General features: G+C 42.7%; 10 protein-coding genes and 1 pseudogene across 23 annotated transcripts; 8 read left to right on the forward strand and 3 right to left on the reverse strand.

Moving 5' to 3' along the window:
* Nucleotides 1-5,445: 5,445 nt before the first annotated feature.
* Nucleotides 5,446-11,620, forward strand: LOC115141177 (NLR family CARD domain-containing protein 3-like). Of its 3 annotated transcripts, none has more exons than XM_029679889.2 (9): nt 5,446-5,545; nt 6,628-6,887; nt 7,024-7,123; nt 8,041-8,118; nt 8,320-8,370; nt 8,541-10,362; nt 10,509-10,595; nt 10,692-10,859; nt 11,136-11,620. In XM_029679889.2, exons 2-9 carry the CDS (start codon nt 6,657-6,659, stop codon nt 11,470-11,472), a joined length of 2,874 nt encoding a protein of 957 aa, XP_029535749.2. In that variant the 5' UTR covers nt 5,446-5,545; nt 6,628-6,656; the 3' UTR covers nt 11,473-11,620. The 3 variants fall into 3 exon arrangements, with proteins under 3 accessions (XP_029535749.2, XP_029535751.2, XP_029535750.2); XM_029679890.2 differs by having other exon boundaries at nt 5,472-5,545; nt 6,637-6,887; XM_029679891.2 differs by lacking the exon at nt 11,136-11,620 and having other exon boundaries at nt 10,509-10,581; nt 10,692-10,785.
* A 9,965-nt stretch (nt 11,621-21,585) lies between these two features.
* Nucleotides 21,586-39,701, forward strand: LOC115141179 (B-cell receptor CD22-like). Of its 3 annotated transcripts, none has more exons than XM_029679892.2 (17): nt 21,586-21,685; nt 25,675-25,724; nt 26,515-26,850; nt 27,069-27,380; nt 27,479-27,739; nt 27,818-28,081; nt 30,154-30,417; nt 32,302-32,562; nt 32,676-32,939; nt 33,045-33,308; nt 33,418-33,687; nt 35,852-36,115; nt 36,223-36,492; nt 38,178-38,504; nt 38,752-38,839; nt 38,990-39,089; nt 39,183-39,701. In XM_029679892.2, the coding sequence occupies exons 2-17, from the start codon at nt 25,679-25,681 to the stop codon at nt 39,588-39,590; spliced, it is 3,999 nt and encodes a 1,332-aa protein (XP_029535752.1). In that variant the 5' UTR covers nt 21,586-21,685; nt 25,675-25,678; the 3' UTR covers nt 39,591-39,701. The 3 variants fall into 3 exon arrangements, with proteins under 3 accessions (XP_029535752.1, XP_029535753.1, XP_064856178.1); XM_029679893.2 differs by having other exon boundaries at nt 21,604-21,685; nt 25,675-25,821; XM_065000106.1 differs by lacking the exons at nt 21,586-21,685; nt 25,675-25,724 and adding an exon at nt 25,913-26,093.
* A 266-nt stretch (nt 39,702-39,967) lies between these two features.
* On the forward strand, nt 39,968-45,705 carry LOC115141180 (sialoadhesin-like). Its single transcript, XM_029679897.2, has 11 exons — nt 39,968-40,042; nt 41,675-41,770; nt 42,390-42,749; nt 43,095-43,388; nt 43,525-43,788; nt 43,972-44,259; nt 44,427-44,517; nt 44,610-44,654; nt 44,740-44,784; nt 44,961-45,144; nt 45,387-45,705. The coding sequence occupies exons 2-11, from the start codon at nt 41,746-41,748 to the stop codon at nt 45,426-45,428; spliced, it is 1,638 nt and encodes a 545-aa protein (XP_029535757.1). The 5' UTR covers nt 39,968-40,042; nt 41,675-41,745; the 3' UTR covers nt 45,429-45,705.
* A 2,965-nt stretch (nt 45,706-48,670) lies between these two features.
* On the forward strand, nt 48,671-67,759 carry LOC115142065 (free fatty acid receptor 2-like). Of its 4 annotated transcripts, none has more exons than XM_065000110.1 (6): nt 48,671-48,730; nt 63,785-64,028; nt 64,189-64,279; nt 64,372-64,914; nt 64,998-65,553; nt 65,921-67,759. In XM_065000110.1, exon 6 carries the CDS (start codon nt 65,930-65,932, stop codon nt 66,881-66,883), a length of 954 nt encoding a protein of 317 aa, XP_064856182.1. In that variant the 5' UTR covers nt 48,671-48,730; nt 63,785-64,028; nt 64,189-64,279; nt 64,372-64,914; nt 64,998-65,553; nt 65,921-65,929; the 3' UTR covers nt 66,884-67,759. The 4 variants fall into 4 exon arrangements, with proteins under 4 accessions (XP_064856182.1, XP_064856183.1, XP_064856181.1 ...); XM_065000111.1 differs by lacking the exon at nt 48,671-48,730 and having other exon boundaries at nt 62,367-64,028; nt 64,372-64,416; nt 64,797-64,914; XM_065000108.1 differs by lacking the exon at nt 48,671-48,730 and adding an exon at nt 62,370-63,648.
* LOC115141182 (free fatty acid receptor 3-like) lies at nt 67,499-70,093 on the forward strand (annotated as a pseudogene).
* On the reverse strand, nt 69,484-78,671 carry LOC115141183 (lens fiber membrane intrinsic protein-like). Of its 3 annotated transcripts, none has more exons than XM_029679900.2 (5): nt 78,511-78,671; nt 76,418-76,629; nt 75,814-75,963; nt 75,483-75,617; nt 69,484-70,316 (listed from the first exon to the last, which is right to left on the reverse strand). In XM_029679900.2, exons 2-5 carry the CDS (start codon nt 76,590-76,592, stop codon nt 70,255-70,257), a joined length of 522 nt encoding a protein of 173 aa, XP_029535760.1. In that variant the 5' UTR covers nt 76,593-76,629; nt 78,511-78,671; the 3' UTR covers nt 69,484-70,254. The 3 variants fall into 3 exon arrangements, with proteins under 3 accessions (XP_029535760.1, XP_029535761.1, XP_064856184.1); XM_029679901.2 differs by lacking the exon at nt 78,511-78,671 and adding an exon at nt 78,326-78,455; XM_065000112.1 differs by lacking the exon at nt 78,511-78,671 and adding an exon at nt 76,993-77,201.
* A 7,395-nt stretch (nt 78,672-86,066) lies between these two features.
* LOC115141185 (V-set and immunoglobulin domain-containing protein 10-like) lies at nt 86,067-92,121 on the reverse strand. The gene is made up of 12 exons (XM_029679902.2): nt 91,406-92,121; nt 90,784-91,113; nt 90,243-90,515; nt 89,570-89,836; nt 89,108-89,353; nt 88,715-88,993; nt 88,246-88,338; nt 87,459-87,683; nt 87,038-87,154; nt 86,896-86,936; nt 86,710-86,805; nt 86,067-86,442 (listed from the first exon to the last, which is right to left on the reverse strand). The coding sequence occupies exons 1-12, from the start codon at nt 91,476-91,478 to the stop codon at nt 86,368-86,370; spliced, it is 2,115 nt and encodes a 704-aa protein (XP_029535762.1). The 5' UTR covers nt 91,479-92,121; the 3' UTR covers nt 86,067-86,367.
* A 1,129-nt stretch (nt 92,122-93,250) lies between these two features.
* Nucleotides 93,251-97,698, reverse strand: LOC115141186 (electron transfer flavoprotein subunit beta-like). Of its 2 annotated transcripts, none has more exons than XM_029679903.2 (7): nt 97,562-97,698; nt 96,008-96,166; nt 95,418-95,576; nt 95,244-95,306; nt 94,617-94,775; nt 94,320-94,525; nt 93,251-93,993 (listed from the first exon to the last, which is right to left on the reverse strand). In XM_029679903.2, the coding sequence occupies exons 1-6, from the start codon at nt 97,610-97,612 to the stop codon at nt 94,355-94,357; spliced, it is 762 nt and encodes a 253-aa protein (XP_029535763.1). In that variant the 5' UTR covers nt 97,613-97,698; the 3' UTR covers nt 93,251-93,993; nt 94,320-94,354. The 2 variants fall into 2 exon arrangements, with proteins under 2 accessions (XP_029535763.1, XP_029535764.1); XM_029679904.2 differs by lacking the exon at nt 97,562-97,698 and adding an exon at nt 97,458-97,549.
* Nucleotides 97,699-103,539: 5,841 nt separating this feature from the next.
* LOC115141187 (upstream stimulatory factor 2-like) lies at nt 103,540-120,044 on the forward strand. Of its 4 annotated transcripts, none has more exons than XM_029679906.2 (11): nt 103,540-103,970; nt 109,011-109,048; nt 109,355-109,461; nt 110,488-110,607; nt 110,740-110,887; nt 111,190-111,277; nt 112,961-112,999; nt 114,063-114,121; nt 115,790-115,896; nt 116,285-116,413; nt 117,088-120,044. In XM_029679906.2, the coding sequence occupies exons 1-11, from the start codon at nt 103,930-103,932 to the stop codon at nt 117,175-117,177; spliced, it is 966 nt and encodes a 321-aa protein (XP_029535766.1). In that variant the 5' UTR covers nt 103,540-103,929; the 3' UTR covers nt 117,178-120,044. The 4 variants fall into 4 exon arrangements, with proteins under 4 accessions (XP_029535766.1, XP_029535768.1, XP_029535767.1 ...); XM_029679908.2 differs by having other exon boundaries at nt 115,790-115,884; XM_029679907.2 differs by having other exon boundaries at nt 109,358-109,461.
* A 9,494-nt stretch (nt 120,045-129,538) lies between these two features.
* On the forward strand, nt 129,539-130,755 carry LOC115142066 (hepcidin). Its single transcript, XM_029681542.2, has 3 exons — nt 129,539-129,841; nt 129,936-130,016; nt 130,264-130,755. Exons 1-3 carry the CDS (start codon nt 129,755-129,757, stop codon nt 130,360-130,362), a joined length of 267 nt encoding a protein of 88 aa, XP_029537402.1. The 5' UTR covers nt 129,539-129,754; the 3' UTR covers nt 130,363-130,755.
* Nucleotides 130,756-139,669: 8,914 nt separating this feature from the next.
* LOC115142067 (hepcidin-like) lies at nt 139,670-140,493 on the forward strand. Its single transcript, XM_065027125.1, has 3 exons — nt 139,670-139,794; nt 139,887-139,968; nt 140,214-140,493. Exons 1-3 carry the CDS (start codon nt 139,706-139,708, stop codon nt 140,310-140,312), a joined length of 270 nt encoding a protein of 89 aa, XP_064883197.1. The 5' UTR covers nt 139,670-139,705; the 3' UTR covers nt 140,313-140,493.
* Nucleotides 140,494-141,462: the final 969 nt, after the last annotated feature.

A 141,462-nucleotide genomic window follows, 5' to 3' on the forward strand; every position in this document is an offset into this window, starting at 1 on the left:
ACACCACGGTGATTGATCGTCTGGCACAGACGCCCCAGCTGACTCACCCGTTGAAGGACCGTCTTACGGGCCAGGACGGAGAGGCGTGTCTCTACCCCCTTCCCATACGACCCAGCATCAGACATGTATCATCAATACCCTCTGATGGCCTGTCCCAGCCCTCAGCCTCGACCTGATGATGCTAATGCTTCTGCCGCTGCAGCATGGAAACCCATTGTGTATGTCCAGAGGACGTGGAGACATGATGAAATCAAAGACATTGTAGAGGACCTACCAGTCCCAAGTAAGGACGCTGTGAAATATTCAGCAGAGATGAGGGTATTGGTGGGTCAGTACAAACCATCTGCTGCTAAGATAGCCCATATCTGTAAAAAGAAACTGGAACTCAGGTGGGCGAATGTACAGGGACAATTTGATTGCAACTACCTTTGGGCTGAGAATGGCGCATATCAGGACCAGATAACGGCGCTGCTGGTCAGGATTGTGGAGATGTATCCAACTAATCCTGCTACTTTGTTAGGATGATGGAGAGCCGCACGACTGTGCTGAACGGGTGGAGCTTGTCTCTAAACCAAGGTCGGATTTAACTGATGTCCCTTTGCAAAATGCACATTTGGAACTGTTTGTAGATGGCTCTGCTCAGCATTCTGAGAAAGGAGATTCATTGGTTGCGTATGCGGTTACTACTGCCTCAACCACACTGGAAAGTGCTAAATTATCTTCCCACCTTTCTGCTCAAGCAGCAGAACTCTTTGCACTCACTAGAGCTTGCATATTAGCTAAAGGCCAGTCTGCTACGATCTATACAGATAGCAGATATGCCTTTGGAGTGGTACATGATTTTGGTACTCTGTGGAAACAGCGCGGCTTCCTGACCTCCTCTGGTAAGACGATCTCTCATTCAAAACTTGCTAAAAGCTATTTTGCTCCCTTCTGAAATTGCTGTTTGTAAGTGCCTTGCTCATGCTAACTCTTCCGACCCTGTCTCCAAAGGTAATGCTATGGCTGACTTGGCAGCTAAGGCAGCAGCTGTCTCCTTGGAGGCCCCTGTGTTACAGATGGTTTTACTTCCTGATCATAACCTCTTCTCTCCCACTGATATCTCTGACTTGCAATCCTCTGTAGGTCCTGTTGAGTTGAGGAAGTGGAAACGACTATGTACATATGACCAGGTGCAGAAACTCTGGCTGGGCCCGAGTAGAGGCATTCCCATGTCTCTCCAAGTGGGTAGAGGCATTCCCATGTCGACATTCCACTGCTATGGCAGTAGCCAAGAATCTCCTTAGGGAGATCATCCCAAGGTGGGGGTTACCATCTAAATTAACCAGCGACAATGGATCCAACTTTGTAAACCTGGTGATACAGAACTTGTCTGAGAGTCTGCAGTTAGACCTTAGGACCCATTGTAGCTATAGGCCGCAATCTGGCTGTTTAATTGAACGCGCTAAATCAAACCCTAAAATCTAAGATGGTGAAGCTTATGGCAGAGACAGGGCTTTCTTGGGTCACTGTGATCCCCCTGGCTCTGATGTACATGCGAGGGAGACCTCACAGAACCACTGGATTGGCTCCTCGTGAGGTTCTGACAGGTAGACCAATGAGGATGATTTATTCTCCCTTCCCACAGAACAAGCTTACACTGATGGGCTGTGACGATGACATGGTAAGTTATTGTACTGCTCTAAACAATCTTCTGAAGGCTATTTTCCCCAGGGTGAAAGCGGCTCTACCCCAGCCTCTGGTGGGGATCCTGCACAAACTGCAACCAGGTGACTGGGTGGTGGTGAAAGACCTGAGACGAAAGCATTGGAACCAGCAGAGGTGGACTGGACCATACCAGGTGATGCTGATTACCCCCACTGCTGTTCGCGTAGCTGAGAGGTCTACTTGGATCCACGCCAACCACTGCAGGAAGGTGCCATACGGCCCACCAGACCCTGAGAATGGAGGACCAGAGACGCCGGAAGTCACCGACTAGATGGGAGGATCAGGCCCAGACTCTACGCATCATGTTTCTTGCTCTGGTCTTGAGCCTTCTCATTACAGTTGCCATATGGACAGTGACTCAAGGACAACCGGTCCTGGAAAGACAACATGGTACGGACTCGACTGATAACCATTCAGTCCCACTTCGGGACTTAAATAACAGCCACTCCAGCTCGAGCCAACGGCAGGCTCAGGACAGGAGTCCAGTAAACAATAGCCGCTCCCATATCGAAAGAAGAAGGTCAATGCATCCACTGGATGAGCATCACAGTAGGAATCACGAGGGAAACACTTGGTGGTCACTGCTTAACTATACAGTAAAGACTGAACTGATGTTAGGAAATACCTCCTGCTATGTATGTAGCTTGTTTCCACATTCAGCGATCTCCCCATTCTTACAGTATTCAGTAGAGGTCAGCATTAATGACACTCTATGTGCAATAGAAGTGCTCTTGTCCAATTAGAACACAGGAGGTCAACCCTCACTAGGTAGAACACTGAGGGATAAATGCATTAATGGTAATTTGTCATCAACAAAAGATTTACGGGGGGGATTTGATTGTTCACATTGGTGTAGTAGAATCATCTTAGACCCTAGATGCCGTGTACCAGAACTTATTCAAGTCCAAACCCGGTGAACCCCATTTAGGACCTGTCATTGTCACAACCCAAGCAATATGTCATGTATTGTCATGTTATGTCTTGTCCCTGTGCTTTCTCTTCTCTTCGTTTCCCCCTGCTGGTCGTATTAGGTTACTTTCTCTCTCTCTATCTCTCTCTCTCTCTCTATCGTTCCGTTCCTGCTCCCAGCTGTTCCTCATTCTCCTAACGACCTCGTTTACTCTCTCACACCTGTCCCCTCTTTTGCCCTCTGATTAAGTCTCTATTTCTCTCTCTGTTTCTGCTTCTGTCCTTGTCGGATTCTTGTTTGCTTTGCCCTTGTCCCGTCCTGTCGTAATCTGCCTCTTCATCAGATGCTGCGTGTGAGCAGGTGTCTCTGTCCTCTACGGCCCGCGCCTACCCGGAGGGACCTGCAGTCTGTTGCCGCTAGCCCTGCTATTCTCCTCTACTACTAGAAGGGGACTCTCCTGTAAATATTGAGGATTTATGTTTTCCCTGTTTGGACATTAAAAGACTCTGTTTCTGTTAGATGGCTTTTGGGTCCTCACTCACCTGCATAACACAATATTTCCATACCACAATTTAATGAATCCTATTAGGAAATGTCAACATGTGTCAATTATTGATGTGGAAACTGACGATCGTTCTCCTCATCAATTTGGCGCTGCAACATTTACTGATCATTATTGGATTTGTAGTGATAAAGCTTATCTCTACCTACCCACAAATTGGACAGGGTGCTGTATTTTTGGTAAACTAAACATATCCCTTGTGGTAATGCATAAAACAAATTCCTCTATTCCAAGCAGGTTAAGACTAATTAAGAGGGACATCTCGCAATACAATAATGTCCCTAGTGACTCTCGACGATCCTCGAAAAGTTTTGGCTTGGTATGGGGCATCGGAGAATGCACATGAGTTGGATAGGCTAGGATATAATTTGGAATCCCTGGTAAATTTGACCACTGCAGGGTTTTCTATGATAAGACCAGAATTACAAGCCACTAAACTCATGGCAACACAAAATAGGGTGGCACTAGACATGTTGCTAGCACGTGAAGGAGGGGTGTGTCAAATTATAGGAGATCACTGTTGAACATTTATACCCCAGGGAGATGACAATTTGACTATGTAGTGGAACATTTGAAAGAGCTTAGGTGTGTTCTCGAAAGGGAACACTAGCCTGACATCAACTGGAATCCGTTAGGGTGGGTTCAGTCAGTGTTTGGTGCTTGGGCTGCGACCATTTTCCACTGGTTTATCTATGGTCTAATATTACTGATTGCTCTGTTGCTAATTATCATTTGTGTGAAGAAATTGTTTAATAAAGTGGTTGATGTGGTTCTTACTATGACTTTGCTTGCAAATGAAGTAGGTGTAGATGAAGAATCTGAGATTGATGGACGACAATCAGGTGAACACAGTGAAATATTCTCACTGGACAGTGTAGATAGAGAGGGTTCACTGTATATGAATGATTTCCCTGACCTATTCCCTATTCCTGACTATAGCTCTGATAGTGGTGAACCCAATTCTAAGCATGAGGAATTAGAGGGATGACTGTCCTGTAGGTTATAATGAGGTCTGTGTTTAGACACTGGTTCTCTTCTAATTTTGGGAGCATTTATATGTTTTGTTGTTTTTTATTTTACCTCAACAAATGTATTGTTCTGCATGATTAAACAGGTGCAAGTCTGTATTATGGTATAAACATTGTAAACTCAGTTTCTGAAGGGTGAATACTTACATATACATTGAAGGAATTTGATTATTTATTATCTTTCAATTATGATTATGTATTTTTAATTGTATTATATACTCTGCAACTACTGTTAGTAAGGTGCCATGTTACTATTCTGATTCTTCAGAGGGGACTGAGTCCCTTGAGAGGCGCATGTTGGGGATGATTCAGAATTAGTTGGGTAACATAGATAAGATGTTTTATTTTATTAATATGCTTGTGAGATACTTGTCATTTAGAATGTATCTTGTTGGACTATAGTGGTGGCCGTTTGCAGTTATCTGTTCTCTGTCAGGGTTCAGTTACTGGGGCCACACAGAGGGGAGAGGTCAGGCTTGTCGTCATGTGTAAAGGTATCTTTTAAACCATGTGAAGGGATGATTGAGGGGGAACCAATTATCTCTTGGCTCCACAATGTCTGTGTGCCAGTCACTCCCTAATTTTCCCATCGGGGAGAGGAGGATGGCAGTGTCTGGAACCATTCTATGTTCCCTCTCTGGTTGCCCTTATCTTGACCTAAAGGCTCACTCTCCTTTCCGTGAGCTTGTCCAGGATGGGTTCTATTTGGGATGGGAGTGTCTAAAATGACAATTGCTTTGAAATGTGTATGTTCCATGTATGTGAGACCTTAGAGGTCTTAGCTTACAGGTCTCTCGTATGTTTTTTTATGCAAAACATGCAACAGCTTGTTATTACCATTATCCAAGTGCTTTGAAATGTGTGTCCCATGTATGTGAGACCTTACATGTCTCTTGTATGTTTTTTATTCAATACATGCAACATTTCTGTTGTCTAAACGTAAACCTCCCATATAAGTCAGATATTACAAGAATCTTCTATGAATCATGTAAGTGTATTTGCTGCCATATGTGTTACTTACAAGTTCCAGGTAGAATTCATAAGAATCTTGTTCAATTCTTCTATCTTTTCCATGTGGGCAGCGTTATTATCATAGCCATGAAAAGCGGTCTATCTAACACAATAATAGAGTGATACAACCGGTTCATAGACACATGATTAAACTGTGGACTATGGACTCCTTTTCTGCTCTGTATTGGTAGTTCTGGGCGTGTCACTACCATTCCCACCATCTAACAGGTAAGACAGAGTATTCATACAATCCCTGCATACAGTCAACAGTATTTGGTCTAAAGAGTGCAGGGTGCAGTAGTGAATGTAGGAATATCTTCTGTTCAGGTAAGGGTTCTTACGGGCATCTCTTGCTGTTTTTTGTACCTCAGAGTTTTTGGCTTCAGTGTGGATATTATGTTCTACAAAGTCGAATAGCCAACTTTTTTTCTTAAACAATTCGAATGCGCTGTATAATGATCCATATAAGCGGGCTCCCGAGTGGCGCATTGGTCTAAGACACTACATCTAAGTGCAAGACGCCTCACTGCAGTACCTGGTTTGAATCTAGGCTGCATCACATCCGACTGTGATTGGGAGTCCCATAGGGCGGCGCACAATTGGCCCAGCGTCGTCCGGGTTTGGCCAGGTTAGGACATCATTGTAAATAAGAATTAGTTCGTAACTGACTTGCCTAGTTAAATAAAGGTTAAATAAAAAAATATAAGATCTGATTTCTATCTCACTTTTCAAATAGGATGTGCTGTAGCTCTTACTAGCTGGTCTTCTTTAATGATTATATATAGTACATGGATGGCCAAAACAATCGATCATGTGACACCATTCATTCCTATGTGAAGACTCAATAGAGTGTTGAAGCCAAATGGAGTAGGTTAAGATGAAGTCTCATTGAGACATAACATGTGCAGTTTGAGCTACTCCCGGAAGTGACGTCACAGGCTAGCTCAGTGCTGCCCCCTCTCATGCGATAACTAAAATTGAAGGCCGACCGGGGTACTGCAGGCTGCTATTAGCAACTAAATGATCCTTATAACTCTTCTGTGTGCAATTTTGTAAATAATCAGTTCGAGGACATACATTTGGTGTTGCCGATGCAATTATTGGTACCATGATTGTCTCCAAAAATGTTTTGTATTTATATGAAGATTGACCAAAGAAAATTCTTCCAAATTTTTCCATTCCCTATAATGGGGGATCCCAATGCCTGCAGTTCCGCAGTCAGGCTAGAACGTCCGTGACTTTAATGAGAGAGGGCAGTCTTCTCCCCAGTCTTTTTTATTAGTACAATATAAAGAATTGGTACAATATAAAGTACTTTGCAACCTAATTAATGAATGTTGCAATATACAGTAAATAAAAGCAATTCAGATTCATCATTAATTCATAACCATACACTAACATATCTGCAGTACCAGCAGCACCCCACCTCCATTGGATAATGACCTCTACAGCCCAGCAGCTGCTGCACTCCCAGCGGGATGTGCTCCTGGAGTGGACACGTGTCCACCCTGCCCCCCTACTACGCTGGCTATGTGACGCCGGGGTACTTTCTCACGCCCACTACCTGTCCCTGCTGGAGCGTTCGCCCTCCAATGCCGTTGCGCAGGCCCTGGAGACAGTGTGCGCAAGTGAGGAGAGAAGCCGCGGCTTCCTGCAGGTCCTGAGGGAGGTGTGTATGTTGATGAACCACAGTACTTACAGTATAATAACCTGATATGTTACTTACATTAAGCAGTGCATCGTCGTAATTCTGTTCCTGTATCTAACATAATGGTGTCCTGTGACTGTTTCCTTGTCTATATAAGGTGCAGGACTACTACTGTGAGGAGCTGCAGGTCTGGGTGGAGAGACACTGCAGGGAGAGGACAGAAGGGATGAAGGAGGCCAAACCGGTTAGAGTGGAGGGTGAGCCTGGCAGCAGGGGAGTTGTAGCCTGGTCCCAGATCTGTTTGTACCGTCTGCCAACTCCTATTGTCATTGGTTAGCAGAGCACAAACAGATCTGCGACCAGGATAGGTGGCAAGGCAGTTTTGATGTTTGTAAAAAAAAATACTGATGGTTGTAATAGTGTTGTCATTGAGGTTTAGCCAAAGGCAGGCTTCTGATTATGTTTGACAAAAAATTAAGATATTGGCAGTGTGAGCCAAACCTGATGCTGAAAAACGGGAAAATTAATGAATTAATTTAATAGTGACTGAATGCGAAGTGAAAGAGCTGAAAAATAATAATTATGTCAGATTTACTTATTGAACTATAGAACATTATGGGGAAATGATTAACAGAGTCAATTCAGGCTTGTAGTATTCAACTGAAGTGCAATTCACTGAACTGTGGCAAAGCCTCTAATGTCTTGCCAAGGTCTTATCTACTGCAGATTGGACTGGCAAGCGGTTTGCATACATGCTCATCCTTGCACAGCGATAGAAAAGTAATTCATTGTAGCCTGTTTAATAGTAGTCAATAAAATACACTCTGAAAACATTCTGTTGAGTTTCCATCTGAGATCGCATTTACATAACAATGGCTAACTGTGAACTTTAACACCTTCTCACAAAGCAACAGTCTTGATGATGCGAAGGTTGTTGATTATGGTCGCCCAAAGTCTTTAGTGTTACACTCCTAATGCAAAAACACTTACACTCGTGCTTACATTAATATAAAACACTGGCGACACACTGGTGTGAGGTAAGTCTTAGGTGAAAGTACAGATAGTGTCAAAGACCTTTTCATTATCAACAAAGTCTGGGACAACATCTCTCCTGATGCCTAGTTATGTTTTTCTAGTTTACGTCCATGCATTTTTTTCTATCTCATCTCTACAGAGAAGAAAAAGACAAAAAGCCCCATTTCAAAACTGTTCAAAGGCAAGAGTAAATTCACTGTGACCCCTGAGGTCAAAGGTAATGAATTCCATTATAATCCACCATCAATAGTAAAGATATGAGATGATGAATCAATTATCACTAACATGCTTTCTAGTGTGCCCAAATGACATACATCAGTAATATGACACAATTAAATGTATTCAATCCCCAGGTAGGGAAAATGTATATTTCATATGTGTCAAATGTATAATTTAAATCGTTGTCTTGATAATTTAGTTGAGGAAGGGTTGAAACCTCGGCAGAGTGTAAAATCTTCTCATCTCAGAGGTAGGTTGATAACATTCAGAGTTGGGTCAAACTGTATTTGCTGATAAAGACATTATAATACACGAATTGCAGCAACATTTCTCGTAGATATGACTTGAGTATCTTATTGTAATGTGTTAGGTATGTGTGCCCATGTTGCGTGTAATTTACTTGTCTCTCTTCTATTGCAGTTCCCCTTTCAGCTCACAGAAATACCCTTCTGGAACGTACAGAACGACTTACATCTTACGCAGAAGGGGGAGGACAGGCCGCCAACTCTGCTTCTCACATTGAGATCCGATACACTGATCTCTTCGTGACCGAGGACAACGAGTCATTTGACAGCAGCCAGCATGAGTACTTCACCCTGGCCAGTCGACGGGCACGCATTTACGCCCACCAGGCCTGCCAACGCATCTGCCCTCGCCACCTCCTGAGCCCCCAAGGCACCACAGGGCGCCCACCTAAGCGGGTAAAGGTGAAGGGCATTGCTGGCATCGGCAAGAGCGTGGCAGTGCAGAGGCTGGTCTATGAGTGGGCGCTGGGGAAGCACATGCGTGAGTTCACCTGTGTGTTTGACCTCCGCTTCCGCGAGCTGAACCTGATCAAAGCCCCGCTGAGCTTACTGGACCTGCTCGAAGACCGATTCCGCTACTTCAAGACTGTCCTGCCAGACCTTCTGGCCTCGCCAGGTCCCTTGCTCTTCATTCTGGATGGGCTGGACGAGTTTCAATACCAACTGGACTGGAATGCTCCTGACAGGGACATCGGCGTGGACTCCAAGGTGCCTGTATCAGAGCTGATAATAGCGTTGATCAAGGGGAGTCTACTCCCAGAATCCTCGGTCATCCTGACATCCAGGCCTTCCACGGATGCTCCTAAGCGGTTCTTCCAGCGTTGCTGCGTGGTCCTGGGATTCGAGGAGGACCAGGTGAAGGAGTACACCTCCAAGTTCTACAAGGACCCCGAGGTGTCTGAGAAGGTGTACAACTACATCCTGGACAATGACAACCTCTTTGTGCTCTCCTTCATCCCTCTCTATTGCTATATCATCTGCACCGCCTTGGCTGAGTTCTTCTCCAGTCAGGAAGATAGTGACTCACGGTCTCTAGAGTTGAACCCACCTAGGACAGTCAGCGAGGTTTACTACTGCTACCTGTTTACTGCCATCAAGCACCATGCGCTGAAAGGTAAGGCGAAGAGGAACATCCTCAGATCGGAGGTACTTTCTCTAGTTAGGCAACAGCTGACGAACCTGGGGAGATTAGCTTACGAAAACCTTCTAAAGAGTAAGATCATGTTCGACATACAGGACCTGGAACGTTATGGTCTCACGCCAGTAGATATACAGAGCACCTTCCTCAGTCAGATCCTGGTGCCTCTGAAAGAGGAGAGGGTGGAGATGTTTTCCTTCTTCCATTTGACCGTCCAGGAGCATCTGGCCGCCCTGTACTGTGCGATCAACCTCTCAAAGCAGGGTCACATAATCCAGGCTCTGGACTTCTGGTGCTTTGGTGAGATCCCCCCACCTTCCACCTACCCAACTCCCCTACTGAGCCAAGACCTCCACCTGGACCAGACTAGGGTGGAGAACCTGCAGATGTTCACTCGCTTTTTCATGGGCCTTCTCCGGGCCAGGCTGGGGGGGCAGTTGGATGGGCTGGTGCTGGCCCCTCTGGAGGTGGGCTTGGAGGGGGAGGATATCTCCACCAGGCTGGGTATCTGGTTCCAGAACCAGTTTAAGGGTAGGCAGCTAGCCAACCAGACGGCGCTGAACCTGCTCCACTGTTTGATGGAGCTGCACATGAAGGAAGTCACCAGCAAGGCGTCTCCAGAGATCCGGAGTCTGAACCTGTTCAAGATTAAGATGAGCGTGGTGGACTGTGCAGCATTACACTATGTGTTGCAGTTCTCCCCACATAGGCTCGAGGAGCTCAACCTGGGATACTCCAACATCGGAAACAGAGGTCTTAGCAGGCTAGCGCCGATATTGCACCGCTGTGAATCTCTTTAGTGAGTATTCATAGCATTTTACTTGTGTGACACAGCTCTGCACCGCCTGTTGCAAATGTTTGATCATTAACGGGGACAAACTGATGAGAAGTATAGTAATTAACTCATTAATGTAGGTAACTATAATTTTTTGTATTTTTTCTCAGTCTGCGATATAACTGTCTGGAAAGGGAGGCAGCAATCCTGGAATCTGCAGTGTTGAAATCAAACGAGTGTCAGGTGAAGAAGCTTTTGTAAGTGACTCTGAAAATAACATAATTTCATTTCTAACACTGTTTCATAGCGCCTCTATCTCGCCCTTGAACTCTTGACTCCTCTATTTTGTACAGTATGTGTGGTAACAACTTGGGTCCAGAAGGGGTTCTGGAGCTGTGGAAGGCCCTGGAGCAGAACACTACGCTGGAGGAACTCTACTTGGACATCACTGGCATCACAGAGAGAGGAACAGAGAACATTGTCAATTGCCTCAGCAAGAACACCTCTCTGAAAACGCTGACGTAAGAGAAAGGGGAGAGAGAGAGATGGGCTATCTTTTTGTAATATTTCTTTTATCTGACTTAATATTACTGCATTGTTGATGAAAAGCTTGCAAGTAAGCATTTCACTGTACTGTTTATATCTGCTGTATACTGTGCAGGTCACAAATACACTTTGATTTGAGGTTGACAGTTTTCTCTGAAGTTACAATGGGTGTTGACATACTGCCATCTAGTGTATTTCACAGTTGCTGCTACGATAACATCCTGTCTGACCTGTTATATTCTCCTTCCCAGCATCGTGGGGAATGACATTGGGGAGGTGGGGAAGAGGAGGCTGAGGGAGCTAGGGCATCGACGGCCGGGGCTCCAGATCATTGGGAACTTTGTGGACGACCTAGGACTGCTAAACGCCTACCTGGACTGGGTAGAGGAGATACGGGATGACCGGGACCAGATGGACTCAGTGAAGAACGCAGATGCCCTACAGTCCATCTTGAAGGGGCTGAGGGTGGGAGCAGGTGGGGAGAATGGGGAGAGGGGGGAAGGAGAGAACACAGCCAAAGCCCTGGAGCTGGAGACCAAGATCTTGGAGCTTTTGAATGCTCCCACTCACCTGGCTGGAGTGAGATGACTTCACTTAACCCTTTCCTCTGTGAGGAGCACAGGTTATCCACAAAGTGAGATGACTTCACTTAACCTTTTGCTCTGTGAGGAGCACAGGTTATCCACAAAGTGAGATGACTTCACTTAACCTTTTGCTCTGTGAGGAGCACAGGTTATCCACAAAGTGAGATGACTTCACTTAACCTTTTGCTCTGTGAGGAGCACAGGTTATCCACAAAGTGAGATGACTTCACTTAACCTTTTGCTCTGTGAGGAGCACAGGTTATCCACAAAGTGAGATGACTGATCAAGTCTAAGTCTATGGGCAAAATAAAATGCAACCACACCTTTGCATCGTCACAAAACCAGAGAACAACCTCTGTCCAGTGAAGTCCACAAAGCATATTGCACGTAACAAACTGTTACATGACCTACAGCATGGTCAAGCAAGTGAATGTTTCCAAAATGTTCTGACCACTAAACAACTATTGATTCAGAACCACGGAGAGTTACCACGAGTCTCAAAGAAAACAGGACCTGCCTCCACTATTCCAGCACCATTTCAACTTCAACACTTCAACCACATCAAATCACATGTTCTTAGTTTAACACAGTGACAATTAAAAGATACCAAAAACTATTTAGTCCATTGAGCAAAATATTATGTGGCTGTCCATGGTTCTAATTTCTGTGTGTGTGTGTGTGTGTGTGTGTGTGTGTGCGCGTGCGTGTGCGTGTGCGTGTGTGTGTGTGTGCGTATGTGTGCTATTGCATGTAATTAAATATGTTGACTCACCCGACTTGTTGATGAAACGGTCAACCACTCTGTCATACAGTACACGCTTTTATTCTTTGTTGTCCTAGGCTACCTGGCTAAGATGCTTGCTCACTAGACTGACTTCAATTCATGGCAACATTAGCTATTTAATATTAGCCTTCTACATCTAGCTACATATTGAACTTCCATCCTCTCAGGCCAGGGGAACAACAGTGTATGAATAAATGGTTGGATCAGAATCACTCAGAATTAAGTAAAACTGCAAGTCCAATCCTTATCTCCATCCATGTCTAATTTAGCAAAGTGACAACTTTAGCTAGCTAGCCACCGGAGGACAACACAACGAGTGTTGTTTCTGTGAATGACGTATGCTCTCAATTCGATTTGATAGGAGTGACACCAAAATTCAAGCTGGCTTCCCTACACACTTTTTTTTGACCCGCCAGGACCATTCACAATTGCGCTCGCTCAGTTTAGTTCAACGTAGATTGGCACATTTTTTATACTTTTTTTATCAAGGGAGGCCAAATTCTTGCTGGCTTCCCTTGCATTCCATTCAATGCAATTGGCGGCAGCAATAGATGGACAGAGATGGACAGACAGAGGGGCGCTGTTTTGCTCGCTGGGATGCTTTGTCCGATCAGATACATTCAGCCTGTTGTCGAATTGAAGGAAAATTATAACACACAGAGAGATGAAAGATAAATTATACATTTTTTATTTAACTAGGCAAGTCAGTTAAGAACAAATTCTTATTTTCAATGACAGCCTAGCAACAGTGGATTAACTGGCTGTTCAGGGGCAGAATGACAGATTTGTACCTTGTCAGCTCGGGGATATGAACTTGCAACCTTTCGGTTACTAGTCCAACGCTCTAACCACTAGGCTACCCTGACGCCCCACATTTCTTATTGGTAAAACATTTTTGGGAAGCCTGGCTTCCCTTGGCATCCATGAATACACGCCACTGCCTGTATGTCATGCGGGACTAGGTGGGTAAGGAAGGAATCAGGCGCAGAGAGTTCCACTGGGGAAAAGTGCTCTTTAATAAGGCACAAAAATAGACAAGCCCAACAACACAGGGCGTGGACAGTAAATGTGACTACCCAAAACACAGGGTGCCAAGTCCAGAAAATTACACACCTCTACCTAAACGCACACACGTAACACAAAGACAATCCCGCACAAAACAAGGGTGGGTACACGTACATTAAATAAGGAAGCTCACTAGGCACATACAACAGGACACAGGTGAAACTAATAATACAAAACAAACAGACAAACGAAAAAGGGATCGGTGGCGGCTAGTAGGCCGGTGACGACGACCGCCGAGCACCGCCCGAACAGGCAGAGGAGCCAGGCAGAGGAGCCAACTTCGGTGGAAGTCGTGACACTATAGCCCTAAATCCTAGCCCTTTTATACTTTTCTAATTGGGCCGTAGTGATTATGTTGCCATTGCTGTAAAAGCTGAATGTGTAATAAAGCTCCTTTGCGTGTACTTTGCACTGTCTCTGTGGTAATGTTTGCCGGGGGATTTTAGAACTCTGCAAGTGACAAACATTGTTTCTGTGAAATTAAGTATCAGCTGAACAGCACTGACACTGAGAGCACTGACACTGTTACATCTGATACATTTACAGTAATTAGTGTCATGCTGAATGTAACTTGTGAATTAACACATGCAGCTCTGAAAGATCCTAATTTTCTCAGTCAGAGAGTTGCAGTAAAAAAAAAAATTTTTTAAATACAAAAATAAAAAGACAATCCCAGCATGGCCAAATAGCTCTATTTTCATGTTGTTCAACAAATGTAAATGCCTGGAGATTGCTCATTGGCATTTGGCTTGGAACATGTGCTTTAGTCAGATGACTTAAAAATTGAGCTCAGCAGTGCTGGGTTTGGCATCAACATGAGAGTGTTGAAAATGACCCCATAACTACTGTCAAATATGGACAATATTTGTTATGGTCTATTTTTGCTTCCACTGATCCTGGGGCCCATGTTAATGTCAACAGCATCATGAACTTTACCCAGGACATTTTAGCCACAAACCTGATTGCTTCTGCCAGGACTCAAGAGGCTCAAATTTTGGCCGCAAGTGGATCTTCCAGCAAGAGAACGACTCCAAGTACACATCAGAATCCACAAAGAAATGGTTAATTGGCCACAAAATCAACAGTTTGCAATGGCCATCTCAGTCTCTGGACTTGAAACACATTGAAAACCTGTGGTTTAAATTGAAGAGGGACGTCCATAAGTGTGGATATCAAGGATTGGATGGATTCTATATGGAGGAATGGTCTAAAACCCCTACCAATGTGTTCTACAACTCAAACATTGTAGAAAAAGGCTCAGTGCTGTTATCCTTGAAAACAAGGTTGTCAATCATTTTGACCCTATTACACACTATTTCTCTGTGCAATTGTATTAGTTTAAAAAAGAAAACACGTGGCGCATACAATCAAGCTTAATTTATTTTCTAACTGACATTTTTGATCATCTTAATCAAGCGTGCCAATTTCAGACCCCACTGTACTTTACTACTATGTGTTACAGAAACGTAGCTACAGTATGATTATAGTAACGCAATACAAAAAAAAACTCCCACTTCCCTCCAAAATATCCTCATAGTATTGATAATGTGTGAAATAATGTGTCAAGTGGAGGATAGAAATAACATTTCCAAACCTGCTTGATTGCAATGAAATCCCATTAATGTCTAGGTTATTTTGTTTTAGATATTTTGCACAAAAGTATCTTTCAAATCAAATCAAATCAAATGGTATTTGTCACAAGGTGTAGACCTTACAGTGAAATGCTTACTTACAAGCCCTTAACCAACGATGCAGTTTTAAGGAAATACCCCTCCCAAAAAGTAAGAGATAAGAATATCAAATAATTAAAGAGCAGCAGTAAATAACAACAGCTGGAACCGGTACAGAGACAATGTGCGGGGGCACCGGTGTCGAGGTAATATGTACATGTATGTAGAGTTATTAAAGTGACTATGCATAGATAATAACAGAGAGTAGCAGCAGCGCAGAAGGGTGGTGGGGGAGTCTTATGGCTTGGGGGTAGAAGCTGTTTAGAAGCCTCTGGGACCTAGACTTGGCACTCCGGTACCGTTTTCCGTGAGGTATTAGAGAGAACAGACTATGACTAGGGTGGTTGGAGTCTTTGACACCGCCTGGTATAGAGGTCCTTGATGGCAGGAAGCTTGGCCCCGGTGATGTACTGGGCCGTACGCACTACCCTCTGTAGTGCCTTGTGGTCGGAGGTCGAACAGTTGCCATACCAGGCAGTGATGCAACCTATCAGGATGCTCTCGATGGTGCAGCTGTAAAACCTTTTGAGGATCTGAGGACCCATGCCAAATCTTTTCAGTCTCCTGAGGGGGAATAGATTTTGTCGTGCCCTCTTCACGACAGTCTTGGTGTGCTTGGACCATGTTAGTTTATTGGTGATGTGGACGCCAAGGAACTTGAAGATCTCAATCTGCTCCACTCCAGCCCCGTCGATGAGAATGGGGTGTGCTCAGTCCTCCTTTTCCTGTAGTCTAAAATATATAATTTTGATGTACAGTATGTTCTAAATGCAGCATAGTATATCGGCTGAAATTATTGTGCTTTACAAGCTAATTGAATATACAGTGGGGCAAAAAAGTATTTTTGTCAGCCACCAATTGTGCAAGTTCTCCCACTTAAAAAGATGAGAGAGGCCTGTAATTTTCATCATAGGTACACTTCAACTATGACAGACAAAATGAGAAGAAAAAAATCCAGAAAATCACATTGTAGGATTTTTAATGAATTTATTTGCAAATTATGGTGGAAAATAAGTATTTGGTAACCTACAAACAAGCAAGATTTCTGGCTCTCACAGACCTGTAACTTCTTCTTTAAGAGGCTCCTCTATCCTCCACTCGTTACCTGTATTAATGGCACCTGTTTGAACTTGTTATCAGTATAAAAGACACCTGTCCACAACCTCAAACAGTCAAACTCCCATCTCCACTATGACCAAGAACAAAGAACTGTCAAAGGACACCAGAAACAAAATTGTAGACCTGCACCAGGCTGGGAAGACTGAATCTGCAATAGGTAAGCAGCTTGGTTTGAAGAATTCAACTGTGGGAGCAATTATTAGGAAATGGAAGACATACAAGACCACTGATAATCTCCCTCGATCTGGGGCTCCACGCAAGATCTCACCCCGTGAGGTCAAAATGATCACAAGAACGGTGAGCAAAAATCCCAGAACCACACGGGGGGACCTGGTGAATGACCTGCAGAGAGCTGGGACCAAAGTAACAAAGCTTACCATCAGTAACACACTACGCCGCCAGGGACTCAAATCCTGCAGTGCCAGACGTGTCCCCCTGCTTAAGCCAGTACATGTCCAGGCCCCTCTGAAGTTTGCTAGAGAGCATTTGGATGATCCAGAAGAAGATTGGGAGAATGTCATATGGTCAGATGAAACCAAAATATAACTTTTTGGTAAAAACTCAACTTGTCGTGTTTGGAGGACAAAGAATGCTGAGTTGCATCCAAAGAACACCATACCTACTGTGAAGCATGGGGGTGGAAACATCATGTTTTGGGGCTGTTTTTCTGCAAAGGGACCAGGACGACTGATCCGTGTAAAGGAAATAATGAATGGGGCCATGATTCATGAGATTTTGAGTGAAAACCTCCTTCCATCAGCAAGGGCATTGAAGATGAAACGTGGCTGGGTCTTTCAGCATGACAATGATCCCAAACACACCGCCCGGGCAACGAAGGAGTGGCTTCGTAAAAAGCATTTCAAGGTCCTGCCATGGCCTAGCCAGTCTCCAGATCTCAACCCCATAGAAAATCTTTGGAGGGAGTTGAAAGTCCGTGTTGCCCAGCAACAGCCCCAAAACATCACTGCTCTAGAGGAGATCTGCATGGAGGAATGGGTCAAAATACCAGCAACAGTGTGTGAAAACCTTGTGAAGACTTACAGAAAACGTTTGACCTCTGTATTGAGATAAACTTTTGTTATTGACCAAATACTTATTTTCCACCATAATTTGCAAATAAATTCATTAAAAATCTACAATATGATGAAAATTACAGGCCTCTCTCATCTTTTTAAGTGGGAGAACTTGCACAATTGGTGGCTGACTAAATATTTTTTTTCCCCCCACTGTATCTAATAGTAGACATATTGTAGGGATGATCTTTTAAACGTCAAACCAAATATTGAGTTTTTTTTTTTTTTTAACTGCTTGTTTACCCTTATCACTTCCGATGATTGTTAACTAGCTCCTAGCGTTTGCTAAAGATAGTTGAAGTGTGTAGTGGCTGTTTAATGAAAACCAATTACTGTTTCTCCTGGCCCATAGACTACTTTTGGGTTGATAAACCATCATCAAGTTGTAAAATGCTGAACTTCCCATTGAGGCCATGTTGATAAAACCATGAAGCACCAATCAACAGGAAGAATGCAGGACTTACCATCGTCCTCTTTGACAACCTGTGAGAAAGAAAAACCTATTTACAGCAGTGATACTATGAGTTAATTACTAATTATTGATGTTTCAATATAATGACTGGTGTTTTACAATATTCATAAATTTACTGTCTGAATTTGTACAAACCAACACCAACAGTTATGATGTAAAGGCAAACCATTGCTAGAATAATTATATATTCAGTCAATAGTTTTTAACTTCCTGAAAAAGAACATCACGGTAATTCCGTGCTAAAAGGTCACTTTAGAAATATAACTCTTGTTAGAAAGCCAATATCAAAGAAACCTCTTATGATTTTAATCATTCTCAAAAATAATATTGACTGTTGCACTTTGTGCAAAGAAGACCATTCATGTAAATACTCAAGTTAAAACTGAGATTACTTCAGTTGAGACGGACCTGCAGCTTTCATGTTGTATGGCCTGTGTGTTTGCAACACAAACATGTTACTGATATACTTTACAGACGGTCTTTGAGTTAGCGGTAAAGCACACATCAGTTCTGTTATTAATGCAGAAACACATATCCCAGTGATAAAGAGTGGTAAGGACACTTGACCTACATTTGGACAGAAAAAGGATTGGTGTCTACAGGATCAGCGTCCCCCCGCGGGACGGTTGAGCTAACATAGGCTAATATGATTAGCATGAGGTTGTAAGTAACAAGAATATTTCCCAGGACATAGACATATCTGATATTGGCAGGAAGCTTAAATTCTTGTTAATCTAACTGCACTGTCCAATTTACAGTAGCTATTACAGTGAAATAATACTATGCTTTTGTTTGAGGAGAGTGCACAATTATGAACTTGAAAATGTATTAATAAACCAATTAGGTACATTTGGGCAGTCTTGATGCAACATTTTGAACAGATATACAATGGTTCATTGGATCAGTCTAAAAATGTGCACGTACACTGATGCTATCCAGTGGCCAAAATCTAAATTGAGCATGGGCTGGAATAATACATTATGGCCTTTCTCTTTCTCAGATGTAGTCAAAACAACAAGATTTTCTTTAGTGTACACATGCAGCACTTCAGGGAGACTGTGATGCATTTCAAGTAAACTCTACCCACAGGTCCTACATAATCTGCTATAGACTATCCATCTTGATATCATTTTCCATGTATTATTGTTACAGTTTTCTTCCGTCGAATGAGAGGAGGACCAAAATGCAGCATGGTTATTTCAATACATCTTTAATAAAGATAATAACAAACAATAGAAACACTAAACGTAACATGAAAACCCAAAACAGCCCTATCTGGTGCAAACAAACACAGAGACAGGAACAATCACCCACGAAACACTCAAAGAATATGGCTGCCTAAATATGGTTCCCAATCAGAGACAACGATAAACACCTGCCTCTGATTGAGAACCACTCTAGGCAACCATAGACTTACCTAGACAACTCTACTATACCACAATCCCATAACCTACAAAAACCCCAAGACAAAACACACCACATAAATAACCCATGTCACACGCTGGCCTGACCAAAATAATAAAGAAAACACAAAATACTAAGACCAGGGCGTGACAATTATCTAATTTCTATTCACTGGGGGGGATGTGTAAGAACTGTCCATCTGCATCCTGTTTAATCAAACCAAAATGAAATTGGCAGAAGTAGTGACCTCATTGCAGTTTCGCATCCCTTTGCACATCAGCATGAAATATGTTTGTTTGGTAAAATATAACCTTTGGTTACTGCAGTATAGCCTGAAGGGCTGCAGTATAGTGAAATGTTTTCAGTAGAAAGTATTTTTTTTAAAATATATAATATTCTGAATGCATTTATGTTGTGATTCAATGTATAGTTGAAACTGAAATGTAATAAAAAAGTATTTCATTGATGTAATTGGTTGATTGTTTTATAGCTATAAACCTCAACAGCCTATCCATCACTAGCATCTGGACCCTACCAGACACTTAGTCACCTTAGACCCTTCTCATGAACATTTCAACTTTGTTGAAAGTGCTACATGTATAAAGAAAGACAATGAGAAAACAACATGCAGTATCTTTAACCGTTGGTCACATAATGTGAGAAATGTGCTTACTGGCTACTTACAGCACATTTTGTTCAGTGCCAATGTAGTGTCAATGACATATTTCTGTTTTCTGTTTCTATTCCCATTTTTGATTTCTCTGTGTGGATTTCAATAAAAACGTATATATATTTACTGAAAAGCAATAATTAATATGCAAACAAATTTGTTTAACCTTTAAAAGATTTTGGAGATTTCTTGGAGATTATATGTGGATTTTGTAATATTAAAAAATAAATGATAAAGATGGAGCTGGGATTTGTAGGGCTGGTTTATGCAGAAATATTGTCTGTTCATATTTAGATATTCAACATATCTGTAAAAAGGAAATAGATACTGTTTAATTATGTCAATCATTTTTGCCGTGCTTCTACACCTGCATTGCTTGCTGTTTGGGGTTTTAGGCTGGGTTTCTGTACAGCACTTTGAGACATCAGCTGATGTACGAAGGGCTATATAAATACATTTGATTGGATTTGATTTGAATTCCATCATCTCTGTTGATATAATGTTGCTACCATTTGTTCACATGCTTTTGTAATAAGAATACACATTACTTGGTGAAAATACAATCTAAAATACAACCTGTTCAAGTATTTATCAGCTGAACAGCACTGACACTCAATAGCAGTGATCAAGAAAACGAGATGGAAGTTAGTATATGAATATATACACATTTTGATGGAACATTGTTACAGTTTATCTGAGACCCACGGCCTCAAAATGGCATCCTGCACAGGACCCAAACGTTAGACTACATCTCCTCAGTCCCAGATGTATCTCTTAGTAGTATTTTTTGTATGTCATCATGATTGTTGTGGCATTTGTAGCCTCTGAAACATTAGAAATCTGTCCACTCGTCTGAGACCACACGAGTCCCCTACACAAGCATGTGTTGTGCCAATGCTAAACAAGTGTATTACATATTTTTCCTGTCTTCTCTAATATGTGGTGATTATGTAGAAAATAAAGGATATTGTGATATTCTGAGCCAGAGCTAAAGGTACAGTAGTTTTATAAGTGTCACAAAAAGACAACACTGGGCTTAAAGAGTTTCCAAACTGAGAAGTAGGTCACATTCATATATTGATAGACAGGTTAGAGATTGTTTCCCTTCCAGATTCTGCATATATGGACAACCAAACATAGCTGTGGGAGGTAGGGGTGCTGAGCAGTGGGAGGTAGGGGTGCTGAGCAGCGGGAGGTAGGGGTGCTGAGCAGCGCCCCCTGATGAATTAGAAATCAGTGCACTAAGCCTTCATAACTCCTGTATGAGTGGACAGAAATAGTTGTCAGCAGCGCGGGTAGAACAAAATCTCTTTCCAAGTTAAGCCAGAAAGGACAACCAAACAAATATGAATAAATGTACGATAGATGTTCTCCATATATAGGAAACCCGCAAAATAATTGATGCTTTCAAAGATATTAGTTTTTGATAGCATGATAGTTGGATTGGTCAAGTTGACCAATGTTGCTATTTCAGACAATATATGACTTAATTTCCAATGTAAATACCATTACACAATATTCTCAATGCTTTTGATCCATTTTGATGTGATTTTTATAGAATTTCACAATGTTCTACCGTCAAAGCCTAATGTTTCATTTTTGCTGTTTCCAGAAATTCTTTCTACAAACAAAATAAATAAATACATATTATTTTCATAATCAGAGGTCTATTACAAGTATTTCTCAAGGGTAATAACATTTTTTCCTTCTAATTTGGATCTATGCTTGGGTCTCGCAGGGTTAAAGATTTATAATACATACAGCTTTGAAAGTTCCTCATTTTCCAAAGACACAGTCAGTCAGTCAGTCAGTCAGACACAGTTGCAGTTGAATAGGACATACAAACACAACATACTTCTTATTTGATCCTCCCTACTATTCTATCTGTTGGCAAAAAAAGGTAAGTTATTTAATAATGTCATAATAAATGTATAGGAGCGAACATTTATTTACGGATGAAAATTGCTACCGTTTTAGTGATTGTACTCGGTAACACTTTACATTATGGTGCTCTTATTACTCAAATATATATATTTTTTGGGTAATTGATTGGAACATTTTACTGTGTAGTTATTCCTGTAAGTACAGTGTAATAGGTGTTGTGATTAGTCATTGTTACACTGTGCTTGCCCTGTACTTACAGCAGTAACCCTAACCCTTACCCTAAACCCTAAGTACAGGGTAATAGGTGTTGTGATTAGTCATTGTTACACTGTGCTTGCCCTGTACTTACAGCAGTAACCCTAACCCTTACCCTAAACCCTAAGTACAGGGTAAGTCCAGTGTAACAATGAGTAACTACAATACTTGTTACACTACAGGGACAATTACACAGCAATAAAGGCACTGGAATGTAAAATGGAACTGTTAAAGAGGAATTTACACTGTGTTAGCACCATCAAATCGTATTACAATCTGTGCATATACACCCTCGGGAAGAATATGTTGCATTTGTTTACATTTTGTGACAAGCAAGCATAAAGATATGCAAATGTTCATGTTCTCATCCATTCATAGAATGTTTGGAAATGATGTAGAGTCAGGTATTTGTAAAAAAAAAAAAAAACTATATAAATTACGAGTGGGAAAGTGGCCGTGCGTTTGGGCAATTAATAGACACTTCATTAAGTAAAAACACTGGACACAGACTGCTGCGCCATAACCAATCAGAGCTATATGGGCGTGTGCCATTCACTTTGATATTTTACTGCACTGGACTGTGTGTTTACAGGCAGCAGCACAGCACGGCTTTGGTTAAATCATTCTTTTGAAAGCAGTAGCACACAGCAGTAGTCACAAAATAAACCCTATCCCTCCGCAAACAACCCTTTTGGAATCCCGGAACGTCACAGGTGTTCACCCAAATTTGCCAGGACATTGTGTCATGGTCCCCTGGAGGTTTTGTCTAGTTCCCGGTTTGTTCTGGAGATATCCCGAAGGTTTATAGGATGTTTTTAGAAGATTCTGTCATTGTCTCCTGGATATTTTTGTTTAGTTCCCGGCTTGCTCCGGGGACGTCACCTGATGCTTGCAAAGACCCGATGCCCCCCCCCCCCACACAGACAAAAATGTCCTACCCATTTTCAGAATCACTTCTTACTGTCGCCAAGCCGAAAAAAGCCCTGATTGGTGAACCACTGATCCATTCACAGCTCTTTGTCTGTTGGCAAGGTTAGGGATACTCCCACTCAGTGCTTGCAGCATACAGTGTTTTCAATTTACATACATTACACACTTTGACATACATGAATACATTGTGTGTTCATTTACAGTAATTATTATTCAACCTTTCCTGATCTGAACTCACACCCTCTTGGTTCATGGCATTCCGATCTTTTGGCAACGCCACCATGTCTGACTCAATGACGTATTTCACCTGTATTCCTACACTTAGTACTTCAAAGTAAATCTCAGCTCTGTTAAAAATACACGGAAGGAAAACTATTATATTCATCTGTAACGTTTTTCCTCCTCTTCTGACGAGGAGTACGAAGGATCGGACCAATGCGCAGCGTGGTGAGTGTTCATGTTATTTATTAGGAACAGAAACACAACAAAATAACAAAGAGTGTGAAACGAAAACGAAACAGTCCTGTAAGGTGCAGCAACACAAAACCGAAAACAACTACCCACAACCCATAGTGGGAAAACAGGCTGCCTAAGTATGGTTCTCAATCAGAGACAACGATTGACAGCTGCCTCTGATTGGGAACCATACCAGGCCAAAACCAGAAATACAAAACATAGAACAAAAACATAGAATGCCCACCCCAACTCACACCCTGACCAAACTAAAATAGAGACATAAAAAAGGAACTAAGGTCAGGACGTGACATTATCATAGTGAAGTACTAAGCAGAAAGATCAGCAAATCCAGAGGTTATGAGTTCAAATCTCATGGTACAGATTCACATTTTTTAAATATGGATCAGAATGATCCGGATTCTGTAATCCACTTTTTTGCAATCCAGGATCAGATTGATCTAGCTGTTTTTGAGTTTTTTTCTTCTTCTGTGAATTGAATAGATTTAAATGTTAGAATGTTAGAGTTTTTAAAAATGGAAATGTTTTATTCTGATCCTCCATATAGGGATCCGGATTTGGTAATCCAATCTGACCTTTAATCAGGATTAAAAGTTGTTTATTGCATTTTTCAAAACTCAAAGGTGGTGATTAGGATAGTTTTGATGCCGAAAATCAGGACTACCTTGATCCCATTCTAATCCAGATGAATCCATTTGAAAAACTGTCCCCTGATGACTGGTAAAGCAAATGTCTTGAGAACATTTTACAAATGTCTTAACATGGTCCTCAATGACGTCCCAATAATTTACAGGGAACTCAGCAGCAGAGAGGAGGTCGTTCACTATCTTTACCAAGGCAGTTTCAGTGCTATGCATAGCCCAGAAGCCCGACTGGAGGGGTTCAAAAGTTCATGAGAGACCCTGTGTTGTTGGATTTGTGATGCTACCACCCACTCAAGCACTTTGCATGCATTAGCCTTGTACAAATCATCCTGATCTCGCAAGCTCACGTTCTGTTTCGCTTCACGGACCGAGCTCACAATGGTGTGTACGAGGCTATATGATTTGGGCTAATGTGTTGTATGGAGATTACTACAGTTCCATGCCTGGACGTTTTGGAATTCTAACCCCTGTTAAACTTTGCGTGTTTGAGCTACAGACTGCTGGACTATGACTCTCACAAGCCACACAAGAGTTGTTAGAAAGTAAGAAGTTTCCAGGACATAGTGTCTATAATACTGTAATAAGCTAACATAGTTGCTGTCACAAACTCCAAACCCCAGACAGTTTTCACTGACTAGTTAGATATTATTTCCAACTGAGCAAACAGTTACCGGTACTTACAGCATTCTTATAAATACATTTTTCATTAGGTTTTTTACACCAATTTTTTTATTGACATTTGTCAAATCAAGTTCCATTTCCTGTAGTACACGATCAGCTCCTTTGTTGAGGGAGAGGTTGTTGTCCTTGCACCACACTGCTAGGTCTCTGATCCCCAACTAATAGGCTTTCTTGTTGTCGTTGGTGATCAGGCCTACCACCGTTGTGTCGTCAGCAAACTTAATGATGGTGTTGGATTTGTGTGCAGCCACGCAGTTGTGGGGGATTAGGGAGTACAGGAGAGGACTAAGCATGCACCCCTGAGGTGCCCATGTGTTGAGGGTCAGCATGGTGGATGTGTTGTTGCCTACCCTCACCACCTAGGGGTGGCCCGTCAGGAAGTCCAGGAACCAGTGACAGAGGGAGTTGTTCAGTTCCAGGGTCCTGAGCTTAGTGATGAGCCTGGAGGGCACTATGGTGTTGAACACTGAGCTGTAGTCAATAAATACAATTCTCATATAGCTGTTCCTCTTGTCCAGGTTGGAGAGGGCAATGGGGAGTGCAATAGAGATTGCATCATCTGTGGATCTTTTGGTGCGGTATGCAAATTGGAGATGGTCCAGGGCATCTGGGATAATGTTGTTGATGTGAGTCATGACCAGCCTTTGAAAGCATTTCATGGCTACAAAAATAAACTACAAGGCAATAGTGACTTAGACAGGTTACTTGAAGAGAGCAGGCAAGAAGATTGTCAGGTGTCCGACCCCATAGCAACCACCTGATCTTGGCAACCTATCAGTGGCCTGGTCACAGAGGTCACTGGGAGTTTGGGCAGACAGTTTATGACCCCCTAGTCTCTCTGGCAGCCAGGGGATGGGTGGAGTAAGTCTCACAGGCAGGGGAATCTATAACAGCTCTACCACTATACCATGAATAAATGCCACACAGCGGATGTTGACTGTAAAAAACGAAATCCTTCATTTCACATGCAGAGGTAATACAAGCTAATAACTGTGTTATTCCCCCTGCTCTTCCCCGACAGAGACATGGCTGGCGCTTTAAGATTCCTCCTCAGTGGGTGTCTGCTGCAAGGTGGGTGGCTGTGGGAGTTGGGATCACTGGCCAAGATCAGGGGTGAAAGTAAGGCGGTACGGTCCAGTATGGCGTCCAGGCAAAATAAAGAGTGGAGGTACGCCGTACCGGTAATCATGACCCTATCACCGTAATCATTTAAAAATATCATTAAAAAGTAGGCTATTACACTATTATGTATCATTACTGCATGTCAGAGGCATGAAACATTTGTGATTTACTTGAAAATGTGTGGTATTGCCTACACTCCAAAATGTGATGTGGTTCGAGTGGATGAAGGTGCTCGGGTATAGCCTGGTAAAGGAGCCATTCGGATTATGAAATCAGATGAAAACCTCATGACGGGTTGTGTTTATGACATAAATAAAGGTAATACATTTTAAAAGTTAAATGACAAATCTTTACGACTAGGCCCACAGAGATCCTATTGAATTAACTGGGATTCTATAACTAATTCTATGATTAGGCCCATGAAAATGCACACATAAGAGGTCCCGTACCGGGAAGGAATTAAACCTTCTTTCACCCCTGGCTAAGATGATATGTGCAGCAGCAATGTGTGGTAATAATAATGAATTAGTTCTTGATACACACTCACACCCTAACAAATGTCCTATGTTGATCGTAAATATAAAAATTTGAATAAAGTGTCACCCAGCTGGAAAAATGGACTGGTGCGGATACACAGTACACCTAAAATACTGTCTTTCTTGAGTTGAATGAGTCAAATCGAACTTGTGAGACTAAAGACTTGTGCTGTTGTGTGTGTGTGTGTGTGTGTGTGTTTTAGGTGTTCTCTGTGCAGATTGGACAGCCTTGATGCCTCAGAGTATAGAGGCTCTGAAGGGATCATGTGTGCGCATTCCCTGCTCATTTACACTTGGTTCCATAAAGACAGTGGACTATAATCCCTGCCTAAAGACTCACTCATGTAATGCCATTTGGATGAGAGGGGGAACAGATAAGACAAACACAGTAGGCTCCAGTCCATCTGGGAACTTGAACCAGAAAGACTGTACCATAATCCTGGACAACATGCCTACTGGTGACGAGCTTTACTTCAGACTAGAATGTGGCAACTGTGTCAAGTTTAATTTTGGCACACCTGTTCAAATCAATATCGCAGGTAAGCCACATAGCTATCCAATCAAACGGAATTACTGACCACACATGATTCTATACACTTTACCTCGACAAAAACGGCATGAAATTGTATTTAACGCATTTTTATTTATAGACTTTGTTTTCACTTATCTCATTGAACAATTGATTTATTATCATTGATAGTGGTTTTGTTTGTTCTTTTTTGTTTCATTGAGCTAGTAACGTGTCTTTCTATTCTAGACACTCCCCCCACACCCACTCTCACCCCAGCTACAGTGGAAGTGAGGGAGGGGACCTCAGTGAGTTTGATTTGCTCTGCCGCAGCCCCATGTCCCTCTCTCCACCCAACTCTGACATGGACCCCCAGTCTGGGTCAAAGTGAGGAGGGACTACAGGAGAATCAGGATAAAACTCAAGTCAAGACCTCTTCTCTGACCTTCACTGCTTCATACCTCCATCATGCACAGAATATCTCCTGCACTGCTCTCTACAAACAACAAGATGGCAAGAATGTCAAATCACCTGAAACTAGTCTGACCGTCACGGTTCTATGTAAGATCATTTGGACTTTTTTCCCACCTCATATTAGCATCAGTTGTTTGGTTTTGTTTCAGTCAAACATGAATAACATTGTGTGCACTTTCTCTAAGTTTCTCCCAAGAACACCTCAGTGTCAGTCAGTCCCTCTGGTTCGGTGTTAGAGGGCAGCTCCATGACTCTGACCTGCAGCGGCAATGCCAACCCAGCAGTGAGCTACACCTGGTACAGAGTCAATGGAGTTCAGGTGACAACAGTGGGGTCTAGCAGAATGCTAACTATCCAGGTGTCTGCAAACAACAGTCAGTTCTACTGTGAAGCCAGAAATGACCATGGAACCGAGAACTCCTCTGTCATTCAACTAGATTTGCCATGTAAGTACTTGCACTATCTCAGTAGCAATGGGTGCAATGGCGGCACCACTAAATTCAAACGTTGTCCCTGTTTTTCAGATCCTCCCATGTATACCTCAGTGTTAGTCAGTCCCTCTGGTCCAGTGGTAGAGGGCAGCTCTGTGACTCTGACCTGCAGCAGCAATGCCAACCCTGCAGTGAAGACCTACACCTGGTATAGAGTCGATGGAGTTCAGGTGACATCAATAGGACATGGAGAGAAACATCAGACTCAGGTGTACACAGATCAAAGAAAGTTCTACTGTGAGGCTAAAAATGTCCATGGAACACAGAACGCATCAGTCTTTGAACTGGATGTTATGTGTAAGTATACAATGAAACTATGGATGGGCACGAGTATTTGAGTACTCAGGTACTCGATTCAAGGTTTGTATTTATTTCCTATAATCAAATGCAAGTACTCAAACTGTACAAATGCAACTATTTAGCTGGTTAAATTCATAAGCACTGACATTTCAACTCTAAGATGGATTTGATGTTTAGAGAATACAGTATGTCAAATGCAGTGAAAATATGTTCCTTTTGTTTTTCAGTTGTGTAAAGAATAACCAGCACAACCAGTACAACTTACATTTATTTACGAGAGTACTCAAACACCGATATTTTTTCAAATGCACATCCATATTAAATACAAGTATTGAATATTTCTTTGCAATCACTTTGTACAGTTGAAGTCGGAAGTTTACATACACCTTAGTCAAATACGTATAAACTCAGTATTTCACATTTCCTGACATTTAATCCTAGTACAAATTCCCAGTCTTAGGTCTGTTAGGATCACCACTTTATTTTAAGAATGTGAAATGTCAGAATAATAGTAGAGAGAATGATTTATTTCAGCCTTTAATTCTTTCATCACATTCCCAGTGGATCAGAAGCTTACATTCACTCAATTAGTAATTGGTAGCATTGCCTTTAAATTGTTTAACTTGGGTCAAACGTTTCGGGTAGCCTTCCACAACCTTCCCAGAATAAGTTGGGTGAATTTTGGCCCATTCCTCCTGACAGAGCTGGTGCAACTGAATCAGGTTTGTAGGCCTCCTTGCTCGCACACGCTTTTTCAGTTCTGCCCACAAATTTTCTATAGGATTCAGGTCAGGGCTTTGTGATGGCCACTCCAATACCTTGACTTTGTTGTCTTTAAGCCATTTTAAGCCAAGTATGCTTAGGGTCATTGTCCATTTGGAAGACACATTTGCGACCAAGCTTTAACCTCCCGACTGATGTCTTGAGATGTTGCTTCAATATATCTACATAATGTTCCTGCCTCATGATGCCATCTATTTTGTGAAGTGCACCAGTACCTCCTGCAGCAAAGCACCCCCACAACATGATGCTGCCACCCCGTGCTTCACGGTTGGGATGATGTTCTTCGGCTTGCAAGCCTCCCCCTTTTTCCTCCAAACGTAACGATGGTCATTATGTCCAAAAAGTTATATTTTTGGTTCATCAAACCAGAGGACATTTCTCCAAAAATGATGATCTTTGACCCCACGTGCAGTTGCAAACCGTAGTCTGGCTTTTCATGGCGGTTTTGGAGCAGTGGCTTCTTCCTTGCTGAGCGGCCTTTCAGGTTATATCGATATAGGACTCGTTTTACTGTGGATATAGATACTTTTGTACCTGTTTCCACCAGCATCTTCACATGGTCCTTTGCTGTTGTTCTGGGATTGATTTGCACTTTTCTCACCAAAGTATCTTCATCTCTAGAAGACAGAACGCGTCTCCTTCCTGAGCGGTATGATGGCTGCGTGGTCCCATGGTGTTTATCCTTGCATACTATTGTTTGTACAGATGAACGTGGTACCTTCAGGCATTTGGAAATTGCTCCCAAGGATGAACCAGACATGTGGAGATCTAGAATTTGTTTTCTGATTTATTTAGATTTTCCCATGAAGTCAAGCAAAGAGACACTGAGTTTAAAGGTAGGCCTTGAAATACACCCACAGGTACACCTCCAAATGACTCATTGACTCAATTGACTCAATTAGCCTAACAGAATCTTCTAAAGCCATGACATAATATTCTGGAATTTTCCAAGCTGTTTAAAGGCACAGTGTATGTACACTTCTGACACACTGGAAATGTAATACAGTGAATTATAAGTGAAATAATCTGTCTGTAAACAATTGTTGGAAAAATTACTTCATGCACAAAGTAGATGTCCTAACCGACTTGCCTAAACTATAGTTTGTTAGCAAGACATTTGTAGAGTGGTTGAAAAACAAGTTTTAATGACTACAACCTAAGTGTATGTAAACTTCTGACTTCAACTGTGTGTATATATATATATATATATATATATATATATATATATATATATATATATATATATATATATATATATATATACATATTAGTATTTTTTTTGTTAGACTCCCCAAAGAACACCTCAGTGTCAGTCAGTCCCTCTGGTTCAATGATAGAGGGCAGCTCTGTGACTCTGACCTGCAACAGCAATGCCAACCCAGCAGTGAAGACCTACACCTGGTACACAATCAGGGGAGGTCGGGAGACACCAGTGAAGAATATGCCAGAGCTAACTGTCCAGGTGTTGACAGATAACAGCATGTTCTACTGTGAGGCCAAAAATGACCATGGAATCCAGAAATCATCTGCCTTTCAACTAGATATGATGTGTAAGTACACAATAAAATAAATGTGTATAATATTTTTGAGCTATACACACAAAAACAATTGTTCTATATAGTACCAAATAAGGGTTATTTGGCTTGTAACCATAGCGGATCCTTTTTTGGTATATATATATATATATATTTATACACAAAAATAAGCTTCTATAAATAACCATGCTCATAAGGTTCTAAATGGAACCTCTGTGGTGATAAACATAACCATTTCCTAAGGGTCTATAAAGAATCATTAATAAAAGGTTCTGAAGAACACCAAAACAGAGTTCCGCTATGGTTACAAGCATTTTGGGGGCTATATAGAACCCTTTTTCATGTTTTTTTATATAGAATCTTTATGGACAATAGTTTTATAAAGATACTTCCTCGGTCTCAAAGGTTCTTTGTAGATCTTTTTGAAGAACCATACAGGGTTCATTATTTTGTTTAACCATATCACAATGTTAAAGGTCCAATGCAGCCATTTTTATCTCGATATCATATCATTTCTGAGTAGCAATTAAGTACCTAACTGGGATTGTTTTAAATAAAAACGTGTCAAAAAGAAACAAAAATATCTTCCTAGCAGAACAATTTCTCTGTCACCAAGCAGGCCAAAATTCCATCCTACCAAAACAGGTGGAAATTTCAGACCATCTTTTCAAACAGCTGTTACGTTAAAAGGGCGTTATCATACGTTTTTACAATTTCACAGTATTATTCCAACCCCATGGTGTGGAAATAGAATCTGAGTGTACAAAACATTAAGAACACCTGCTCTTTCCATCACATTGACTGACCAGGTGATTCCAGGTGAAAGCTATGATCCCGTATTGATGTCACTTGTTAAATCCACTTCAGTCAGTGTAGATGAAGGGGAGGAGACAGATTAAAGAAGTATCTCTAAGCCTTGAGACAATTGACACATGGATTGTGTATGTGCACCATTCAAAGGGTTATTGGGCAAGACAAAATATTTTTGTGCCTTTGAACAGGGTATGGTAGTAGGTGCCAGGCGCACAGGTTTGTGTCAAGATCTGTAACCCTGCTGTGTTTTTCACGCTCAACAGTTTCCTGTGTGTATCAAGAATTGTCCACCAACCAAAGGACATCCAGCCATCTTGTCAGAACTGTGGGACACTTTTGACACCTTATAGAGTCCGTGCCCCGACGAATTGAGGCTGTTCTGAGGGCAAAAGGAGACGGGGACGGGGGGTGCAACTCAATAATAAGAAGGTGTTCCTAACGTTTGATATAATACATTTATATGAAACACAGGAATACCTATGTTTGACAGCACTGGGCTTTTAAAATTCTTTAGGTGTCATAATTGTGTTAATTGACAAGTTGAATCAGGTGTGCCAGCTCTAGAACAGCTGGAGACATCTGAGGAGAGAATTGTTCTCAGTTGACGGAAGGCCATACAGGAGTATTTCACAAGACACTGTGACTGACCGTAGTCATAATGATGATGAAATAGCATAACACAAAAAAAGATAAGATAAACTGGAATGACACTCTCACTCGTGGTTGCACAAGAAGAGCCGTGCTTCTACACATGCATTGCTTGCTGTTTGGGGTTTTAGGCTGGGTTTCTGTACAGCACTTTGAGATATCAGCTGATGTACGAAGGGCTATATAAATACATTTGATTTGATTTTGATTTGATTTGATTTGAGGTGTGAGCAAACCCTTACATTTTAATTATCACTAAGAGAGGAAAGAACCCTTTTCAGAAATGCAAAGAATCAATGAGGAGCTCAAAGGGTTCTTGGAGCCATCACCCTTCCAAAATAACCCTGGAGGAACCCTATTTTCTAAGTGTGTAGCCAGTATCATAACACACACTATGTTTACTTATTTCATTCAGTATCTGTTGTTTCTTTCCCCCAGACCCTCCAAAGAACACCTCAGTGTCTGTCAGTCCCTCTGATTCAGTGTTAGAGGGCAGCTCTGTGACTCTGACCTGCAGCAGCAATGCCAACCCAGCGGGGACCTACGCCTGGTACAGACTCATTGGAGATCAGGTGACATCAATAGGACATGGAAACAAACATCAGACCCAGGTGTACACAGATCACAGACAGTTTTACTGTGGTGCCACAAATGACCATGGCACTAAGAACTCATCAGTCATTGAACTGGATGTATTGTGTACGTATAATTCTGGAACTATTGTTTGTACTCAATTTTAGTTTTGAGGATAGCACCAAGTTTTAAAACGATTTTTTAAAGCCTTTTTACTGTTTTTACACCTGTCTCTTCAGATCCTCCCAAGAACACCTCAGTGTCAGTCAGTCCCTCTGGTTCAGTGTTAGAGGGCAGCTCTGTGACTCTGACCTGCAGCAGCAATGCCAACCCAGCAGTGAAAAACTACACCTGGTACAGAGTCAATGGAGACCATGTGACACAAATTGCTAATGAAAGAGAGTTAAAAACGGAAGCATCTATAGACAACCACCAGTTCTACTGTGAGGCCAGAAATGACCATGGTACAAAGAACTCATCAATCATTCTACTGAATGTGCTATGTAAGTACAACATTACAAACATACTGGAGCCTCAAGTAATAACTTATTAAACAAACCAAAAAACAGGTAGAACATTTTAATGGCATATTCTTTGTTGTTTTTCAGACCGACCAAAAAACACCTCAGTGTCAGTCAGTCCCTCTAGTTCAGCAATAGAGGGCAGCTCTGTGATTCTGACCTGCAGCAGCAATGCCAACCCACCAGTGGGGAGCTACACCTGGTACAGAGTCAATCAAGAACAGGTCACAGAAGTGGGATCTAGCAGAATGCTAACTATCAAGGTACCCGCAGACAACAGCCAGTTCTACTGTGAGACCAGAAATCGTCTTGGATCCCAGAACTCATCTGTCACTCAACTAGATGGGATGTGTAAGTGCAAAATTAAAACAAATGTACACAATAGTTTAGCACTATGGCTAGTGTCATAACACACTCTAAACGACCTGTTTCCACACAATATGCTTCTTCACATCTTCAGATCCTGCCAAGAACACCTCAGTGTCAGTCAGTCCCTCTGGTTCAGTGGTAGAGGGCAGCTCTGTGACTCTGACCTGCAGCAGCAATGCCAACCCAGCAGTGAAGACCTACACCTGGTACAGAGTCAATGGGAGGGAGGGAGTCATTGTAGGATCTGGACAGAGCTTCACCTTCAATAAGATTGCTATCAGTGATAGTGGGCGGTACTATTGCGAAGCAGAGAACAAGCATGGGGTGGACAACTCAACAACTACTAACATAGATGTGACATGTAAGTTGTTACACTTCCATATCCTGTGAACATACTTTAAAGGGGCAGTGCAGTCAAAAATGTGATAAAAAAACATATATATTTCCAAGCACTGAGGTCATACTAACACTCTGAAATTGTGGAAACGATGCCCTTTCTGTGTAAGTGCTTAAATTTGTTGGGGGGGAATGCCTGGAATTTCAGCCTAATCATGTGGGATGGAGTTTTTGGCCCACAGCATGTCATCACATTCTGATCTAATTATTCTGACCAATGACCAGTCATCTTTTATTTGTATACAGTATGTATCCTCCTACTTTTAAGTGGTAAGTGGGGTAGGCTCTAGAGAGTCTGGACCAGGGGTTCCCAAACTTTTTCACTCAGGCCCCCTTCCAGCATTGGGAAATATCTCTCCCCCCGCGCGCACACAAAACGTCTATTTCTATGGGCACAAGCACGGTTCATGATACAAACTGTTCACACCCCTCTTGTTGATGGAGATAACATTTTGTAGGTTTAAAGCTTATGTCCTGCAATTCTACACATTCTGTCATCACGTGCAGAGAACATTTTGCAGTTTTGAAGCAACGTTTCTTGCAAGTCTATACATTTTGCCATGTCTAATGTGTATTCATGTGATATTTGAGCGTCACAAACATTACAACAAAATCTATGAGCTAAAAAACCTAGCTTAAAAAAAAAGACGCTGACATGGACTACTTGATTTGGACATTTCTGACAAGTTACAAATAGCTCTCCAAGGTATGAAATGACTGACATGACAAGAAGAAAACTGATGGTTCACTACCAAATTACGAAAATGCACCTTGTGCATTTTATTATTACAACTTCCAAGTGTAAGTTGAAAGCCGGACTGAGTTCCTTTAAACACGTTGCATGACTTATTAAACATTATACAACGGGTGGGTCTAATCCTGAATGCTGATTGGTTAAAACCACATTCCAGTCGGTGTCTATTCCATAAATTACCACCAGCTAAATCTATTACATTAAAATGCCTATTTACTCTGTTCCATCTGACTGCACAATCCACTGTCTCATCAGCCCAGCCAGGCACTTTATAAACTTGATCTTCACTATCTTCACTACATTCCCTCACATTTATTTTAGACTAACATTTAGTTTTCAACAGAGGACATTTGTATAAACCTTGCTGTCTATCTCTCTGACATTTGCAGCATTGTTTCAATATTAAAATTAGATCTCCAGATGTCCCATAGTAATGACCTCGTCGGGATGAGACAGACAGGCAGGCAGCTTTTCTCAGCCAGTCAAAATCATGAATAACGTCATTTTTATGGATATATACAAAGAACTATCGATAGAAAACAGGTAAAACAAAACAATGTGTAATTCGTTTGCTGTCTTTCCAGATTCCGTTTAATGGTATTGTGTTAGCTGTGTTGCTGGCCAGCTCCTCTGAACAAGTGTCCTGACAAGAGAGTACATTTTCAATGCCAGGCGAAGTCGCGCCTTATTAGCTCATTGTTATGGATGTATCCAAATAAATATCACTAGAAAACAGCTTAAACAAACCCGGCTACTTTGCTGTTATTCTGGCTACACTGTTTGACGTGACTGTCAGTTAGCCGTAGTTGGCTCGCTAGCAAGCAAAAGATAAGAACGTCGCCAGACAATTATGGCAATGGAACATTTAGAACCAACGACTGGGTCGCGTCCATAGATACAGAACTGTTTCAATATGCTTTGTGTTGTAGTCACGGCAGACAAATATATATATTTAAGCAAACTTTATTAGGCTTTTGCTATAAGAACAAAAATACTTAATGACTGGCTCGCGTCTCTGGCAACCGAACCGATAGAACGAACGACCAGCCGGCTTGGATAGCAACCCTAGATTTGTGTCGGGACTATGTCTTGCGGAAGGATGAAATAGTATTAATAAATAGATCAAAATAATGGTTTTAATTAAAATATCTAAATCATTATTTTAATATGTTGGTGTCCCATTGTATAAAAGTGATAATGCCCTCGAATGCCGGTGTTTGAAGGATATATTGGTACAGTTTGCCTGCCCTCAACTTCGTCTCGGCCCTAACAACACCGTGCCAATTTATCCTCCAAACACCGGCTTCTCTGGCGTTATCACTTAATCGAAAAACAGATATAACATTTCACTGCATCATTTGTTTTGGTTTTTCAGACCCACCAAAGAACACCTCAGTATCAGTCAGTCCCTCTAGTTCAGCAATAGAGGGCAGCTCTGTGACTCTGACCTGCAGCAGCAATGCCAACCCACCAGTGGGGAGCTACACCTGGTACAGAGTCAATCAAGAACAGGTCACAGAAGTGGGATCTAGCAGAATGCTAACTATCAAGGTACCAGCAGACAACAGCCAGTTCTATTGTGAGACCAGAAATCGTCTTGGATCCCAGAACTCATCTGTCACTCAACTAGATGGGATGTGTAAGTGCAAAATAAAAACAAATGTACACAATAGTTTAACACTATAGCTAGTGTCATAACACTCTAAACTACCTGTTTCCATACAATATGCTTCTTCACTTCTTCAGATCCTGCCAAGAACACCTCATTGTCGGTCAGTCCCTCTGGTTCAGTGGTAGAGGGCAGCTCTGTGACTCTGACCTGCAGCAGCAATGCCAACCCAGCAGTGAAGACCTACACCTGGTACAGAGTCAATGGGAGGGAGGGAGTCATTGTAGGATCTGGACAGAGCTTCACCTTCAATAAGATTGCTATCAGTGATAGTGGGCGGTACTATTGCGAAGCAGAGAACAAGCATGGGGTGGACAACTCAACAACTACTAACATAGATGTGACATGTAAGTTGTTACACTTCCATATCCTGTGAACATACTTTAAAGGGGCAGTGCAGTCAAAAACGTGATTAAAATATATAGATATGCAAAAAAATATAGAAATATACACCACCGTTCAAGTTTGGGGCCACTTAGAAATGTCCTGGTTTTTGGAAGGAAAGCAACTTTTTTGCCCATTAAAATAACATCAAATTGATCAGAAATACAGTGTAGACATTGTTAATGTTGTAAATGACTATTGTAGCTGGAAACAGCTGATTTTTTAATGAAATATCTACATAGGCGTACAGAGGTCCATTATCAGCAACCATCACTCCTGTGTGCCAATGGCACGTTGTGTTACCTAATCCAAGTTTATCATTTTAAAAGGCAAATTGATCATTAGAAAACCCTTTTGCAAGCATGTTAGCTGAAAACAAGGACATTTCTAAGTGACCCCAAACGTTTGAACGGTAGTGTATATGTTTTGCATTTCAGCATGTTCAGGTGGGATGGAGTTTTTGGCCCACAGCATGACATCACAATCTGATCTGATTATTCTCACCAATGACTAGTCATCTTTTATTTGCATGTGTATCCTCCTACTTTTAAGTCTAGACCCGGGGTTCCCAAACTTTTTCACTAAGGAGAAAGCTACCTGCCTGAATGCATAGTGCCAACTGTAAAGTTTGGTGGAGGAGAAATAATGGTCTGGGGCAGTTTTTCATGGTTCGGGCTAGGCCTCTTAGTTCCAGTGAATGGAAAGCTTAACACTACAGCATACAATGACATTTTAGACGATTCTCTGCTTCCAACTTTGTGCAAACAGTTTGGGGAAGGCCCTTTCCTGTTTCATCATGACAATGCCCCATGCATAAAGTGAGGCCTAAATGGTTTGTCAAGATTGGTATGGAAGAACTTGACTGGCCTGCACATAGCCTTGACCTCAACCCCATCGAACACCTTTGTGATCAATTGGAATGCCACTGCGAGCCAGGCCTAATTGCCCAACAGCAGTGCCCGACCTCACTAAGGCTCTTATGGCTGAATGGAAGGAAGTCCCCGCAGCAATGTTCCAACATCTAGTGGAAAGCCTTCACAGATTTTTTTAATGAGATGTCCACTTGAGCCAGCTATTTGCTGTTTCAAGTGGGAACTCTTCCGACTGAGGAATAAGTTTCACACATACCAATGTGCTAAATTCACCCCTCAAACTTACTCAACAGCAACCCCAGCTTTGAGCTGAGCTCAACTGTAGATCTGAGTCACTAGGAACTACTGTAAAGGACGTAACACTGCTTGCTTAGCGAGTACTGCTTCCACCTGATTTGGCTCACACCAAGCCTGATGTCAATACAGTTTTCTGTTCCTAAAACTAGAATCTGTTATTAACAGAGTGCAGTAAGTTTTGTAGATGTGACCCTTTGTCAAAGTTTCTAAAAGTTGTGTTGTTTACAAGGACCGCAATGGCAAATTGAGTTATTGCACACGCAACGCATACTTCACAGCGAAGGTGTTCCCTAACGGAAATATGCAAATACATGCTAGAACCCACCAATAGGATCTCGCTAGCTCTTGCTTGGCTCTGCCCACCTCCTTGCTCGTTCTGCCCACTATGCTTAATTTTCCCATTGAAAACGACACAGAACTATCTCGGGTTAGTTATAAATATTTTTGACTTAACTGTCTTCCTCCTCTGTTGTCTATAGTTGCTCCAAAGATTCTGCCCTCCTCTCGCTGCATCAGAACTGCTGATCAGATCAACTGTACCTGTGAGAGTCATGGGAACCCCTCTCCCAAAGTGGAGTGGCGATTGGCTGGACAGCCTGTCAATCACTTTACTAACACTGTCGTCAGAGAGTCAATGGGCAGCACAGGCCTGAGAAGCTCCCTCACCACCCACCAATCACAGGAGGAGGACACACCCCCTCTGGTCTGCCTCAGCACCAACTCTGTAGGATCTTCCAGCCTCCAGTTCTGTATTCAATGCCTGGGCAGTCACCAGGGGCTGGGCAAAAGCATTGAAGTTCTTGAGGGTAAGTGCTTTATGTTATCAAATGCCATACATACACGTTGTGCAGCATTTGGTGTTTTTCTGCAGTAAAAGCGGTTTGGATCTGGTCAAAACATAATTGTATAGTATAGGTACTTTGAAATACACAAACCAGTCATCATCATTCATAAGGGGTTTGGACACCAGAATTGACTGGATTAATGATCTTGATAACCTTGATAACAACTTTTGTAAGTCTATCGATGAAAGTTTTTTCTGTTCTCCCCTAGGTCAAGTTTCCTTGCCAATCTTCATCACTGCAATATTTGTTTCTGCATTAATGACAGCACTGATATGTGCTTTACTGTATCTCCGAAGGTAAGGTCATCACTCTTTAAATGTTCCGGAAATACTGCACATATTTGTGTCTTTATACTTTTTGTGCTTTACATTAACTTAGTTCCTGACTCTGAAGTCAACACTTATTTATATCTGATTTGACCAGTTTTTTGTATGATGATTTCACAGGGTTTGGTATCCTTGTTTTACGGTACTCAGAGGTCATTACAAATATTACGACAGTGATGTGGGGATGAACCTAGTTCCGACCAGTGGTGAGAGGACACAGGTAAGCATCATCAGATTCATCCTGGAAATATATTGATAATGAAATTACAACAAAAAAAGTCTGTTAAGTGTCTATAAATGTATGTTATTGCAGGATCCTCCTGCGCCAGAAGAAGACATATACGCCAACAGCATGATACCGAGTCAGGCCAGGAGACAGGGACGCAAACAAGACCTAGAGGCCCCGAATCTGGGTCCCAAACCCCTGCCTTCCTCCAAAGCCATCTCTGAGACCGACCGAACCAGCCTGCCCAATCTTATCGCTGACACTGCTACAAATCCAGGAGAAGGCACTGCAAAGAAGGAGGGGGAGGATGTGTTTTATTCCAGTGTGATTTGGAAGAAGAAGACGTGGATGAAGAAGAAGAATGAGGGGTCCCTTGACGGGGGAAGGGAGGCGTCTAGCGGTTCCTATCTGGAGGAGGAAAGGTGTGTGCTGGGAAATGTAGGCAGACACAGAATAAGTAAGGTACTGGAGATGGATCACCTGCAGTTTCTCTAGTTTTTCATGAATATAATGTAGGTCTATTGTACTTTCACAGAGATATATTGCTCTTACTGAAAGTATAACGCTGTCTTTTTCACCACAAAACAAATAAAAACATGAAATGTCCACCTTATTGTTCTTTATTGTAACCTAATGTAATTGTTCACAGCATTATGATGACCTACGTTCTGTATAACCTTTAATGTTGTCAAGGTATTTAAAACTCTTAAACTTACTCTAATATCATTGAATGTACCAACACTAACAAAAAATGAGAAGAAAAAAATATGAAGGTGTGTTTGAAAGCTAACAATAGAACAAACTCTTGGCCAATTGGAAAGTAGACTCAGACAGACTCAGTGAGTTTCCTGTTTGAAAAGAATAAAGGGGAGGATGATGTAGTGGGTTTCGCTTTGTGAGAGGAACAGAGGGCCAACACAGACAGACGCTCACCACCACCTCTGAAGGTAAGGCATGATGTTAATCTCTAGTTTAATGGGGATTTGTGACAACATTTCAATGACAGGTTCATAATGTTGTTTTGTAGCCTGCAGGTAACCTCTTCTCACATAATATATAGTTTTCTATTTGTTATTCACCAGGGGCAATTCACAGCAGTGAATGAATACATTTGTATTATTTTCTCGTATTGGTCCCCAGTGGGAATTGAACCCACAACCTTGATTTTGTAAGTGTCACACTCTACCAAATGAGCCACATGTGTCCTAGTATTAAGTATTTATTAGGATCCCCATAAGGATCCCCATAAGGCAGCAGCTACTCTTCCTGTAGTACAAACAGGAACAAAATAATTACATCTCAACAAAACAACAGCCTACATCAAAAGTAAAACAATAAATCATACAAGACATTACATTATTACTCTATTATTACAAATATACTATAGAAATGTGGAGTATTACAATATTAAAATGTGTGTTTGTGTTAGAGTGTGTGTGTGTGTGTGTGTGTGTGTGTGTGTGTGTGTGTGTGTGTGTGTGTGTGTGTGTGTGTTTGTGTCAAATAAAATAAATACGCTTCGTAAAACTACAGGTGTAGACTAACAGTGAAATTCTCTACCTCAGGGGTATTCAACCGGGGGTCAGCGGAGGTACTGCAAGGGGTCCACGAATATACTGTATATTTTTTTGTGGAATTTTTATTTTGTTTACTTCAATGTTTTTATGAATATCACAAGCAATAACAGAATAAACTCAAGTTGAATTACATACCTACAGTAGAAAAGAGGATAATATCTTGTTTCTATAATGTCAACTTTATTTATGAACTCCAATACTGAGCAAATTACACTCACTGGAGTATCTGACATAGGATTTGAAAAAGCTTCTCCTTGCCATTATCAATCGCCTGGTGATTTGACAAAACGTGGTTTGCCTGGGAGGGGGTCCCTCGGCAAGTAAAGGTTGAAGAGCCCTGTTCTATGTAGTCAAGTGCTAGGGCTGCAGTATAGTGAGATGTTTTCATTAGAAAATATACAAAAACACTAAATATTCTGAATGTATTTATGTTGCGATTGACGTATGTAAGGTACTGGGTGTCGTGAGTGGGAAGTCAGGCGCAGGAAAACAGAGAGTTCAATATAGTGCTCTTTTAATGCACACACGGTGAACCACGGCCACCCCACTAAACACTGGGTGCTCAAAACAAAATGCCCCAGACACGGGGAACGAAACAGTCCCGCACTATACACGAACATAAACCAACACGTTCGTCTGTATCAAACACCAGGGTTACAATAATCAATCCCGCTCAAAGAAACGGGCGGGCCGGCTGACTAATAAAGCCCAACTAATTACAACAAACTAAAACAGGTGATACCAATAAACACATAAGGAGGGGGAGGAAAGAAATCAGTGGCAGCTAGTAGGCCGGTGACGACGACCGCCGAGTGCCACCCGAACGGGAAGGGGGGCCACCTTCGGTCGGACTCGTGACAACGTAAAGGAAAATACCCCAAATATTTTACTTGTCAGCAATCTGTATTTCTGTATTTTCTGTATTTTGAAAGTTACATATCTTGAACCAAAATATAGTTTTCCTTTATTAATTGATTGGGTGATTGATTGTTTGTTTAATAGCTACAAACTTCAGCATCCTATCCATCACATGACATCGGGACCTTAATAGACTATAGACACCGCCGACTGTAATGGACATCCTCAGCTTCATCACAGGTACATTATACACATCTTATTAAATTACATTTGTTTGCATGGTGACATTTTATTTCTGCATCAACATGTGCATTATCTGACTTTAGTTTTCTAGCTTTAAGCCATTAAATGTCACCACATGTTAAATACTGTATGTTTACAGTAAATGCTACTTATTTTGCTTTGGAGCAGCTGGTGCTTCAGAAACTGATGAAGCTTTTATAATGGAACCCAATGATTTGGCGTCCCGTCACTCTGATTGTTGTCAAAGTATGAAAAGTATGAAAGTATGAAAGTATGAAAGTGATTGTTGTGAATGTATGAAGAAAGACAACGACAACGACAAAATGTGCAAAGATGAATAAAACCAAAATGTGCTTTGTCATTATGGGGTTTTGTGCTTAGATTGATGAGGAGAAAAACTATTGAATCCAATTTAGAATAAGGCTGTAATGTAACAAAATGTGGAAAAAGTGAAGGGCTCTGAATTCTTTCCAAATGCACTGTACTTCTGTGGATCAACCAACTCTTCTGTTCCTCAAATTGAGGAAGGTTATTTAAACTCCACTTGATACAGCTGGAAAAGTAATGAAAGAGAACTCATACAATGTAAACTGACTTGTTAGGTCTTCTTCCTCAGGGTGCACACTTGTCTCGCTTGGTCACTGTTGGATAGTGAAGGTGCCCAATACTGTGAAGGCAGTAGATGGTAGTTGTGTAGAAGTGTCCTGTCACACCGCCCCCCACCACAGGGTCATCTGGTACCGGTATCATAGCATTCTCTATCCCAAGGTTTATGATGGCAAGGAACCGACCAGTGTGGAGAGCAGCTTTAGAGGGCGTACATCAGTGCCAGGCAATGCATCAGAGGGTGACTGTACACTGAGGGTTGAGAGTGTGACATGGACAGACAATAACCTCCAGCTCTACGTGTGGATCAACCCTGATGAGTCAGCTACACAAAATTTCCATCGTCAGATCGCAAGGATTACAATTGAAAGTAAGCCCACTCATGGAGAGGAGTATTAGATTGAATATTTGTTGTCGTTAAGCCAGGTCGCAATTGTAAATGAGAACTTGTTCTCAACTTGCTTACCTGGTTAAATAAAGGTGAAATAAAAAAATAAAAATAAACAACTGAAGAAATACAACAGATTGTGATCAGATGAACAGTACTTCATTACTTTGACATCTGTATTTAGGAGTGATAGTGATAAGTAGTTGGAGCACTATGTTAAAACTGAATGAGAATTGCCGACAGGGCGTTACACCATTAGTCACGGGAACTGGTAATGCCTTTTTTTGCCTTTGGTTCCAGCTAATAATCATTTATTTGAACTTGCAGATAGAAAAGCTCCTGCCTTATCCATGAAGAATGCATTGGTGGATGGAGCCTTATTCCAGGCCAACTGTACTGTCTGGCATTCCTGCCCATCCTCTCCTCCATCCCTTCGCTGGAGCCGTTTGCCTGTAAATTCTACAGCAGTGACTTCCATGGAGGAAAAGGGAGGGCTGTGGGTGTCTACTGAGACAATACAAGGAAGAGGAACGTGCCAACTGCACAAAAAAGAGATGAAATGCACAGCTCAATTCGCTACAGTACAAACTGAGAGTCAACCAGTCATTCTTAACATCTCATGTACGTTTTTGGTCTTTCTTGTTTGATCTCAGTTGTGTAATTATTCCGTTCACAGGCCATCACTTAAATAAATCTACAATTTTACAGAACAAACGACAACAAAGTCACAATACATGTTTGTCTACTTTATTAACAGATGCCCCTGTAGGTGTGAAGGTGATGGTGGACGAACAGCCAGTCAGTGAAGGTCATAGTGTCAACCTGGAGTGTGTTGCTGACAGCAACCCCCAGCCAGGCAGGTATGTGTGGATCAGACGACAGGGAGGCCAAAGCATCCAAATGAATTCAACTCAGGGCAAAATGTCCTATCCCAACATTAGCAGAGACACCTCATTCTCCTGCATTGTCCAAAATAATATTGGATCAAATCAGTCAGCCTGGCTGTTTCTGGATGTCAACTGTAAGTATCTCATTGTATGTGTCTATGTGTGGTTGCACAGTTTCCAATGGAACTAACATTATATTTGTACTATGAGATGCTAATTCTAGCGACACATTATGTGTGTCATTGTTTCTCACTCACAACAGGAAGGAAGTGTCAAAAAAACATTTTTAAACCCTTTGTGTCATTCTGTCACTCCAGTCCCCCCAGCAATCCTCTCTGACTCCACTTGCTCCTTGAAGGGTGGGATTCTGCACTGTGTGTGTAGAGCAGAAGCCCGACCTAATGCCACTCTGCACTGGACGATCAACGGAAGCAGCACTCTCCCATCCTCCTTCACTTCCATCACCATATACAGAGATAATACTGTGTCAGCAGAACTCACTGGGCCTGTGGAAAGAGGCCCGAATGTCTCCTGCGTAGCCAGTAACTCACTGGCCACTGACATCCAGCAGCTGCCCCTTGACACAAAAGTCACAGCTGGACAGTGTAAGTAAGCATTCAGTACAGAATGTCTGTTGTTTATCTTCTGATATCATTATAATCGGCACACAGTGACTGTCATTCTTCCTCCTCTGCCCCCCCATGTGTCCCCACTCTCTCTCTCTCTCTCTTGCTCTCACTGTCTCTCTCTGTCTGTCTTTCTTTGAACACAGTTCTGCCATGGATGCTGACTGCTCTGGCAGTTGTAAGTGTCTTTCTGTGGGGAGCTGTAATGTTTGTACGCAGAATACGTTGCAGAGAGAGGTTTGTATGGTTCTTGATGATGATGATGTCACATATTAAACCATATTAGGTGTGTCATTTTGAATGATGTCTCCCTTCTACATTATCTGTAGACCAACGGCCAGCTCTAATCTCCCCACTTTGGATATCCCTCTAAGGTACTCTAATTTTTGCATCTGTATTTTACATACAACAAATAATAATGTTCAAGCTCATTGACATTGAGATGTTTTTGTCTTTAAGGCAACCTGACATGTCAGAGTCCCTAAGGTACAGCAATCCCCAAAAGTAAGAAAAAAAAATCATAAAAGAGTTGAATTATCTTACCTTTTGACCAATCATCACATCCATATGAAATTGCATTGAAATTAATTTGCTTCTGTGAAGGGTGGTTGGAGATTTTTTTTGTAAGTAAAAATGGTACTGAAATATAATCAGGTTCCACATTCTCCTCTCCTCCTCAGGCCACAGCAAAATACTAAGAGGACCAAGCCTAAGGCTATGCCCATGGCCATACCCAAGGAGAAAGCAAGGACCGAGGGCCAATCATCAGTCTACGAAAATGACTTTGTTCCAAATAAGCCTAGTCAAAACCCTGTAAAGAACTACGAGAATTATCCAAAGATCAAGTTACAACATAACACAAAGGTAACCTTTATGTAACCTCACTGCAAGCACAATTGGTCTGGTGCAGCTTTTGATAAAAATGTAAATACCACATACTTTTTACCCACACTTTTATATTTCAGACACTGTTATGACAGGAGAGTGATTACCACTAAACCTCAATTACGTACTTTCACACCCCTGAAGCCCTCAGACCAAGTGTATTGTTGGTTTCTCAAGCATGTAAAAAGATAGGTTAACACGTTCTTATTTTCTCCCCACAGGCTATGTGTTCAAACATGGATGATATCTACCAAAACTATTGAACTACCAGTGAACACAACATTTGCTTCAGAGTACATAATAATAATGCTATCCAATTGTTTTAAGTTGACGATTGAGTCATGTAGCCTCCTGTTGAAAGTCTAAAGTTTGTGCACCTGTCTGGGCTGTGTGGATTGAGATTTCTGTGCCTTTAAGTGATGAATGTAACCTATGTTTTGTATTATAACTTTTGTATCAAATGTATTTGTGTGTCAAATTGCTTGTAAAAATGTGTTATGTGAACATAATTATAACTGAAATAAAATACAAACATGTCAACTTTTTTACAGAGCCGTCTATACACTGAGTATAGCAAACATTAGGAAACCTTTCCTAATATTGAGATGCACCCCTTTGCCCTCAGAACAGCCTCAATTTGTCTGGACATGGACTCTATAAGGTGTAAAAAGAATTCCACAGTGATGCTGACCCATGTTGACTCCAATGCTTCCCACAGTTGTGTCAAATTGGTTGGATGTCCTTTGGGTGGTGGACCATTCTTGATAGGCACAGGAAAATGTTAAACTGTTGAGCATGAAAAACCCAGCAGCGTTGCAGTTCTTGACACAAACCTGTTGGCCTGTCACGTTCTGACCCTAGTTCTTGTGTTATTTGTTTGTTTTAGTTGGTCAGGACATGAGTTGGGTGGGCATTCTATGTTTTGTGTTTCTAGGTTGGTTTTCTGTGTTCGCCCTGGTATGATTCTCAATCAGAGGCAGGTGACGTTAGTTGTCTCTGATTGAGAATCATACTTAGGTAGCCTGGGTTTCACTGTTGTTTTGTGGGTGATTGTTTCCGTGTCTGTGTTTGTTCGCCACACGGTACTGTTTCGGTTTTGTTCACGTTTATTGTTTTGTATTCATTGAGTGTTCAGTTTGTGTTTAAATAAACAACCATGGACACTTACCACGCCGCATCTTGGTCCGATCCTTGCTACACCTCCTCTTCAGACGAAGAGGAGGAAAACCCGTACAGAATCACCCACCAACCAAGGACCAAGCGGCGTGGTAACGGGCAGCAGCAACAGCGGCCGAAGACACAAGATACAAGACTCCTGGACGTGGGAGGAAATCCTAGATGGGAGAGAACCCTGGGCAAAGCCAGGGGAATATTGCCGCCCCAAAGTGCAGCAGGAGAGGCAGCAGCAGCAGCAGCAGCAGCAGTGGCCAGCATCACAAGACTTATGGACATGGGAGGACGAGTTGGACGGAAAAGGACCCTGGGCAGAGCCCGGGGAATATCGCCGCCCCCAAAGCAGAGCTGGAGGCAGCGAAAGCAGAGAGGCGGCATTACGAGGAGATGGCACGGCAGCGCGGCTGGACGCCCGAGAGGGCACAGGGAGAGTGTGGCAGAGTCAGGAGTCAGACCTGAGCCAAATCCCACTGTTTACCGTGAGGAGCCAAGGATGGAAACAGAGCCGGTGTCAGAGGTGAGCGAAGCAGAGACAGTGAAGGAGTTAATGGGGAAATTGGAGGAGAGAGTTGTGAGGGAGGTGCTGTGTTGGTGCATGAGGCACGGCATTCGCCCGACGGAGCGTGTCGGGGATTTGATGGCACCTGGGTCAGCTCTCCATACTCGTCCTGAGGTGCGTGCTAGTCGTCTGGTGAAGACTGTGCAAGCCTCACGCACCAGGCCTCCTGTGCACCTCCCTAGCTCTGCACGTCCTGTGCCAGCTCAGCGCTACAGTACTCCTAGCAGTGCTAACCGTGGCGGGCGTTGTACTGGTCAGGCACCGTGTTATGCGGTGGAACGCACGGTGTCCCCAGTACGCGTGCTTAGCCCGGTGCGCTACATCCCAGCTCACCACATCTGCCGGGCTAGGGTGAAGATCCAGCCAGGGCGGACGGTGCCAGCCCTGCTCTCAAGATCTCCAGTACGCCTTCACGGTCCGGTCCATCTAGTGCAACCTCCACGCACCAGCCCTCCGGTGGCAGCCCCCCGCACCAGGCTGTCTCTCCGTCCTTTGGCTACAGGTGCTCCTGCCTGTCCAGCGCTGTCAAGGCTTTCCTCCTCTCCAGCGCCGCCAGATTCTCCCGTCTCCCCAGAGCTGCTAGAGTCTCCCGCCTGTCCAGGGCTGCTAGAGTCTCCCGCCTGTCCAGAGCTGCTAGAGTCTCCCGCCTGTCCAGAGCTGCTAGAGTCTCCCGCCTGTCCAGAGCCGCCAGAGCTGCCAGTCTGTTCTGAGCCGCCAGAGCCGCCAGTCAGCATGGAGCCGCCAGAGCCGTCAGTCAGCCAGGAGCCGCCAGAGCCGTCAGTCAGCCAGGAGCCGCCAGAGCCGTCAACCAGCCAGGAGCCGACAGAGCCGCCAGGCTAACAAGGAAACAGCTACTCCTATATGCTTCACTTATTTATGTAACTTTAGTTGTGATACAAACTTTGGGCTATATGTTTTGATGGAATCTGTTAAATGTCTATAAATGTATGTTATTGCAGGATCCCCCTGCGCCAGAAGAAGACATATGTGCCAGAAGAAGACATATACGCCAACAGCATGATACCGAGTCAGGCCAGGAGACAGGGACGCAAACAAGACCTAGAGGCCCCCAATCTGGGTCCCAAACCCCTGCCTTCCTCCAAAGCCATCTCTGAGACCGACCGAACCAGCCTACCCAATCTTATCGCTGACACTGCTACAAATCCAGGAGAAGGCACTGCAAAGAAGGAGGGGTAGGATGTGTTTTATTCCAGTGTGATTTGGAAGAAGAAGAAGTGGATGAAGAAGAAGAATGAGGGGTCCGTTTACGGGGGAAGGGAGGCGTCTAGCGGTTCTTATCTAGAGGAGGAAAGGTGTGTGCTGGGAAATGTAGGCAGACACAGAATAAGTAAGGTACTGGAGATGGATCACCTGCAGTTTCTCTAGTTTTTCATGAATATAATGTAGGTCTATTGTACTTTCACAAAGATATATTGCTCTTACTGAAAGTATAATGCTGTTTTTTTCACCACAAAACAAACAAAGACGTGAAATGTCCACCTTATTGTTCTTTATTGTAACCTAATGTAATTGTTCACAGCATTATGATGACCTACGTTCTGTATAACCTTTAATGTTTTCAAGGTATTTAAAACTCTTAAACTTACTCTAATATCATTGAATGTACCAATAGTATTTACCAAAAAACAAAAAAGATGTGTTTGAAAGCTAACAATAGAACAAACTCTTGGCCAATTGGAAAGTAGGCTCAGACAGACTCAGTGAGTTTCCTGTTTGTAAAGAACAAAGGGGAGGATGACGTAGTGGGTTTCGCTTTGTGTGAGGAACAGAGGGCCAACACAGACAGACAGATGCTCACCACCTACTCTGAAGGTAAGGCATGATGTTAATCTCTAGATTAATGGGGATTTGTGACAACATTTCAATGACAGGTTGCACAAACCATACAGTTTTCTATTTGTTATCTAATTTTTATTCACTGGGGGTGATGTCCAGATGTCCAGAGCGACATACATTTGTATTCTTTTCTCGTATTGGTCCCCTCGTGGGAATCAAATCCAAAACCCTGACGTTACAAGCGCCACACTCTACCAACTGAGCCACATGGGACCTAGTATTAAGTATTTATTAGGATCCCCATACGGATCCCCACAAGGGACCCCTGTACTCCTGTGGTACAAACAGGAACAAAATGATTACATCTCAACAAAACAACAGTCTACATCATAAATAAAACAATACATCATACAAGACATTACATTATTACTCTGTTATTACAAATATACTATATAAATGTGGAATACTACAATATTAAAATGTGTGTGTGTTAGAGTGTTTGTGTGTGTGTGTGTGAATGTGTTGGAGTATCAGTGTAAGTATGCGTGAGTGTGTGCGCATAGTGTCTCTTCACTGTCCGCGTTGTGGCTTGAGTCGTTGTTTAATCTGTTTTTAAAAATCAGATCTTACTGTTCTCTTGAGTTATTTGATGTGGAAGAAAGTTCCCTGTATTCATGGCTCTATCTCAGGGGTATTCAACCGGGGGTCAGCGGCGGTACTGCAGGGGGTCCACGAATATACTGTATATTTTTTGGTGGAATTTTTTTGTTTGTTTATTTCAATGTTTTTATGAATATCGCAAGCAATAACAGAATAAACTACATTTGAATTACATACCTACAGTAGAAAATATGAGAATATCTTGTTTCTAATAATGCCAACTTTGTTTATAAACTCCTAATACTGAGCAAATTACACTAATTGGAGTCAATTACACTCACTGGAGTATCTGACATAGGCTTTGAAAAAGCACCTGCAAAAAGGCTACAACTACAAGTGTGGTTGGTAAGATTTCTTGACTTAGACATACATTTTTGCCAACACATAGCCAACCTTTGTCTAAGCATCTAAACAGCTGCTCTTTGTGAAAATGTCTTTGGAGTTACCTTTCTAGCTAATAGACTATGTTAGTCTTCCAATTCTAACGTGGGGCGGTAAAAATAACAGAAAAATAGCTACAAAATCTGTTAATTTTAAAATGTTGATTGCTTCTCCTTGCCATTATCATTCACCCGGTGATTTTTTCCCCACTTAATGTATGAGTCACTGGTTTTCCTGGGAGGAGGTCCCTATGCAAGTAAAGGTTAATGTAGTCAAGTGCTAGAGCTGCAGTATACTGAGATGTTTTAATTAGAAAATATACAAAAACACTAATATTCTGAATGTATTTATGTTGTGATTCAATCCATATTCAAACAAAAATGAAATAAAAAGTGCTTAATTGATTTAAAGGAACATTTCCAAAAAGCCTTGCTTGTCATCAATCTGTATTTCTGTATATTGAAATTTACACATCTTGAAAACTTGATTGCTGACAAGCAAAACATTTTGGGAGTATGTCAACAATGGGCTAATGAAACAAATACCAAAATATAGTTTTCCTTTATCAATTGATTAATTGATTGGGTGATTGATTGTTTGTTTAATAGCTATAAACTTCAGCATCCTATCCATCACTGTAATTTTCATCATAGGTACACTTCAACTATGACAGACAAAATTAGAAAAGAAAACCAGAAAATCACATTGTAGGATTTTTTTATGAATTTATTTGCAAATTATGGTGGAAATAACTATTTGGTCAATAACAAAAGTTTATCTCAATACTTTGTTATATACCCTTTGTTGGCAATGACAGACGTCAAACGTTTTCTGTAAGTCTTCACAAGGTTTTCACACACTGTTGCTGGTATTTTGGCCCATTCCTCCATGCAGATCTCCTCTAGAGCAGTAATGTTTTGGGGCTGTTGCTGGGCAACACAGACTTTCAATTCCCTCCAAAGATTTTCTATGGGGTTGAGATCTGGAGACTGGCTAGGCCATAGCAGGACCTTGAAATGCTTTTTAAGAAGCCACTCCTTCGTTGCCCAGGCGGTGTGTTTGGGATCATTGTCATGCTGAAAGACCCAGCCACGTTTCATCTTCAATGCCCTTGCTGATGGAAGGAGGTTTTCACTCAAAATCTCACCATACATGGCCCCATTCATTATTTCCTTTACACGGATCAGTCGTCCTTGTCCCTTTGCAGAAAAACAGCCCCAAAAACATGATGTTTCTGTTACACCCCTGAAAACAGGGGAGAAATAATCACGAGAGTGATACGGTGTTGTATTCTCAAGTCAACATTTAGTTCAATCATTTCACAAAAGTAACACATTACATAACAACAGAAAACCCATTATACAAATAACACAGCAAAATATCTTATTAACAACACGCATGTTCATTCACAATCGACATAAAATGGCAGCTACTCTCAGTACGATGCTATCCTTCACTTCAACCGAGCAGGGCTAATATTACTCTCTTCAAACTTAACTCTAACTTCCTCAAGACGTTACTAAAACACACCTTAAACACTCTTGACATGTTCGCTAGTTATAACATTTAAATTACTATTTTTATCATCAATAAAGTACCTGAAAACAGGGGAGAAATAATCACGAGAGTGATACGGTGTTGTATTCTCAAGTCAACATTTAGTTCAATGAGAAAAGACCACGAATTTCCCCAGGAATATGGGTGGAGACCAGAGCAATCCATCTCCGGCTCATAGATTAAGAGCATTTCGTAGATCACAGATTAACACTTTTAGGCACTACAAAATAAAGTAATCAATATAACGTTTACACATTACTCTCACAATTCGTACCCTTTGACAGATTTGAACTTTAACACAATTATATGAATGTTATCAATCTCTATCAACTAATACTGAATGCATCTTTTTAACCTTAGATGTTTTAAGATCCTCACATACTATGAACTTACTAATACTTTTCAATGTATAACAGGCTATGAATATGTCCTTTAACCTGTCACATTTCCACCCCCATGCTTCACAGTAGGTATGGTGTTCTTTGGATGCAACTCAGCATTCTTTGTCCTCCAAACACGACGAGTTGAGTTTTTACCAAAAAGTTATATTTTGGTTTCCTCTGACCATATGACATTCTCCCAATCTTCTTCTGGATCATCCAAATGCTCTCTAGCAAACTTCAGAGGGGCCTGGACATGTACTGGCTTAAGCAGGGGGACACGTCTGGCACTGCAGGATTTGAGTCCCTGGCGGCGTAGTGTGTTACTGATGGTAAGCTTTGTTACTTTGGTCCCAGCTCTCTGCAGGTCATTCACCAGGTCCCCCCGTGTGGTTCTGGGATTTTTGCTCACCGTTCTTGTGATCATTTTGACACCACGGGGTGAGATCTTGCGTGGAGCCCCAGATCGAGGGAGATTATCAGTGGTCTTGTATGTCTTCCATTTCCTAATAATTGCTCCCACAGTTGAATTCTTCAAACCAAGCTGCTTACCTATTGCAGATTCAGTCTTCCCAGCCTGGTGCAGGTCTACAATTTTGTTTCTGGTGTCCTTTGACAGCTCTTTGGTCTTGGCCATAGTGGAGTTTGGAGTGTGACTGTTTGAAGTTGTGGACAGGTGTCTTTTATACTGATAACAAGTTCAAACAGGTGCCATTAATACAGGTAATGAGTGGAGGACAGAGGAGCCTCTTAAAGAAGAAGTTACAGGTCTGTGAGAGCCAGAAATCTTGCTTGTTTGTAGGTGACCAAATACTTATTTTCCACCATAATTTGCAAATAAATTAATTAAAAATCCTACAATGTGATTTTCTGGATTTCTTTTCATCATTTTTTCTGTCATAGTTGAAGTGTACCTATGATGAAAATTACAGGCCTTTCTCATCTTTTTAAGTAGGAGAACTTGCACAATTGGTGGCTGACTAAATACTTTTTTGCCCCACTGTATATCTTTATCTCACTTTCTATATACAAACTAAATATACTTTCCTGCAACCCGCCTCTGGATCTGCTATTTTTATTCTTTATAATTGGAACTTCCATCAGGAGCTAGCCAGCTAACTAGCTACTAGTCTTTGTTAGTAATGGTTGACTCTCTTCACCTTTTTCTCGGTCACCAACCAGCCTTAGCTTGGACAACACCTGCCAGTATGCACATTGCGATATCAACCCAGAGCATATCGGACTGCTTCTCTCTACCCCATCACCGGATTCCTGCTGCTCTGGATCATTACACCAGATCATCGCAGCTAGCTAGCTGCAAACGAGTGGCTACTGTTAGCTAACGCTTCTGTCCCGAAGCAAGCACCAGCTAGCCTTGGGCTAGCCTTGAGCTAGGCCCATATACCAGCTAATTCTAGGGCTACAATACCTCCTTTGCCAATTGGCCTGGACCCTGTATTGTTGACTCGGCGCCCCGCCGATCCATCACGACTGGACTGCCGATCTGATCGCCCGATCAGGCTCAACAGGTTATTCTGTTGTTACGATATCGCTGAAGAACCCTCTACTAACCCTGGCCCGCTAGCTTTTCTGAACGCTGTGTCCCCTGCTCGCCTAGCTTAGTTGTGACTACCGAACGGCACCCTGACTCATCTATGACTGCTCTTTTGTTTACCTGTCGGCCCCTGCCTCAAACTCAGGTCCTGTATGTACCTAACTGACCCGCTCTGCCCTTTCATCGCCATTTACCCGTTGTTGTCTTAGCTCTCCTGATCAACACCTGTGATTGCTTTATAACTCTCTCTAATGTCAATATGCCTTGTCTACTACTGTCTTAGGTAACTCTATTGTTTTATTTCACTGTAGAACCCTCAGTCCCGCTCAAAATGCCTTAGATAGCTCTTTTGTCCCCCCTCACACACATGCGGAGACCTCACCTGGCTTAACTGGTGCCTCCAGAGCCGAAACCTCTCTCATCATCACTCAACACCTAGGTTTACCTCCACTGTACTCACAACCTACCATACCATTGTCTGTACATTATGCCCTGAATCTATTCTACCATGCCCAGAAATCTGCTCCTTTAATTCACTGTCCCCAAAGCACTAGACGACCAGTTCTTATAGCCTTTAGCGGTACCCTTATCCTACTCCTCCTCTGTTCCTCTGGTGATGTAGAGGTTAACCCAGGCCCTGTAGCCCCCAGTTCCATTCCTATTCCCCAGGCGCTATCATTTGTTGACTTCTGTAACTGTAAAAGCCTTGGTTTCATGCATGTTAACATGAGAAACTCCTTAAGTTTGTTTTATTCACTGCTTTAGCACACTGTTAGAGGAAATTGTGGTTGAGCTGATTAATTATGTATACATTATTGATTAGAACCATTTATTCTAATACTATTATGTTATGGTATGAAAAGTAAAAGTTATTGGTTAAGCTGTTACTGAAAATGTAAGCAGAACGAATTAATTGTCTGGGCCTCTTGGGCAGTTAAAGGGGGAGCGATGCTATGGCTTTTCAGACAGATAAGAAATGTCTGGGAGATGTTCCAGACCTAATAAACAATGGGCTCTTGTGAGAATCGGAGAGAGGGTGGGAAACTGATGATGTCATGTTCAGTTTATAACCTGTGGAAAAATGTGTATGCTTCAGTACTCTCTGGAATTAAACGCTCTTACCTGGCTTTTAACTAGTTGCTCCTACCCTCTACTTTTTTGAACATTTTGTTAAAAATCGCGCAACATTTCAGCGCCCTGCTACTCATGCCAGGAATATAGTACGTTCATATGGTTAGAATGTGTGTATAGGAAACCCTCGGACGTTTTTAAAACTGGTTAAATCACGACTGTGGCTATTACATAACGTGCGTTACATCGGAAAGCGCAGGAAAACCTGATCACAGAAAATGGAAATAAATATCCTTGCGCCACTTCCAGCAATTGTTAACAGTGAGCCGAATTAGATAAGACCGAGCATTCAACTCCCACAGCATCCCCATGTAGTCGAGTATCTTGTGAATTTAATCCTCTTTGATTCTTGGTTGAACCGAAAGAGGGGCACGACGTACCTCCGGTCTCCGCCCAGATCATTCCGGAAGAGCTCTCTCCTGAAATTTTTTCCAAGACGACAGCTAATGATATGTACATCGCCTACGGATGATTTTTATCGCTTATTAACGTTTACTAATACCTAAAGTAGCATTACAAACGTATTTCGAAGTGTTTTGTGAAAGTTTATCGTCTACTTTTTGAATTTTAAAAAATGACGTTACGTTGTGAAATCGATGTTTTTTTCGTTTATCACACAGTCTACATATAACGATATCTTGGCTTTATATGGCCCGATTTAATCGAAATAAAGACCCAATAGTGTTTATGGGACATCTAGGAGTGCCAACAAAGAAGATGGTGAAAGGTAATGACTGTTTTCTATTTTATTGTGCGGTTTGTGTAACGCCGAAATGCTAATTATTTTGTTTACGTCCCCTGCTGTGCTTTTCTGTTGTAGTGTATTGGTGCATGCTATCAGATAATAGCTTCTCATGCTGTCGCCGAAAAGCATTTTAAAAATCTGACTTGTTGCCTGGATTCACAACGAGTGTAGCTTTAATTTGATACCCTGCATGTGTATTTTAATGAACTTTTGAGTTTTAACTAATACTATTAGCATTTAGCGTAGCGCATTTGCATTTCCAGAGCTCTAGTTGGGACGCAAGCGTCCCAGGTAGAGGTAAGAGGTTAAGACTGGTCTCGATCTACTTCATGCATAATTAATGAACTTACACCTCATTAATGAATTAGAAACGAGTGCGAAATTGGTTTTGGCAATTAAAACATAAAGGAATTTAGAATTCCTCTATCACACACTCCGCCAACCCTGATGTCCTAGCCGTGTCTGAATCCTGGCTTAGGAAGGCCACCAAAAATGTTGAAATTTCCATACCCAACTACAACATTTTCTGCCAGGATAGAACTGCCAAAGGGGGTGGAGATGCAGTCTACTGCAGAGATAGCCTGCCAAGTTCTGTCATGCTATCCAGGTCTTTGCCCAAACAGTGTGAGCTTCTACTTTTAAAAATCCACCTTTCCAGCAATAAGTCTCTCATTGTTGCCGCCTGTTATAGACCCGCCTCAGCCCCCAGCTGTGCCCTGGACACCATATGTGAATTAATTTCCCCCCATTTATCTTCAGAGTTTATACTGTTAGGTGACCCAAACTGGGATGTGCTTAACACCCCGGCCGTCCTACAATCTAAGCTAGATTGTAGGAACCTACCAGGTACAACCCTAAATCCGTAAACACAGGCACCCTCATAGATAACATCCTGACCAACCTGCCTTCTAAATACACCTCTGGTGTCTTCAACCAGGATCTCAGCGATCACTGCCTCATTGCCTGTATCCATAATGGGTCCGCGGTCAAACGACCACCCCTCATCAATGTCAAACGCTCCCTAAAACACTTCAGCGAACAGGCCTTTCTAATCGACCTGGCCCGGGTATCCTGGAAGGATATTGACCTCATTCCTTAGAGAGGATGCCTGGATATTCTTTAAAAGTGCATTCCTCACCATCTTAAATAAGCATGTCCCATTCAAAAACTGTTGAACTAAGAACCGATATAGCCCTTGGTTCACTCCAGACTTGACTGCCCTTGACCTGCACAAACATATCCTGTGGCGTACCAGATTAGCATTAAATAGCCCCCGCGATATGCAACTTTTCAGGGAAGTTAGGAACCAATATACACAGGCAGTTAGGAAAGCTAAGGCTAGTTTTTCAAACGTAAATTTGCATCCAGTAGCACACATTCCAAAAAGTTCTGGGACACTGTAAAGTCCATGGAGATTAAGAACACCTCCACCCAGCTGCCCACTGCACCGAGGCTAGTAAACACTGTCACCACCGATAAATCTACGATAATCGAGAATTTCAAGAAGAATTTCTCTACGGCTGGCCATGCTTTCCACCTGGCTACCCCTACCCTGGTTAACAGCTCTGCACCCACTACAGCAACTTGCCCAAGCCTCCCCATTTCTCCTTCACCCAAATCCAGATAGCTTATGTTCTGAAAGAGCTGTAAAATCTGGACCCCTACAAATCAGCTTGGCTGGACAATCTGGACCCTCTCTTTCTAAAATTATCTGCCAAAATTGTTGCAACCCCTATTACTTGCCTGTTCAACGTCTCTTTCGTATCGTCTGAGATTGGAAAGCTGCCACGGTCATCCCCCTCTTCAAAGGGGGAGACACTCTAGACCCAAACTGTTACAGACCTATATCTATCCTACGCTGCCTTTCTAAAGACTTCGAAAACCAAGTCAACAAATAGATCACTGACCATTTCAAATCCCACCGTACCTTCTCTGCCATGCAATCCGGTTTCCGAGCTGGTCATGGGTTCACCTCAGCCACACTCAAGGTCCTAAACGATATCATAACCGCCACCAACAAAAGACCGTACTGTGCAGCCATCTTCATCGACCTGGCCAAGGCTTTGTCAATCACCGCATTCTTATCGGCAGACTCGATAGTCTTGGTTTCTCAAATGACTGCCTCGCCTGGTTCACCAACTACTTCTCAGATAGAGTTCAGTGTATCAAATCGGAGGGCCTGTTGTCCAGACCTCTGGCAGTCTCTTTGTGGGTGCCACAGGGTTAAATTTTCAGGCCGACTCTTTTCTCTGTATACATCAATGATGTCGCTCTTGCTGCTGGTGATTCTCTGATCCACCTCTACGCAGACGACACCATTCTGTATACTTCTCTCCCGTCTTTGGACACTGTGTTAACAAACCTCCAGATGAGCGTCAGTGCCACACAACACTCCTTCCATGGCCTCCAACTGCTCTTAAATGCAAGTAAAACTAAGTGCATGCTCTTTATCCGATCGCTGCGCGTACCCGCCTGTCTAGCATCACTACTCTGGACGGTTCTGACTTAGAATATGTGGACAACTACAAATACCTAGGTGTCTGGTTTGACTGTAAACTCTCCTTCCAGAATCACATAAAGCATCTCCAATCCAAAGTTAAATCTAGAATCGGCTTCCTATTTCGCAGCAAAGCATCCTTCACTCATGCTTGCCAAACATACCCTCGTAAAACTGACTGTCCTACCGATCCTTGACTTCAGTGATGTCACTTACAAAATAGCCTCCAACACTCTACTCAGCAAATTGGATGACGTCTATCACAGTGCCATCCATTTTGTCACCAAAGCCCCATATACTACCCACCACTGCAACCTGTATGCTCTTGTTGGCTGCTCTCGTTGGCTGGCCCTCACTTCATATACGTCGCCAAACCCACTGGCTCCAGGTCATCTATAGGTCTTTGCTAGGTAAAGCCCCACCTTATCTCAGCTACCTGGTCACCATAGCAGCACCCACCCATAGCATGCGCTCCAGCAGGTATATTTCAATGGTCATCCGCAAATCCAACTACTCGTTTGGCCACCTTTCTTTCCAGTTCTCTGCTGCCAATGACTGGAACTAATTGCAAAAATCACTGAAGCTGGAGTCTTATATCTCCCTCACTAACTTTAAGCATCAGCTGTCAGAGTAGGTTACCGATCATTGCACCTGTACACAGCTCATCTGAAAATAGCCCACCCAACTACCTCATCCCCATATTGTTTTTGTTTTTTTTGCTCCTTTGCACCCCAGTACCTCTACTTGCACATTCATCTTCTGCACATCTATCACCCCCGTGTTTAATTGCTAAATTGTAATTATTTCGCAACTATGGCCTATTTATTGCCTTACCTCCCTAATCTTACTACATTTGCACACACTGAATATAGATTTTTCTATTGTGTTTTTGACTGTACGTTTGCTTATCCCATGTGCAATTCTGTGTTGTTTGTGTCACACTGCTTTGCTTTATCTTGGCCAGGATGCAGTTGTAAATGAGAACTTGTTCTTGTAACGGCTGTTTGAAGAAGAGGACCAAGGTGCAGCGTGGTACGCGTTCATGATTTTTAATAAAACTGAACACTACAACAAAAATAACAAAGCAGAACAAACAAAACAGTTCTGTCTGGTGCAGACACACACAAAACAGAAAATAACTACCCACAAAACACAGGTGGGAAAAGGCTACCTAAGTATGGTTCTCAATCAACAACGATAGACAGCTGCCTCTGATTGAGAACCACACCCGGCCAAACACACAGAAATAGAAAACATAGAACACAAAACATAGAATGCCCACCCCAACTCACGCCATGACCAAACCAAAATAGAGACATAAAAAGGATCTCTAAGGTCAGGGCGTGACAGTTCTCCACTGGCCTAACTGGTTAAATAAAGGTGAAATAAAAAATAAAAATGCTGTGGGTATGTGTTTCAGCGGCAGGGACTGCGAGACTATTCAGGATCGAGAGGAAGATGAACGGAGCAAAGTATTGAAAGGTCCTTGATGAAAACCTGCTCCAGAGGACTCAGGACCTCAGACGGGGGCGAGGGTTCACCTAACCAACAGGACAACGACCCTAAGCATACAGCCAAGACAACACAGGAGTGGCTTCAGGACAAGACTTAGATTGATGAGGAAAAAAACGATTGTATCCATTTTAGAATAAGGCTGTAAAACATAACATTTACATTTACATTTAAGTCATTTAGCAGACGCTCTTATCCAGAGCGACTTACAAATTGGTGCATTCACCTTATGACATCCAGTGGAACAGCCACTTTACAATAGTGCCTCTAAATCTTTTAAGGGGGGTGAGAAGGATTACTTTATCCTATCCTAGGTATTCCTTAAAGAGGTGGGGTTTCAGGTGTCTCCGGAAGGTGGTGATTGATTCCGCTGTCCTGGCGTCGTGAGGGAGTTTGTTCCACCATTGGGGGGCCAGAGCAGCGAACAGTTTTGACTGGGCTGAGCGGGAACTGTACTTCCTCAGTGGTAGGGAGGCGAGCAGGCCAGAGGTGGATGAACGCAGTGCCCTTGTTTGGGTGTAGGGCCTGATCAGAGCCTGGAGGTACTGAGGTGCCGTTCCCCTCACAGCTCCGTAGGCAAGCACCATGGTCTTGTAGCGGATGCGAGCTTCAACTGGAAGCCAGTGGAGAGAGCAGAGGAGCGGGGTGACGTGAGAGAACTTGGGAAGGTTGAACACCAGACGGGCTGCGGCATTCTGGATGAGTTGTAGGGGTTTAATGGCACAGGCAGGGAGCCCAGCCAACAGCGAGTTGCAGTAATCCAGACGGGAGATGACAAGTGCCTGGATGAGGACCTGCGCCGCTTCCTGTGTGAGGCAGGGTCGTACTCTGCGGATGTTGTAGAGCATGAACCTACAGGAACGGGCCACCGCCTTGATGTTAGTTGAGAACGACAGGGTGTTGTCCAGGATCACGCCAAGGTTCTTAGCGCTCTGGGAGGAGGACACAATGGAGTTGTCAACCGTGATGGCGAGATCATGGAACGGGCAGTCCTTCCCCGGGAGGAAGAGCAGCTCCGTCTTGCCGAGGTTCAGCTTGAGGTGGTGATCCGTCATTCACACTGATATGTCTGCCAGACATGCAGAGATGCGATTCGCCACCTGGTCATCAGAAGGGGGAAAGGAGAAGATTAATTGTGTGTCGTCTGCATAGCAATGATAGGAGAGACCATGTGAGGTTATGACAGAGCCAAGTGACTTGGTGTATAGCGAGAATAGGAGAGGGCCTAGAACAGAGCCCTGGGGGACACCAGTGGTGAGAGCGCGTGGTGAGGAGACAGATTCTCGCCACGCCACCTGGTAGGAGCGACCTGTCAGGTAGGACGCAATCCAAGCATGGGCCGCGCCGGAGATGCCCAACTCGGAGAGGGTGGAAAGGAGGATCTGATGGTTCACAGTATCGAAGGCAGCCGATAGGTCTAGAAGGATGAGAGCAGAGGAGAGAGAGTTAGCTTTAGCAGTGCGGAGCGCCTCCTTGATACAGAGAAGAGCAGTCTCAGTTGAATGACTAGTCTTGAAACCTGACTGGTTTGGATCAAGAAGGTCATTCTGAGAGAGATATCGGGAGAGCTGGCCAAGGACGGCACGTTCAAGAGTTTTGGAGAGAAAAGAAAGAAGGGATACTGGTCTGTAGTTGTTGACATCGGAGGGATCGAGTGTAGGTTTTTTCAGAAGGGGTGCAACTCTCGCTCTCTTGAAGACGGAAGGGACGTAGCCAGCGGTCAGGGATGAGTTGATGAGGGAGGTGAGGTAAGGGAGAAGGTCTCCGGAAATGGTCTGGAGAAGAGAGGAGGGGATAGGGTCAAGCGGGCAGGTTGTTGGGCGGCCGGCCGTCACAAGATGCGAGATTTCATCTGGAGAGAGAGGGGAGAAAGAGGTCAGAGCACAGGGTAGGGCAGTGTGAGCAGAACCAGTGGTGTCGTTTGACTTAGCAAACGAGGATCGGATGTCGTCGACCTTCTTTTCAAAATGGTTGACGAAGTCATCTGCAGAGAGGGAGAAGGGGGGAGGGGGAGGAGGATTCAGGAGGGAGGAGAAGGTGGCAAAGAGCTTCCTAGGGTTAGAGGCAGATGCTTGGAATTTAGAGTGGTAGAAAGTGGCTTTAGCAGCAGAGACAGAAGAGGAAAATGTAGAGAGGAGGGAGTGAAAGGATGCCAGGTCCGCAGGGAGGCGAGTTTTCCTCCATTTCCGCTCGGCTGCCCGGAGCCCTGTTCTGTGAGCTCGCAATGAGTCGTCGAGCCATGGAGCGGGAGGGGAGGACCGAGCCGGCCTGGAGGATAGGGGACATAGAGAGTCAAAGGATGCAGAAAGGGAGGAGAGGAGGGTTGAGGAGGCAGAATCAGGAGATAGGTTGGAGAAGGTTTGAGCAGAGGGAAGAGATGATAGGATGGAAGAGGAGAGAGTAGCGGGGGAGAGAGAGCGAAGGTTGGGACGGCGCGATACCATCCGAGTAGGGGCAGTGTGGGAAGTGTTGGATGAGAGCGAGAGGGAAAAGGATACAGGGTAGTGGTCGGAGACTTGGAGGGGAGTTGCAATGAGGTTAGTGGAAGAACAGCATCTAGTAAAGATGAGGTCGAGCGTATTGCCTGCCTTGTGAGTAGGGGGAGAAGGTGAGAGGGTGAGGTCAAAAGAGGAGAGGAGTGGAAAGAAGGAGGCAGAGAGGAATGAGTCAAAGGTAGACGTGGGGAGGTTGAAGTCGCCCAGAACTGTGAGAGGTGAGCCGTCCTCAGGAAAGGAGCTTATCAAGGCATCAAGCTCATTGATGAACTCTCCGAGGGAACCTGGAGGGCGATAAATGATAAGGATGTTAAGCTTGAAAGGGCTGGTAACTGTGACAGCATGGAATTCAAAGGAGGCGATAGACAGATGGGTAAGGGGAGAAAGAGAGAATGACCACTTGGGAGAGATGAGGATCCCGGTGCCACCACCCCGCTGACCAGAAGCTCGGGGTGTGCGAGAACACGTGGGCGGACGAAGAGAGAGCAGTAGGAGTAGCAGTGTTGTCTGTGGTGATCCATGTTTCCGTCAGTGCCAAGAAGTCGAGGGACTGGAGGGAGGGCATAGGCTGAGATGAACTCTGCCTTGTTGGCCGCAGATCGGCAGTTCCAGAGGCTACCGGAGACCTGGAACTCCACGTGGGTCGTGCGCGCTGGGACCACCAGATTAGGTGGCCGCGGCCACGCGGTGTGGAGCGTTTGTATGGTCTGTGCAGAGAGGAGAGAACAGGGATAGACAGACACATAGTTGACAGGCTACAGAAGAGGCTACGCTAATGCAAAGGAGATTGGAATGACAAGTGGACTACACGTCTCGAATGTTCAGAAAGTTAAGCTTACGTAGCAAGAATCTTATTGACTAAAATGATTAAAATGATACAGTACTGCTGAAGTAGGCTAGCTGGCAGTGGCTGCGTTGTTGACTTTGTAGGCTAGCTGGCAGTGGCTGCGTTGTTGACACTACACTAATCAAGTCGTTCCGTTGAGTGTAATGGTTTCCACCGTGCTGCTATTCGGGGGCTAGCTGGCTAGCTAGCAGTGTTGATTACGTTACGCTGCGTTAAAAGAACGACAATAGCTGGCTAGCTAACCTAGAAAATCGCTCTAGACTACACAATTATCTTTGATACAAAGACGGCTATGTAGCTAGCTATGTAGCTAGCTACGATCAAACAAACGATCAAACAAATCAAACCGTTGTACTGTAATGAGATGAAATGAAAATGTGATACTACCTGTGGAGCGAAGCGTAATGCGCCCGGGTTGTTGAGTGCGGAAGCTAGCAGTGTCTCCTACGTTAAGGACGACAAATAGCTGGCTAGCTAACCTCGGTAAATTAAGATAATCACTGTAAGACTACACACTCTAAACTACACAATTATCTTGGATGCGAAGACAGCAAAGACAACTATGTAGCTAGCTAACACTACACTACACTAATCAAGTCGTTCAGTCGGTAGACGGTGGACGCTGGCTAGCAAACGTTTGCTAGCTGGCTAGCAAACGTTAGGGCGACGAAATACGATAATTACGCAATTATCTTTGATACAAAGACGGCTATGTAGCTAGCTAAGAAGAAATTGCTAAGATTAGACAAATCAAACCGTTGTACTATAATGAAATGTAATGAAATGTAATGAAAAGTTATACTACCTGCAGACCGACGTGCGGATGCGACCGCTCGCTCCAACCCGGAAGATACATAAGGTACAGCAATGTTGAAAATGTGAGGGGGTCTGAATTCTTTCCAAATGCACTGTACTTCTATGGATCAACCAACTATCCAACAATGGAGCCTTATTCCAGGCCAACTGTACTGTCTGGCATTCCTGCCCATCCTCTCCTCCATCCCTTCGCTGGAGCCGTTTGCCTGTAAATTCTACAGCAGTGACTTCCATGGAGGAAAAGGGAGGGCTGTGGGTGTCTACTGAGACAATACAAGGAAGAGGAACGTGCCAACTGCACAGAAAAAGAGATGAAATGCACAGCTCAATTCGCTACAGTACAAACTGAGAGTCAACCAGTCATTCTTAACATCTCATGTACGTTTTTGGTCTTTCTTGTTTGATCTCAGTTGTGTAATTATTCCGTTCACAGGCCATCACTTAAATAAATCTACAATTTTACAGAACAAACGACTACAAAGTCACAAAACATGTTTGTCTACTTTATTAACAGATGCCCCTGTAGGTGTGAAGGTGATGGTGGATGAACAGCCAGTCAGTGAAGGTCATAGTGTCAACCTGGATTGTGTTGCTGACAGCAACCCCCAGCCAGGCAGGTATATCTGAATCAGACGACAGGGAGGCCAAAGCATCCAAATGAATTCAACTCAGGGCAAAATGTCCTATCCCAGTAACTCACTGGCCACTGACATCCAGCAGCTGCCCCTTGACACAAAATTCACAGCTGGACAATGTAAGTAAGTATTCAGTACAGAATTTCTGTTGTTTATCTTCTGATATTTTATAATCAGCACACAGTGACTGTCATTCTTCCTCCTCTGCCCCCCCATGTGTCCCCACTCTCTCTCTCTCTCTTGCTCTCACTGTCTCTCTCTGTCTGTCTTTCTTTGAACACAGTTCTGCCATGGATGCTGACTGCTCTGGCAGTTGTAAGTGTCTTTCTGTGGGGAGCTGTAATGTTTGTACGGAGAATACGTTGCAGAGAGAGGTTTGTATGGTTCTTGATGATGATGATGTCACATATTAAACCATATTAAGTGTGTCATTTTGAATGATGTCTCCCTTCTACATTATCTGTAGACCAAAGGCCAGCTCTAATCTCCCCACTTTGGATATCCCTCTAAGGTACTCTCATTTTTGCATCTGTATTTTACATACAACAAATAATAATGTTCAAGCTCATTGACATTGAGATGTTTTTGTCTTTAAGGCAACCTGTCCCTAAGGTACAGCAATCCCCAAAAGTAACATAGGATAACCCTTTGAAGAACCCATTTTGGTTCCTAGTAGTACTCTTTTGGTTCCAGGTAGAACCCTTTTGGGTTCCAGGTAGTGTCCTTTCTACAGAAGGTTCTATATAGAACCCAAAAGGATTCTACCTGGAACCCCAAATTTGACATCTGCTCCTGCCACGCCCTCTACTGCTCATCCGGTGTCTCCTTGACCTGCCTCCACTCCCCCAGTGCTCTTTCCTTTTCTGTGTGTGTGTGTGATTGTGTGGGCAGAGACAGGTGTGCTGGAGTCAGAGCAGATTCCCACCAGCTGCAACCCGTTCCATAATCAAGACCTCTACAAATACTCAGCCCTGCCACTTCCACGCCGTCAGATCGTAATCTCTGCTCAGTCAGTCTATGTTCCTTTTTGGATCCTGTTGTCCTGCTGTGCCTGTCTTCCCTTGACTGACGCTGTTTTCCTCTCTACTACAGTTCTGCCCACTCTGACTCTGGTCCCTGTCTCCAGTCCTACTTCTCGTCAGTCCTGCTACTCTGTCCTGGATCCCCCACTCTACGGCTCCCTTGGATTCCTCTCTGGATCTGCTTACCCTGTCCCAACACGTCTCGCTCCAGCCTCGGCCTCCGCACCTGCTTTACTGCAACCTGCCTTAGCTCCCCCTGGCCTGCCCTCAATCTTCCCCCTGTGTTTTAATAGTCAAAGGGACACCTTATGGTGACAGTTATGCAAAACTTCAATGATTTAGGCCCAGTGATGGCTGTTACACTTGGTTTATTACACCGTTGCTTATCTCATTATATACAAACCACCCATTCATTGACTGCTTACTTGTTCTGATAAAATGAGCTAGAGAGAACATTTGTTCAAGTTAAATTAGGAGCATGTAATTAGAAAGAGGTGGACAGTCCTCCCCAACCAAGCTGAGGAGAGAAGTGACTTTAATCTGCACAAATAACTTTCCGTGAAGCCTGTGTAGCGGATAGCCTTGGACTTTCCACCATATCCTCTGTTTGATGAACTGTTGATAGCGTGAGTAATACTTCAATGACTGTTCATTATTGTTATTTAAGCCTTGGTCCTGACAGCGCACTGCAAATGTATGTTATTACAATCATACAATCATCTCAAAAAACAATCTAAACAATCTACATTATACCATGATGCTTTTGTTTCGACATGGCGGAGCTTGGGTTTGAACTATAAAAAATGGAATAGGAGATTATTTCATGAGTGGTTTCATTTTCATTTCAAAATTTCCTCAGCAAGCTGCATCCATTACATCATCATTTGAGATAATGGTTGATCTTAATTTAGAGTTGACCATTTTTCAGCTAAAACCGTGTGCTATATGATCAAATATAGATAATAGTTGCTGTCATTCTCTGCTCGTCCTCAGTTGAAAGCCATGGTGGTGAGGAGTGGGGTGATTCTGTCTGTCTACATCATCACCTTCCTGATTGGCCTGCCTGGCAACATCCTGGCACTTTACGCCTTCAGCGTCAAGATCCACAACAAACCCACTCCCACAGACATCCTCCTGCTCAACCTGACTGTGTCCGACCTTATCTTCCTGCTCTTCCTGCCCCTCAAGATGCACGAGGCAGCCTCCGGCATGGTCTGGACTCTCCCCAGGCTTCTCTGCAATGTTACCTCTTTCGTCTTCTTCTCCACCATCTACACCAGCTCCCTCCTGCTGATGGTGGTCAGTGTTGACCGCTACCTGTGTGTGGCCTTCCCTGTCCAGTACAGGCTCCGCCGCAAGCCCTTGTACGGAGTGGTGAGCAGCCTGGTGGTATGGGTCTTCAGCTTGGTCCACCTCTGCTTCATCTATATCGTGGAGAACGAGACCTCATCTGATTTATATACCTGCTATAACAACTTCACCCAGGAGCAGCTGAAGGTGGTGCTTCCCATGCGCTTGGAGCTGTGTGTGGTTCTATACATCGTGCCACTGCTGGTCTGTGTGTTCTGCTACCTGAACTTCATCCTCATCCTCAATAGGACCCCTAACCTTTGTGCAGAGAAAAGGAAGAGAGCCGTCGGAATGGCTGTGGGGACCTTGCTTGTTTTTGTTGTCTGCTTCCTGCCCTATAATGTCACCCATGTACAGGGGTTCATCACCCAAGACAACGTGGAGTGGCGGCTCTACGCTCTGCTCCTGACCACGGTCAACACCGTCCTGGATCCTGTGACGTTCTACTTCTCCTCCTCCATGTTCCAGGCCACCATGAAGAGGATCCTGACTGGGAAGCGAAGGAACAGCACCCCTGGTGTCTTCATGACAGCTCAAAACAACACTAGAGACATAGAGGGACACAGTAACCCAGCCACAACTGAGGGAGGTTTGTCTGACAAGTGACAGAGCTTTTGATGACAATTGAAGACTTCCTAATATGGATGCCATATTACGGGGCAGACAGTCACCAGTTCACAGCCAATGATATAGGCAAGAGAGACACCTGCCAGCAGCATACCTGCCAGCAGAATACCAACCTACATCCCACTGCTCACTTAACTATGAAGCTAAGCAGGGTTGGTCCTAGTTGGTCCCTGGACACATACAACCACATGGACACATACAGTAACAATTAGTGGTTTGTTGCTACAGTACTCGTCAAGTGTTAGCAAAATGCTAATACACATATGATGTTACATCAACCTTGGGCACATGGAAAAATAAATGTTTGGATTCTGTTATCATTTACATGACTGTTCTCTTGGGAAGTCAATGTCTGTTTCCACACTATTTACAAAATCGATATTAAAATTAGACATTGGTATTTCCCTCCCTCCTACACATATGTAATATCAGATGTAAGCACAGCAATGTTTTGCATTTTAGTTAATCGTTACCATGCACTCTCACCTCCTTATGTTTGCACTGTTCAATAAGTCTGCTGTGCACTCAAACAGGTCTGCTTGACTGCTAGATATGCTCGAACATGTAAATGGAACATTCTGCTGTTTTGACCAAAGTAACGACCTTCTTGGGAAGCTTGAATACACATGGCTGAGCTCTCCAATTCCTGATTAAAAGTAAATACACATCCACAGCCAGGTAGGTTATGACCATTTGGAATTAAGAATGTGTTATCCTTCTCCCTTTAAGGTTTTCACTGTTGAGCTGCAAGTGTACTGTGGGGAGAATGTAGCTATAAGGACATTGTGATTCATTCATTGGTAATAAGGAGTTGGCTGAGATATTGTAACAAAAATACATTGATCATTGAAAACGGCTACATTTGTATGATTTTAAAATATGATTATTGGGCACCCTGAATGTGTTATTTTTGGTTTTGTTGACCTTATAGCTTCAGATCCATGGAGTGGGTGAAAAGTGAGGTGATTCTATCCGTCTACATCATCACCTTCCTGATGGGCCTGCCTGCCAACATCCTGGCACTCTACGCCTTCAGCGTCAAGATCCACAACAAACCCACTCCCACAGACATCCTCCTGCTCAACCTGATTGTGTCCGACCTCCTCTTTCTTCTCTTCCTGCCTCTCAAGATGTACGAGGCGGCCTCCGGCATGCTGTGGAACCTGCCCGAGTTCCTCTGCTCCATCACTTCCTACACCTTCTTCTCCACTATCTACACCAGTTCTCCTGTTGATGGCTGTCAGTGTGGTCCGTTACCTGGCGGTGGCCTATCCCATCGCCTACCACCAACTTCACAAACCTTTCTATTCTGTGGTGGCCAGCACAATCATCTGGTTTCTCTCCACCGCCCACTGCAGCATCGTGTTCATCATCCAGCACCATCCGGACCTCTCCCCAAGCAACACCTCCGTCTGCTACGAGGACTTCACCGAACAACAGCTGGCCATCCTCCTCCCAGTGCAACTGGAGTTCTTCATCATGCTCTGCTTGGTTCCTCTCATAGTTTGCGTCTTCTGCTACCTCCGCTGTATCTGGATCCTGTACATGCTCACCAGAATCAGCCCGGGCCAGAAGCAGAAGGCCATCGGGATGGCGCTGGGTACTCTGGCCGTCTTCCTTGTGTGTGTCTTTCCCTACAACTTCTCCCATGTGCTGGGTTTTATCACAGGCTCCAGCCCCTCGTGGAGGTACTACACCCTGCTGCTCAGCGCCTTCAACACCTGCCTGGACCCTATATCATCTTCTACTTCTCCTCCTCTGCTTTCCGCATCACTACCAAGATGGCCATCTGCAAGATGCTGGGACTGCGACAGGGTCAGGCTGCAGTCCAAAGGGAAAGCACAATAGCCAATATGGGCCAAGAGTAGAAAATGTAATCACCTTACTCCAAGGTGCCTTTTGGGTAATTTTGTCAAAAATAACTATTCATTTCACCAATTGTTTTAATTCTATCATAAAGAGCAAATGTTCAACTTCATTCAAAAAAACATGTTTTCCCATCTCAAGAGGTTCAATTAAGAAGAATAACTATACAAATTCAAATTAAAGTAACAGGATTGACTGTAATAGGGTTAACAATGTTATCTTAAATCCGCCATGACTCCCTTTGTGACAGACAGGGTGAATGGAAGCATGTTGTGTGCAGCAGCGGGAGCCAATTGCAATGCAAGTTCAACAAAAGCATTTCTAGTAACTTGTTGAGAACATTTCTAGCCTATCTATCTATGGGTAACACAGGGTTGATGGGTTATGCTCGACGTGTTTTCCAGCACAAAGTAAATGGCCTAAAAAAGTAGAACCAGCTCACCTGCTTTTACACTATGACATGGCTATATTACTAGATGGTATGTTTTTCTTTGGATTCAATCATTTTAAAGCAAATAGTTTTACCATATTAAAACGTGAGTTCAGTTCCTGTTACAGGGCTAACATAAACCTGAGGGACAAATGTAAATGAATCATTAAATAAGTAGGAATCTTCAGACATGACTTTCCTGAAGTAACAAAATAACTTGGACTTGTAATTAAGTAGATATAATTCGTAGAAGGTGAACAAAGACGACATTGGACATGCCAAATGGGGATTTTCAGAGAGAAACAAATACCTTACTTTAATGAAAACACACTACTATTAGAATGTGTAAATAAGTACAAATTAAAAAAGGCTTGGCTTAGTTAAAGCATAGATGCATGTGAATCCATTGAAATGACAAAAGGCACTCTATTCGTGGAGAGACCTAGCTATGTGCGGTATATTTCAAGATAATTTGTAGTTTGTGTTTTACACATTTCTGTGAACTGTACCTTTCTTGCCAAAGTCATTCATATTTAAATGTTCAAATGTTTACATTCCATTTACTAAAGTGAGCACTTCATACATGATTCATTTGTTTCATCACAGTAGCTTCTGTTACACTTTTGAATTGCACACTATGTGAAAGCTTGGTTGTTACCCTTTAAAATGATGAATTTGTTTGGTTAGAGTATGTGCCGTGTTACCCATTTTAATTGACACATAATGCTAAATATTTTCTACCTCCATTTGTATTGGCATGAATCAGCTAACACATTTGTGTTGCAAAGACCTTTCTGTATTCAAGAGTTTCAAGGCTGAATGTAACAAAGAGTATAAATGTTTTACTGCTAAAGAGAGTTATAGCTTTATTAAAATGACACGTAAACTACTCAGGCAGAATCAAACATTTGTATTCATCTTTGGTTCTCAATTTTCCAGTACAGTTTCTATATTTCAGGGATATGTCTATTGGTGTAAGCTTGATTCTTTCATCGTGTTGGAATTGCGGTGCCAAAATGTCCCGATTTTCTTTCCACTGGCTTTCCTCTCTCTTTTAGCGTGGGCCCACCACTCTCCTGCATTCATGCATTCTGTAGGCACACATGTAAAATATTCCTGCAAAAGAAAAAATTGTAAATCAACTGTCCAGCATCCATGCTACTTGAGGTAGTTCCCATATAGATAGATAAAGAATAGTGTCTTACCTGCTATCAAATGAACACCAGCATTGTCTGCATGTTTCATCAATAAAACTAAAACAATTGATGATATTCTGCAGTGTTTGGTTTGACAATTCGACTAGCAATTTTGGATTTCAAATAATTACTTAGGAGATGAGAAGAACATGTGCCATTTGATTCTAGTTCTGCTTATCCATAGAGAACAAAAGAGGGCATACTCCCATATTTGCCATTGATCGCTTCTGTGACAGCATTGGCAGCTCCTCCATTTTTGTATATTTTTTATTTGACTTTTATTTAACCAGGTAGGCCAGTTGAGAACAAGTTCTCATTTACAACTGCGACCTGGCCAAGATAAAGCAAAGCAGTGCGACACAAACAACAGCACAGAATTACACATGGAATAAACAAGCGTACAGTCAAAAACACAATAGAGAAAAAAAGAGTCTATATACAGTGTGTGCAAATGGCTTGAGGAGGTAAGGCAATAGATAAGCCATAGTAGTAAAGGAATTGCAATTGAGCATATTAACACTGGAGAGATAGATGAGCAGATGATGAAGAGCAGTGTGCAAGTAGTGAAACTGGTTTGCAAAAGAGCAGAAAAGTAAATAAAAACAATATGGAGATGAGGTAGGTAGATTGGGTGGGCTATTTACAGATGGACTATGTACAGCTGCAGAGATCGGTTAGCTGCTCAGATAGCTGATGTTTAAAGTTAGTGAGGGAAATGTAAGTCTCCAGCGATTTTTGCAATTCTTTCCAGTCACTGGCAGCAGAGAACTGGAAGGAAAGGTGGCCAAAGGAGGTGTTGGCTTTGGGGATGATCAGTGAGATATACCTGCTGGAGCGCGTGCTACGGGTGGGTGTTGTTATCGTGACCAGTGAGCTGAGATAAGGTGGAGCTTTACCTAGCATAGACTTATAGATGACCTGGAGCCAGTGGGTCTGTATACAGAATGGTGTCATCTGCATAGAGGTGGATCAGGGAATCACCCGCAGCAAGAGCGACTTCGTTGATGTATACAGAGAAAAGAGTCGGCCCGAGAATTGAACCCTGTGGTACCCCCACAGGGCTATTGAGTCTGCCGATAAGAATACAGTGATTGACGGAGTCGAAAACCTTGGCCAGGTCGATGAAGACAGCTGCACAGTACTGTCTTTTATCGATGGCGGATATGATATCGTTTAGTACCTTGAGCGTGGCTGAGGTGCACCCATGACCAGCTCGGAAACCGGATTGCACAACGGAGATGGTACGGTGGGATTTGAAATGGTCAGTGATCTGTTTATTAACTTCTTTGGGCTAAGGGGCAGATCTGCCCAAAGTAGGGGGCAAATCTGCCCAAAGTAAACTGCCTGTTACTCAGGCCAAGAAGCTAGGATGTGCATATGTAGCATTGGATAGACAACACTCTGAAGTTTCTAAAACTGTTAAAATATTGTCTGTGGGTATATTAGAACTGATATGGCAGGTGAAACCCCGAGGTCATTGGACTTTTCAATGCTTTTCTATTGGAAAGTCTGATAATTAGGACCCAGGTTGCAGTTCCCATGGCTTCCACTAGATGTCAACAGCCTTTAGAAATTGTTTCATGCTTGTTTTTTGAAAAATGAAGAAGTATTCGAATTCTTTCAAAGTATCCATCAGAAGGACTCTAGTCTTTTGGCACGCGTGAATGAGTGCGCACTCCTCATTCTTTTTCTCCGGTATTGAACACTGTATATTCCGTCTTAAATTTGATCGATTATTTACATATTAGGGTACCGGAGGTTGGATTAGAAACATTGTTTGAATTGTTCGGACAAGGTTTTACCTGAAACTGCATGTTGGGCGAGTTGGATCAAGTGATTTCTGAATCAAACGCACCAAATAAAATGAAGGACTTTATCGAACAAAACGACCACTCATTGTATAACTGGGACCCTTTGGATTGCAAAAAGATGAAGATCTTCAAAGGTAAGTGATTTATTTTATCGCCATTTTTGACTTGTGACACCTGTGCAGGATATGAATTCATGTTAATGCAGGAAGTGGGTGAGGCGCTGTCCTCAGACGATCAAATGCTATGCTTTCAAAGCCTATTGTAAATCGGACAAAGCGGTTCAATTACCAAGATATTAAGCTAAAGAATGGTGTATAACACTTGTATTTTTATGAATGTTTAATATTACTACTTCTGTATTTTGAATTTCATGCTCTGAATTTCGCCGGACGTTGTCGAGGTGGGACGCTAGCGTCCCAATGATCCGAAATAAGTTAACTTGGCTTTCGAAGACTTTAGAAAGGCAGAGCAGGATGGATATAGGTCTATAACAGTTTGGGTCTAAAGTGTCACCCCCTTTAAAGAGGGAGATGACCGCGGCAGCTTTCCAATCTTTAGGGATCTCGGATTATATGAAAGAGAGGTTGAACAGACTTGTAATAGGGGTTGCAACAATGGCGGCGGAGCATTTTAGAAAGAAAAGGTCCAGATTGTCTAGCCCAGCTGATTTATACGGGTCCAGGTTTTGCAGCTCAGTCAGAACATCTGCTATCTGGATTTGGGTGAAGGAGAAACTGGGGAGGGGTAGAAAGGAGGAAAGCATGGCCAGCCGTAGAGAAATGCTTATTGAAAATTTCGATTATTGTGGATTTATCGGTGGTGACCGTGTTTCCTAGCCTCAGTGCAGTGGGCAGCTGGGAGGCGGTGCTCTTGTTCACCATGGACTTTACAGTGTCCCAAAACTTTTTGGAGTTAGAGATACAGGATGCAAATTTCTGTTTGAAAAAGCTAGCCTTTGCTTTCCTGACTGACTCTATTGATTCCTGACTATTCGATGCTATTGCAGTCCGCCGCAGGATGTTTTTGTGCTGGTCAAGGGCAGTCAGGTCTGGAGTGAACCAAGGGCTATATCTGTTCTTAGTTCTGCATTTTTTGAAAGGGACATGCTTATTTAACCTCTCTAGGTTAGGGGACGGTATTTTCATGTCCGGATGAAAAGCGTGCCCAAAGTAAACTGCCTGCTACTCAGGCCCAGAAGCTAGGATATGCATATCATTAGTATATTTGGATAGAACACACTCTGAAGTTTCTCAAACTGTTTGAATGATGTCTGTCAGTATAACAGAACTTATTTGGCAGGCAGGATCCCGAGGACAAACCATCCAGGAAAAACATTTTGAGGTCACTCTTTTCAATGGGTTTTCTATGTGGATCTAGATTTCTAAGGCACTTGCTTGCAGTTCCTATCGCTTCCACTGGATGTCAACAGTCTTTAGAAATTGGTTGATGTGTTTCCTTTGAGAAATGAAGAAGTAGGGTTGTTCAGAACGAGGGTCGAGTCTAGTGTGCTGTTGTGGTTGGGGAGCACGAGGGTCGAGGGTCGAGTCTAGTGTGCTGTTGTGGTTGAAAGCTCGCTCCACTTTGTTTTTATCCGCTATTGAACGCAGTTTATCCCGTCTTAAATTTGATCGATTATTTACTTTTAAAAATACCTAAAGTTGTATTAGGAAAGTTGTTTGATTACAGGTAACTTATTAGATATTTTGTAGTCATGTTGCGCGAGTTGGAAGCGGTGTTTTCCTGGATCAAACGCTCCAAATAAATGGACATTTTGAAGATATAACGACAGAATTGATCAAACAAAATGACCATTTGTGATGTTTATGGGACATATTGGAGTGCCAACAGAAGAAGCTCTTCAAAGGTAAGGCATGAATTATATCGTTATTTCTGAGTTTTGTGTCGCGCCTGGCGGGATGAAATATGATTGTCTGTGTTTGTTTGATGGGGTGCTGTCCTCAGATAATCGCATGGTTTGCTTTCGCCGTGAAGTCATTTTGAAATCTGACACCGTGGCTGGATTAACAAGAAGTTAAGCTTTATTTTGACATATTGCATGTGTATTTTCAAGAATGTTAAATATTTACAATTCTGTAGTTTGAATTTGGCGCCCTGCACTTTCACTGGATGTTGGTCAGGTGGGACGGTAACGTCCCATCTAGCCTAGAGTTAAGATGGTGAGGAAATTACTTTTAAAGAACGACCAGGCATCCTCGACTGACGGGATGAGGTCAATATCCTTCCAGGATACCCGGGCCAGGTCGATTAGAAAGGCCTGCTCGCAGAAGTGATTTAGGGAGCATTTGATGAGGGGTGGTCGTTTGACCACGGACCCATAGCGGACGTATTTAGAGGGCAAGTTGGTCAGGATAATATCTATGAGGGTGTCCATGTTTACGGACTTAGGGTTGTACCTGGTGGTTTCCTTGATCATTTGTGTGAGATTGAGGGCATCTAGCTTAGATTGTAGGACTGCTGGGGTGTTAAGCATATCCCAGTTTAGGGCACCTAACAGAACAAACTCTGAAGATATATGGGGGGCAATCAATTCACATATGATGTCCAGGGCACAGCTGGGAGCTGAGGGGGGTCTATAACTGGCGGCAACAGTGAGATACTTATTTCTGGAGAGAAACATTTTCTGGAGAGAAAATGTTGTAGTTGGGTATGGAAATCTCAGAATCTTTGGTGGCCTTCCTAAGCCAGGATTCAGACACGGCAAAGACATCAGGGTTGGCAGAGTGTGCTAAAGCAGTGAGTAAAACAAACGTAGGGAGGAGGCTTCTGATGTTAACATGCATGAAACCAAGGCCTTTTCGATTACAGAAGTCAACAAATGAGAGCGCCTGGGTTAACCTCCACATCACCCGAGGAACAGAGGAGGAGTAGGATGAGGGTACGGCTAAAGGCTATCAAAACTGTCCGTCTAGTGCGTTGGGGACAGAGAATAAAGTAGTTGGCATATTATCTTCTTCTATACATTTATCGGCGGTCTGTAAACAAAAGGAAAAAGTGCATACAGCCACCTACTGTGTGTGATTGTGCTTTTTGTCAAAACAGCCATACAGCCAAAGTTGGTGATTTACTGCCACCTGCAGTGTTGGAATGTTTGCTCAGAGTATAATTCTTTGGCTGATCCTTCCCGCTGACCTGGATGGAATTCTATGATCCTTCCTTAACCTACAGGGAGTCCCACCCAGTTGACACCTTTTAAATGGTATAAGCTTTTAATGGTGCTGCCTATGCTAAAACAGACTTTCTTTTTTCATTTTTACCTGCAAAGAAGGTCATGAGCAGTGCCACCCAGCCCAGTATGTAGGACCAAGAGAAGCGCCAGTCACCGAATCGCTTCCCCAGGAAGTTCACCGTCACTCCAGTGTAGATGGCCATTGCAAGCAGAACAAATAGAGCTGGCGGAGAGTTAATACAGGACAAATTCGGACTCCCAATTTACAGTAGACAGAATTCTAGGTAAAATAGCGGTCGGGTCTGTAAACAGAGACAAAATGATTTGTCCTGGACTCATTTACATTTGTGTATTGAAGCTGTGACTATTTGTGTATTGTGTCTAGCTCTGTTAGCTTCGCAATGTCCAGTGGGACTCACTGGAGACAAAGAACATGATCCCTGCAGCGAAGGAGCGGTTGAACCTCTCGAAGGCGGAGAAATGGGCGAAGGAGAGAATGCCTGCGATGATGCCGGCGAAGCACGACATGGCCGACAGGATCATGAAGGCACGGGTGGCATTCCAGTAGGCTGAGAGAGAGAGAGAGAGAGAGAGAGAGAGAGAGAGAGAGAGAGAGGAATAAAACAAGACAAAGAGAGGACAGATACAATTTCAAAGATTAGAGAAAGTCGCAAGCCCACACACCAGTCTAATGCTCCAAATATAATTTTTCACCTAAACTAGTACCAGCCAATTAGGGACAACGGGTGCATGATTTGCCTCCATGTTGAGTCTAAAAAACGTTTTGATTCTATTGAGTCTGAGTCTAATGACACATGTTGCTATTTCAGTCATTCAGTTGTCTCCTTCATTTATACAGTCCTCCTTGGTAGTCCTGAACATGGGTAGGACAGGCATACAGCATTCACATTAGGAATTCATTCAACTAAGGGAGTTTCAGTCTGACAACTGAGGGACGTCCTAATATGGATGCCATACAGGCAGTCCCAGTGGTGGTATGGGTCCCCAGTGCGCCCCACTCACCGATGCTGTCTGTCTGCATGTAGCACTTGCCCGACATGCAATACCTCCACAGGCCCTGGTGGGCGAAGCTGCCCGACAGGCGGTACTGCATCCAGTAGTCTGTCGCAGTTGAGACCACCAGCAGGATGTTCCCCACTATGGCGCAGAACAGGCCTCCTCCCATAAAGCTGTGCATCCTGAGTGACACTGCGACGGTGGCGAGGCTCTACGCACTGCAGCGCACAGCAAGGCAGAGGGACAGGGTCAATGGCACAGTCAATACAGGGAAACATCAGGCACAGGCAACACAGTCAACCATGGGGTACAGGCAACACAGTCAACCATGGGGCACAGGCAACACAGTCAATCATGGGGCACAAGCAACACAGTCAACTATTGGGCACAGGCAATAGAGTCAGCTATTGAACGATGGAATATTTTGCGGATGCCTTCAAGGTCCTACTACACAAAGTTGCAGGCAGCGAGGGTTGGGGTCAATTCCATTTTAATTCAGTGAATTCAGGAAGTGAATTGCATGTCCAGAATTACAAATAGCTGCTTATTTTTTTATTTAAAAAAATAAAATAAATATTTACCTTTATTTTACTAGGCAAGTCAGTTAAAAACAAATTCTTATTTTCAATGACGGCCTAGGAACAGTGGGTTAACTGCCTGTTCAGGGGCAGAACGACAGATTTGTACCTTGTCAGCTCGGGGATTCGAACTTGCCACCTTTCAGTTACTAGTCCAACACTCTAACCACTAGGCTACCCTTCCTGGATTGACCGAATTGAAATAGAACTGACCCCAGTACGGCAGGCCACAATGCCACACATTGTGCCCACACACTAAACACAACACACAGACCTAGACAGATGCATCAATGGTGCACAGAACCAGACAATGCAGGCAGTGCTTCACTCAGCAACAGCGCAGAGACGTGACACACACTCAGCACAAACCAGATGAAGCAACACAGTATCACTTCCTTATTTGCAGGGACACACGTGAACATGTGTCATATTCAATAGCACAGGATGGCAAAGTGTCTCTGTAGTTGCACAGAGACCGTATGGACCCTATTTTGAACTCTACATGTTCAATTTCTGTATCACTGTCAACACTGTGCAATCCACTTACGCTATCCATTACCCGCATGCATTGTAGAGACGTCAGCTCAGTAACCTCAAACGCATACAAAAATACACAAACACTCCACAAGAGTGGTTATACTGAAATATGGAGGTGTTACATTTCAAAGTGAGAGTGGAGGAGGGGCAGTGGTGTAAGTATTTACCAACTCCAAAACAATGCTCATGTAGAACTAACCAACAACAAATGATGGATATTAAAGCTGGATGGTATTTCCTGAGACAGTGACCATCCAGCCAACAGTCATAACACCTCTGGAACACCTGTTTCCAGATGATAAAACGTCCATAGAGGTTCCTTTAGGGTTGAGGAAACGAAGAGCTCACTGTTTTACTCATTGATCTTGCACCCGAGGCGGAACTAGAAAATAAACATTCAGTTCAGTGGTTCAACGCAAAGTGAATACTATTTGCAACACAGTCAGACCATTCACCAAGGCCCTATGTACTGCAGAGACTAATGGATGCCTCATACTTTTTGCATCCATCTTGGCCATCCAGCCCATGTATGACATGCGCTACATTCAACATGCTTGCATTGAACGTTACTTGAGGTCAAGCGTTGAAGTTAATATCTGTAGAATGCTCAATTGGTTGTGATTGCATTCATTTTAATGCATACTTTGACATAAAATGACAACGATTGAAGAAAAACAATTGACTTATTTCGCTTTAGAGACTCAAGCATTATCTCATTCTGATTAGTACTGAATGATTTCAATCTAATTAGCCCTTAACCATTTCATTGTCTTCCTTAGTCTTCGAAAAATATGCTTACATTCAGGAGCTCTGCTATTTTTCTCCATGGACAGAAGTGTCCCTCTTTGCCCACCTGTCTTCCATATGGCTACAATGTTTTACTCCGCACAGATTTACTGTATACACATGCTTATTAGTCCAATCGGTCCAATCTGGCAACACAACATAACAGCACCAGGAGTAAAGTACCAGGATGCATCTTACCTGAGTTCTTCAGGATAAATAAACCCTCTTAAGTGTCAACCTTTCCACAGGGAAAGACTGAGAGAGAAAGAGAGAGAGTGCAAGCCTGGAGTGAGCAAAAAGTCAAAGAGGACCCCCTAGGCCGAATTCCAAAAAGTTATCCGCTCTGCTTTTCTGTCTATGGAGGCAAATCCTTTACAACAACAATCAGCGAGAACAAATGCACTTGAGCTGGTGGGCGCAGAGGCACGTGGCTCTTTCCCATTGAGCGACCATGGGGATTGTTGGAGGGGGGGGGGGATTGGGTTGATAGTATGGGACAGTGGTGGATTGGGGGGTGAGGCCGCCACCGGTGTGCCTTGGTCTCCTTTCTGTTGTTGTATCTGGTGTTCTAGAACTACGAATGTGCAGAGGCTTGCAGTACTGGGGGTGGTCAATGCAACATGCTGAAGCTCACACTTTCTTTCAGTTGGAGGAGGCAACTGTCACCTGGGTATGGCCATGAGAGCAGATACACGCTCAGATACATGCCCACACGCATGGCTTAAATGAACTGCCTCTCTCCATCTCGCTCTCTCACGCACGCAATGACATGCACTCACATGCACATGCTCACAGACACACACAATGTCAACATACATACGCAGTATCATCATGACATCGCAGCCACTGACGATCACTTTTAATTTATTCAAAATGATCTGTTGCCAAGTAATTACAATATTATTATTTACACAGAAATTCCATGCATGCATATTAGATAACTTGGTTCGATCAGTCAATAAGGAGCTTAATTAAGTATTAACAGACGCTACAGTAGCAATACGATACGATAACACTCCAGCTTCATTTTCACTCTTTGAATTTATCTGACTCTCTTCACTACGTTGTAGTGAATGTGGTATAGCTTCTGCTTGATAAAGATGGCACATTTCACTATAAATGCTGTCCTTTAGGTATTGATTTCTTTAACATTTTGCCAATTACCCTATGTCCTTCACTCAGATAAGGCCAAACTTACCCTGAATGCTCATTGGTTGAATTGCAGAGGACATCACCCATGTCATCACCCTTGGGCCCAATGAGAATGGACCTCAGGATCCTGCAGTCGAGCAGGTCAGTGATGTTGTGAGTCTGATTGTCCTGGATGCTCCATGGTGTCCAAATGATCTTCGCCACAGGGTGAGAGTCCACCACACAGGCACACCTCACCTCCCCATCATTCACAGAACAGAAGGAGATGGGAGGTATAGAGCCGGAGCATCTAAAAGAGAGGAAGAGAAATGGGAAGAGAGACAATGACAAAACGACTGTGGCAAACGTCCATATATAACATGGTTTATAAAGTGGTTGCAAAAATGTTTATGGCATAATGATACATACCCTCAACGTTCACAGGCGTGGTGTCTGAACTCCACTCTCCCATCTCGTTCAGAGCAGAACAGCGGAACTGCCCCACGTCTCTGGTCACAGAGAGACTCACACTCCCAGAATCCTCTCTAAGCAGGACCGACTGCTCCCCGAACACACGGTACCACCTGTAGGAGCTGACTGGGAGGTAACCGTGACCCAGACAGGACAGAGTGACCTTTTCTCGCACCAGAGGCCGGGCTGGGAGCAGGCTGATAGACACATTGGTGGGTGGTGCTGGTGAAGTGAAAACATTGAGGAAAATACAGGCATGTTAAACATGTATCCAATAGCTCTCACAGTGACATAATCTTCAAGTACATTTATGTTGAGTAGAAAAAGTGTTGTGGAAAGCATAAATGTCACAAATGAGTGTACAGTCTCTAATTTCTTTAATTGAACATAATTCATACTACATATTCAATTAATAATGACCATTACATAAGGAGACCCTCATCTACCACTGAGGACATTTTCATAATACCTTTCACAAATACACTCAGGAGAAGCTTATCATGGCCATGTGTGTTGTTGACCAGACAGGTGACAGACACATTGTCATAGGTGCCCTCTGCAGCCCAGATATCCATCACCATGTGGTTCTGGGGGGAGGTGGTTGGGTCAGAGCCAGGAAACAGGGGTCATCCATCCACCATCCACAGCACTGTGGCCCTTGGTCAAGCCCGGGCCTGAAACCTGCAGATGACTTGGCCAGTGGTTTGTCTGGAGAATGAAAATACGTTCAGTATTAATTCCATTAACTATGAATAAAAGTTCACATTTAGGCCTACTTCACATTAAACAAAATCTCACAGTCCATATTTTGGCAGTAGTAGTCAATGCGCTCCCCTCCATGGGCTGCATTTTGGACAAACACATTTTCTCTTTTTAATCCATTTTTTCCATTGGAATAGATTTGATTTCAAGACACTAAATCCACATATCCATTCAGTAAACCTCAGATCAACCTAAAACTCACATTATGCAGTGACCGCAAAACTAGAGGAGGGCTTGGACCTCCCCAGAGGGTTGATAGCTGTGCAGTGGAACGCATTCTCGTCTGGGGGCAGGTCTGTGACCGCAGCGGCCTCTGTGCTGTGGTTCATTGGCATGACCAGGCCATCTCTCAGAAAGTACCACAGGTAGGAGCTGGCAGGGGGGTTGGCATCACTCACACAGGACAGGGACAGGTTAGTGACAACCTGGACCACGGTGCTTCCCCCTGAGACACTCACAGACCTGGGGGCATCTGAGAGAGAAGAGGGACAAAGGAGAGATGCTGGAAATATCACAGTGGGCCTTAAAATGGAGTTCATCGTTCGTTAATGATGGGGGAATTGCTCCTAATTTTCAAATCAGATGTTCCTATGTCCCAAGTTGTATCACAGAATGTTCCAAGCCTAAAAAGCAAAGCTCCTCCTGCGATACTGCAACATCTGCTGTGCAGATCTAGAACCTCACTCAAAGACCTCTGTTAGTTGATGTAATGCTACAATTTAAATGATAAGATACACAGTGAATAGAAACAAATTGATCAGTAAGAGTAGAGTAGAGTGACTCTAGCTGAAACTCACAGCTCACGTCGAGCACCACCTGCCCTGCAGCTGTCTGTTCTCCTGGATGTGTCACGTTACACGCCAGCACTTTCTCATGATCCTCTGCTCGGGCCACAAGCGAGATGGTGGAAAGGACACGCAATCGACCCTGTATCTCCTCGGTGTGGTACCCCTGGACCACCTCCCTCTGGTCCCCGAAAGAGAGGGAGGGAGGGGAGGAGGGGCAGGTGTGGAGGACAGTACAGGAAACAGTGATGTTGCCCCCCCTCCTTCTGCTCTTCACTGAGTGACAGCTGTGGCCTTGGTGCTGTATCTGGAAATAACAAGAGACACTAAGTCTAAGACACTAACTATGGGTACACTCATTGTGTTATCGGTCATTCCTCGCAGCAGTCTGCTAACATCTTAAAGACACTAAAATAGGCCCGTCTTTAAAACCAGAACAGAGTGGTTATATGAACTGTAATAATCCCCCAAGTTATGAAACTTGTAAATTGGTGGAAAAAGGAATTTCTTAAAATATCAACTGTCATGGGTTGCTTAAAAAGTGTTGAAAAAAACTGGATATTGTGTAAGTGACTGAACGGCATTGCAATCACATCGGACTGAACATACAAAACATCAATAACACCATCCTAATATTGAGTTGCACCCCTTTTTCCCTCAGAACAGCTTCAATTCGTCATGGCATGGACTCTCCGAAGTGTCGAATGCGTCGTTCCACAGGGATGAAACTGGAATGCGTTCCACAGGGATGAAACTGGAATGCGTCGTTCCACAGGGATGAAACTGGAATGCGTTCCACAGGGATGAAACTGGAATGCGTACCACAGGGATGAAACTGGAATGCGTCGTTCCACAGGGATGAAACTGGAATGCGTTCCACAGGGATGAAACTGGAATGCGTTCCACAGGGATGAAACTGGAATGCGTTCCACAGGGATGAAACTGGAATGCGTACCACAGGGATGAAACTGGAATGCGTTCCACAGGGATGAAACTGGAATGCGTCGTTCCACAGGGATGAAACTGGAATGCGTCGTTCCACAGGGATGAAACTGGAATGCGTCGTTCCACAGGGATGAAACTGGAATGCGTTCCACAGGGATGAAACTGGAATGCGTTCCACAGGGATGAAACTGGAATGCGTTCCACAGGGATGAAACTGGAATGCGTTCCACAGGGATGAAACTGGAATGCGTTCCACAGGGATGAAGCTGGAAATAGGGATGAGTTGAACGTAGTACAGAAGGAAATTAAAGGTCTGATCAGGAAAGGCAAACATGAATACAAACTGAAGCTAGAACGCAAGCTGCAAGCGAACAACATTGAGGATATCTGGGATGGTATGAAGAAGGCTACAGAATACAGCACCAGGGGACAACTACAGAGTGATGAGGGTAGGGACAGAGCGCCAGAGTTTTGGATTCTGATCTGGGAAGCACTGAGCCCATGAGCATCTCGGAGGAACAAGTGGTGAAGCAGTTGAAGAGGATCAATCCCAGCAAGTCAGCAGGGTCTGATGGGGTTAAAACCAGAATACTCAAGGTATGTTCTAATCAACTGGCTTTCATACTGCAGTATATTTTCAACCTGTCCTTAATACTATCAGATATTCCTACTAAATGGAGAACAACCTGCATGGTGCCCATCTCAAAGAAATCAGGAGGGACTGCAAAGGAATCATTTAGACCAGTGGCTTTGACATCACAAGTCATGAAAACCTCTGAGCGGTTTTTAATATCCTTAAAAAAGGTGACTTCTCCTGTACATATACATATCCGATCTGATACTGCCTGGTTCGGTCTCACAAACTGTCGTCAATTGGTCAGGTAGTTCACAATCCATTTGATTGTATGTGGATTTACATAAATGTCCTTTAGCTTCTGGGCCAGCAGGTGGGGTTGTATGGTATTGAAAGCACTTGAGAAGTGGAAAAACATTGTTCTCGCCACACAGCCGGGCTTCTCCAGACCGAGCAGAGCATCGTCAACACCAGTTTTTGGGCGGTGGTCAAATTGCAAAGGTTCCAGATAGGCTTCCGCCTCAACTCTTAATGTTTACTCTTTACACAAATGACTTCACACACAACAACGAACTGAGACACTTACAGAAATTCTCTGATGACTTTGCTATAGTAAACTGTGTCATGTGGGGGAGACGATGCTCATCATAGGGATATAGTCCTTTGTGAAATGGTGTGAGGCCAAGGAGCCATGGTAGATTTTAGGAAAAAAGAAAGATGTTTTGAATCTCATTTCTATTAATTGTGAAGAGATTGGCCCTATTGACTCTTTTAAATACTTGGGTGTAATAGTGGACAACAAACTGAACTGGAAGGAGAATCCTCAGTGTCTACTAAAAAGCCCTAAGGAAGCTTAAATCTTTTGAATTATGTGACAAAATGCTTCATATGTTCTATAGCAGTGTTGTGGCGAGTGTAGTGACCCATCCCATTGTTTGCTGAAAAGGGAATTTAGCTAAGGAAGACTTAAACAACATTGACAAAATAATTAACAAAGCCAGTGCTACAATTGGCTGCAGCCTGGAATCGATGCAGGACATGTTCATAAAAAGGCTGCAAGTAAAAACACATGACCATGGACAATGACCCACACCCACTCCACAGCACTCTGATGACCCACACCCACTCCACAGCACTCTGATGACCCACACCCACTCCACAGCACTCTGATGACCCACACCCACTCCACAGCACTCTGATGACCCACACCCACTCCACAGCACTCTGATGACCCACACCCACTCCACAGCACTCTGATGACCCACACCCACTCCACAGCACTCTGATGACCCACACCCACTCCACAGCACTCTGATGACCCACACTCACTCCACAGCACTCTGATGACCCACACCCACTCCACAGCACTCTGATGACCCACACCCACTCCACAGCACTCTGATGGCCCACACCCACTCCACAGCACTCTGATGACCCACACCCACTCCACAGCATTCTGAGGACACACACCCACTCCACAGCACTCTGATGACCCACACCCACTCCACAGCACTCTGATGACCCACACCCACTCCACAGCACTCTGATGACCCACACTCACTCCACAGCACTCTGATGACCCACACCCACTCCACAGCACTCTGATGACCCACACTCACTCCACAGCACTCTGATGACCCACACCCACTCCACAGCACTCTGATGACCCACATCCACTCCACAGCACTCTGATGGCCCACACCCACTCCACAGCACTCTGATGACCCACACCCACTCCACAGCATTCTGATGACACACACCCACTCCACAGCACTCTGATGACACACACTCACTCCACAGCACTCTGATGACACACATCCACTCCACAGCACTCTGATGACCCACATCCACTCCACAGCACTCTGATGGCCCACACCCACTCCACAGCACTCTGATGACCCACACCCACTCCACAGCACTCTGATGACCCACACCCACTCCACAGCACTCTGATGGCCCACACCCACTCCACAGCACTCTGATGACCCACACCCACTCCACAGCATTCTGATGACACACACCCACTCTACAGCACTCTGATGACCCACACTCACTCCACAGCACTCTGATGACACACACCCACTCCACAGCACTCTGATGACCCACACCCACTCCACAGCACTCTGATGACCCACACCCACTCCACAGCACTCTGATGATCCACACCCACTCCACAGCACTCTGATGACACACACCCACTCCACAGCACTCTGATGACCCACACCCACTCCACAGCACTCTGATGACCCACACCCACTCCACAGCACTCTGATGACCCACACCCACTCCACAGCACTCTGATGACACACACCCACTCCACAGCACTCTATTCCTACACAGGAGCAGCAGGTTCATCCTGCCCAGATGTTAAGACGGTCATGAGGCTTTTTAACGAGTGTCATGGAATAACTTGTTTATGCAGTCTCTCTATTGGAAAATGTTGTTGCCTGTTTTCCCAGAGTAGGATGGAAAACATAATTTTGAATCAGACTATTCTTTTAGGGATACTATCATTGGTTCATGTGCCTTTGTCTTAATAATGGGTTTCTATTTTTGATCGTGTGTTGGTCATGGTTGCAGGTTCTGTCATTGATGATGCATGCATGCTGTGATATAGCAATTTCCCAAGTTGAGATTAATAAAGTAACTCTACTCAACTCATGCTGGCTCATGTTGACTCCAATGCTTCCCACAGTTGTGTCAATTTGGCTGGATGTCCTTTAGGTGGTGGACCATTCTTGAAACACATGGGGCACTGTTGCATTTGAAAACCCTGGCAACGTTTCCAGTTCTTGATACAAACCAGTGTGCCGGTCTCCTACTACCATACCCCGTTCAAAGGCACTTAAAGCTTTTGCTTTGCCATTCCCCCTTTGAATGGCACACATACACAATCCTTGTCTCAAGGCTTAAAAATCCTTCTTTAACCAGTCTCCTCTCCTACATCTACACTGATTGAAGTGGATTAAACAAGTGTTATCAATAAGGGAGCATAGCTTTCACCTGGATTGACCTGGTCAGTCTCATGGAAAGAGCAGGTGTTCATTATGTTTTGTACACTCAGTGTATCTATACAATAGACACTGCCATTTTTATAATATTTATTTAAAATAAACATCAGTACAAAGTTTGCTGATCACAGACATTGGCGTTCGGATATACATGTATTTAAAACTTGGTTGAAGCAGAAACACAATTTTGATTAAGAAACACCATACATAGTCAGTTCTGCAGTTACAGAGAGCAACATATCTCCATATTAAAATCAACCTCACATACATAAGAGCTTTTCACATTAGTGATAAAATAATAATAAGAATATAAAATATGAAAACATTCAAGACATAAAATATTGCACATCACAGTGAAAATAACAGTTTCATTCATTTACACAATTGTGGCAGTTCTCACAGGGGGAGGAGCGACAAACGTGGGGAGAGGGATTGACCGCTCAGCCGGAGCCTGGAAAAGATATCAGATACAAAGCATGGCTGGTAAATCATTTCTGAATAGACATTCCTACATTTCTATATGTTCTAACCCAGTAGCAATTCCACAGGGACCATATTCACAAAGCGTCTCAGAGTTGGAGTCTTATTCATTATGGTTTAAAAGGCAAAACTGATCCTAGATCAGCACTCCAACTCAACTATGTTTTGTGAATACGGGCCCTGATGTGTACTTCAGATATTTTGAAAGTGTATGTCATGACAAGGCGGGGTGAATTACCGCCTGCAATGTCATTCTGTTGTAATCAGGCAGTGGTTTGAGTCCTCCAGTCAGCAGGTGGTTGGGAGTGTTTACGTCTGGTTGGGTTGACGCCACCTGCATGGGGCAGGAAGGGGAAGAATTCTACAGTGCTGGTAGGAATATGACATTTGTGCAATAATACATTTCCCCAGTTACTGATATTACCTTCTCTACTGCTCTGGGCACAGGATATCTGTTCTGTTGACCTATGAAACAGAAACACAATTTTAGAGCGAAAGCCACTTGATTCCGGATGTGATAATAAAAAAAGGAAGGAAGATCAGGGGATTGAGAGTAGTGCTCCTACGTTTCTTCCTGCAGCAGTAGACACAGAGGTATATGAGGCCGATGAGGAGGAGGAGGAAGAGGAGGCCACAGGGGATCCCGACAGCGAGGCCTATAATCTGTGGTCTGCTCAGACCACCTGTCATACCAGCACAGACACAGTACAACCAGTTAGAGCAGCACTCACAGAGCCTACTCTCCACTGATGCGCCAAAGGCGACATGGAAGCATAATGTTTACTATAAGTTTAACTTTACCAGTATCATGTAGAAGTCTACCTTTATGTTAACATCCAGCTCATTCAACAACACAACAGACTATCTTATAAAGAAATGAATGCATTGCTTCACATGAAACAACACCAAGCCTACTAGTAAGTGGCAATCAGATTAGCACCCTCCAAACAATCTGAATAGGAATATTATCCAAGTCAGTTCAAATACCGGGTCCAATTCTCTGCACCGCTGATGGTTCCCCCTGAGTTCGGCCAGCAATGGGGATGACCCGGAAGTAGTATGTGGATTTGGGATCCAGAACAGAGATATCAGTGCTCCGGGAGGAACCGGGCCTCTGCTGAATGCTCCGGAATCCCTCTATGGCTCTTTTCCTTCGGCTGCCATTTTTAGTGACAGTTAGGAGGTCTGGTCCGCTCATCTGAATGTCAAAGCCTTCAAAGCAACAGAGGGACAGAAACCAGTGTTGAGCAGTACTTAAAGGGATGTTCCATAGCATTTGACATTAACTACAGTCAAGATACATGGAAAACCAGGTCAAATGTCAAATTGTATCCCGAAGCTGTCACTACAGAGTGGTATTATACAAGGTTCTCAGCCAACTGCTTGAAGACAGACTTATAGACCAAATCCGACATTAAAGGAAAATGGCAACAAGAAAGCACTCATTTAAAAAAAAAATTGGTTAAGACCTATTAGGCTACAATATCAGTTTCTCACACCAAAGAATTTTGCACTCTAGAACAAAGCCGGATAGTCCAGATGGTCTCAGACATTAAGCAATATTTACAGTACACCCCCATCTACTGTGTTTGGATTTGCATCTTTTCCCACCCGCATTATTGGTGAGGTCTAGCAGTTCAGCAGTGAGATCAAAATCATTTTAACAAATGTTGTCAAATAATAATGGCTAAATTGTGGAAAACACTATTCTTAGATTCTGACAATATTGTTTTTACAGGAACATTTGAGAGAGTAGGTACGTCGGCAGCTTTACCTGTAATCACAGAGGTGGGAGGGACCTCCCAGGTCATTGTGACGATGGTTCCATTTTTATTAGGGAAAAGACTGGAATCTGAGATGGTGGGGCCTGGAGAGGGGTGAGAGGAGAAAAAAAAGCATGTTTTTCTTTACACAGTCTAAGACCCCATTGTGCTGCTTCAGTCGAGTAACTCTAGTGCTCCAAAACTTCCAGGTAACATCTGATTCTCCAGTCATTTAAATACAGTATAACTCCTTCCCAGTGCTCAGCACAGAGATCACATGATGTATGTTTAACCACATGCTGTAACTACTGTATAGTGTAAAACACTACTATAACAGTGGATCAAAATCTTACATAAAGTCTTTCAAATTTCACAGTGACCCAACAAGTAAGCAAAACCATGTATTTCGCTCTAACTCTATCCATGACCCAAGAGAAACAGGCCGCTAACCACCACCTGAGAAACTGGTCGATGACATACCCAGTAACTGAGTCTTTTTTCCATTGTTGCCCAGTGGGTTGCTACAGTTACAGGTGTAAGTGTAGAGCTGAGCGGTGCTGGTGTTAAAATCATGGATGTTGAGCTGCGCAGTGTCCACGCTGATCTGGTACTGCAAGCCATTGGCTAAGAGCTCGGTACCTTTGGACCATGTGACCATAGCCTTGGGCGTGGCCTGGCTGTTGCAGTGGATGGTGACCACTATTTTACCCTCTCGGTCCACTGTGGTCAAGACCATCGGTAAAAACTTTGCAGGACCAGCTAAGGAGTAATGAGACCACTAGTTATCCTGTGTGATCCTCAAACATTGTTTGTTGTGCAGACCTGCAACATTTTATGGACCTTACATAGTCTAGTATGGAATAAGTAACTCACTGGCAGTAATATTGCACCATGTCTGACGGAGGGGGTGATTGGCCCTACAGAGGACCATTTTCCCATTGAGGTCCTGAGAGGCAGGTATGGTCAGATTGAAGTCTCCAGCACCGCTGGTGGCGTTAGTCAAGGCAGGAAAGGACAGCAGGGCTTCTGGGGTGCCTCCTGGCCACCGGCAGTGGAACTGCAGGTCGACATTTCCGTTCACTGCATTGACTGAGCACAGTGGGCTGGCTGTCGGGCTCTCTGTAATGGTAGGAAGACAAGGGCGGGGTAATTAGAACACTTGCACCCTAAATAAATGCAAAAAGCTTATCGGTTTGGCGCACACACACAGGTTGTGTAGCACAGACACAATGGTTCATCCAGATGTTTAAAAGACCCCTTACACTAAGATCAATGATATCAACCACCACAAAACATGTGTACCGTATTACCCCTCAACAGACGCTAATACTCTACCATAAACGTTGACTGTCAAGTTCCTCTTGCGCTGCGCTCCAGTGTTCACATTGACCAGCACACAGGTGTATATGCCCCCCTGGCTAGTTTGGACATTGGTCAGATTGAGACTTCCTCCTTGGGAAACGGGCAGGGTCTGACCCCCAAACATCCAGGAGGTGGAGGGTTGGGGAACCCCCTCGGCCTGACAGGACAGAGAGAGGGTATCTCCAGAAACAAAGAAGGCCTGGGACGGACTGGCTCCAAGCATGGGCTCGTCTGGTCCATCTACGGGAGACGACAGGTAGTGGAAAGGGAAGTCAGATGACCATTTAAGGGCATATCGCTGTCATCAAATGGCTGGTTAAAGTGGATGTCATTTGTGTGATAGCATTTTTTGTGCAGTGTAGGGTAGAAGAGTAAGAAAGTGAGGAGGACTATTGCCAATTCCACATGCGAGTTCCATATAGAGGAGTTGAAGGAGATAAAGACATGCAGTGGGAAAGTGGATTTGTGAGACAGGGAAACATGTTTTCAGTAAAGGATTAAAGGATAAAGAATTCAACTACAAAACTAGAGACATGCGAGTAATTACGGGTGCACAAGACAGAACATAACTAATAAAGTAGAATAAAAGTCATGCTCAGACTAATGCTTCGGACAAATAAGGCGAGATTCAAACACTCCTTCTTACAGAGAACAGTTATATTCCTATGAAATGTGACAGTGCTGAAAGGGTTGGTCAGGACCAAGGTGTAAGGTCCTGTGTCGTTCCGGTTGGGCTGATGGATGACCAGGCTCTTCTGGCCCACTGTGTAGTGAGAGTTGTTCTGTATCTCCACACTGTTAAAGTACCACCTCCACTGGTCGGCCTCGCCCTGCAGTGCGCTGTACTGCAAAGTGAACTTTTCGGCTCCCTCTATGGCATCGGCAGGCTCTGTGTTCACAGACACGTTCCGGATGTAGTCTGAAAGCAGACAGTTGGGGTAAAGGACACAGATGGATGGACAAACCATATTGCTTCTCCATGGTGAGGAGGACAATGGAGCTGCATAATTCCTTGAACAGGTAAAAGAAACATACAAGAAATCCTAACATGACTAAACTCTACATGAAGTCTAATATTCAACTAAAAGGTGTGCTCAAAAGGAGAATATCTATTGAAACTGCTTTTTTACTACAGGAATATGATTAATCTGGGTCTGGGAAACTGGCACCAAATGACCAATACTCACCATAGACCTTCAGCACAAATGTGGCTGAGACAGTTTTGAATCCAGACTTGACTATCTCCACAGTGTAGGTGTTACTGTAGACAAATGACACATTTCGGAAGGTGAGGGACCCATTGGTCTCAATCTTCAGCACATCACGGTGATCGGTGGCTATGTCTGGTGCAACACTGGAGCCAAGGGTCCAGGTAACCACAGGTAAACTCCCCATCTTCCATGTGACCACAGGGTCATGTACACCACTGATGGTCACTCCCAGAGTCACATTGCTGCCAACAGTGGTGTTGACCAGTGAGGGTCCCAGGGGAGAGATGGTCAAATCACAGTTTACACCTGTAGTTGATCATGATGAAGCAAAGAATTAATGGAAATGTTAACATTAATACAAAGTTGATTAAGGGTCACAAATTGTAACTAAATCCTACACAAAAATAGGATCTCAATCATCTCGTGATACATTATATATGGTCACAATTTATTGGGTAGTTAATTAGGTGAATCAATCATTTGTTTATTGTATAATTTATAGGTTTTACAATATGGTGTAAGCCCATAGAAAGCAGGCTAGTTTTGTTTATTGGCACGTGACATACAAAATTAAACAGCATGATAAAATAAAACTTACCTCCAATCATAAATATCAATAGAATTAACTTTAAAATGTGCCATTTGTGGACACCAAACTGGTCCGAAGACATTCTTTTTTTTTTTTTTTTTACTTGAAAGAGAAATCCACGAAAACCGAAACCATAAATTGCCCACAACTTTCACATAAAAATAATATTCCACATTTTAGCTTTTTAAGATACCACAAAAATATCTGGGTAGTCCTTGTGAAAGTTCGATGGACAACTGATGTAATTACAATCGCTCCTGCGTTGTGTCCTCTATTGCACTCAACCTTGCTTCACTGTCGAGATGTCCGGGCTATCTGTCATCAAGATTCGAGAGAAATTCACCTGTGTCGATGTCAAAGCCTTGATTGGTAAAATATTGGTAAACGCGGGCTTTACTTTTACAAGCAAACAAACGTTCAATAAACAATGTAAACGTGACTGCTTGTTGAGCTTTGAGGTGGGACAGTCCTTTACTATATCAATATCTACAGGTAAACTAGTCTAGAATGGCATATTCAACCAAACAGTAATGTGAGAAAGAGGAATATGATTTATTGCGCAGTCACCTAGACGTTGACACAAAATAAAAAGGTGTAGGCTGGTGATTTACCAGTGTTTTAGGTCTATTGTAACAGAATGATCTGATTAATGAAAGGTAACCGGTTGGACTGCATTCTTTCCATCACCTATTGCGCTTGTACTCTGGGAGAAACCAAAGATCTCCCCGCCTTAACAACCGGAGTTGTTGTTCACAAAGCAACACGGCTGGGCTGCCTAGCTCTCGACTATCCTTTCTTTGGATTGGTGGACACATCTCAATTTTGTAATCTATTTTGAATATTCGAGGAGGGTTGTTGACGTCAACCGTCTGTATTCAATGGAGACGCTATGACACTAGCTTCATGCCATGAATAGTCAGTCATTGAGACAACTCCGATTTAAAGTGTTTTTTTTTCTCAAGGTTGCCGGGATGTCACGTTTCCTACTTATCGGTACACTCGTAATAATTTAAGATTTTTTCATTTCTATTTGATCAAATAAACCTTACGGAGCAAATATGCCATAATGTTTTTGTTGTTGACCAAATTCGACACTCATTAACCTCAATACAAAAACGCCACCTGCTGGAGGGAGAAAGATTTCCCGCCGAGTTTGGACTTTTCCTCTCTGGAGAAACAACCTTGGTATCTGGTCCCAAGGAATGGGCCAATCACACACAGCTATTCCAGTTATTGGTTACCACTGATATAGTTTAGTTCCATTGAGGGAGTTCTATTAACCTGAGCTGCAGTGCACCCGTCAATGGCCTGTGACTTGAACGGGCAAAAGCAGAGGGAGGAGCGCCCTTCTAAAATCGAACAGTAATCTGTGCCTCATGGTCAGGTTGTCAACAAGGCAGCACAGTGCATCACCTAGAAACATGCATCTCTTTTCCATAAAATATGTTGTTGGAATTTTCAAATCAAGTTATTTTCATTGAGAAGGCATTTTTATCAAAAGCAATCATTTTTACATATAAAAACAGAATCCAACTCATTACTCCTATGTGCCACTAGCCAAGTTTTGTCTTGAGCAGACTTCATTGTGGCTTTGAACAGCCCCTGGCTCACGCCCGGGAGGCGCAAATTCCTCCCACTGGCTAACCTGGGACAGATAAGCAAATCCTCTCATTATAAAACTACTTTTCCTACACAGTTAGGAAACCATTTAAGATAAGAGTACCATCTTCCTCATGGATTTAGGGGGTTCGAAACATGCCCTCTAATGACTGGATGGTTGTTGCTTCTTAAAACCAAAACAATATGGAAAGACAGAATACAACAACATAGAATGACAGTGGAAAACAGCAGATGTAGATATGAAAAAGATACCTTTATTGTTATGGTAGGATGCTGTACAATCTAAACAGAAGAGGCGCTTATGGTAAAAAGTAAACTGCGTGTGTTTTTCAAATCATTTCCCCACATCTGAGAGACACTGTCCAACCGGAGCTGCCACCCAACTCAGAAATAATTATATTTATATAAACTTTATACAAACCAAGTCAGTAGACATATCACAAACCCTGAATGCACATTCAGCACTGCAGCTTTGGGTTCTTATTTACACATAGCATCCAACTCAAACTGCATAGCCCAGATGTGTCATTGTAGGGCTTCGTGATAGGGTTTTCATAGGTCCATGTTACAGATGAAAATGTTATTGTGACACTCTTGAATATACAGTGCAACACATACAGAAACATGGGTGAAAGAAAGTTACTGACATATTACTGGTTTGGAAGTTGTGCATTTTTTTAGTCTAGGTCCTCCATACCTAGTTACCTATACTCACAGGCAAGATACATGAATTACAATACAGATGTACCATGTGAATTAAATTGCACAATAACAACAGACCCTCTTCTTCTTCACCCTCTGGGCTGTGTGGGTTCCTATAGGACAGTGTTTCTCAGTGTCCCTTTATTCCAGGTCAGTAGGCTACTATCATGGAAGTCAGAGTTAAACACTGAGGGCCGTGTGGCGATGGCTTCTGCCTTATGCAACCAGTCCTCCACGTTTGCTAAATTACTTTGTTCCATCTCTCAAACAGAGACCTGCAAAATGAAAGGGGGAAATGACATATTACAGCCAAATAGAAACAGAAACACTGAGCTTGGTCAAGTACAGCACACTATGGCAAAGGTCTGCGTTTACAGTTGAGGAAATTTGGTGGAAGAAGCATATGATTGTACAATCTTCACTATTCCACAAAAATGAAACATTCTCTCAACATTCACAAGAGTAAGTTGTTACATGAACATGAAATTCATCAGTGCTCTGACATTTTCTAATGGGTTACAAATATTATTACAAATTACAAATATTATCTCAAACATTATTATCTCAAACAGTCATACTGTTTTTAGGTATTGAGACTCACCCCTCTGTGTGTCCCCTTTGGCTCCCACAGGGCCTCTAGATTGTTCCGTTAGCCTTGAGTTTGGCGACCAGGTCATCCACCGTCTCCACCTTCACTCCAGCCAGTCTCGTTGGGGGCTCATCCACCCTCAACACCTCCACTCGCGACACCATGTCCACCCCCAGGTCTGCTGGTTTCATGTTGGCTATCTTCTTCTTCTTGGCTTTCTGGTAGGTGGAGGGAGAAGGAGATGAGAAATTAAAGTGTGTGTGTGTGTGTGTGTACACTTTGTGAGGAAATGTACATTGTGTGTATTACCATGATGTTGGGCAGGGTGGCGTATCTGGGGGTGTTGAGTCGAAGGTCTGCTGTGAGGACGGCTGGCATGTTGATTTTGATGGTCTCTAGACCACCATCGATTTCCCTCACCACCTTCACCTTTTCCCCATCGATGGTCACCTCAGAGGCAAATGTGCCCTGCAAGAATGTGAGGTCCTACATTTAGTAGATGTCATAATCCACATTGAGATGAAATATTATCTGAAATTAACAAATGAATTTATAACTAAAACAAAGCCTTCTTTCCTGTTACCTGACAACTGTAAACCCGTTGTAGGCCACAAGGCAATCCAAGTGTGACATCTGGTGGTTTAACCATGCAAATACACCCTAATTTTGCCCTTCATTTGGCCTTTGGTCTACTTTTCAGTGCAGACTGTGTTGACTGTTGTGACATAATCTAAGGCCTGCTAGTTCAGCTGGTCTCTTCACCTGACATTACATCGATATGCTAATGCTTATAAAGACCATGAGAAAAGGTCCTGGTCTGGACTACAATGGTATCCAAGTCAGCACTTAACAGTAAACAAGGCCTCTATGCTCTGAGATCAGTTTAGTGATTCCTGCTGAGAAAAAGGATTACAACAAGAAGAAACCACTACTGACCTGAGGCCAGTCTAACAAGGCTGCCGTCATCTGACCTGTCTGGTTACAGTCATCGTCAATAGCCTGTCAAAAAATACCAACACAATCAGTAAGCATTACATGAGATCATGAGGTTCGATTTCAAAGTCAACTGGCATTGGTGTGGCAGTGGCGCAATCTATTGCATCGGATGACCTGTTTGCCCAGGATGACGAGTGAGGCCTCCTCCTTCTTGGCTAGGGCAGCAAAGATCTTGGCGATCTGCAGGGGTCCCATGGCCTCGTAGTCTTTTCCTGAGACCTCCACGTGGATGCCGCGGTCACACCCCATGGCCAGTGCAGTACGGATGGTCTCCTACACACACACACACACACACACACACACACACACACTTGAGCGGTAGGGTTCTCAAAATTATATAAGAACACCATCTGAGAACAATGACAGAATAATACAATCATTAGCACAGTCAAGTTGGAGGTGACCATCTGCAGAATCCGTCTTACAATAGAATGAAAACATACTCATGACAGCTATCCTAATGAAGAAACAAGATCCAGAGCTTCCCTCCAAATGTTAGCTATTGAAGGCCTGTGAAGGAGGATGAAGCCTAATGATACAGAACGTTCAGGTAGAAACGAAGCCTAAAACTACAGGATCTTAAGATAGAAATGAATAGAGTAGAACAGATATGTATAATGTCATGTAGAACAAGGAAAATGTTCTGCATCGTTGAATACACCTGACTTCAAAATGGTGTCGCCAGAGCATTTACTCACTCTTACCGTTACTTGCGTGGGCCCACAACTGACGGCCACCACCTCTTTGATGAACTTCTTCTCCTTGAGTTTGACAGCCTCCTCTACAGCGATCTCACAGAAGGGGTTCATGGAGTGCTTGACGCCATCTGTCACCACCCCGCTGTGGTCGGGCTTCACGCGGATCTAGGGGAGAGAGCAGGGTTGTCTTCATTAGGCACCAAACAGAAAAAAACAGACTGAAAAGGGGTGGGACTATCTGAACTTCAATAAGAAATGCTAATTCAGTTTCAAAGAGCTTTGCCCTACTGAACATAAGTGACTACTGGATAGTCACTCAGAAGGGTCAGAGATAGACAGACAAAGATAGAGGCTGGAGACATGAAGTGCATGCAGTCAATGTGCCGGAGTTGAGTGTGGGGACACTGTGCAGTCTGGGCACTTGGAAATAGTTGCTGTGGGCCCAATGTAAATCAAATCAAATTGTATTTGTCACATACACATGGTTAGCAGATGTTAATGCGAGTGTAGCGAAATGCTTGTGCTTCTAGTTCCGACAATGCAGTAATAACCAACAAGTAATCTAACTAACAATTCCTAAACTACTGTCTTATACACAGTGTAAGGGGATAAAGAATATGTACATAAGGATATATGAATGTAGGTGTGCTCTCAGAGCTTTCCAATTGAGTATGTGAGGCAGTCAAACCAACTCTGGAACACTTTTCAAAGCCTGCCACTATCCCAATAGTATTGAACAGCCATTGTAAATAAACCTTTTAAAATGCCAAGATTCTGTCTTAAGTCCATCCCATATACATTAGTCACCTCATAAATACATGACTGGCCCAGACTCTGTCTCACTCTCACATACACACTGCCCTCATGCCTCCCTTCCTCTGTCTGATAAGAGTTGGGGCAGCATATGGGACGGGAGAAGAGTACAAACATAGCTTAACCGAGTGCATGGCGAGACAGCTACAGGGATCTAGTTGGGTGCAGCTGAAGCAGGAGTGCTCAGACTGTATGTAGTATGAAATAACTGGTAATAGATATGGTGTTAGGCTTCCTTTACAGCCAAATATTACCTTGGAACTATCTGATAGGAGTGGCTTGGATAGTGATAGCCTACTAAATTATCGAACTGTCCTGATGCTGTGACACCTAGTTGATTTTATGTTTTTAAATCACTCTGATGAAGCCTGAATGAGGATTATACATGTAGCTTAATATTTGCAATACACTGTCACAACACAGTGACAATGTATTTTTAGCTAGCTTTCTTTTTTAATGTTGACAGTCGTTTATCGTTTTACCAATTCTAGACGTAGCACGCTAGACAAATGCAACTGTTACCTAAGACAACCCTGTAATGACCTTGGCATTTTCCTTGAAGTTATGGTTGTTAGTTGAACAGACTTGACATTCAAACAATGAATGCTAGCTTGCTAAACTAACCCTTCATCCATCTACCCACCTTAACGTTAGCTAGCTACCATAGCCATATGAAGTCTCGAATGGAAATTCCGCACGTGAAATGTTGAATTGTTTTAAAATAGAAGACAGTGGGGAAGTAGCTACCTTGACAGCATAGTCAATTACACGTTTAACTCCAACAAGAACCCGTGACATTGTTAGCGATTCTTCGGTTCAGCAATGTGCAGTAGCTAGTTACCGAGTCACCAAAACGAACCTTCACCCAAGAAGCAGAAGACTCGTATTCTGCTAGCAGCACAAATGATAACGTCACTTCGGTATGGTAATGAGGAAACCTTTCAAATTAATGGATAACTCATTCAAAAGACATTGAATTGTAGTCAATAGCAACCTCCATTGTGACAACAAGAAAATGCAATGAGTAAGTTATGAAAACAAATCCCAAATATGTTTTAAAATTCTTTATGAAAAAGACATGACACTGGGGGCTATTGTGTCCCCCCCCAATAGCCCCCAATGCAAGACACCGTAATAGACTGTACATGGGTTCCATATTGGCTCATAGAGATAAATGTTCTACCTGTTTCAGTTAAAGTGGGTGGGAAATATTAATTAGGGTCTCTACTAACCAAATATTATGGTTCGTTTTGGAGTGGGACAGTGTTGTACATATCCAGCAGGACTTCGTTCTCAGCCAGCAGCAGTCCTCCAAAACTACACATATTTGGTTGGTAGAGACCCTACTGAATATTTCCCACCCCACTTTAGCTGAGACAGGTAGAAAGGTTTTCTCTCTACAAGCCAATAAGTATCCCATCTACGTGCATTGCGTTGCAGTGAAAGGAGTGGGTGGAGTTAGGAGTCACCAGTACTCTGTATTAAACCAGTTGCCCAGCACAATACCAATTAAAGTTTTGCAGACTCTATTGAGTATTCCCAATAACATATATTTGTATTTTATGAAAAGTGTATTTCTTTAAATATAGCCTAACAGTATAACTTTAGACCGTGCCCTCGCCCATACCCGGGCGCGAACCAGCGACCCTCTGCACACATGAACAACCCACACCCACGAAGCATCGTTACCCATCGCTCCACAAAAGCCGAGGCCCTTGCAGAGCAAGGGGAACAACTGCTTCAAGGTCTCAGAGCAAGTGACGTCACCGATTGAAACGCTATTTAGCGCACACCACCGCTAACTAAGCTAGCCGTTTCACATCAGTTACACCTACACAATAATTTTCAACATACTGGGATAAATAATTTAATATTGCAAATAAAATACGTCAAATTAGCAATACATTTTTTCAGAGTGGGTTGCAATGCTGTGAAAAACAGTTGTACTATACTTGTGATTTTTTTTTAAATCGAAGTTTGCGTATCTCTGCGGGGGAACTATTATTTTGAAAAAGAAAACCGCGATCATACTGTCAGCATAATATCCTGCTGCTTAGGAGAACGGTAACGCAGGAAAGGTCGGAAAGATTTGAGAGCGATTCCGTTGAAAAGAAAGAAGGCAGGTCTAAACAGGACCGCCCATTGTTGGAACCAATTAAATTATGTGAAATTGAAGACTGTCAGCAAAAGTGACCTGTAACCAATCACAGAGAACAAGCTGGTGCTCCTACTATTTCAGTCGGACACAAAGCCCAGGAAATGTGTTCCACTCTTGGGTCAACTAGGGTAAAGGTCATGGTGTATTTTGAGGAATATCTCATCTTTATAAACTACTTACATGACGTGAAAACAACTCTTTATGTAAAAAAAATACAAATGTATTTGCACCGAATACAACAGGTATTCGGTGCAAATACAACAAGCCCTTAACCAACAATGCAGATTTTTTTTTAAGTAAGTAAGAATATATTTGACAAAAAATTAAAAATAAACTAAAGTTAGAAAAAAAGTAACACAGTAAAATAACAATAACGAGGCTATATACTGTGTCAATGTGCAGGGGTACAAGTTAGTTGAGGTAACTGAGGTAATATGCTACGCTACAGGACTGTTTTACTAGCACAGACTGGAATATGTTCAGGGATTCATCCAATGACAACGAGGAGTATACCACCTCAGTCACCAGGTTCATCAATAAGTACATTGACGACGTCGTCCCCACAGTGACCTTACATACATATTCCAACCAGAAGCCATGGATTACAGGAGACATCTGCACCTGGCTAAAGGCAAGATCTGCCGCTTTCAAGGAGTGGGACACTAATCCGGAGGCTTATAAGAAATCCAGCTATGACTCAGACGAACCATCAAACAGGCAAAGCGTCAATATAGGACTAAGATTGAATCCCACTACACCGCCTTTGACGCTCGTCGGATGTTGCAGGGCTTGCAAACTATTACGGACTACAAAGGCAAACACAGACGCGAGCCTACCAGACGAGCTACATTTATTTTATGCTCGCTTCAAGGCAAGCAACACTGAAGCATGCATGAGAGCACCAGCTGTTCCAGACGACTGTGTGATACCGCTCTCTGTAGCCGATGTGAGCAAGACCTTAAAACAAGTCAACATACACAAGGCCACAGGGCCAGATGGATTACCAGGACGTGTACTCAGAGCACGCGCGGGAACAACTGGCAAGTGTCTTCACTGATATTTTCCACCCCTCCCTTACCGAGTCTGTAATACCTACATGTTTGAAGCAGACCACCATAGTCCCTGTACCCAAGAAAGCGAAGGTAACCTGCCTAAATGGCTACCACCCCGTAACACTCTTGTCAGTAGCCATGAAGTGCTTTGAAAGGAGCTGATCATGGACTACAGTAAAAGGAGGGCCGAAAAGGCCCCCATTAACGACGGGGCTGCAGTGGAGCTGAGTTTCAAGTTCCTTGGTGTCCATGTCACCAACAAACTATCATGGTCCAAACACACCAAGACAGTCGTGAAGAGGGCACGACAACACCTTTTCCCCCTCAGGAGACTGAAAAGATTTGGCATGGGTCCTCAGATCCTCAAAACGTTCTACAGCTGCACCATCAAGAACATCCTGACCGGTTGCATCACTGTCTGGTATGGCAACCGCTTGGCATCCAACCGTAAGGCGCTACAAATGGTAGTGCATATGGCCTAGTACATCACTGGGGCCAAGCTTCTTGCCATCCAGGCCTTCCATCAGAGGAAGGCCACAAAAATTGTCAAAGATTTCAATCACCCAAGTCATAGACTCTTCTCTCTGCTACCGCACGGCAAGCGGTACCGGAGCATCAAGTCTAGGTCCAAAAGGCTCCTTAACAATTTCTACCCCCAAGCCATAAGACTGCTGAACAATTAATCAAATGGCCATGGACTATTTACATTGAACCCCCCCCCCTTTGTTTTATCTATGCATAGTCTTTTTTTTTCTTAAAAAAAAAGTTTATTTAGAAAATATCTTCTTAACTCTATTTCTTGAACTGCAATGTTGATTAAGAGCTTGTAAGTAAGCATTTCACGGTAAGGTCTACACCTGTGGTATTCCGCGCATGTCACAAATAAAATGTGATTTGAATATATACATTTAGGTAGGGATAAAGTGACTATGCATGGATAGGGTTCAATAACACTTCATAGTAAAAAAAATGTTTTATGGGAATAGAAGTCTGGTTCAAACAGGGCAGGCAGGTAATCTCAAGATTGTCTGTAGCAGTAGAGGCTCCTCAGAAGAGGAAAAGAGGACCATTCTCCTCCGTGAATTTCATAAAATGATAAATGTTGTAACATTTAAAAAGTTATCATTTTAAAATAACATTATACTAAATATAATCACGTCACCAAATAATCGATTAAAACACACCATTTTGCAAAGAAGCTCTACATTAGCCTCAACAGCACTCTGTAGGGTTGCACCATGGTGTAGCCGGAGGACAGCTAGCTTCTGCCCTCCTTTGGGTACATTGGGTACATAATCATTTGGGTACATAATCATGACAACTTCTGGAGGACGTCCTCCAGCCTATCAGAGTTTTTGCAGCATGAACTGACATGATGTCCACCCAATCAAAGGATCAGAGAATTAATCTAGTACTGGAAGCATAAGCAACAGCTAGCTAGCACTGCGGTGTATACAATGTGGTGAGTAGTTGACTCAACGAGAAAGATAATAGTTGATAAGTTTTGAATAAATTAATTTCTTCCAAAATGAAGGAGAAGAAAGTTATTTTTATTTTTTAAATCAATTTCAGTTTCACTTACTTAGCTAGCAAATGCAGCTACCTAGTTTAGCCTACTGAAACACCCTGCTTAAACAGAAGGATGCTGTGTTAGCTAGCTGGCTATGACTTTCCAACAAAACACTGGAACTCTTCCAAGTCAAGGTAAGCTTTTGCTATTACTCATTTATTGCCACCGGGGCCCGCCGGTGTAACTGCTGACTGACTGTACACTGTGACGTTACTGCATGATTGTAGCGGGTTTACTAACGCCTTAGTTCTATTAGCTATGCTGACAATGTCGTTACTTTAGCTAATATGGTGACAACGATGTGTGTAGCGGTTTGGCTTGGAAAGGTTTTTCGCATAGTCACACAGCTGAGCTGATGTGTTGTGCATTGAAGTCCAGAAGCAAATGGGAGAGGTGAGAGGAGAGCGCATAGATGCAAGAAGGAATACAACGTGTTTACACCTGGTCAGGGGTGTATTACATCCTATATCAGCGAGATGCAGGCAAGAATTTGCAAGGCGGTATTGAATGTATGTTCATGTGTCAGTGTCTGTCAACTCAAATGTGTCTCTCGACTTGTTTGCACCTACTTTGTAAACGTTCATTCATAAGCTAGGTTGAAGCAACCTCATAATGGGTATAGGGAAATTTGAGTATCAGTAGCCTAAACCTATCGCTGTCACATTGAACTTGGTGAATGGAATATGAATGAGAATCATCCAAAATGCTGTAATAGAAATACAAATATTCCTCCCTCATCTTAAACGGCACTGACCGTCACTGATCTGTCGATACTTTTATGAACATGTTGGCCAAACAATCACACATTCAGTTAAAATCATACCTGAAAATATATACTCTTTGGAGGCCTCTCAGACTTTGAGAAAACACTCTTTGGAACCAGAAGCATAATCAAGCCCATGATATACAATATATCCTGAGGAATGGAAGAGTGAGCTGGCAATGGCATTAAAGATGCATAGAAATACCAATGGTTGCCATAAGCAGACGAAGAGAGGTCGACCCAGAATTTCAGTCCCCACTGAAAGGCTCCAGGGCTTGGTTTCCAAAAGCATCTTATGGCTAAGTTCATCTTAGAACCATAGAATCCTATGGTTCTAAGATGAACTTAGCTATAACATGCTTTTTGGAGAACCGGGCCCAGGTCTTTAATAGGCCCAGAACACAGTTACTCGCACAATTTCAGCTGCTTTATCACTAGGGATCTTTGATCTCTGGCAAACTCCTAAGACTGAGCTACTGTAGATCATATTTAGGGAAGCTGTCAAGAAAATGATCATGCTCACACAATCTAAAACGTATTAAATCATATCAAATATGCAACATGTTCCTTGGTGGTCAATAGAAAATATTAGTGGAAGAAGAATGTCCTACACATATCCTCTTAAATTTAGCTATTTAAATGGAACTATTATATATCAACCACTGTCTCTATGTAGACTTTGCACACGATTTGTATTTTATTGATTCAATGTTTACAAATTGCTCAATGCACCACAAAAGGGTGCGATTTGTTATCGTATATCACTTTTATTTAAAAAGGGTAGTCATGTGGTTAAAGCAAAAACCCGGATTCGATCTCAGCTCTCACCTGAGTAAACCAACGTGATCAGCAGCATCATGTCACATGAGCTTGATTTGTACTCCGAACACAGTTTCTAAACCATCTTTGTTGTAAATATCAGACATGAATGTAGACAGAAAAAAAATAATCAGAGGTGTATTTGTAATGTTGTGTAATGATACAAATGGTTGGCACGCAATGGATATAATGGAATTGAGAAGATTGACATTCATTTCAAACAGGGGCACCTCAAATCAACATCGTTGTGTAGCCTACTGTACATAAAACACATTTCTACATACTCCTCTTCCAAGATCAAAAGTTGAACAAAAATAGATGCAGGGCGGGGAATTAAATTTTGCTAACACCAACAGTCCACTCCATATTTTGTGAGACACGACGGACGCTGGTTTACTGCAGAGGTTGAGAGGATAAAAAAACCGAGCGTGAGAAAACATTTACCGAAATTACTCGACGAATCACTGTGCCATAACCTTGCAAAGAAACAATTCCAACAGTCCAAGTTGCTATCCTGACGACACTGACTCAATTTAGCAGTGCGACTGGCGCGAGTGAAACCGTGAGAACGAAAGCTTCGAGAGCGACATAAACCCCAGCCAGCGGCAGCGGTCTCCATTTTAACTTCGAGTCCGATCTATGCCTCACGTGTCTTGGACTGTCTCTCTCACATGACCCGAGTGTTTGTTCCCGTGATCAGCACTTCCATCTACGCGTCTGTGTCAGTGAATATCACATTTTATTCCAACCCTGATGGATATGCACCTCGAACAGAGTCTGGACACCGCGACAAGGTAATACAATGTCCGCCACTTCCTCTCCATCATGTACGGAAGTCTCCTCTAGCAAGCGAAGGCCTGGCCTCCATTTTCTAGAGAACAGCTTGATTATGTGTAGTATAAACTAGATACAATAAAGTGGTTTAATTTAGTAATATTTTTGCACAGTTAATCTAGCAAATCCAAATAGGAAAGGGTTACAGTATAGCAAACGATTGCAGCATTTCATGCAAACACTTATCTACGGTAGTGAATTTACAGTAGGTAAGTAATCTTGCTAGTAGTAACGCTAGATAGCTAACTAATTAAATTAACGTTACCTAACGTTAGTTAGAGATCCAAAGTTAACTTGCTAGCTTACAGCTAGAATGTAGTTGCTACATCCAATTTTGGACTTAAAATTAAATCTGCACTATTTAGAAATCGCTCTGCCACAAAACAAGCAAAATATAGTGTAGAGAATCATAGTACCATCTAAACCACAGTGAAATATATTTTCCATAAACAAACATTGTATTTTCTGCTGTTTGAAGGAGGTGTACAAAACTGAAAGTAAAAGACTCAAAAACGAAATTTAAGACCGGGAAGAATAGAAATGGCACAGAGAGAATAGATCTGCTGCTTCATAGACTTGCTTTCAATGAGAGTGACACATCTATAATGTACTATTCTATGTGAATTTGGTCAGGTCATATAAGGAAATCGGTCAATTTAAATAAATCCATTAGACCCTAATCTATGGATTTCACATAATTGGGAATACAGAGATGCATCTGTTGGTCACAGATACCTTAAGGTATGGGTGTGGATCAGAACCAGTCAATACCTCCTCTCACACCTCTTCAATGGCTGTGCGAAGTTCCTAGATATTGGCGGAAACTGGAACACTCTGTCGTACACGTCGAACCAGAGCATCCCAAACATGTTTAATGGGTTACATGTCTGAGTATGCAAGCCAGGGAAGAACTGGGACGTTATCAGCTTCCAGTAAGCAGTGGCAACTTTGAAGAATCTCAAATCTAAAATATATTTGGATTTATTTAACACATTTTTTTTTGTTGTTGTTGTGACTACTACATTCCATATATTTTATTTTATAGTTTTGTTTTCACTGTTATTTTACAATGTAGAAAATAGTACAAATAAAGAAACCCTGGAATGAGTAGGTGTGTCCAAACCTTTGCCTGGTACTGTGTGTTTATATATACACACAAAAAATAAATCATAATATGTTAATGTTTTCTGTTAAAATCATAAAATTCCATGTCAATTCACGATGCAGAATAATGATCATAATGTAGCCTATGTATGACCACTACGGCCGGGTAAGGAAGGTATATCTACCGCAACCCTTTACAGACATGTTACTCGATAGCAACAATGTACTTTAGAGAATTTAAAAAAAGGGATGCATCAGAAGCGTCTGTAGGCCTACCATTTCAGACCGTAGAATTCTGCTCCGGCATAGAATTATCTGTATTTTTACCATGACAACAATAAACTTTGCTGATTTAATGTACTGATGTTTGTTATGGTAGGGTAGCTAGATGTGTTTTCTTTCTACTAAATGTCTTGCTTGGTAAGCCACGGTATTTCACAAACATTAAAGTACTTTTTTTTAGGAGAGTGTGGTCTATATTATTTGATGGACATTAGTCCCGCTTCATATATCCCGAGAAGGTTTTGTGTCAGCATTTTAATTAGCCGTAGTGTAGCCTACCCTAAAAGACAAACAAACAGCCGAGGCGCTTTCAAGTGTAATTGATACAGGCTAGGCTATTCTACATGCAACAGACCGAAGACTGAACACAAGCTTGCATCACTAGCCATGAGAATGCTCAGGCAAGGCAGTGCCCAGGAGAGAGGATGGGGCCGGCAGAACCATGCCTATATGATCTCTTGGTATCTGCACCTCGCAAGGTTTTGTCTTGCATGCCTCGCATATTCACTAAAGTTTGCCTCTTCCTCCCTATTTTTATTTAAATTACACAACTTTCCCCAGGCCTTTTATTTTCTATTGTCTAGTTGGGCTATAACAGGGAAAATAATGTTTTGTGATAACTGCCCTGTGATTTTAATTATGGGGGGGGGGGGGGACTGTTTTTCGGTTATGGATGTCGTTTAATGTTAATGATCCCAACTTCATGTAAACGTTTAAACATTCACACCTAGTATATGAGTATACACCTGCTATGATCCCATATTGATGTCGCTTGTTAAATCCACTTTAATCAGTGTAGATGAAGGGGAGGAGACCGGTTAAATTATTTATTTTTAATCCTAAATACAATTGAGACAAGGATTGTGTATGTTTGCCATTCAGAGGATGAATGAGCAAGACAAGATGTAAGTGCCTTTGAATGGGGTATAGTAGTAGGTGCCAGGCACACTGGTTTGTGTCAAGAACTGCAACACTGCTGGGTTTTTCCATGCTAAACAGTTTCCCGTAGTAATAAAGAATGGTCCACCACCCAAAGGACATCTAGCCAACTTGACTCAACTGTGGGAAGCATTGGAGTCAACACGGGCCAACATCCTTGTGGAATGCTTTTGACACCTTAGGTGTTCCTAATGTTTGATGTACTCTGTGTGTATGTTTTTTTTTTTTATCATATTTTTTGCAGCAGTTGCAATAATGTAGCAGTAGTGGGCCACCACTGCTAAATGAATAGAGGAAAACACGGCCCATTGATTCTTGAAGAATTAAACTACATTTAGAATATCTCATCCACGTGGATGCTAGGTGAATTGCAACAACACTTTGAATATAAACAACTCTCCCCTTCCCTGCATCAAATTTTCCCACAATTCTGTGAGGAAGTTAATGTCCCAAGGATCCCAGATATCACACTGTAGACCATGGTGGTTACCTCCCCAAGGATTCAAGATTGCATAGATGATGGTGTAGACTATTTTACTTTAAGTTCACCAACTTCAAACAGCCAATTTTTTTTTGTTATTGATAATGTATTGTCCTGCAATTTAGAATATTCCCTGCAGAATGATTCCCTACACTATTCAAATTGTGTGACGAGTGTAGAATTTTTAGCAACCAGGAAATGACGATTTCTACATCGGCCCCTTGCCCCAGTCTGCCATTGTTCATTGTGATTGAGGAGGCGATGACCATGCCTTTTAATTTAGCCGATGTAAGGGAGGGAGCAGTGGTGTAAAAATACTGCTTAGTTTGTTAATGATGTCTGAGTGTTGGAATATGCCCCTGGTTATCCATAAATAAATAAAACAATAAAAGGATGCCGTTTGGTTTAGAGGTCGACCGATTATGATTTTTCAACACCAATACCGATTTTATTGGAAGACCAAAAAAATCTGATGCCGACTTAAAAAAAAAAAAAAAAAAAAAATGGCACAATTTTGCAATTTTTTGTGTGTGTGTGTGTGATGATAATTACAACAATACTGAATGAACAATGAACACTTTTCTTTATTTTAACTTAATTTAATACATAAATAGCATCTATTTAGTCTCAAATAATGAAGCATGTTCAATTTGGTTTAAATAATGCAAAAACACAGTGTTGGAGAAGAAAAAGTGCAATATGTGCCATGTAAAAAAAGCTAACGTTTAAGTTCCTTGCTCAGAACATGAGAACATATGAATGCTAGTGGTTCAATATTCCCAGTTAAGAAGTTTTAGGTTGTAAGTATTATAACGCATCGACTATTTCTCTATACCATTTGTATTTCATATACCTTTGACTATTGGCTGTTCTTACAGGCATTTTAGGATTGCCAGCCTAATCTTGGGAGTTGATAGGCTTGAAGTCATAAACAGCGCTGTGATTCAAGCATTGCTAAGAGCTGCTGGCAAACACTGTAAAGTGCTGTTTGAATGAATGCTTACGAGCCTGCTGCTGCCTACCACTGCTCAGTCAGACTTCTCTGTTAAATATCAAATCATAGACTTAATTATAATATAATAAACACAGAAATGCGAGCCTTTGGTTATTAATGTGGTCAAATTCCGGAAACTATCATTTCGAAAACAAAACATTTATTCTTTCAGTGAAATACGGAACCGTTCCATATTTTATCAAACGGGTGGCAACCCTAAGTCTAAATATTGCTGTTACATTGCACAACCTTTAATATTATGTAAAATTCTGGCAAATTAATTACGGTCACACCGTTAGCAACGAGCCAGGCGGCCCAAGCCGTTGCATATACCCTGACTGCTTGCACTGAACGCAAGAGAAGGGACACAATTTCCCTAGTTAATATTGCCTGCTAACATGAATTTCTTTTAACTAAATATGCAGGTTTAAAAATATATATACTTCTGTGTATTGCTTTTAATAAAGGCATTGATGTTTATGATTAGGTACATTTGTACAACGATTGTGCTTTTTTCGCGAATACGCTTTTGTTAAATCATCACCCGTTTGGCGAAGTTGAAGTAGGCTGTGATTTGAAGATAAATTAACAGGCACCACATTCATTATATGCAACGCAGGACAAGCTAGTTAACTACACATGGTTGATGATATTACTAGGTTAACTAGTGATTATGTGAAGGTTGGTCGTTTTTTTTATAAGATAAGTTTACTGCTAGCTAGCAACTTACCTTGGCTCCTTGCAGCCACAAGGTCCTTTTGACGCTGCACTCGCGTAACAGGTGGTCAGCCTGTCACTCAGTTTCCTTGTGGATTACAATGTAATCGGCGTCCAAAAAGGCAGATTTACCAATTTGTAATAAACTTGAAATCGGCTTGGCCGATTTTAAATCGGTCGACCTCTAGTCTGGTTTGCTTAATATAAGGAATTTGAAATGATTTATTATTTTATTTTTTATACTTAAGTATATTTTAGCAATTATATTTACTTTTGAAACTAAAGTATATTTAAAACCAAATACTTTGACTTTCTGTTACAGTATCTTTACTGTATGACAATTGGGTACTTTTTCTGCCACTGCTGGCAATTAGCCAGGTCACTGTAACATTTGTACTCCACTGCCATCCCTACTCTGTTAACCTTGTCTGCTAGACCTTGCTTGCCTATATTCAGGATTGTTCCTTGTTTATGTCTTCCTAGTCACGAAAAACAAGAAGAGGAGGTCGTCCAATTAGAAGGTAAGAATTTATGTTGGGATGTATGTGTTTCGGATGCATGTGTGCCGTTGTGCGTAACTTCACCATTCTGACTCTTTCACACATTTCAAAGTACTGACGTTTCAGACATCCTCTTGAAAAACCTGCTTTAAAAACTGACCAAAGAACAGACCAAAAACACACGCTTAAGTGTCAAATAGTTTTAGCCCTAGCTTTTTTTTGCAATAATGCACCTTGCCTTACTAATTTCTCATCAATGGATATCTGAGTGTTATTTTTCTCTTCCATCCTTCTATCAATCCTCTCATTCCACTGTCCTTCTCTCAGGAGACGGGGAAGGGGAGCAGACTGCTGTTACCATAGGCAGTATTCAGCAGGCCCAGGCATTCGCGGACCACAACATTCAGTACCAGTTCCGCTCTGAGGGTGGTCAGGTGGGTGTCCTGTGAACAGTGTTTTGCTGATTTTAGAAACCTTTAACTAGCTGAATTCACATAGGTTTGTTTTTGCTGTATGAGGTCAGTTTACTATATCACTCACTCACACTAGAACAGGGATGGAAAACTCCGGTCCCCAGGGGCCAGAGTGGTGCCCCCCCCATCCATCCATAGCAAAAACAGCTGATTTGAAAAAATTGCATTATCCACTTAAGATCATGATTAGTTGATTATTGGAGTCTGGTGTGTTAGATGGGGCTGGACACCCAATCAGGCCCCAGAGGACTGGTGTTGTCCATCCCTCCACTAGAGAATCAACCGTATCACACAATGGAAAACCCTGAATAACCCTGTAATTCAACACTAACCTCTCCGTTGAATTGAGAGCCTTGTGTGCGTTCGCTCTGAACCGGCCAGGACACTGATATAGGCCTACAGGTTTGGATGTTAAATTGGTTCTTAATTGTGACTGTTTACGTCTACGCTTTTGTGGATTGTCACAGAAAATGTTATATCTTCACATAAACCATTTTTTGGGGGAGGGTGAAGGAAAAAGCTAGTTAGAGCTGGTCCTTTCGCTGCTCATTTGGAGTAAACAGAGCTGGTGTGAGTGATCATGTGATTCCAATCCCCTTCCTGGATTGGCATGCGGCTGGTGTCACATGTTAGTCAGGAGGCGAGTCACACGATGAAGGGGTACAAATACTGATTATTTTGAAACGAACACGTGCTTTTCTGGATCTGGCTGTTTTTATATTGAATTAGGCACATTCTGCCTTATAAGCACAAGTTGGGTGCGTAGATCACTTATAGGCCTAGTGGTATCATTCAATGTGCAAGGTCTTAACTACTATAGCCTAGGGTGTGAACATCAGTATGAGGTAAACAACTTGCAAGTACTGAAAACACAGTGACATTAAAATGACCATGGTCAGGCTACAAGGTATCCCACGCTCTTTGTTGTAGAATTAATGACTGGTTTCTCTCGGTCTCTCCATCTCTGTGTCTCCCTCTCTTCCTCAGGTGACTTACCGCGTTGTCCAGGTAACTGACCAGCAGCTGGAGGGGAGAGATGACGGGGGAGGGCCGGTTAGCGTGGTCTCCACGGCCGCCTTCCCCGGCGCTCCTCAAGCAGTGGCCCAGGTAGGTATCAGAACACCAGGAACTGTCACCCCTTACAATAACACAGTTCCCTAATGGCTACGGAGCCTGATATACTTCAATGTGTCAAACTATTGATCGTTATCTAACCCTTCCCACCTTGTTCCCTGTCAGGCTGTGATCCAGAACCCTTTCAGTAATGGTGGTAGCCCCGTGGGAGAGACGCTGGGAGGGGAGACGCGCTTTGCCTACTTCCCAGCTACGGCTGTGAGCGACGGCACTGTGTCTGTGCAGACCACCTCCGACCCCACTCAGGCCGGGGGTGAGTCAGCTCTACTTCTAACGCTAGTCTAGCAGTCTTCTGAGGGCAAAATACTGTCCCTCGCTTTTGGTTCAAGTCCAAACAGACGTAAAGAAGAATGACCACTTATCAAATTGACATTTTGAGTACCATGACCCGGTGCTGACTGAGAGAGATTAACTGTTCATCCCCTCAGCCACAAGGTTTGTCTCGGTGCTGGAGTCCAGTGTCACTCAGCAAATTCTCCCTTAAGACTTTGTCACTGAGATCTCCAACCTGCCCCATCTCTCGCTCTCGTTTCCATGTCATCTCTTCTCCCACAGGTCAGTTCTACGTGATGATGACCCCTCCTGACGTCTTGCAGACAGGCACACAGCGAACCATAGCCCCGCGCACACACCCCTACCCTGAGTGAGTATCAACCACACTGCTTCTTCCTCTCTTCCTATGTCCCTCATTTTAGGGGGACTCTGAAAGGAGAGCCCATGCACACAGCAGTCTGCGCCACTCCAGATGTTAAGCAGTCAAAAACCTACCTATGCAGTCCTTAAGTTCATCTTCCACAAGCATGTCAGACATGTTTTGCAAGTAGACCCTAGCCTATACGCCTAGGTGTTATGTGATAATTTCAACTTTTCATCAATGATGACCTGTTTAGAAGTAATTTGACTGGATTTTTCTAGAGCATCTAAGAGTTGGTTTACATCGACTCTGAGATGTATCAGTTAGCCTGGAAAACGATAAGTCACTGATATTGACTATTGAAAAAAATAGTATATTGACTATTCTCTCAAATCTGAAAGTAAAGTTGCACTGCACCCCCCCATTCACTTTCACAGAGATTTGGGTTGAGCAAGAGTGACCTGGACCTGGGTCAGACGTGTGTGTGTGGTTTCCTTGAACACTCAGCTGTTCTTGTGGGATGGATGATGTCATCACAGGGTTGTTGTGTCCCTGTCCTTGTTGCCCTGGTTTCCCAATTCCTTGTCTACTTCCATTTGTTTATATCATTATATCAATATCATTATCATGTGATTAAATTATTTTCCTCAAACCACTCTGAATGAGTAACACTGAATCAAAACCAAACTGTTAAATCTGGTTAATCCATTCTGAAAATCAAAATAATCTCTCATGCCAAATGGATGATTAATGATATGTGTGTCAGTGAATTAATTTGACATTAGTGTTCTGGTTAATTTAGGAAATGAATTATTTTTCAACAAAGACATACTGCATGCCCAGTGCCAAGGGGTGTGAGTAAATTGTAAACATGCTCATAAACTAGACATAATCTAGAAGGGGGGAGTGCCAGGCAAGTGTTTGAATATAAATCAATGAGTTGTGTGTTTATGAGATTGTGTTTCTATAGTTGTGCACATAAGGGAAATGGTTTGGAAGAATAGGTCAAAGTGCTTTTTAAACATTTGACATAATGCCGTGCTTGTTTTGTCATCCAGAACAAACACATGATCCTCTGAAATGTAATTTGTGTTGGACTGAATGGATATCCCTTGCCTTGCAATTTCCCTGCCTGTATGTGATGAACTCTTATTCTCAGGCCTGTAGAACAACATGGAGATTTTGCACCTCTTATACTCTGAAAAATACATTTTACAATATAGCTTTAGGTAAAGGGGATGGCCATCAATTTGCACACAGTAAGGTGGGGCTATGGGTTTGTTATTAGGACTGATCTTGACTCTTCCCAAGTTCTTTAGGCTACTTGTGGCTTTTGTGTGGGACGTTCGTACAAGACTATCCCAATTGTGTTTCTAGTGTCGGGCTGCAGTGATTCCCCAGGTCTCCTGGGCTACCAGTAAAGCTTTTATCTACTTCACTATTAAATATACAGTCTTAAAGGGCTGGATACCACTGCAGTGTGTGCTGTTGCCTAGGGAGGACTTGTTTTTCTGTGGTTTGTCATTCTATTCCCCCTTTCCATATGTTTTTCTTGTGTGTGATTAATTTGTCTATTTTTTTTATTTGTTCTTACATCAACAACGCATAAACTAATCCATGACTGAACATATTTCATCTGTTCAAATACATGAAATTAAATGAAAACTTCCACCGCTTACCTGCCGTTCGCAGAGACGAAACCGAGATGCTGCAACATGACGGTTTAAACTGGTGAGGACAACTTCCACATCTCCCACTGTAACCAATCAAATTAGGCCTTGATCATATACCACAAAGAAGAAGGAACAATCATACCAGCTCCCTATTCCCCCTTCAGTCCCTTTAGTACAATTCCCTGGTGATTATGTTAGACCCTTGATGTGATTGAGCTACATTTAGCATTGGAAAATGTGTGTGTACTCTTTGATGGTAGTCCTGATGCAGTATTGCCATGAGTTGTGTTCAGTTCTGTAAGACGTTGAAGAGCTAGTGTAAAGTATAAACAGCCCACTTTGTTTTTGCTGGCTTTTAATTGCTTTTACTCATTAGATGCGAAAAAGGTAAGTGCACTGTGCGAACACCAGCCGTTTTGGTTTAATTTATGACACAATTCATTAGACGGATTAAGGCTTTGTCAAAGTAAGTGCTGTTGAATTGTATTAGTTTACTGCCACGGCCCTGCGCATCTCGTCCCCAGTGCCTTCATGAGCTCATCTGACTGTCACGTATGGGGAACTTAATTAAAGAATACCTCGGGGAAGACACACACACACACATGAAAAACTGTTGTCATTAGCCATACTCTGGACACCAATGCGACAACATCGCAATTTAGGATTATAATGATGCCCGCGCCTTAGACTCCCTGGGGTATAGTGGGGAAGGGCACGTACACCTCCAAGAAATCTGCCTATCCAGACGGCCATCAGACAATCAGTAATACAGTAATTCCAGTCACTGCGTCTCGCTGTCAGCACCAAGGTGGTGTTATTGCCTCATATACTGGCCCATACGGCTGCTTCAGATCAGCACGGCTGCCCAAGGCAGTGCAGGGCGGCCCCCCTGCAGAGTACGGCTCTGGTGCCTGAGTGGAGTGTAATTGTAAAAGGGTCAGGTGCTTTGAGATAGTGGTTCTGGTGGGGGATTTCTGCACTAGATTAGTTGCGTGGAGCGCTGTAGTCTGAAGATTTATTTTCTTTTAGTCTGAAGAGTTGCGCTTGTTTTGTACGGAGGTGGCCTGAGGACTCCCGGGTTTAGAACATGGCTGAAATGTGCTATTTGTTTTTGTCTGTAGGAAAATGGATGGCCCACGGACACCCAGAGATGAGAGGAGGAGAGCTCAACACAATGAAGGTGAGCAAAGAAAAGGGCCTACATCACCCACAATCCTCCCTGCGTCATGTTCTCTCAGAGCCAATCTTTTTTTTTTTTACCTTTTATTTAATTAGGCAACTCAATTAAGAACAAATTCTTATTTATTTTCAATGACGGCCAAGGAACAGTGGTTTACTGTCTTGTTCAGGGGCAGAGTAACAGATTTTTTTGCTTGTCAGCTTGGGATTCGATCTTGCAAATCTTTCGGTTACTAGTTCAATGCTCTAACCACTAGGCTACCTGCCGCCCCATTCTATCTTAACCATGCAACTCTGTGCTTTACTTCTGCATTCCAAGATACACTACATGGCAAAAGTATATGGTACTTTTGTATACATTCTAAAATCATGGACATTAATATGGAGTTGGACCCCCCCCCCTCCCCCCCTTTGCTGCTATAACAGCCTCCACTCTTCTGGGAAGGCTTTCCACTAGATGTCTGACCATTGCTGCAGGGACTTACTTCCATTCAGCCACAAGCATGAGTGATGTTGGGCGACTAGGCCTGGTTCACAGTCGGTGTTCCAATTAATCCAAAAGGTGTTAGATGGGGTCGAGGTCAGGGCTCTGTGCAGGCCAGTCAAGTTCTTCCACACCAATCTTGACAAACCACTTCTGTATGGACTTTGCATTGTGCACTAATTGTCATGCGCATTGCTCATGGTGATCTTAGGCTTGTGTGGCTGCTCGGCCATGGAAACCCATTTCATGAAGCTTCCGATGAACAGTTCTTGTGCTGGCGTTGCTTCCAGAGGACATTTTTTTTACACGCTTCAGCACTTATTGGTCCCGTTCTGTGAGCTTGTGTGGCCTACCACTTCACGGCTGAGCCGTTGTTGCTCCTAGATGTTTCCACTTCACGATAACAGCATTTACAGTTGACCGGGGCAGCTCTAGCAAGCCAGAAATTTGATGAACTGACTTGTTGGAAAGGTGCCACGTTGAAAGTCACTGAGCTCTTCAGTGCGAGCCATTCTACTGCCAATGCTTGTCTATGGAGATTGCATGGCTGTGTGCTTTTTATACACCTGTCAGCAACGGGTGTGGGTGAAATAGTTGAATCTACTAATTTGAAGGGGTGTCCACATACTTTTGGCCATGTAGTGTATGCAATATCTTGTAGAATTTCTTTTTAAATGAGTTGCACCTTGTGATGTTTTGTTTGTTGAAGCCAAAGCCACATTAAGTGGACAGTAGATATTTTTTCTAATTCTATCCCAAAGACTCTTCTCAAGTGGAGGCACTTTTTGGGAATTTCATTTTGTATATAAACCAACCACTAGATGCTGCTGTTGAACTGTCTGTTGTTCCCACAATGTCACATGTCTAGCTAAGTGACTATTCAAGGCATACAGAGAGAAATATCCATGTAGACACTAACCACTCCCCATATGTATCCCTATTGTTCCTCTTTCTCTGAACCTGTTCTGTGTGTCTTAACAGTTGAGAGGCGGCGGAGAGAAATATCCATGTAGACACTAACCACTCCCCATATGTATCCCTATTGTTCCTCTTTCTCTGAACCTGTTCTGTGTGTCTTAACAGTTGAGAGGCGGCGGAGAGAAATATCCATGTAGACACTAACCACTCCCCATATGTATCCCTATTGTTCCTCTTTCTCTGAACCTGTTCTGTGTGTCTTAACAGTTGAGAGGCGGCGGAGAGACAAGATCAACAATTGGATCGTCACGCTCTCCAAAATCATCCCCGACTGCAACATAGACAGCACCAAGACGGGGGCTGTAAGTCACTCTGTAAGGCACTCTCAGCAACTTTGTCGTGTGTGTGTGTGTGTGTGTGTGTGTGTGTGTGTGTGTGTGTGTGTACACACATTTTAATATACTTGTGAGTACCAGAAGAATGGTAAACCATCTTAAATTCAAAGAGGTGAGGACATATTGCCGGTCCTCCCTTTTATAAAGGCTATATTAAGCCTAGGGGTTAGGTTAAGATTTAGTGTTAAGGGTAGGCTTCGGGAAAATAAGATTTTGAATTGGAACCAATTGTGGGGGGGGGTGTGTGTGCATGCACGAATATTGGTATTTTATTAGGATCCCCAACAGCTGTTGCGAAAGCAGCGGCTACTCTTCCTGTCGTCCCCACGGCAGGATGTCTTAATTAACTCCTCTCTCCTTCCCCCAGAGTAAAGGGGGCATCCTGTCTAAGGCGTGTGACTACATCCGAGAGCTCCGTCAGAATAACCAGAGGCTCCTGGACGGTGTCAAAGAGGTGGAGAGAGTACAGGTGGACAACGAGCTCTGCAGACAGCAGGTAAAACAGCCTAGAAAGAAGGCTATCCCAAAGAATCAGAGGCCTAGCCTGGACCCGGATCTGTTAGTGCCGTCGTGCCAACTTCTATGGTCATTGTCAGGCACAACATAGGAGTTGGCAAGACTGCACAAACCGATTTTTGGGACCAGACTATCACATAGGATCACATTCCTGCGAACAGAAAGGGTTAATGTTCGAACAAATGTACGCGTTTGATTACGTTTAACGTTCATTTTACGTCTGACGACCGAAGTGCCGTTTTTACTTCAAAATTAAGTTATAGCATATATTTGCACGGAGAGTGTTTTGCCTTTTCATTCCTTACTGAATCCCAAAGCACTGTTCTTCATGTCCTCATTGTAATGCTCAGAAGTGAAGTCTCCAGTCCTGTGGGGGAGAGAGAGGCAGTGATTGTGTGATAGCCCAGAGGAGAAACTGGGATGATAGTACAGTACCTTGAGATTTAAAACAGATGCCTGTTGTGGCCAAAATTGTCTAAAACTTTTGTTGAAAAGTGTATACAACAGACGTTTCTGTCTAGAATCATTGAAAGAACAAGTGAGGCCTAGAAGTTGACTTTGTATTTTGCTAAGTTGCTGCTAATTCATTGATTACATTGAGGACACCCATTTTGTTGTTTGTCTTCGGACATTGTTTGTTGTTGTTTGTCTCAGATCGAGGAGCTGAAGAATGAGAATGCCCTTCTCCGAGCGCAACTCCAGCAGCACGGCATCGAGAGCGTGGGCGAGACGCCACCACAATGAACGAGGGAGACTGGGAGAGCAGGATGGGTAGAAGGAAGAGGAGGACGAGGCAGACTGGAGATGACACGTAGGAGCAGAACAAAACGAACGAGCTACTGACGAATCACTCTTTTTCACAGTCGCTGACAGTTAGACAGTCTTCCCTGGCCTCGTCTTTGAGGCTGCATCCGAGACTCTTGGCAGGCTCCTGCTGCTTTGTTGGCTGCACTCGACTGATCCAGGATCAGTCGAAATGACAAAAGAAGCCACCGTGTAGACCATAGACATGTCTCAGAGAGAGAAGAGGTCACAACCACCAGAGAAAAACCCTCTACTAGCCCAGAGAAACCCACTGCACAACTCCTCCCTCCCTTTCTATATTTATTTAGTTCCTCACCTGTGGACAGTGACGTTGGATATTTTGTTGTTGAGTTGTTCTTTTCCCATTCTCTTCAGTCATGTTTTATTTTAGTCTGTATTTGTGGTTGAGGGTCATATTACAGTTTTGTTACATTAACGGTTTTTAATTTATTAGTTTGTGTATTGTTAAAAATATTCCCAGAAAGACTCATTTAGAAAAGCTCATGTATCCTGGAGGAATAGATGATGTATGAGTGAGTGGTAGGCTACCAGCCAGTACAACAGAAACACGATACAAATAAACCGCTGCATTGCAGAACTATGTGAAAGAATGCCTTGATAGTTGCCAATATTATTAGAAGTATTGGGACAGTGACACATTTTTAGTTTTGGCTCTGTACTCCAGCACTTTGAAATGATATAATGACTATGAGGTTAAATTGCACACTGTCAGCTCTAATTTGAGGGTATTTTCATCCATATCGGGTGAACCGTTTAGAAATTATAGCACTTCTTGTACATTGTCCCCACCATTTTAGGGGATCAGAAGTATTTGGATGAATTCACTTGTGTAATAAAGTAGTCAAAAGTTGAGTATTTGGTCCCATATTCCTAGCATGCAATGATTGCATAAAGCTTGTGACTCTACAAACTTGTTGGATGCATATGCCATTTGTTTTGATTTCTATTGGGCACAAAATAATCTGAAATAATGCATTGTCATTTTGGAGCCCCTTTAATTGTACATTCGTTTCTAAACACTTGTACATGAATGTGGATGCTACCATGATTGTGGATAATCCTGAATGAATCGTGAATAATGATGAGTGAAAGTTAGACGCACAAATATCGTAACTCCAAGACTTGCTAACCTCTCACCATTACGATAACGGGAGGTTAGCATATTTTGGGGGGGTATGATGTTTATGCCTCTAACTTTCTCACTCGTCATTGTTCTCGATTCATTCAGGGCTGTCCGTAATCATCAAACACAAGCAAACAAACAGCAAATGCATCTAAGAAGTTTGTAGTCACAAGCTTGACGTAATCATTGCGTGCTAGGAATGTGGGACCAAATACTAAACCTTTGAGTACTTTACAGCACTTATTTTATATATATATTTTTTTTTTTTTTTTTATTTTTAACATAGTCCCCCCCCCCCCTGATTTTTAGGGGAGTATTGTGACATTCATTTGTGTATTAATTTCTAAACAGCACCGATATTGATGAAAATGCCCTCAAATTAAAGCTGACAGTCTGCACTTTAACCTCCACCATAGCATCATTTCAAATCCAAAGTGCTGGAGTACAGAGCCAAAACAACTATCTCAAGGATGCAATTTTGGTCTACCCAGAGGAATAGCTGTGTTTTGCCCAATATCACAGTTTTCCAGTGCTTGCATTAACAGAGTTGTTGTTAAAATAGCATCAATGCAACGTTATATAAATGTGTCATGTTGAAGTAAAGCCAATGGCCACTGGCGTTAGTGGGAAAATAAATGGTAATCAATAATTAATTTACTGTGTACGCTGGCCCTTTTCTACAATTTATGCAATTTAATACACAATCTTTAAGGCTGGTTTGAGACTGGCTGGGTTCGATTATAGAGCATTTGAAAAGGCCTCTGAGAGAAAGGTGGAGCTCTTAAAATGTCACCTGACATATGAAGTGAGTGCAAATGTATATGATTCTGGGTGGAACATCACAGGTTGCATCTGAAATGGCACCCTATTATGTAGTGCACTACTTTTGACCAACAGTGATTTATGTAAGGGATAGGGTGCCATTTCAGACACCACCAAGTTTTTAATTTCAACGTGTCACGTTTAAAACTCACTCTTGAGAAAGCGCATTGAGTTCACTTTGCTGAGCTAAATTTAGCGGTTACAGAAGTCTGGATGTTTTTTGCGAATGTGTGTGTGTGTGATGCATCTGTCTTGATATGTGTAAGAATAACCACAAGTATCATGTCTAGCGTTTTTGGCTTTTATTTTTCTAACCAACACATCAAATGGAGATTAATGCACCCAGGGAGAAAGACTCTGGAGAGAATAAATGAACCAACTCACTTCTCAAGATAGAAACCAAGAACAGAGAAACTTCCCGTTCTTGTACCTCGTTTCTGTGTTCTGACTCGCCTCTCCTTGCAAACGAATGGATGCTAATAAAGACTTGGGAAAAAAATTTCATCTCAGACACTCTTTCACTCATCTAGGACAATAACCAAGTTGAAATGTGTTCAACGTGCAAACAGGCAAGTTGATGATGATACCAATGTTACTGATGACTGGATTTGCATCGTGTATTTTGTCCCGAATTTGGGGAAATGGGAATATTTGTGTTTTAATCTCTGATCAGGGTGTTTTAGGCATGTACTGTCTGGCTCCGGAATCAGCAAAGCAGCACTAATACTCAACCCGGTGAAAAGTCATGTATACTCAATGATTCCACCTCGACAAGCTCTCCTACTCTGTGACCTTGTGCTTTTGTAAGTGCAGAATAAAATTGTTATCCTGTTTTGCTCAACTGTCTCTTAGAACTGTTGCTCTTCAGCTGAATATAGCCAAAGTTGACTGATCATGTTTATTTTGCAGTTGAATTCTACACATTTAGTGGGAAGTGAGCACGGTCAATTATGGTGAAAATAAGGTAGCGAAAGGAAATTGTTGGCTGTAGTTAATTTGATCTTTTTTGAAATATCAAAAACGAAATTTACCAGCCTCTATCCCCTGTAGCAGACGTGCTATTCTCAGGTTAGATTATAAGACTTTTTATAAGTAAAATGGCAGAAAAATAAATAATTGACTTGCTAGTAACCTTGTCAGCATGTGTTCTGGCTCATTGTCTTTTCCCCTATACAGAATGTCTTCCCTTCTAATGTATTCATAATTGTTAAAGTACTTTGGATGAAGGAAGGCCTACTAATACTGTATATTAATAACAAAGGTTGAAGAGAGTTAATGATAGTGATCGAATTAATGATAGACATTGAGGGCACATGGGTGAATAATGTAGCCTGGTTGCCAGTCTGTTTCTGCTCTTGCCAACTCCATTTGGGATTGTCAGGCCAAAGATAACATGTTTGACACTGACAGCAATGGAGTAGACAAGCACAAACTGATCTGTGCCCAGGCTATGAATAATGATAAAGCTAGAAGAGCTGTTCTCATTATAAGCTGCAACAGATGGTTACTCATTTTTCCTGAAATAAATCCAAAATCTGGTCATCTTTAATAAGAAGATGATCCTTTTATTTAACTATGTTCAGCAGCAGGTGTGTGGTGTCACATCCACACGTGTGTTTCATTCTGTGTAGATGGACATCTCATAGGCATTGGGGCAACTCCTGCCTGGGCCCCTCTTTCAGGTGGTCTTTCAGCAGGGATTTGGGGGCTGGGATGGGCAAAATTCATAAAAATACAAAAGACCAAAATATACAAAATACTGTTGCCAAAATATATTTAATTTAAAATATAGAAAATACATTTGCAAGTACCCTCCTTAATTATACTGTACTAAAATACAAGCTCAATATGTAACAATTTAAAGGATTTTACTGAGTTACAGTTCATATAAGGAAATCAGTCAATTGAAATGAATTCATTAGGATCTATGGGTCTATGGATTTCATATGACTGGGCTTGGGCGCAGTCACTTGGGAGCCAGGCCCACCCACTTGGGAGAACCAGCCAATCAGAATATGTTTTTCCCCACAAAAGGGTTTTTATTACAGACAGGAATACTCTTCAGTTTCATCAGCTGTCCGGGTGGCTTGTCTCAGACGATCCCGCAGGCGAAAAAGCCGGATGTGGAGGTCCTGGGATGGCGTGGTTGCACGTGGTCTGCAGTTGTGAGAACGGTTGGACGTTGTGCCAAATTCTCTAAAACGACATTGGAGGCGGCTTATGGTAGAGAAATTCAATTCTCTGACAACAGCTCTGGTGGACATTCCTACAGTCAGCATGCTAATTCCGTGCTCCCTCCAAACTTGAGACATTTGTGGCATTGTGTTGTGTGACAAAACTACACATTTTAGAGTGGTCTTTTATTGTCCCCACCACAAGGTGCACCTGTGCAATGATCATGCTCTTTAATCAGCTTGAAAAAGGAGAAATGCTCACTAACGGGGATGTAATCTAATTTGTGTACAAAATTAGAGAGAAATAAGCTCTTTGTGCATATGGAGCATTTCTGGGACCTTTTATTTCAGCTCATGATTATAGGACCAACACTTAACATGTGGCATTTATATTTTCCTTTAGTATAGTTATAAAACAAACTGTGACCCTTGGTTAGCATGAACAGTACCAATAGCCCAGACAAATGACACAGTTGTTAGTCCTCATAGCTTTGTGGCCCTCTATTCCAAATTCACTGCATTAGTGTCAGAAATTAGATGCTGTCACCATGAGCGTGATGTTATCTGAGGTGCAAAGGTGTTTGAATGAAAGTCGAGGCACAAGACACCAGTGAGTGTCGTGACAGTGTGGCAATAATAACATAATGTGTTCGCTTTCAAAGTCCAGTTAACTTCCCCCGTTAGGACCAAATTCACTGTATTATCCTCGCTCTGGAAGTACATCCATGTGCATTAACTTTCTTTCAAGCTTGTGCACTGATCCAGTGCCATAAGACTTAGTTTACCAAAAATGTGTAGTATTTTTTGTTGTTTGAAAACACCAAACACAAAAGTAAACTACATGTCCAAGGGTATGTGGACACATGCTCGTCAAACATCTCATTCCAAAATCATGGACATTAATATGGAGTTGGTCCCCCCTTTGCTAATATAACAGACACTATTCTTCTGGGAAGGCTTTCCACTAAATGTTGGAACATTGCTGCGCGAACTTGCTTCCATTCAGCCACAAGAGCATTAGTGAGGTCAGGCACTGATGTTGGGCGATTAGGCCTGGCTCGCAGTCGGCGTTCCAATTCATCCCAAAGGTGTTCGATAGGGTTGAGGTCAGGGCTCTGTGCAGGCCAGTCAAGTTCTTCCACACCAATTTTGACAAACCATTGCTGTAGCTACCTCGCTTTGTGTATGGGAGCACTGTCATGCTGAAACAGGAAAGGGGCTTCCCCAGACTGTTGCCACAAAGTTGGAAGCACAGAACTGATTTCCCTTTAATGGAACTAAGGGGCTTAGCCTGAACCATGAAAAACAAGAGCATTATTCCTCCTCCATCAAACTTTACAGTTAGCACTATGCATTGGGGCAGGTAGCGTTTTCCTGGCATCCGCCAACCTCAGATTAGTCCATCGGACTGCCAGATGTTGAAGCGTGATTCATCATCACTCCAGAGAACGCGTTTCCACTGCTCCAGAGAACAATGGCCCCAAGCTTTAACTCCACTCCAGCCGACGCTTGGCATTGCGCATGTAGCCAACCTTTGCCTTGATGACAGCTTTGCACACTCTTGGAATTCTCTCAACCAGTTTCATGAGGTAGTCACCTGGAATACATTTCAATTAACAGGTCTGCTTTGTTAAAAGTACATTTGTGGAATTTCTTTCCTTGTTAATGCGTTTGAGACAATCAGTTGTGTTGTGACAAGGTAGGGGTGGTATACAGAAGATAGCCCTATTTGGTAAAAGACCAAATCCATATTATGGCAAGAACAGCTCAAATAAGCAAAGAGAAACGACAGTCCATTATTACTTTAAGACACGAAGGTCAGTCAATACGGAACATTTTAAGAACTTTGACATTTTCTTCAAGTGCAGTCGCATAAACCATCAAGCACTATGATGAAACTGGCTCTCATGAGGACCACTACAGGAATGGAAGACCCAGAGTAACCTCTGCTGCACAGGATATGTTCATTAGAGTTACCAGCCTCAGAAATGGCAGCCCAAATAAATGCTTCAAAGAGTTCAAGTAACAGACACATCTCAACATCAACTTTTCAGAGGAGACTGCATGAATCAGGCCATCATGGTCGAATTGCCTCAAAGAAACCACTTCTAAGAGACTTGCTTGGGCCAAGAAACATGAGCAATGGACATTCGACCGGTGGAAATCTGTCCTTTCGTCCAAATTTGAGATTTTTGGTTGCAACTGCCATGTCTTTGTGAGACGCAGAGTAGGTGAATGGATGATCTCCACATGTGTGGTTCCCAACGTGAAGCATGGAGGAGGAGGTGTAATGGTGTGTGTTTGTGATTTGCTGGTGACTGTCTGTGATCTATTTAAAATTCAAGGCACACTAATCCAGCATGGCTCCCATTCTGCAGCAATACGCCATCCCATCTGGTTTGTGACTATCATTTGTTTTTCAACAGGACAATGACCCAAAACACACCTCCAGCCTGTGTAAGGGCTCCTTCAAGACTGTTGTTAAAAAGCATTCCTCATGAAGCTGGTTGAGAGAATGCCAAGAGTGTGCAAAGCTGTCATCAAGGCAAAGGGTGGCTGCTTTGAAATATCCAAAATATATTTTGATATGTTTAACACTTTTTTGGATACTACCTGATTCCATATGTGTTATTTAATAGTTTTGATGTCTTCACTATTATTCAACAATGTAGAAAATAGTACAAATAAAGAAAAACCCTTGAATGAGTAGGTGTGTCCAAACTTTTGACGGGTACTGTACATGTAACGGATGTTTGGGGGCACGGGTGGACTGGCTGTTGTTGGGGACACTGCTGTAGGTGTACGTACGGTCGGTGTCGGTGTACGTACGGTCGGTGTCGGTGTACGTACGGTCGGTGTAGGTGTTCGTACGGTCGGTGTAGGTGTACGTACGGTCGGTGTAGGTGTACGTACGGTCGGTGTAGGTGTTCGTACGGTCGGTGTAGGTGTACGTACGGTCGGTGTCGGTGTACGTACGGTCGGTGTAGGTGTACGTACGGTCGGTGTAGGTGTACGTACGGTCGGTGTAGGTGTTCGTACGGTCGGTGTAGGTGTATGTACGGTCGGTGTAGGTGTACGTACGGTCGGTGTAGGTGTTCGTACGGTCGGTGTAGGTGTATGTACGGTCGGTGTAGGTGTACGTACGGTCGGTATAGGTGTATGTACGGTCGGTGTAGGTGTATGTACGGTCGGTGTAGGTGTACGTACGGTCGGTGTAGGTGTACGTACGGTCGGTGTAGGTGTTCGTACGGTCGGTGTAGGTGTACGTACGGTCGGTGTAGGTGTACGTACGGTCGGTGTAGGTGTACGTACGGTCGGTGTAGGTGTTCGTACGGTCGGTGTAGGTGTACGTACGGTCGGTGTAGGAGTAAGTACACTTACACTCTCTGTAGCAGCAGTGGGACACTGTTTCTTCATTGTACACTACTGTGCAGCATAATGGCAGTGGTACACTCTGCAGGAGTCTTCGGGGTCAGAGATGGACCTGCCGTTGCTGAAGATAATGCTCTTATTGAATTCATTCTCCACCTTTTGGAGCATTGGGGCACTCCGTCGTCCTCTCACAAATCTTTGAGCCGTCATTGCAGGTGCAGTTCCAGCAAGAGTCTCTTGGGTCAGGGAATGAAAGGGGAAAGGGAAAGGGGGATACCTAGTCAGTTGTACAACTCAATGCAATGCAACTGAAATGTGTCGTCCGCATTTAACCTCTCTGACTGGCCGTTGTTGAGGACTTTGGTTACATTCTCCACAGCAGTGTCCTGGTGGTGTGTAAGGGTCGTTGCACAATGTATAACAGTGTATGTCTTCGCAGAGAGGCGTACCTCTGTAACACCTACAAAACCCACATGAGACAGGAAACTGTTCCCCATCCCTGGCTCATATACAGGCGACTTTAAGATATTCAGAGACTTTGTCGCCAGCTGGTTCAGAGAACACAGTAACAGTTAAACTCAGAATGACCAGGATCTTCATCCAAAGGACCTCCATCTCCACAAACAGAGAGTGTCGTAAACAGTCTCCAAGTATAATTTTTGGGTTACTCTTAATTATTATTTGGTGAATTCATCAATAAATGATCGTACGGCATATTAGTCTCTAGATGCATGTATACATCTATTTACATAATCAGATGTACAGCACAAAAAAATACATATTTAGCACGAAAGTCACAATGTTAGACAGTTCACATCTGTCTTGTTTTCTCTCTATTTACATCTTTATATGAAAATCCAATGAATTTAACAAGTAACCACAATATCTTATCACCAGTAAATTCATCATAGATATGAATTAAATTTGCACGGTCCGTCACTCAACTCTCACAGATGGACAGATGCTGCTGCAAAATCACCACGATCCTTATTAATACTGATGCATCTCATTTTTCTCCTCTGCCACATGATCTCACCACCTCCACACGCCTCCCCTACTTCCCCTCCACCTTCCCTCCCTCCCTCCCTCCGTGCTTGTCTCTCGGCCAGTCTGACAGCCGCCAATCAAACACACACAGCCAGCCAGGCGCCTGTGTGCCCCCTGCTCTGTTTGAATGGGTTGATCTCTGATCCCATGTACCTCAGATTGAGACATACTCTCTCTCTCTTTCTTTCCCCACAGTTGGGATGGTACTCTAATAAGACCGATGCAGACAACTGGCTTATTCAAAGAGTAGCAGCCGTACAGGGTTTGAGTTATGGTACATCGGACAACCCCATAATAAGTCTTAAAAATTTCAACATAGGTACCATGTTAAGAATCAACATGGTCTCATTAGATATGACAAAATAGGGACATTTAACCATTGTAGTTATTCAGAATGTCACCAAGGCTGACATAATATCGGGCTGTTTTTACCAAACAAATGTACCCCCCCCCCTTTTTTTTTAAAAAATGTGTGGATGTTGAATCATAGTGGAAAACTGATTGGATTTGCAGAAAGTCATCAACGTAAGGGAATTTAGCTTTTTTTCACTCAATTTTGTACCTAAATCCAATGAAAGGGTGATATTTTTAGTTGATTTCACGTTATGAATGTAAATCAAAACTAGAGGTTGAACTGCAGTCTGTACCCAGTGGGATGTCCTCAAGGCTGACATAATATGTCAGAAATGTATTTAAACATTTATTGTAATAAATGTAGCAAAAATACTGTAATAAATATAGTTAGGTCACTTATTTGTTCTTTTATAGTGTTTGAGTAGAACTATGAATCCTCATATGGTTATTTGTTTGAAACGGTCTGGGTGCGTTTCATATCATACCTGAGATTCACTTTTTTCCCCGCTAGCTACCTCTACTATTCTTATTCTTGTATGCTTTAAATAGCACTATACAGCACAACTGTCCTCAATTCTTCGAGGAGAAGTTGAACAGGATGTCTTTATAATTACAATGCTTACCCAGCGAGAGTTGCTGGCTAGTAATAAACATGCATGGTTGACTCCAACAAATGCCACAGTCCTCAATACGCTCTTGTACTGTAGGCCCAATGAATAACCCTTAACACTCAAGAGTTCGAAAACATTGCATGAATGACCGTCTCTCCTTTGTGTGCTGAGATGTTCTCTACCTTCGAGAAATTGCATTTCAACAACGGGTATGGTCTCCAAACTCAGCCTGTCCAGCTCTGTCAGTCTGAGGCTTGTTCGTGTCAAGAGTGCAAAGCAGAAGAGCTTTAGTGATTCACACTTCCCCCAGTACCTCTATTCTCCAAAGACTCTGATCTAGCTCTACAGTAAGCACTACAGGATACATCTTTTCTTATTTACAGCTTGAGACAGAGTAGCCAATCAGTGGTGAGAAGGACAAGTCATGTGCTCACGGGGACCTACAAGACAAGTTCTCTGCGTTGCTTATGTGGATATTTCAGTTTTTCTCTGGTAGGTTCTGCTAGACAAATGGGAAGCAAGATAGTCCATTTCTCAATTGAACATTTAACTTGGTCCATATTACTCTGCTAAAAGGAGACTGGAATTTCCCAAGAAGATTCGCAGTAGCACAGTATCTGCACTGGAAAAATCCTGACCCCTGTACTAACTGTGTCTGGCTTGCTCGTACATTTCACTAAAACAGTCAGGGAAAACACTGCCCCGTGAGGCAGATAATGTCACAGCAAAAGAGGACTAATTGGACAGAGTTGCTATAGTCAGGTTTAGGGCAGGGTCTTTGAATACTAAATTCTACTACAGTTCATTAGCATACTGTTTACGTTTTTCCCTAATGAGCTGATAGTGACCCAGTTCTACATGAACAAATTATCCACAGTAACCGTGCAAGACGACAGGCTTTCTGGCAGGTCTGGAGAAGGTGGGGGGTCGGAAGAAATATGACTATTGGGTTTTTGCGGAGTTGGCTATTTCAGTAGTAAAAATTATTTTTCTGAACTTTTGGGTCAAGTGCCAGAACAAATAAAGTACATATGAGGTGGTGAGAGTGGGGGGGGGGGGGGGGGGGGGAGGAACAGAGGTAATTAGGATGACAGAGGGGGGAAACAGGGGGCCAATGCACTGTCCCAGGAGGAGCGAGTGGTGGACTGGCGCCTGTCTAGGTGACTGTGTCTCTGTGTCCGCCCCACTGGAGCCGAGCTCTGTTTGACCAGAAGATTCTCAAAGATAGTGCTGGCGGCTGGTGACACTGGCAAAAACCTCCTACCTCTCCCCCGCGCTCACTAATACTCAACCAATTAAACATGCTGGGTGGATTCCATTGAGGAGTCATTCGTGGTTATATTTGTTGACACTGATGTTCCGGTCACCCAAAGTCAACAAGTGATGGCAAAGAGTTCTCTATATACGAGACAGACTGACGCAGGGGTTCCCACAACATGTTATTTCACTTAATACTTTGGGATGATTTTGGCAATAAGGACCTTTATCTACTTTCCCAGAGTGAGATTAATTGTGGATTAATACCATTTGTATGTCTCCGCGTGCAGTTGGAAGTAGATAAAGGGTCTCATTGTAAAACTCCTGAAGTATCCCTTTAAAGAGACAAGTTGGGCAGAGGCAATAAAATACTTAGTGAATAGATTAAAACCTAATAGTATAATGATATAATATCCAACAAGTTGAGCCCTTGAGTGAACATCCAATTAATTATTATTATGCTATTAACCACTTATCAACTCATCACAGACTCTTTGAGGATGCAAATTAGGCATTCACAGGCTTACAATTTGCAGTATGATTTTGTGTACATGAAATATGATTTACACTGAGTGTACAAAACATTAAGAACACCTGCTCTTCCCATCACTTGTTAAATCCACTTCAATCAGTGTAGATGAAGGGGAGGAGACAGATTAAAGAAGGATTTTTAAGCCTTAAAACAATTGAGACATGGATTGTGTACATGTGCCATTCAGAGGGGGAATGAGCAAGACAAAAAAGTACCTTTGAACGGGGTATGGTAGTAGGTGCCAGGCACACCGGTTTGTCTCAAGGGCTGCAACGCTGCTACAAAATACCTTTATGAAACAATTCAAGTGTGAATCACTATTATATAGCCTGCCTGACCTTTGAAATTTATTTTTCATTAGGTCTGATAAACACAACATGATGCGTGTCACATATTATTGTCATATTCCTCTATTTCTAATAACACTTGAAACACCCTGAATGAAGTGATCAGTTTGCACCTCTCTTTTCCTTTCTACTCTTTTACTGCTCCTTTTCTTTCAAATTAAGTGTAATTCTGTCAGACTGCAGGTTCCTCACATTACACCACAGTATACGTCAAATGAAAGCGTTGCTAATTACATGTCAAAAGAGGGCTAATTATTCAATTGGAAGGGTTATAATGAAGTCCTTTAGACAGAGGAATAGATACTGTAATGGCTCACTCCCTCATGTGGAGGGATTTCCCAGGTCAGACAAAAGGGCTGTGCAGCCAGCCATGCACTTCCAGTAACTGTTCGTCCATGACTCCTGCTGTTGGGTAATTTCCACAATTCTTTCAGATTTCGACAGAGGAAATAAATTATCATCAATTTTCAGTTATCCACCCTAAAGGAAAGACAAAAAAAACTATACAATTTCCCATTTTTGAAAACGGGAAAGTGGATTAGGTAATATGTGACGGGAATGCGCTCCATTGTCCAAATGGGGGGGGGGGCATGATTGCACAATAGTGGCCAAAGTGTGTATAAATACCAGTGCACCGCAGTCTCACCACATGACAGAGAAGTCCCTCATCCGCTGACATCAAAAGGACAATCAATCAACTTTGGACTCGTCTTAGTGCATTGAAAATTGTGTATTGGAGAGCGCCGCTTTTTGGGAAAATTGAAGAGCTCTGATCTTCATCATAAACTGTCACTTCAATTCCAACTGTTTTCAACAGGACTTTTAAATAGGCTATAAGCTTCCTAACAAAACCGAGAATGAAGGCCTTCAGTGTTGCATTTGCAGTGGTGGTCGTCCTCGCATGTATGTTCATCCTTGAAAGCACCGCTGTTCCTTTCTCCGAGGTATGTCTCATTCTCCAACACTAACCCACTACAAACATGTGTGTATCGATTTTAGAAGTTGCTCTTTACTCATTTGTACATAATGTCTTTGCAGGTGCGAACGGAGGAGGTTGGAAGCATTGACAGTCCAGTTGGGGAACATCAACAGCCTGGCGGCGAGTCCATGCATCTGCCGGTACGTTCAATTGAGTGAATGAATTAAGTAATTACCTTTGGCAAATTAACATCTAAGTGGTTGCGTTTCACCCTTGGAATTGAATTAGCCCACGAGCGCTAGTTGTTAACCATTTGATTGTGAGCCATTAGCAAGGGCTTCAGGGCGAGCAGTGTGCAATGTGCTTGTGAAGTGGAGACTTGGACAGAAGTACTTACCATGAGCTTGTTCCCTCCTTTCTTCATTGTCTTTTCTTGGCGGGATACAGGAGCACTTCAGGTTCAAGCGTCAGAGCCACCTCTCCCTGTGCCGATGGTGCTGCAACTGCTGTCACAACAAGGGCTGTGGCTTCTGCTGCAAATTCTGAGGACCTGCCTGCATTAAAACCATCTTATTAACTTATTGCCTTTAATTTCCCCCCTATTCTTCTACATTTCCTTTGGACTCTGTGGAGAAGATGCAAATCTCATTGATGTCTTTCTCACTGCACAACCTCAGTCTTGTACATAAATGTTTTGTATCATGTTGTATATCTATTGTATAGCCTAATGACGCAGGAAAAAGACATAGCCAATTGAAATAAGTGGGGATTTTTATTTTCTATTGTGTAAATTGTTTTGTACATTTTCTAGTTTGTACATGTTTGCAATATTTTCTTTCTAAGATGTTGTTTTTGTAGCTATGATAATGATTTGTTAAATGATTTCTTACAGTGACACTTTTTAAAAAATATAAATAAACACATTCTTTGAATAACAAACATGGTTGTCTCTGAATTATGAATCTGCTATAGATGTGTACCCTGTGGCTAAATGTTCAGGCCTGACAGCCAGAGGCGTATTCAAATTAGTCGCGTCTGGGAATGGAATCCACAGTGCCTTCAGAAAGTATTCACACCTCTTGACTTTTTCCACATTTGTTGTGTTACAGCTTGAATTTAAAATAGATTAAGTTGAGATTTTGTGTCACCGGCCTACATAATGTCGACGTGGAATGATGTTTTTAGAAATGTTTACAAATGAATCAAAAAACAAAAAGCTGAAATGTCTTGAAGTAATAAGTATTCAACCCTTTTATTATGTTAAGCCTAAATAAACGCAGTAGTAGAAATGTGCTTAAGAAGTCACACAATAAGTTGCATGGGCTCACTCTGTGTGCAATAATAGTGTTTAAAAAACACTAAAGTCGATGTCCCCAACGGAAATCCAAGCCCCCACAGGAAAAAAAAAATCATAATAAAATCCCCATAAAAATCTGTCAGTTTAAGCTAGAGATATCTGTTTTTTTTATGCATCTCCATCGACTAAATCCACCGATGTCGCACTTCCGCATCTGTGGTGAAAGGTGACAGAGCTATAGCAGTGTTTGTCAGATCATGAGACTTCCTGAAAATTGGTCTTCTTACAAAATCCTCTGTTGCGGAAACTTTGGCCTTTAAACTATTATGGAAAGATGAGACTCTCACAAACATGATGGTTTTCTCCATTTTGTCTGGGAAAGCTAGTTTGCCAACTAGTCTGCCAACTTCTGTCTGTAGCGTCTGAACCGTTTGGGCTAAAATGACTCCTCCATGGAAGGTGAGACTCTAACAAACACATACATGTTGGTTGTTTTGCGCTAGGACGCCCACAGGCCCCACGGGACTCGTCTGAATGTCCCCAGGTACCAGTTGAAAAAAATGAATGGAAGTACTATATATATGGAAATTGTTTAGTGCAAAAATAAGGGGTTAACTACATGTAAAAATATATACAGTTGAAGTCGGAAGTTTACATACATTTAGGTTGGAGCCATTAAAACTAGTTTTTCAACCTCTCCCCAAATGTACTGTTAACAAACTATAGTTTTGGCAAGTCGGTTAGGACAAGTACTTTGTGCATAACACAAGTCATTTTTCCAACAATTGTTTACAGACAGATTATTTCACTTATAATTCACTGTATCACAATTCCAGTGGGTCAGAAGCTTACATACTGTGCCTTTAAACAGCTTGGAAAATTCCAGAAAATGATGTCATGGCTTCATTTGAGTCAATTGGAGGTGTACCTGTGGATGTATTTCAAGGCCTGCCTTCAAACTCAGTGCCTCTTTGCTTGACATCATGGGAAAATCAAAAGAAATCAGCCAAGACCAGAAACATAATTGTAGACCCCCACAAGTCTGGTTCATCCTTGGGAGCAATTTCCAAACGCCTGAAGGTACCACATTCATCTGAACAAACAACAGTACGCAAGTATAAACACCATGGGACCACGCAGCCATAATAACGCTCAGGAAGGACACACGTTCTGTCTCCTAGAGATGAATGTACTTTGGTGTGAAAAGTGCAAATCAGTCCCAGAACAACAGCAAAGGACCTTGTGAAGATGCTGGAGGAAACAGCTACAAAAGTATCTATATCCACAGTAAAACGAGTCCTATATCGACATAACCTGAAAGGCCGCTCAGAAAGGAAGAAGCCACTGCTCCAAAACAGCCATAAAAAAAGCCAGACTACGGTTTGCAACTGCACATGGGGACAAAGATGGTACATTTTGGATAAATGTCCTCTGGTCTGATGAATCAAAAATAGAACTGTTCGGCCATAATGACCATCGTTATTTTGGGGGGAAAAAGGGGAACGCTTGCAAGCCGAAGAACACCATCCCAACCGCGAAGCACGGGGGTGGCAGCATCATGTTGTGGGGGTGCTTTGCTGCAAGAGGGACTGGTGCACTTCACAAAATAGATGGCATCATGAGGAGGAAAATGATGTGGATATATTGAAGCAGCATCTCAAAATATCGGTCAGGAAGTTAAAGCTTGGTCACAAATTGGTCTTCCAAATGGACAATGACCCCAAGCATACTTCCAAAGCTGTGGCAAAATGGCTTAAGGACAACAAAGTCAAGGTATTGGAGTGGCCATCACAAAGCCCTGACCTCAATCCTATAGAACATTTGTGGGCAGAACTGAAAAAGCATGTGCGAGCAAGGAAGCCTACAAACCTGACTCAGTTACACCAGCTCTGTCAGGAGGAATAGGCCAATAATCACCCAACGTATTGTGGGAAGCTTGTGGAAGGCTACCCAAAACCTTTGACCCAAGTTAAACAATTTAAAGGCAATGCTATCAAATACTAATTGAGTGTATGTAAACTTCTGACCCACTGGGAATGTGATGAAAGAAATAAAAGCTGGAATAAATAATTCTCTCTACTATTATTCTGACATTTCAAATTATTAAAATAAAGTGGTGATCCTAGCTGACCTAAGACAGGGAATTTTTACTAGTATTAAATGTCAGGAATTGTGAAAAACTGAGTTTAAATGTATTTGGCTAAGGTGTATGTGAACTTCCGACTTCAACAGTATACATTACCGTTCAAAAGTTTGGGGTCACTTAGAAATGTCTAAGTGAAAAGCACATTTCTTGTCCATTGAAAGAACATCAAATTGATCAGAAATACAGTGTAGACATTGTTAATGTTGTAAATGACTATTGGAGCTGGAAACGGCAGATTTTTAATGGGATATCTACATAGGCGTACAGAGACCCATTATCAGCAACCATCACTCCTGTGTTCCAATGGCACGTTGTGTTAGCTAATCCAAGTTTATCATTTTAAAAGGCTAATTGATCATTAGAAAACCATTTTGCTGTTAGCACAGCTGAAAACTGTTTTCCTGATTAAAGAAGCAATAAAACTGGCCTGGACTAGTTGAGTATCTGGAGCATCAGCATTTGTGGGTTTGATTACAGGCTGAAAATGACCAGAAACAAAGAACTTTCTTCTGAAACTCGTCAGTTTATTCTTGTTCTGAGAAATTAAGGCTATTCCATGCGAGAAATTGCCAAGAATCTGAAGATCTCGTACAACGCTGTGTACTAATCCCTTCACAGAACAGCGCAAACTGGCCCTAACCAGAATAGAAAGAGGAGTGGGAGGCCCCGGTGCACGACTGAGCAAGAGGACAAGTACATTAGAGTGTCTAGTTTGAGAAACAGACGCCTCACAATTCCTCAACTGGCAGCTTCATTAAATAGTACCTGCAAAACACCAGTCTCAACTTCAACAGTGAAGAGGCGACTCCGGGATGCTGGCTTTCTAGGCAGAGTTGCAAAGAAAAAGCCATATCTCAGACAAGCCAATAAAAAGAAAAGATTAAAGATGGGCAAAAGAACACAGACACAGGACTGAGGAAGATTGGAAAAAAAGTGTTATGGACAGACGAGTTTGAGGTATTCATATCACAAAGAATAAGATTTGTGAAATGCAGAAAAAACGAAAAGATGCTGGAGGAATGCTTGACACCATCTGTCAAGCATGGTGGAGGCAATGTGATGGTCTGGAGGTGATTTGGTGGTGGTAAAGTGGGAGATTTGTACAGGGTAAAAGGGATCTTCAAGAAAGAAGGCTATCACTCCATTTTGCAACGCCTTGCCATACCCTATGGACGGAGATTAATTGGAGCCAATTTCCTCCTACAACAGGTCAATGACCCAAAGCACAGCTCCAAACTATGCAATAACTATTTAGTGAAGAAGCAGTCAGCTGGTATTCTGTCCATAATGCAGTAGCCAACACAGTCACCAGATCTCAACCCTATTGAGCTGTTGTGGGAGCATCTTGACCTTATGGTACTTAAGAAGTGCCCATCAAGCCAAGCCAACTTATGGGAGGTGCTTCAGGAAGCATGGGGTGAAATCTCTTCTGATGACCTCAACAAATAGACAACTAGAATGCCAAAGGTCTGCAAGGCTGTAATTGCTGCAAATGGAGGATTCTTTGATGAAGCAAAATTTGAAGGACGCAATCATTATTTCAATTAAAAATCATTATTTATAACCTTGTCAACGTCTTGACTATATTTCCTATTCATTTTGCAACTCATTTCATTTATGTTTTCATGGAAAACAAGGACGTTTCTAAGTGATCCCAAACTTTTGAACGGTAGTGTATATGTTTCCTGATCTTTCTTATATCTCTCAAATATAGGACAGACCCTTCAGAACCAACTTCCTTTAGATTTATTTTGGGGGCTATCTGTTGTTCCATGTAGTGAATCTGTTATTCAATGCATTTGTATGGGCTAATAACAATACGGCCCAATTTTTTAAATATATTTAAGGCTACTTCAAGGGGTCTTAAAATATAATCGCTAAATGATCCTTGTCATGACCGTATTAAAACAATTCCATTATAGTTTAGAAAGGGCTTAGAACTGTTATTGGTTAATTAACATGATTTTTGAATGACTACCTCATTTCAGTACCACACACATACAATTATCTGTCAGGTCCCTCAGTCAAGCAGTGAATTTCAAACACAGATTCAACTATAAAGACCAGGGAGGTTGTCCAGTGCCTAGCAAAGAAGGGAACTTATTGGTTGATAGGTATAAAAAAAAGAAACACACATTGAATATCCCTTTGAGCATGTTGAAGTTATTCATTAGACTTTGGATGATGTATCAATACACTCAGGCACTACAAAGATACAGGTGTCCTTCCTAGCTCAGTTGCCAGAGAGGACAGAAACCGCTAAGCGATTTCACCATGAAGCCAATGGTGACTTTAAAACAGTTGTACAGTTTTAATGGCAATCTCATAGAAACTGAGGATGGATCAACAATGTTGTAGTTGTTCCACAATACTAACCTAAGTGAAAAGTATGAATCCTGCTTGCAACAAGGCACGAAAGTAATACTGCAAAAAATATGGCAAAGCAATTCACTTTTTCTCTGAATACAAAGTGTTATGTTTGGGGCAAATCCAATACAAAACATTTCTCAGTACCACACGCCATATTTTCAAGCATAGTGGTGGCTGCATCATGTTATGGGTATGCTTGTAATCGTTAAGGACTGGGAGCTTTTCAGGATAAACAATTTACGGAATGGAGCTAAGCACAGGTAAAATCCTAGAGGAAAACCTGGTTCAGTCTGCTTTCCACCAGACACTGGGAAATGAATGTACATTTCATCAGGACAATAACCTAAAACATAAGGGCAAATCTACACTGGAGTTGCTTACCAAGAAGACAGTGAATGTTCCTGAGTGTCACGCCCTGGTCTAAGTATTTCGTGTTTTTCTTCATGTATTGGGTCAGGCCAGGGTGTGGCATGGAGTTTTTGTATTGTGGTGTGTTTTGTCTGGGGGTTTTGGTGTGTATGTTAGTGGGATTGTAGCTTAGTAGGGTGTTCTAGGAAAGTCTATGGCTGTCTGGAGTGGTTCTCAATCAGAGGCAGGTGTTTATCGTTGTCTCTGATTGGGAACCATATTTAGGCAGCCATATTCTTTGGTTGTATTGTGGGTGATTGTCCTGAGTGTCCTTGTTCTGTGTTAGTTGACACAAGTATAGGCTGTTTTCGGTTTTCGTTACGTTTATTGTTTTTGTAGTGTTTTGTATTGATTCGTGTTTACGTGTGTTTTTTCCATTAAACATGGATCGCAATCTACACGCTGCGTTTTGGTCCGACTCTCCTTCACCACACCTAGAAAACCGTGACACTGAGTGGCCGAGTTACAGTTTGACTTAAATCTACTTGAAAATCTATGGCAAAACCTGAAAATGGTTGTCTAGCAATGATCAACAAACAATTTGACAGAGCTTGAAGAATTTTGAAAATAATAATGGGCAAATGTTGCGCAATCCAGGTGTGGAAAGCTCTCAGGCACTTACCCAGAAAGACTCACAGCTGTAATCACTGCCTAATGTGCTTCTACAAAGTATTGACTCAGGGGTGTGAATACTTATGCAAATGAGATATTTCTGTATTTCATTTCAATACATTTGCTAATATTTCTAAAAACATGTTTTCACTTTGTCATTATGGGGTATTGTATGTAGATGGGTGAGTGAACCAAATATATTGAATACCTTTTGAATTCAGGCAGTAAGTAACATAACACAATTTGAAATAAGTATGAGAAACCTTCTGAAGGGACTGTATTTCAAAATAGGGATATTTAACCACTCTGAATGGCACACATTCCATGACATAGACTGACCAGGTGAGTCCAGGTGAAATCTATGATCCCTTATTGATGTTACTTGTTAAATCCATTTCAATCAGTGTAGATGAAGGCCTTCGAGACAACTGAGGCATTGATTGTGAATGTGTGCCATTCAGAGGGTGAATGGGAAAGACAGAATATTTAAGTGCCTTCCAACAGGGTATGGTAATAGGTGCCAGGCTCACTGGTTTGTGTCAAGAACTGCACCGCTGCTGGGTTTTTCACGCTCAACCGTTTCCTGTGTGTATCAAGAATGGCCCACCACCCAAAGGACATCCAGCCAACTTGACACAACTGTGGGATTGGAGTCAACATGGGCCAACATCCCTGTGAAACGCTTTCGACACCATGTAAAGTCCATGCCCCGATGAATTTGCAACTATTAGGAAGGTGTTCTTTTTTTGTACACCCAGTGTAGTCCATACTACTCTGCTAAAAGGAGACTGAAATTGGGATTAGTATATGCACTTTGAAAATCCTATCTCCTGTATGAACTAGGTCTGGCTTGTTAGTACAGCCTAAAAAAACAGTCAGTGCTCAACACTGCCCCTTGAGGCAGAGAATGTCCCAGCAAACAGGGGACTAGTTGGACTGAGTTGCTGTAGTCTGGGGCAGGGTTTTAGAACACTGAACACTACTGGAGTTCATTAGCATATTGCTTACCTTTATTTCAAATAATGAGCTGATAGTGACCCAGTTCTACATTAACAAATTAGCCACAGCAATCGTGCAAGCCAACAAGCTTTATGGCTGGTCTGGAGAAGGTGAGGGTTGGAAGAAAGCTGCCAATTGTATTTTTTTGGCGGTTGGCTATTTCATTAGTAAATATTTTTCTTAACTTTTTGGGACATTTTGTGTCAAGTGCCCAGGCAAATAAAGTACATGAGAGGGAGGAGGGAGGAGACAGAGGTAGTTAGGATGACAGAGGGGGGAAACAGGGGGCCAATGCACCGGCCCAGGAGGAGCGAGTGGTGGACTGGCGCCTGTCTAGGTGACTGTGTCTCTGTGTCCGCCCCACTGGAGCCAAGCTCTGTTTGACCAGAAGATTCTCAAAGATAGTGCTGGCGGCTGGTGACATTGCAGAAAGTTCCTCCCTCACCCCCACTTTCACTACTACTCAACAAATGAAGCTAGGTGGGTGGATTCCAATGCGAAGTCACTCGTGGTTATATTTGTTAACACTGATGTTCCAGTCTCCCAAAGTCAACAAGTGATGGCAAAGGGTTCTCTGTATACAAGACAGATGGGCTCAGTGGTCCCCACAACAATGCTGTTTTCACTTACAGAGACAAGTTGGGCACAGCCAACAAAATCATTATTGAATGGATTCAAATGGAATAGTATAGTATCAAACAAGTTGAGCCCCTGAGAGCACATACAATTTGTTATTATTAGACTATTAACCACTTATCAGACTTTTTTGAGGATGCAAATGACAATTTTCACAGTATCATTTTGTGTTAATGAAATGTGATATAGCAGCATAGCATGAAATGTGTCGTTGTACATTTTTTTTATAGATACACTCTTATCCAGAGCAACTTACAGTAAGTGTATTAACCTCATACTTTTTCCCCCTTGGAAATTGAACCCACAACCCTGGCATTGCAAGCAACATGCTCTACCAACTGAGCCACACAAGACATTTCAGCTGCCTACACTTTCAAATAAATCAATTGTTTTTCTCAACTACAAAATTACCATTGCCTAATAATTCCTTGCATGAATCACTATTATATAGCCTACCTAGACCTTCTAAAGAAATGTATTTTTCACAAGGTCTGATGAACACTACATAATACAATACCTGCCACCTAATAATATCATATTATTGTATTCCTAATAACACTTGAAACAACTGAATGAAAGGTGCTGTAATGGTTTTCTGGGGAAAGAGAGGTGGACCAAAATGGTTATTCATGGTCTTTAATTTATAAAGAAACTACACATGAGATAACAAACATGAGAAAACCTAAAACAGTCCCATCTGGTGCAAACACAAAGACAGGAACAATCACCCACAAAACCCAACACAAAACAGGCTACCTAAATATGGTTCCCAATCAGAGACAATGACTAACACCTGCCTCTGATTGAGAACCATATCAGGCCAAACATAGAAATAGACAAACCAGACACACAACATAGAATGCCCACCCAGCTCACATCCTGACCAACACTAAAACAAGGAAAACACACACGAACGATGGTCAGAACGTGACAGGTGCCACAGAGGAATTTTGTTCTTTCATTTTTCCATTGCACTGTAATGAAAATGTCCATAATATATCTGATGTAATAGTGGAATGATATTGTTTCACAGTATTACTTACAGTGTTGTGATTGGCCGGGATATTTGTCAATTGATTACTTCCGCCGGAGCGGCATCCGTTGTCAAAACGGGAAAGCTGTTTTGACTTTGTGGCTGTGTCATCTAGTGGGAATCGGGTCAAGTGGCAGGATTGCACAATAGTGGCCAAAGTGTGTATAATACCGGTGTACCACAGTCTCAACAAAAGACAGAGAAGTCCCTCAACCACAGACACCAAAAGGACCATCAACTAACTTGGGACTTAAAATTATGCGTTGGAGAGTGTCTCTTTATGGGAAAATTGAATAGTTCTGATCTTCTTTATCAACTGCCACTTGAATTCCAACTGATTTCAACCAGACTTTTTAAATAGGCTATAACCTTCTTAACAAAACCGAGAATGAAGGCCTTCAGTGTTGCATTTGCAGTGGTGGTCGTCCTCGCATGTATGTTCATCCTTGAAAGCACCGCTGTTCCTTTCTCCGAGGTATGTCTCATTCTCCAACACTAACCCACTACAAACATGTGTGTATCGATTTTAGAAGTTGCTCATTATTCATTTGTGCAAAATGTCTTTGCAGGAGAAAAAATGACGAGGTTGGAAGCATTGACAGTCCAGTTGGGGAACATCAACAGCCGGGCGGCGAGTCCATGCGTCCACCAGTACGTTCAATTGAGTGAATTAATGAAGTAATTACCTTTAGCAAATTAAAATCGACGTGGTTGCTTTTGCCCCGCAGAATTGAATTAACCTACTTGCGCTACCTGTTATCGTTTGATTGTGAGCCGTTAGCGAGGGCTTCGGGGCGAACTGTGCACAACGTGCTTGTGAAGGGGAGACTTGGACAGAAATACTTACCATGAGCTTGTTCTCACCTTTTTCATTGTCTTTTCTTGGTGGGATACAGGAGCACTTCAGGTTCAAGCGTCAGAGCCACCTCTCCCTGTGCCGATGGTGCTGCAACTGCTGTCACAACAAGGGCTGTGGCTTCTGCTGCAAATTCTGAGGACCTGCCTGCATTAAAACCATCTTATTAACTTATTGCCTTTAATTTCCCCCCTATTCTTCTACATTTCCTTTGGACTCTGTGGAGAAGATGCAAATCTCATTGATGTCTTTCTCACTGCACAACCTCCGTCTTGTACATAAATGTTTTGTATCATTTCGTATATCTATTGTAATGACACAAGAAAAATACTTAACTATTTGAAATAAGTGAGGATTTTTATTTTCTATTTTGTACATTTGATCAAATTTAAAAAATCTAGTTTGTACGTGTTTGCGATGTTTTCATTCTAAGATGTTGTTTTCGTAACAATGATAATGATTTGTTAAATCACTTCTTATAATGATTTTCTTTTACATAAACAAACACATTCTTTGAAGAGGTATTCAACCCCAAGCCTAAATAAGTTCAGTAGTAAAAATGCACTTAACAGTCACACTCATTGAGTGCAATAATAGTGTTTAACATGACTTTTGAATGATTACCTCATCTCTGTACCCCACACATACAATTATCTGTAAGGTCCCTCAGTTGAGCAGTGCATTTCAAACACAGATACAACCAAAAAGACCAGGGAGGTTTTCCAATGCTTCGCAAAGGAGGGCACCTACTGGTAGATGGATTAAAAAAAAGGAGACATTGAATATTCATTTGACCATGGTGAAGTTATTAATTAGACTTTGGATGTTGCATCAATACACCCACATATACAGGCGTCCTTCCTAACTCAGTTGCCGAAGATGAAGTAAACAACTCAGGGATTTCACCATGAGGCTGATTAATTCCTTTTTATGGCTGCCCAGAGAGGACGTCATTTTTATAGGCAGAGGCAACTCGTTCCATTCTGAGGCTCCAGAATACAAGAGAGTACCTTTCCCAGCATTACTCTTGATTCTGTATAAGCACACATCAGCAACACCTGATCTGGTGCTGTGATTGTGTGCATCCCTAACACGGGGAAAGTAATCAGTTAGATATCTGGGCGCAGATCCATAATTACTCCTGTAAACGAAACCTAGTCTAATCTGGGACACCCTAGCCTCAACAGGCAGCCAGTTTAGTTCCTGAAAGCAGCTCCTGCCTATGTGAGTATGTGAACTCACCTTCAATACTACCCCGATCAGCTTATTCTAGGCTATCTGGAGCTTCC

This window comes from Oncorhynchus nerka, linkage group LG14 (assembly GCF_034236695.1).
Source record: "Oncorhynchus nerka isolate Pitt River linkage group LG14, Oner_Uvic_2.0, whole genome shotgun sequence".
Taxonomy (NCBI): Eukaryota; Metazoa; Chordata; class Actinopteri; order Salmoniformes; family Salmonidae; genus Oncorhynchus; species Oncorhynchus nerka.

Bases quoted from the DNA above. Each gene is read 5' to 3' on its own strand.
- LOC115141177 (XM_029679889.2), top strand. From the start codon at position 6,657: ATGACCTCTACAGCCCAGCAGCTGCTGCACTCCCAGCGGGATGTGCTC. The intron at 7,124-8,040 runs GTGAGCCTGGCA...TCATCTCTACAG, and splicing joins CAAACCGGTTAGAGTGGAGG to AGAAGAAAAAGACAAAAAGC. The intron at 8,119-8,319 runs GTAATGAATTCC...TTGATAATTTAG, and splicing joins TGTGACCCCTGAGGTCAAAG to TTGAGGAAGGGTTGAAACCT.
- LOC115141179 (XM_065000106.1), top strand. From the start codon at position 26,042: ATGAAATCAGATGAAAACCTCATGACGGGTTGTGTTTATGACATAAAT. The intron at 26,094-26,514 runs GTAATACATTTT...TGTGTGTTTTAG, and splicing joins TGTTTATGACATAAATAAAG to GTGTTCTCTGTGCAGATTGG. The intron at 36,116-36,222 runs GTAAGTGCAAAA...TCACTTCTTCAG, and splicing joins CACTCAACTAGATGGGATGT to ATCCTGCCAAGAACACCTCA.
- LOC115141180 (XM_029679897.2), top strand. From the start codon at position 41,746: ATGGACATCCTCAGCTTCATCACAG. The intron at 42,750-43,094 runs GTAAGCCCACTC...TTGAACTTGCAG, and splicing joins CGCAAGGATTACAATTGAAA to ATAGAAAAGCTCCTGCCTTA. The intron at 44,260-44,426 runs GTAAGTAAGCAT...CTTTGAACACAG, and splicing joins AAAAGTCACAGCTGGACAGT to TTCTGCCATGGATGCTGACT.
- LOC115142065 (XM_065000110.1), top strand. From the start codon at position 65,930: ATGGTGGTGAGGAGTGGGGTGATTCTGTCTGTCTACATCATCACCTTC.
- LOC115141183 (XM_029679900.2), bottom strand. From the start codon at position 76,592: ATGCACAGCTTTATGGGAGGAGGCCTGTTCTGCGCCATAGTGGGGAAC. The intron at 75,618-75,813 runs GTGAGTCCCACT...ACTCTCCGCCAG, and splicing joins GATCATGTTCTTTGTCTCCA to CTCTATTTGTTCTGCTTGCA. The intron at 70,317-75,482 runs GTAAAAATGAAA...TTTCTTTTGCAG, and splicing joins GCTCATGACCTTCTTTGCAG to GAATATTTTACATGTGTGCC.
- LOC115141185 (XM_029679902.2), bottom strand. From the start codon at position 91,478: ATGTCTTCGGACCAGTTTGGTGTCCACAAATGGCACATTTTAAAGTTA. The intron at 87,684-88,245 runs GTAAAGCTGCCG...GTTGCTTTGAAG, and splicing joins TCCCACCTCTGTGATTACAG to GCTTTGACATTCAGATGAGC. The intron at 86,806-86,895 runs GTAATATCAGTA...TGCCCCATGCAG, and splicing joins TGCCCAGAGCAGTAGAGAAG to GTGGCGTCAACCCAACCAGA.
- LOC115141186 (XM_029679903.2), bottom strand. From the start codon at position 97,612: ATGTCACGGGTTCTTGTTGGAGTTAAACGTGTAATTGACTATGCTGTC. The intron at 94,776-95,243 runs GTCAGTAGTGGT...ACATTCTTGCAG, and splicing joins CCTTGTTAGACTGGCCTCAG to GGCACATTTGCCTCTGAGGT. The intron at 94,526-94,616 runs GTAATACACACA...TCCACCTACCAG, and splicing joins CCACCCTGCCCAACATCATG to AAAGCCAAGAAGAAGAAGAT.
- LOC115141187 (XM_029679906.2), top strand. From the start codon at position 103,930: ATGGATATGCACCTCGAACAGAGTCTGGACACCGCGACAAG. The intron at 109,462-110,487 runs GTGGGTGTCCTG...TCTCTTCCTCAG, and splicing joins TCCGCTCTGAGGGTGGTCAG to GTGACTTACCGCGTTGTCCA. The intron at 111,278-112,960 runs GTGAGTATCAAC...TGCCGTTCGCAG, and splicing joins CGCACACACCCCTACCCTGA to AGACGAAACCGAGATGCTGC.
- LOC115142066 (XM_029681542.2), top strand. From the start codon at position 129,755: ATGAAGGCCTTCAGTGTTGCATTTGCAGTGGTGGTCGTCCTCGCATGT. The intron at 129,842-129,935 runs GTATGTCTCATT...ATGTCTTTGCAG, and splicing joins CCGCTGTTCCTTTCTCCGAG to GTGCGAACGGAGGAGGTTGG. The intron at 130,017-130,263 runs GTACGTTCAATT...GGCGGGATACAG, and splicing joins GCGAGTCCATGCATCTGCCG to GAGCACTTCAGGTTCAAGCG.
- LOC115142067 (XM_065027125.1), top strand. From the start codon at position 139,706: ATGAAGGCCTTCAGTGTTGCATTTGCAGTGGTGGTCGTCCTCGCATGT. The intron at 139,795-139,886 runs ATGTCTCATTCT...ATGTCTTTGCAG, and splicing joins GCTGTTCCTTTCTCCGAGGT to GAGAAAAAATGACGAGGTTG. The intron at 139,969-140,213 runs GTACGTTCAATT...GGTGGGATACAG, and splicing joins GCGAGTCCATGCGTCCACCA to GAGCACTTCAGGTTCAAGCG.